At 43.2% G+C, this 144179-nt stretch overlaps 1 protein-coding gene across 8 annotated transcripts; it reads right to left on the bottom strand.

The window, feature by feature from the left end:
* Nucleotides 1-24309: 24309 nt before the first annotated feature.
* Nucleotides 24310-140184, bottom strand: AP3B2 (adaptor related protein complex 3 subunit beta 2). Of its 8 annotated transcripts, none has more exons than XM_068275631.1 (28): nt 139965-140184; nt 107409-107484; nt 107254-107328; nt 102317-102412; nt 97714-97874; nt 96070-96136; nt 94621-94803; nt 94340-94519; nt 93296-93393; nt 88898-88952; nt 87640-87711; nt 83042-83104; nt 82128-82260; nt 79353-79462; nt 66472-66648; nt 61441-61627; nt 58500-58618; nt 58118-58177; nt 55249-55360; nt 54637-54796; nt 51217-51406; nt 42913-42985; nt 41283-41389; nt 38127-38358; nt 35436-35520; nt 35213-35310; nt 32914-33052; nt 24310-24726 (listed from the first exon to the last, which is right to left on the bottom strand). In XM_068275631.1, the coding sequence occupies exons 1-28, from the start codon at nt 140069-140071 to the stop codon at nt 24576-24578; spliced, it is 3366 nt and encodes a 1121-aa protein (XP_068131732.1). In that variant the 5' UTR covers nt 140072-140184; the 3' UTR covers nt 24310-24575. The 8 variants fall into 8 exon arrangements, with proteins under 8 accessions (XP_068131732.1, XP_068131735.1, XP_068131729.1 ...); XM_068275634.1 differs by lacking the exon at nt 139965-140184 and adding an exon at nt 129990-130118; XM_068275628.1 differs by lacking the exon at nt 139965-140184 and adding an exon at nt 123239-123465.
* Between the last annotated feature and the right edge of the window lie 3995 nt (nt 140185-144179).

Here is a 144179-nt window from a genome sequence, read left to right as displayed (position 1 = left end):
ACAGCTGTCAGGTGGGGGGAGCACTTCCCATTGGGGGCCTCCTATGGCTTTTTCCATCTGTGCCAATAAAGGCTTTTTATGGCAAAGTGGTACCAGTGCCCGCACTGTTATTTCTCTAATGCAAATCCGAAGTACTTCCAAAGGCTGACCGAGTACTGCCGAAGAGGTATTCCACCTAGCAGGTAAAATAACTGAAATGGGGAATGGGCCTGGAAAAATGGGACAGACCGAGGACTGGGAAAGCGCTATGATATTCAGAGCTTGCCCTCTACATAAGGATGTATCTAACCTGAAGTGAGGGAAATCACTTCAGGTTCACTTTAATATGGGCTGCAGATGCAAATGTGCCTACCAACAACAGAGGCTGGTGGACTGGTACACTGTATTAGTGAATGGCAGCCATGATCTGGATGGTGGATGTCCACTTATTGTTCCTGCTATGAAAATATTGTGTGCAATTTAACGGGACTCCGAGCACCTCTCATGGGCATGACTTTAAGCCAGACGACTTCAACAAAGATGTGCGATGACCCCTCTGGAGGAGCATCTTGCAATGGCCATACATGTCACTTCCTCTTCCTGCTTCATTCAGTGATGCACTTCTCCAACAGAGAAGACAGGGGTGACCCGGAAGTTACAACATAGCCAAGATGGCAGCCGCGATTTTTAAATTGAAATCAAACGAAAACGATTTGGTGTAAAACTGCGATTCAGGCTTAAAATGAAAGAGGAGAGCACAAGTATGCATCTTTAAGTACTTTGCAGTACTGGTAGGAGTCTTAAAGGCATACCCATGAGAGGTGCTCGGAGTCTCTTTAAAATGGGCAAATTAACTTACCTGGTGCTCCTTCCAGCCCTCCATCAAGTGGCGACTTTGGCCAAAGTTGTGGGCCAGAGCGCATTTGGCGTCCCCTCCGCACACCTGTCATGTTCAGGCGCACGACGCCGTAACCTTTCTGTGCATGCGCAGTTCTTAAAAGGGTGAACTTCACGTGCGCAGAAAGCTTACGTCGTCAGGTGCACGAACGAGACGAGTGAGCGGAGGGGCCGTTAATGCGCACTGGCCCACAACTTTGGCCAAGTAGCAGCTGAACGGAGCTGCTGGAGGCAGAACGGAGGGAGCCAGGAGGACGCCGAGGGACTTCATTAGCTACGAGGCCCAAGGCAAGTTCATCTGTCCATTTTAATGTCTTCTCAGGGTCCCTTTAATGTGCAAAGAGTGGGCTGCGTTATGCCCGTTGTATTGCGTGCATATGGAACACACATAGTGGGAACTTAGCCTTAGGGTAGGTTCACATAGGGTGTTGCGTTCACTGTAAAAATAGGATCGCAATGAATAGTGAACGTCATAACGTGTTAGGCATATGATGTATGCAGTGAAGCATACAGTCAATGTATGCTTCACTGCAACTATATATAAGTATGGTTCACTGCAACTATAAATGTGCATGTTGTCTGATACTCCACATCATACTGCATGTCATGCAATGAGATTCCACTGCACCGCTAACTAGCTGATGTGAATGTACCATTAAAATATAATTTGTAGGTTTAGTCCACACTCTTCCATAAAGCAAATAATTTCCTTATTGAAGCCAATTCAAATCACAGACAAAACCATCGCATTTCAGATCGAGAACTCCTTAATCATGGCCATGTTTTATAATTTTTAGAGAGAAAAAACATTTTGTAAATTGACTGTGACAAACTCATGAGTCCCTAAAACTAAATGAATTAACCCTTGGGGTAAGCTAAATGAATTAACCCTTGGTTCAGGGTAGGTGATGTGGTCAGAGCATTTCCAAAATGGAAGGTCTTATACGGTGTTCCACTTGGTTAGTACTTACCAAAAGTAGTGCAAGGAAGGACAACTGTGAACTGGACAACAGGGTATTAGGCCGCAGGATTAAAGGGTTTCTGTCCTTCTCTCCATTCATCTGCTCTCTACTCAGAAAAGGATACAGACAAATGAGGCCCTAAGCAAGATAGCAGTGTTTGCCCACTGCTAATGATCACTTGGCTTTTTTGGAAAGATTTGGTGGAGGCTAGCATCTGCCAGGCCCCTAGACTCTCTCCAGGCCATAGGCAACTGCTTAGGATTGCCTTCTGGATGGTCCGGCTCTGCCTCTACTGGCAGAGATGATATTTTGCCAGCTGTGTTGGTGCAAACAACAGACAAGTTACCAGATTGATGATAGCTGCTGTAGTAAATGTAACTACAAAAAAACTTTTGTGTGTGTGTCTGTTTTCTTGTGGGTGCAAACTTCTAATTTACTTTTATTGATGTTGGGTCATGTGGAAGTGGCATGGACTATGATATTTTGGAAAACTATGTTGTACAGGTTGGCCTGGCACTAATTCTGCTCGGTACCCCTTTGTCTTTGTTAGTGATGATGCCTTTTTCACTTTTTCATGAGATCATGTTTGCAAAGAAGGTAAAGCCAAGACACGCTATAATACTGTTGAGAACAGAAATGGATTAAGGCAAAGTGGGACTCTAGGCAAATTTGCAGCTTTTGCCCACCACTGATGGTCACCTGGCAATTTTTAGTATGATTTAGTGGAGGCTAGCATCTGCCAGGCCCCTAGACTCTCTCTGGACCCTAGGCAACTGCCTACGTTTGCCTTGTGGATGACCCGGCACTGGTTGAGAATCACTGCTGTAGTTAGGGTAGGCAGTATCAGACCCCTGAAGATTCACTTCATACATATTTACAGCATACGTTTAATTTAATGCATTTACAGTGCAAAATGTGCACAATAACCGTGACGGTGAATCTTATTCTTCATTGGCGGTATGCTTCACTGTGTGCTATGCAATGAGTGGATGATGTGCAGTGCAACTTTTTCATTCCGTTGCGGTCCTGCTTTTACAGGGAACGCAATGCAACACCCACTGTGAAGCTAGCCTTTAGGTTTATATACACACAGGATGTGGTGATTGACTAAAACAAGGTCACTTGAACCAGTCTACATTCAAATAAACAATCTTGTGCAGCAGAGTTAAAAATAAACAGAAACATCTCTGCACATCATGTTGAAAACAAGTGGGAAGGTTCATTTCCTGCACTTCACCTCTCTTCTATAATGAATTCTCTTACATAAGGGATGCCTCAGCACAGCACACTGGAGTGCAATCAGAAGCTCTGTCCTGAGACTTCCCTTCTTTGTGCATAATAGTTTGTATGACACTCCATTCAAGCAATGCTGTAAATATTGCTTCTTTCAGGGATTACCAGAATTCATTGTCTCCCTTGTGACCAAAGGATGGCTGAGGCTTGATAGCATGTAATATGTAAATTTACATCACATATCAGGACCAAAATATTGCAGTGTGTGACCGAATCAGGGACTAACATTTTCATAGCAGTTCACAGGCATTTAAGTCAGGCTTATATAATCTTCTATAATCATAGGTTTTGTGGGGTTCATTCAGTAACATTTGCAAAGGTTGCAGTGCCAAGAAAGTGAATGCCTTCTACTCACGCTTCAATTGATGAATACATTTCTATTTGCAAGATTTTTCTCACTTGTGAGCAGACATAAATACTTGAGATGTACAAATGAAAGAGGAAGTGTATTGAAAATAACAATGAATAAAATTGCTTATTGTTTACAATATTAATTTATAAATGATTTAGTAATTGTTTTCCCATTGTAAAATCTTTCTTCTCCCTGATTTACATTCTGAAATGTATCACTGGTGGTGACATTTTAGTTCTGTCAGGTGATCTGAAGGAATATTTGTTTCTGATAGTTCTATGCAGAAAGGGAGAGATTGCTTGACAGTTGGAAAAAAGCTGTTATTTCCCACAATGCAATGATTTTCACAGACAGAAAACTGTCAGGACCATGGTCATGACATCACACAGTGGGAGGGATTTCACAACAATATCAGCCATACAGACCCCCTGATGATCTATTTGAGAAAAGGTTTAAAAGATTTATCGTTGGAAATTGGGTATCAGCTTCTGATTGGGATGAAGTTCAATCCTCGGATACAGTTCCTCTATGGCTCTAAAGGACAGTTAGTGACACGATTATATACTCTGTACAGCACTGTGGAAGATTTAATTTCTATAACAATACAAAATAATAGTTGCTGAACTACTACAACATCTATCAGCATGTTTGGCACTCAGTAAACCGTCTTCCCTTTTAAATGCAGGAGAAAAGCGTGATATCTATCTATCTTTATATATAATAGACTAAGTGCCTCAACCTTCAAACAAGAAGAAGAAGTACTTTGCATGAGAAAATTTATGCGTGCTCAAACACCAAGTTTAAGGCCTCTTTTCCACGGACTGTTGAGCTGTGTGCTCAGCAAGCAGTTACCAGGCAGCAGTGAGCAGATACCAGGCAGCAACAAGCAGTTACCAGGCAGCAGCAAGCAGTTATCAGTCAGCAGTGAGCAGATACCAGGCAGCAACAAGCAGTTACCAGGCAGCAGCAAGCAGTTACCAGGCAGCAGTGAGCAGATACCAGGCAGCAACAAGCAGTTACCAGGCAGCAGCAAGCAGTTACCAGGCAGCAGTGAGCAGATACCAGGCAGCAACAAGCAGTTACCAGGCAGCAACAAGCAGATACCAGGCAGCAGTGAGCAGATACCAGGCAGCAGTGAGCAGATACCAGGCAGCAACAAGCAGTTACCAGGCAGCAACAAGCAGTTACCAGGCAGCAACAAGCAGATACCAGGCAGCAGTGAGCAGATACCAGGCAGCAGTGAGCAGATACCAGGCAGCAGCGAGCAGTTACCAGGCAGCAGCAAGCAGTTACCAGGCAGCAGCAAGCAGTTACCAGGCAGCAGCAAGCAGTTACCAGGCAGCAGCAAGCAGTTACCAGGCAGCAGCAAGCAGTTACCAGGCAGCAGCGAGCAGTTACCAGGCAGCAGTGAGCAGTTACCAGGCAGCAGTGAGCAGTTGTGAGAGTTTGAGAGCCATTTCACTGCCTATTCACAGTCCATGGAAAAGAGGCCTTACCCTAGCAAGTCTGACATTGCAAATCTGGCCTAATTGGCTATTCATGAGGCAATGCTCATGCAAATGCATGCACAAACCAATACCACAAAGCAGTCACCCTGCTACATGCTACATTAGCACTATCCGGCTTAGTGCACACCAGAGCGGTTCGGCAGCGTTTTGCGATCCACTTGCGGCTGCGGATACGCTTGGGTAATGTATTTCAATGGGCTGGTGCACACCAGAGCGGGAGGCGTTTTGCTGAAACGCATACTCCCGAGGTGAGGCATTTTTTGGATTGCGGAGGCGTTTCTGCCTCCAATGTAAAGTATAGGAAAAACGCAAACCGCTCTGAAAAACGGCAGTTCAGAGCGGTTTTGCAGGCGTTTTTGTTACAGAAGCTGTTCAGTAACAGCTTTACTGTAGCAATATATGACATCTACTACACCAAAAACGCTTTACAAAACCGCAAAATGCTAGGTGAAATGCTACAGAAAAATAAGAAAAAGCGTTTCAAAATCTGCTAGCATTTTGCGGATCTGCTAGCAGTTTTTGGTGTGCTCCTGGCCTCCAGGAGCGCCACGGGGAGGATTCCCAATGCCCCCTTTGTATACAACTGGGGGGACCGCAGGGTCCCAGGCTCTCTCACTGCCTGGAAACCACAGCGGCACCCCGGAGGGGGAGGCTGGGTGGCGTGGACGACCCCCCCAAGTGTGGCCAGCGCCGGGGAGAGCCGTCTGCACCCACCTCCCAATATTAAAAACAGGCACTTACCTTAACGTCCATTGCGTTCTGCTACATGCGCATTAATTTGGGGGCACCACATGAGAAAGGAGACAAGCATGGGTCACCCCGAGCTTTAGAGCTCAGGTCTGGCTCACATACAGCACTCCAGAGGGGGGGGGGGGGGGGGAGGACAGGCGCACTCACTCCAGGGTTCACACCACCGGAGCAAGCCATCCACCACCTGCCTCCAAAGGATACAAACTGCACAAAATGCTTTCCATGAGAAAATTAATGCGCATGTAGCAGAACCCAATGGACGTTAAGGTAAGTGGCTGTTTTTAATATTAGGAGGTGGGTGCGGATGGCTCTCCCCAGCGCTGGCCACGCTTGGGGGGGGGGGGGGGGCGGCTGCGCCACCCAGCCTCCCACTCCGGGGTGCCGCTGTGGTTCCCAGGCAGCGAGAGAGCACTTTGCAGTATTGGTTTTTTGACCCTGCATAGTTTGGCATGCGAAAGCAAATGCATATTTGCATGAGCATTGCCTCATGAATAGCCAATTAGGCCGGATTTGCAAAGCCAGACTTGCTAAGGTTAATCTTGGTGTTTGAGCATGCATACATTTTCTCATGGAAAGCCTACTTCTTCTTGCTTCAAGGTTGAGGCACGTACTCTATTAGATAGATAGATGCGGCGTATGCTACGACGCGGGTTGGCTAGTAAACGTTATTTGTCTTGTCTTGATTAGCAAAAAGAAAGACAAGGGGCTTGTGTCCCCTCCCCCAGTCTTTCCTTCAGCTTTCCTACACTGATTGATTTCTTGCAAGGGAGATTGAAGCCAAATGCTGGAAGACCCCAAGCATTTAGGCCATCTCCCTTGCCCAGGCTGGTAATATGGGGAAGATCTTATGTGCTACCTCACTGCCCACTCACAGAAACCCATTACCCAGTCAATGAATAAAGGGGTCTTCTGCCAGATCCCTTAGCCATTCATCAACTTTAAATAGCAATAAAGGATTAAAAAAAAGAAAAAACATCATCTCACCGACTGATAAAAAAGGTTTATTTGGTCCCATCATCTTAGGTTCTGCTTGAAGCCTGGGATTCTTGAGTCTTAGATCCCCAAGCTCCCACTTCTTTCTTGTGATGTTTTTTTTTTTACTATTGCAGTGTGCTCAGTGTTTGAAGATTTTATTATAAGCAGCAGGTCCTGCAATCCTGCAGATAAATAATGGCAATCCCAGCAGTCACCTATTTACACATTTTCAGGGGTCTCCTCAATAATATAATGTAGACTCAGAATTGACTTTATTTGCCAAGTATGACAATTATCATACCCAGAATTGGCTGTGGTACACATGGCATAGGCAATGTTACATAGACAGACAGTACTTGACAAACGTAAGATGTAGATTGAGATGGGCATAGCAGCATACATTGGGGGTATGGGGGTCATCCACTGAGAGCTCTAGCAACTAGGGTGTGGGGCAGTACTGACCAAAAGTGACTATATGTAAAAAATGGGGAATTATCTCCGTGGTCAGCGCACAACTTGTGCGCTGACACTGCGGAAACCCTCCACAAGAGCTTGGAAAAGGGAACCCAGATTTGGTGCAAATGCACCTGTAGAGAGGAATTCCAACTGGCAGATGGAGCTGTGGAGTGCAGAGGAATAAACCCTCTGCACTGCCACAGATGCTATATAGAAATTGTACGATGTGAAGCAATACAGGGCAAGATAGCCTCTCGAGAGAGAGAGTGAGCACAGAGACAGAATGTATGTATGTCCACCAATCTAGTTGCCACCTGGCGACGGTGCACACACAACAGCGAAGACCCAGTGGGAAAGCAATCGCAAGAGTGGCGATTGCTAATAGAGACACAAGACTGAGTAAAAGACAGATCATGGGAAGAATAAAGACAGAACCAATAACAAACTGTAATCCAACACGAAGGAGCAGACAGGACTAGCTATACGCGGTCACCACACGTTAAGCGCAATAGCGACATAGCGCATGCAATGCACGGTCACCGCACGTTAAGCGCAACAGCGACAAAGCGTACCAACCCTGACTAACAAATGAAACACGAAAAATGAAAACAAACAGAAACCGCGAACGCTTGCTAATCGGTTGCCTCACCCAGACAACAGCAAGCGTTCGTGCTAGACAAGACAGACAGAAGGAGTAACCAGTAGCAATCGCAGCTAAGGTTAAACCCCAAGGTTCAGACAAGAGAGATCCACCGCCTCTAACGCTACGGCGAATGCGATCTAGGAACAGGACAGAACGATTCACTGTCAGCCACCGCTGGCGACAGTACCATCGCACGGACCAGACAAGACAGACAGAAGGAGTAACCAGTAGCAACCGCTGCTCTGGCTTACACTCCAAGACAGAGTACAGAAGGAACGACCGCCTCTACCGCTAGATGCGATCCAAACAGACAGACAGATGGAGCAACCAGTAGCAACCGCTGCTCTGGCTTACACTCCAAGACAGAATACAGAGAGATCCACCGCCTCTAACGCTAGGGCGAATGCGATCCAAACAGACAGAGCGATTCACTGTCAGCTGCCGTTGGAGAAAGTGCAATCGCAACAGATAAGAGAGAACTAGGCAATACAGATAATAAACAACCTGACTGCGCTAGAAGGAATGCTAGTGCACTCCCAAGGATAACTACTCTAAGACAATATTTAGCAAACAATAGCAGAGAGGCTGTAACTCAAGGTAAGGCCAGCAGAACCAAACCTTTATGACCAGCAAGGAATTCTGGGAGGAAATGGTATTTATACTGCAAGCCTTCAAGAGAGGCAGAGCTATCAATAGCCAGATAAGTGAATGCAAATCCTTCACCAGAACAGCAACTCTGAAACTTGCAGAGTGAAGACAGGTCTCCTTTCCAGGGACCTGCAGCATACAGACCTGAAAAATGGTCAAAAAGCTGCCTGCCTGTGCAGACAGCAGAGCAGATCATTACACTATAGTGCAGAGTTCAGAGCACTGGCTAGGAGCTAGTGTGCCGCAGATGGACCTGGTGGGAGGAGTTGGAGTTCACCATTCATGATCATGCAGATATGAGTTGCCGTAACTGATATCGCCAAAAGGATACTTCTATATTTACCACCTCCTCAAGTTCTACTTTAAATGTAGCTTTACAGTATATATCATGTACACCCAGTGGTATATACAGTCAGTAAACGTTTCTGATTCTGTTTCTGTACTATGTAATGCCCTGCACTGACTGGATGGGAATAGTTTATACCATTGGTTGGACTTCTTTGTGCCTTTTGTGCAACACAATCCTTTAGGCGATCTTTTAGATGTAATTCTATGAACAGGAACCCAGACAAGGGATTTGGGTTTTAGTTTTATTTTAACCCTAAAAAAAGATGGAACATAGGATAAGTGCTAGGCAGTATTGCTGCTTTCAGCTAGTGTCCAAATATGTGAAACTCAATTCCAGGGTAGAAAACCACTTTGTCTCAATTTTTCACAAAAGCACTACCTTGACTCCAATTCTCACTTTTGGTCTAACTTTAATTCCTAACTCATCCATAAAAATAACTCTGTGATGTCAGTACAAGATTCCATTATTTACATCTACTGCTAACAGTTGTGTTTGTTTATTTGGCCAATCGCTACTATGTTACACTGAAGTTAGGCACTTGTTGCACCTCCTTCTTCTTGCCTATCGCATAGTACTATAGAATAGATCACAAAGATTACTCTGGGCAAACGAGATGTACAGTGTGTTCATTCTGAGCAAAAAAGTCTCTTTCAATTTTACACCAGCAATGCCCTGACAGCTACGCTTGTCAATAATCACAACATTTTTCCTGACAAATCCCTGATGGTGGCCGTCGCTGAAAATGATTGCTCAATGGCACAAACAAGATCTTGCAACAGTTATATAAGTCAATGAACTGAGCTATCATACAAGCTAGATTGCTGTGTGCGTGGCCACCTTTAAAATTAACCTGAAATGAAAATAAACGTATGAGATAAAGGCCCCTATTCAATTATCTTTTTCTCTTATAATTTCTCTCAGGTGATATTTTCTCACCGTATCAATAAAATGTCTTTGAGCCACCACCAAGCAAGAAAATTAAAAAAATAATAATTTTGACAGTACTTTTTCACATACCTTTTAGTACTTTTTCAATTGCTGAGCGTTGATAAGTTATTTTAAACAGAAGATAAATGATCTCATAGAAGAAAATTTTGAAGAAAAAAGTTAGTTAAATAAGAGCAAATGATTTGTATGTGTAGTGCGAATGATAAATAAAACATTAGTAGAAAAAGAAAAGAGTCTCATATTTTATTTTAAGTTTTATAGCTTTATTTTTATTATTGGATCAGACTGTCACAGTTGGAGGTTAGAGTCCATACTTTGCCTTTTAACCACTTGCCGACCGCGCACTCATACCGCGTGTCAGGAAAGTGGCAGCTGCAGGACCAGCGAGCGGCTGCTTCCTGTCAATTCACGGCGGGGGGCTCCGTGAATAGCCTGTGGGCCACTGATCGCGGCTCGCCGGCTAAATGTAAACACAAGCGGAAATAATCCGCTTTGTTTACATTTTGTACAATGCTGCTAACAGTAGCAGCGTTGTACTGGATCAACGATCCCCGGCCAATCAGCGGCCAGGGATCGCTGTCACATGACAAGCAGGAGCCTGTTAGAGGCTGCACAGGACAGATCCGTTCCTGTGCAGCCTCGGATCGCCGAGGAAGGGAGGGAGGAGAGGGAGAGGGGGAATCCTGCGGTGGAGGGGGCTTTGAGGTGCCCCCCCCCCCGCCAGCCACACGCAGGCAGGAGCGATCAGACCCCCCCAGCACATCATCCCCCTAGTGGGGAAAAAAGGTGGGCGATCTGGTCGCTCTGACTGGTGTTTGATCTGTGCTGGGGGCTGTAGAGCCCACCCAGCACAGATCAGCAAATACAGCGCTGGTCCTTAAGGGGGGGTAAAGGCTGGGTCATCAAGTGGTTAAAGGGACTCTTAACTCATAAAAAAACAAGTTTAACTTACCTGGGGCTTTCGACCAGCCCCCTGCAGCCATCCTGTGCCTGTGCTGTCACTAAGTGTCCCTCCAGTCCCCCGCAGCGACCCTCTTCTGGCCAGCCGACTGGCGAGTCGACAGGCCACTGCGCAGTGGAGATTTTTTCATACTGTGCATGCGCAGAGCGCTCCTGTACATGGCAGAGAGATTAGGAGGCTCGTAGACCAGGGCCGCGCATCCAAGTGACAAAGGGTCGCTTTGTCATGGCGTGGGCACAGGACAGCTGCAGGGGGCTGGTAGAGGCCCCACGTAAGTTAAATTCGTTTTTTTTTTCTACAGTTAGAGAAAGTAATGACCTTTTGAACTTTACTGCAGTAAAACTTATTATTGTCCTTCTCCTTGACAGATAGGCATTTAGCCTCTATTTCCTGAATTCTGCAAGTGTTACAAACTCTATTGAATAAATAACAAAACAGTTTTTTAACTCTTTTTATATTTTGGAAAATAGGAAGGGACTTCAGATAATTCAGTAGGGATAGTACTCTCTGTATGTGTTTATAGGGAACCTTAACTGAGAGGAATATGGATGTTTCCTTTTAAACAATACCAGTTGCTTGGCAGTCCTGCTGATCTCACTGGCTGCAGCAGTGGCAGAATCACAGACCCGAACTAGCATGCAGCTAATCCAGTCTTACTTCAGTCAGAGCACCTGATCTGCATGCTTGTTGAGGGGCTGTGGCTAAAAGTATTAGAGACACAGGATCACAAGATGCAAATGAACTAATAAATCTCATGGGTGGACTAGGCTTCACACAAGTTGTAAAATCAGCTACCCACAGAGGAGGGCATACGCTAGACTTACTGTTCCACCTCGGAATGGACATTAGAAACATAACAGTAACCCCAGTGGTGTGGTCAGACCATCACATAATACAGTTTACTATTGAACATCACCCTATCAAGCAGCTCCCTTAAGAAACAATCAAAACCCGTCCCCTGAGTAAATTAACACCGGAGAGGATAACTGCCAACCTGGATTTTACAAATCTGCTCCACAGTCAAATGGACCCAAACACTCTAGTAACCCAGTACAACACCACGATATATGAAACACTTGACAGTATTGCCCCATGGCGCACCAAATCAGCAACCAAAAAGCAGAAAGCTAATTGGTTTGACAAAACCATCATGGATCTAAAAAAGAAAGGGCGCAGACTAGAAAGACAGTGGCGTAAATCAGGGACTGAGGAGCACAAATCTAGCCTAGTTCAACACCTCAGACAATACCAACAAGCAATAACCAAGAAAAAAATCAGACTTTATCTCGCACAAAATATCTACAGCCAACAACAGAGCTGCTCAACTCTTCCACACAGTGGAATCACTCTGCAATCCTTCCTGCCTAAAAGCCCCAACCACATACTCCAGGGAAAGGTGTGAAGAATTCTCTGCCTTCTTCACAAACAAGGTGTCTACCATCCGTGCCAGCATTACACCAACTACATCAATTGACCACTGGACGTTGCATATGCCTACTACCGTACCACCATGGCAAGTCTTTGACACTCTGAGTGTAGAAGATTTTGGAATTCTCATTCAAAGTCTCCGCCCCACTACCTGCGACCTGGATCCTGGCCCAACTGGATCCTTAATGCAGTGCCCAGAGCTGATCAGGCCAGCACTTCACAAAATCACTCAGTGCTCCTTGCAAAGTGGTCTTTTCCCAGAAGAACTAAAGAAAGCAATCATAAAACCCCTCCTGAAGAAACCATCACTAGATCCTGATTCTGTAACCAACTACAGACCTGTGGCGAACTTACCATTCCTATCAAAAGTTATCGAGAAAGCAGTCGCCAACCAGCTAGAAGCCAGGCTTACAGATAACAACATCTTTGATACTTTTCAGTCAGGATTCAGGAAAAGGCACAGCACTGAAACAGCATTAGTCCGAGTAATGAATGATCTACTTACTGCAAGGGACAAGGGTGATTGCTCAATTCTGATTCTTCTTGACTTGTCAGCAGCATTTGATACTGTGGATCATGAAATTCTTATCCAGCGACTGAAGAATTACTGTGGCCTAAGGGGTACTGTTCTTAGATGGTTTCAGACCTTCCTATCTGGCAGGACACAGCAAGTATGTCTGGGCACACACTACTCTAATCCAGTGCCACTTGCCTATGGAGTTCCACAGGGTTCTGTACTTTCACCATTACTCTTTGCAGCCTACATGCTCCCACTGGGCAAAATAATCCAGAACTATGGCCTAGGATACCATTGTTATGCAGATGACACACAACTGTATCTGTCCTTCAAGCCTGGCACCCAAGACCCATCAGCATCCATAAATGCGTGTCTAGTGGATTTACAAAATTGGATGAACACCAGCTGGCTGAGGCTGAACTCTGACAAAACAGTGGTGTTGGTGGTAGGTGGTCCACACATGATGGATAAAGTTCAAAACGCTCACCACCTCAAACTAGCAATTGGGGGAGATACTGTACAGTATAAAGACTCTGTGCGAAACCTTGGGGTGATCCTGGATGGAAATCTAAAACTCAGACAGCAGGTATCAGCTGTCGTCAAGTCTTCCTTCTTCCATCTAAGAAATATAGCGAAAATCAAACACCTTATCCCAGCTGAAGACCTACCTGCCCTGGTTCACGCATTTGTATCCTCCCGCCTAGACTACTGCAATGCCCTGTTCATCGGATCTACAGATAAGGCTCTGCGCCCCTTACAGCTAGTACAGAATGCTGCAGCCAGACTCCTAGCCAATGCCCCCCACAGCTCACACATCACCCCAGTACTGCAAACTCTTCACTGGTTGCCAGTAAAATGGAGAATCAATTTTAAGATCTGCCTGCTGACATTCAAGGCTCTACACCAGATGGGACCCAAATACATAGCGGATCTATTGGAACTTTATGCCCCTTCACGCACCCTCCGCTCTGCCAACAAGATGAAGCTGGTTATTCCCAGGATACACTTAACATTTGGTGCTCGGGCCTTTTCCTACGCAGCCCCTACTCTATGGAACTCACTTCCACAATCAGTACGAGAGGCTCCTTCTCTGGACAGCTTTAAAAAAAGGCTAAAAACTCACCTCTTTTCCCGAGCCTTTGAGACTGCATAATGCAGGGTCACAGCGCTTTGAGTCCCCAGGGAAAAAAGCGCTATATAAATATTATTGTTATTGTTATTATTGTTATCAGCAGGAGAGTCAGGCAACTGGTAATATTTTAAAAGGAAAAATCGACATCCATCTCAGTTTAGGTTCCCTTTAAGTTTATCGCATCATGTCACATGTCACTTCAGGCACACTTTAAACTAAGCAACATGCCCAATGATCGTTACTCTTTCTTTCTGTCTTCGACCCTTTTGCCCTCATAGGCTCATGCAGCAGCCATACTATGAGTGGCACCTTTGTCTCTGTGCTGGCCAGGTTTTGGGGGCTCAGAATGGTTGGCATGATGTAGTGATGCCGTACTGTGAGTTGCGTCACGCGGCTCACGCCATTTCGTTATGAGGACCGGCCCCAGTGCTGTGGGAAGGGTATTCATGCCCCAGTATGTTTAAAACACAGAGGAAGAGGCTTCAAATGTATGTTGTGATGCTTTGTCTATACATATGGGTATTGCAAAGTTTTCATTATCACCCAGAAGTTATAGTATATTGATAACATTTTGTCAGTGTTGGCGTTGGTCCCTAAATGTTGAGAAAATCAGCTCATTGTATCCTTTATTTCTTTTACAGATAAGGTTCCTGCATTTGAAGGGTAATAGTGCCCGACCAAAAAATCCTTTTCATCCTGTTCCATCTGCGTCAACACCTGTCTTGAAAGGTCTGGAAAGGGGTTAGCAAATGTGGAACCCAACATGCAGATGCCTGAGATGTGCAGGTCGTCATGAATCATTTTCCACACTCTACCATAACTGAGGACAGTTTCATTCATGATCATTTGGATGGTTGTTTATCTGTCTTCCAAGAACACTTCACTTTATTTACTGTGGCCGTATCGTCCATCAATGATGGTCATTCAGGTCTTGCTCGTCTGTGAGGAACGTGACCATTTTGGAAATTCCTTTTCCACCACACACAATAGTGTCAGGAGATGTGCAATTGTTTCCATAAACTGCCATCATTTCATCATGAATCTGCCTGGCATTATTACTCTAAAATGCAGGAACTTTTATCACCCTGGTGCCTCAGCCTTCTTACAGCTCACACTTTAGTTACCTCTGGCACAATCTGTTAGGTCCTGTTCACACTGCACGGGTTGCCGTCCGGATTTCGGCAACGCGTGCAGGAGGCCGACACACACGACATCAGAAAGTGCATAGACTGCACTGTCTGATGTTCACACTGCATGCGTTCCGGACCAGTGCGGTCCGGGAATGCATGCTGCACGCATTTTTTAACAAAACGCGCGGCTGACCCATTCACATCCAGTGAATGGGATCAGCCACGCAACGCATACAAATGCAGATGGCGTGCGTTCGTACGCGTTGCATTCCGAACACACGTCCATCTGTGTTTCATGATGTGAATGTGGCCTAAAAGTAATAAAGGCTACAATGAGCTGGTTTTCTCAACATCATGCACTTATGCACCAAGAATAACAATGAAAAAAAACTCATCAATAAACCGTAATAAACTTTTGAGTAATAATTAAAACTTTATGATACCCCCTCATATATTTCTTAAAATATACTTCTCTTCTTAACAAAATCATCAGATGTGCATATTTCGAATTTTGAGTATTTGTATTTGGATATAGCACCCGTCCTTCCTATAAGCAGAACGTTCTTGTTCAATATCACGTGTGATACCATCAATTATTTATTGTATTCACCTTTAAAGTGAACCCGAGGTGAAAATAAACTGATGAGATAAACAAATATATTTATGCTTCTACTCCTAAAATGATTTTTTTATATATCCCATGGTTTTATTTTTTATTTAAACATTTACAAACTAGATTGAATGTTTTTTTTGTTGACTCTGTTCAGTGCCGGCCTAATAAGTGTTCCAAAGTTAGAAAAAGATCAGTTTAGTTCATGTATTTTATCTCTCTCTCTTGTTCTTTGAAGTTGTATTCTGCCAGGAAAACTTTTATGGCTGTAATTTGCTTATCAGTGATGTGTACTATATTCCCAACAAGGTACCGACAAGACAGAAACTGTCACTCCCATGCCTAGAAATTAACTCTTCCAGGAAGCAAAATAGAACTAGTAAAACAGCTTGGCTATTAATCTGTTCTGTACGGTACATACACATGTTTATCTCATCATGTCACATCGCCTTGGGTACACTTTAAACTAACCTCTTAATTAGCAAACCTATAACCAGTATTTCACTACTTTACCTATGTTGAAGTGGCCCTAGACCTGCTAACCTTACCTGACTCAATAGCTACATACACACTGTCGATTGTTGTTGCAAACATTGTCTTTCATTATTATTTCAGGTGATAACTTAACATTTATTCCTTCCAAAAATGGATAACTTAACATTACTTACAGTAATGATGTTGGGCTCCCTGCCAAGTAGCCTGTTCTGCCGTCTGGAATGGGGAGTATTAACAGGGGTGTGCCACTGTGAACTACAGTTTTGAAGGCAATGTCCATAAATATTTTGGCATCTCCTAAGGGCGGGTACACACTGCGCATTTTTGCTCGCTGTGTTGCTGGACATGAACGTTCTAAACATAGAATTGTATGGGCATGTTCACATCTCTGCATTGTAACAAACCATGTTATCCAAACTCACTTTCTAAAGAGCTTTTCTGGATAATGTAAGAGTACGATAAGAGTGCTTATTGGTCCTTTCTTGTCTCTTACACACTCCTCTGAGTTGATGAGCTTGCTGGGTACTCCGTAGCTCTGGATAACGTGTGTGATAATGTCCACGTTACATAGCAATTATTTATGCTATGAAAAATAACAGGCATGTTATAATATGCAGAGTGTTCAATGCTATGCCGGTGTTGTAGCGCAGGTGTTACGCTATGCGCATAGTGTGAAATTAAAATGAAATCTGAAAAGCAGCAAGGTAGGGGGATGGACAGTTGTAAGTACAATGGTTTGTTGGGCAATAACCTCCCATTGGCTACTGTTATAATACAACACAGAGCGTTCAGAAACAGATATTACCCAACACATTTATGAACAATGTCTAATAATACATAAGGTAGGTTTAAAAGGTGAAACTTTACTTTATCCACTACAACATTGCTAAGCATTGGACTGTTTTCAATTTTTTTCTTCAGAAGATACGAGTTCTACATGTTACGGTACACAAGCTACAGATCTAGTGCTAATTCAAGATTTGATTACGGTACACACTGTTAGATGCACAGAGTTAACAAGGTTGTATATAATGTAACCATAGAACTCCATTATATCACAGGCACAAATCAGTGTGTAGTGGAAAATCATTTCACAGTCCAGATGAGCAGATGCACAATAAAACATAAAGTGCTCTTAATGGGACTTCATCCAGACTGAAGTACTCCTAATGCAGGCAGCAGCATAATCACTGAGCGCCGCCTTGGAAATTTAATGGGCTTCAGAGATGACTTGCAGTATGTTGATAATGTACATTCTAGGTGACCTTACCCATATAATACAGTATATACAGGATGGAATATTTACATATTGTTTTCCTAGTTCTGTATAGTCACCTAGTAGTAGAGCTTGTTCTTTATCTGCGTATGAGCTCCTTGACTGGCTGTTATGTCATTAGCCCGGTGAACAGCCTAGTCCTGCAGCACAGATTTCCAGAGCTACATTCTGCATTCTACTCACAGAGCTCTCTCTGTGGCCCAATCCTTGCTGAAAAGCATGATGATGCTGAATAAGTGGCAGCCATGTCCACTGTCAGGTACACTGAAGTGAGGAAACTCACTTAAGGTTTGATACATACTAATCTGAGAAGAGGGAAGGCTCTCGATACCATAGAACAGGGTGGGCAAACTTCTTGACTTGGGGACCACATGGGGTTCTCAAATTCGACCGAGGGGCTGGACCAGAATAGGATATGGGTGGAGCCAACTGTAATGCAAAGACAGTGAGCCAAGTTTCTCCCAAAACACAGGCAGATAGGCAAAGTGACACTAAAGGTAATAAGACAATGTTCTCCCCACCCACCTTCCAAAGAAAAAGCCCATTCACATAATCAGGCAGTCCCCCCCCCCCCCGCAAAAAAAACCTGAAAGAAACCACACACAAAAGAGAGCAGCGCATTTCCAGGTGTGCCTGAGATATAGACAGCCCCCTGTAGGTTAGGCACCCCCCCCCCCCCCGTATAAGTAGCCAGGTAAGCCCCCTGCATTAGAAAGCCCCGCATTTTGGGTAGCCACATGTACCCCCACATTATGCAGGACCCATTATGGATAGCCATGTGTACCCCCACATCAGGCAGCCCCTCATAGGTAGCCACGTGCGCCCCCGGTATTAGGCATCTCTCTCCCCAGCTATAAGCAGAGCAGTGAGCATTTACTCATCTGCTCGCAGCTTCAGCTGCCTCTCTATCACCACAGTGGCACCATTTGACTTGCTAGCACTTACAGACAGCAAGGCAGCAGGTTATGTGATACCACTGTGACCATGGAGATGGGACGCTGGTCATGCGGCTGCAGGGAGATCAGTGCATTTAAACTCCGCTCGCAACTTGGCATATAGCTGGGGGGGAAGGGGGTTCAGCAAATCCGGCTCAGCATCGGTGGGCTGGATGAATATGCTAAACAAGCCGAGTATGGCCTGTGGGTGTAGTTTGCCCACCCCTGCCATAGAACCTTCCCATTCCTCCATCCAGCCTGTCGTTTCTCTGTTGTCAGCTGGTAAAGCCATTCGACCTGCTGGGTTGACCAACTCTTCAGAATTATTTAGGTTCCTCAGTGATTCGCTACTGCACATCTGTGATTCTGGACTCGTGCACGCACAGCAGCGATGCAACCTCTTTTTCGGAACTACCCAGCGAACAGCTGTACCGAGTCCAATTGACAGCGCTGGAAGGATGGGCCAGATGGAGGAAAGCTGTATTGGATCCAGAGCCTTACCTCTCTTTAGGTAAGTTTTAGACCTGAAGTGACTTATTTACTTCAGGTTTGATTTTAAGCCCAACTCTAACATGCCATCTGATAGCTCAGTAATCAGAGTGACCAAATATTCGTATTCGTGTGTGTGTGTGTGTGTGTATTAAAGGAGTAAATGTAAGGCTTTGTGGGTAGAGATGCTTGGCTTGCGTAATTATGCTGTAGAGACTGCAAGGTTGGCACAGACCCAAAGCAATGAAAGCCTTCACTACAGGATGCAGCTGGCAAAAATTCTCTTGACCAGGTTCCTTAAAAATGATCGATTTGACAATGGCTATCCAAGTAACGTATACAATGATAGAGGCAAGTTCTGCTGCAAAATGCATACACAGGACTAAGAAAACATTTGCCCTTTGCCCTAAAAGGGATCCAAGCAGCTTTTTTTTCTGCAGTTTGTCTTGGTTTTTAATAGTTGTAGAGTCTGCCACCCCCCCTTTTCGTCTGCCCTTATTTATCTAGAAAAAGGTGTGAATGTAATCAGGTATGACTTCTCTAAACTATTTGAAGTATAGTGTCCTATCTTCCCACCCACCCCGCTGGTGAAAGCTTTTGTTTACTCATTGCTATCGCTAATTGCTGCTGTCCTTATCTGGCTGCCCTTTTTGTGGACGGCAGACTGTGGAAGTAGAGCAATAAGAGCCTCTAAGAAACATTTCACTGTAAAAAGAAGAGGTAGAATATATTTTTTTAGTAATGAGGCACATTTTTAGCATGTTAAATGTGCTGTTGAAATGCCCTGGGGGCTAAAATGCTGTTCAGGTTCACTTTAAAGGACCACTGTTGCAAAAATCTTAAAATTTAAAATATATGTAAACTCATATAAATAGGAAGTACGTTTCTTTCAGAGTAAAATGAGCCATAAGTTACTATTCTCCTATGTTGCTGTCACTTACAGTAGGTAGTAGAAAACTGACATTACTGACAGTTTTTGGACTAGTCCATCTCTCCATAGGGGATTCTCGGCATTCTTTATAAAGACACTCCCTGAAAAAGATTTATATAAAGATGCTGGCTGACCCCCTTGCTCACCGTACACTGTTTTGGCAGCTGGACGGACCAACTGCCATTCACTAAGTGCTTTTGAAAATAAAGACAACCCTCTAAACAACGGGAGATCTCTGTTCTGGAGAATGAAAGACACATAATTATATGCGCAATAAACTTTACTGGGAGATTCCACAAAGTTTAATAAATAAAGCTATATTGTTTACAAGGAAAATAGCACAATACATTACTAAGAAAGGCAGTAGGAAGCAACACTAGTCAATATCAGTGAGAACACAATCAATCAAGGGATCAGTTTACTAACATGACCAGAGGTGTCTGAAACCGAGAAACCAAATGACAGAGGCCAAACACTCTCATTTAATGGGAAATTCCACTTTTGTTATGAAATCTCCATAAACATGAATCCTGCACAACATGATATGCAATGCTATTAAAAAAGATCATTCCAATTCAGTCCTCAGCCAGCTAGAGCCACGTTCACATGCTTGATTATGCTTGGCAGAGGTGGCTGTTGGGGCTGTCTTGGCAAAGAATCTAGTATGTCCTGGCTACATCATTTAAAGCAATTGGGAATTGTACAAAAAAATACCTAAGGAGAAGGAAGGCTCTGGGTCCTATAAAGCCTTCCCTCTCCTCTCTAGGTCCCCTCGTTGCGGTGGCAGCTCCTCCCTTTCAATCCCCCACCGTGGGGTACTTCGGAAGTCTTTGAAAGCTAAGTCCTCCGGAAGACAGGTGGCTGCAAACTGCGCACGTGTCTTTGGGAGCACTCAGGCCCCCAAAGACTTCCGAAGCCTCCTTCAGGGCAGAGATAGAGAGAACAGTATTTGACCAAATTGGTCAAATACTGCTCTAGGGGAATGCATACAATTCCACAGCTCAGTACTCAAATCGGCATCTGCAGTAACCCCACAGTGCTCGAAAGCATATTTTCGCAGTGACCATCACCAGAAATAAATCAAGAAAGGTCACTTCTCCATCCAAGAATCACATAAACATTTATAAGAAACTGAATCTACATCACATATACAATGACTTAGGCCTCAATTCACGGAGCTTTATCAAACACTTTATCAAACATTTGATCATTTTCCTCATGGGTAAAATCTGATTTTGAATTCACTAAGGTGTTATAGATTTATCGAATGTTTTGTCGATGAAATGATCAATAAATCTATAACACCTTAGTGAATTCAAAATCAGATTTTACCCATGAGGAAAATGATCAAACGTTTGATAAAGTGTTTGATAAAGCTCTGTGAATTGAGGCCTTACTTCTAGGGTCCTTTTGACAGGGACCCTTAGTAGTTAAAAGCATATAGTGACCTTTCTTGATTTATTTCTGGTGATGGTCACTGTGGAAATATGCTTTTGAGCACTGTGGGGTTACTGCAGATGCCGATTTGAGTACCAAGCGCTGTGGATTTGTATGCATTTTTCTTGGAACCGATTGTGGATGTGGTTTATCCTGAGCAGCTGGTGGAACATACACATGAGATAAAGTTTGGATCAGCGCCTGTATATACTACAAAATACTGCTCTAGGGGAGCCAGCGCTGGAACGAGGTCCAAGAGAGGTACGGGAAGGCTCTAAAGGACCCAGTCTTCCTTTTCCTTAGGTAAGTATCTGGCTTATTTATTTTTATATCGATTCCCATTCACTTTAAAGATGTAACATACCAAATCTTTAAACAACAGCAATGAATGGAGATGCTGTTCCCCGCACTGTCGTCCCTCTTCCTCATAGCCACAGAAAGAGTTGTTTGGCTGTAGCCAAGGGACGCATTTTTGTGCATCCATTTCCCCCAGCAGGATCCAGCTCAAGCATGATGAATAATGCTAGGTACACACTATGAGATTTTCTGGCAGATTTCCTGCCAGATTGATTATTTCCAGCATGTCCGATCTGATTTCTGACTAATTTTCCGTTCACTTTTATGGAAAATCGATCAGAAATCAGATCGGACATGCTGGAAATAATCAATCTGGCAGGAAATCTGCCAGAAAATCTCATCGTGTGTACCTAGCATAACATATAGCAGTGTTCTCCCCAGAATTTTTTTCCAGCCGGGTGGCATGGAATAGTAGCCGGGTGGCATGAAAAAGTAGCCGGGTGGGAAAATGCAGGGCAACTCTGCTTACAGCATAGGAGGAGGTGAGAAGGTGAGCTGATGACAGCCGGGTGGTCACCAAATCTAGCCGGGTGGAGCACCCGGCTAAAAGAGCCTGGGGGGAACACTGATATAGGAACCAATAGAATTTCCAAAACAGTGAAATTTAATTGTCCTCTGTAACCACGACAACAGCACTCTTTGCACTCTAGAGTACTGTTATCATGAGACTGTCCAGAAATTCTCACTGTGCTACAGGAGTAATTAGCTGCATAAAGGAGCAGATGTTACTTATTTTCATCACCTGCACTAATCCATTGACTGTCAGAAAACTTTAACAAACCTGTCTGCCAGTTTCTCTTAGGAGCACTGTGGTATGACTGTGATTTGTAGTCAAATAAAAACAAGCAAGTTAAAATAATGATTGCCATTAACTAGTTAATGCAAAATGGATGTTTTAAAACATCCTGTTTTTGCACTTTTCAGTGTGGGAGGCACGCATGTTTGCTTGAACGTTTGCACATTACGCCGCCAGTGGGCTGGCATGAACTAGTTAATCTTTGCAATTCAAGGAGAAAACTTAAAATACTGAGTTTTCCTCAACAAAAGTGGTATTTCCATTTCACCAGGGAGTGAGTGTAATACCACCGCTCAAATTATTATTATTTTAAATCTATAGTAAATACTAAATTATTGCACTAAAGTCCTGCCGAACAATGACTCATTTTGTACATTAGAAGATACAAACATACATACATTCTGCAGGATTTGTACATAATATCATGGAACATATACCAGCAGTCATTCATCTTACAGAATCATATCTGGGCATGATGATAAATGTAGTAGTAAGATGAATGCAGTAAGGCCAGATTCTACAATCATCTTCCCACCACAAGACAAGGCCACCACTACAGTAACCATAACCTGGTCACTCTAATGAAACACATGATGTTGTGTGGTTTAACCAAAAATATACGTATACTGCCCGCTCTGGATTCAGTGAGCGTTTGGCTGTCTTAAAATGCACCTTCCACAAGGCTAGAATATCAAAACTGAAAAGCAAAATGATCCATAGTTCCAGATGTTTTGGCTACTGAAGTTATTTTGGTGGCTAAGCACCTAATATTAGATCCTAGGTTAAGAGCCTCACCAGGACAATTGGCCTCAATTCACTAAGATCTTGCTGGAGATAATAAGGGAAGAGAAAACTTACCACCACACAAGATAGAGTTATCTTATCTCTTCATTACTTAAGTTACCTCCTCTGTAGTTAAGTTACCTCCTCTGTAGTTAATTTCACATGCAGTTAATAAACAGCCTGTCCTGTGGAGTTATTTTAAGGATTGAAGAGTTAACTTAAAGACAGAAGAGTTAACTTTAGGTTTGCCGGAGGTAAAATGTTTCCTGAATAAGACATGCCTCATCACCATGGTGATAACTCTAGAAACGTTATTAAAGACAGGAGATAAGCTTAGTGAATTGAGGCCAATGTATGCATGGAGCTTATATGATCTCTCTTTGCTTGTGTGGGGTTCCTCCATATGCTCTGCTATCCTTCCATATCCCCAAAACATACTGGTAGGTCAGTTGGCTTCCCTTCAAACTGGTGCTGTTAGATTGTGGTTAGGGACATTAGATTGTGAGCCTCTCTGAGACAGTGATGGGATTTTTTCAATGCACTCTGTAAAGCTGCAGAAACCGTGGCAGTGCTGCTTAAATACATACGATTAACACTGTAAAAATAGGAAAATGTAAACCTTTCATGTAAAAGTTAGCCTTAGCCCTCCCCTTCTATTTCCAATCTTCCCCACAGGTGTTTTAACATTCTGGATGAATCACTTCACTGGTCAACAGGGAAGCTGTGGAGTCACTTCTAGTATTATTATTATTTAGTATTTGTAATGCACCAGCATCTTATGCAGCGCTATACAGAGTCATGTCACTTAGCTGTCCATCAGAGGGGCTCACAATCTAATCCCTACCATAGTCATGTGTTCATCATAGTCACTAGGGCAGTATTTTCACGAGGAAGCCAATTAACTTCTCTGTATGTTTTTGGGATGTAGGAGGATCTCGGAGTGCCTGGAGGAAACCCACACATACATGGGGAGGACACACAAACTCCATGCAGATAATGTGCTGGCTGGAATTTGAACCAGGGACCAGCACTGCAAGGCAAGAGTGCTATCCACCTTGCTGTCCATATCTATGTTTACTTTCAACAGAATTGAGCAGCCTTCTGGAACTACTAAGTGCTTTGACATATGGCAGATGAAGACCTTCTGTTGCATATTATTTCATCACACGTTCATTTTCCATTGTTCAGGATTTGGAAGGGTTTGTTTTAAAGGTTTCTCCTCTGCAATAGTAGTCATGCCTTTGGAAAAAAAATGTGATAATCCAGTCAGTATTATTGATTTTATAACTGCAGGTGCCTGTTATGTTTATAATCATTCACGCTTTTCCCTTGTGTCATGTAGCTGCAAGTTGTTTTGGCATGCTGATGGTTTTTCATCAGTTGTGCTGATGTGCTCTATGGCCTGAGCTGTTCTCTTGACTGCAATTGTGTTAACAGCATTGATAAGACAGGAAGAAGTCACATCCTCAAGTATCTGTTCCTCCATGCACTTGTGTCAAGTCACAAGGTCACTCAGTGTTGCCATGTTTAGGGAAACATCACTGTGTCAACGCCTGGATGATGTCTTTCGCCAACATTGTTGCAATCACCATTTTCTCACTGTTGATGGTCAGCAGTGCAGAAGAACCATCCTTTAGAGTCAGAGTCACGAGGACTAGTGTTCCACTGGTTACCGTCTTTGCTGCAAATCTAAAAGGGAAAACAGTTTGTTGAGTTGGTCAGTGTGAATAGATCACTTATAGCATCTGGCTGAATTTCTGGTATAAGGCAAAATAAATGTAAAGATTATTATTTATGTCACTGGTATTGAGTCAGCTATGTACTTTTATAAATACAGGATTCACACTTGTGTCTGGGAGTTTAATAAGGTGACAGATTAACAAGGCTCTGATTTACTGGAAGTGATCACAGCAAATCCATCAGTAGATCAAAACTGATCACATGCTTCTTCATGATTTCTTATAGACATGATAATACCTATACTGTACAGGACCATGACCCAATGCTGAATGTTTGTTAATTAATACACTGTTATTATTACCAGGTTCACTATTGGAAAGTGCATCATAGGCCAATATGGGAGAGCCTTTTTATGATGCAGTTTCCAGTAAAGATCAAGATCCATTGATACTATCATAGATTATGGATGTTGATTCTTTTCCATTATTTACAGTCCTTGAAGCAGAGTTGAAGCATGTGAAACCGTTAAATATTTTATAAAGACAGCTCTCCGTTTATGTACAGCTGCGTATTGGCTGCTTTGTGCACTTATATTTACAGCTGCTTATTGGCTGCTGACTGCCCTTAACTTATGCATGGCTTCTTATTGGCTGTTTTCTGCATTTAATTTTTGTGCATCTCCCCATTGGCTGCTTCCTGCTATCCATTTATGAGCAGCTGCTTACTGGCTGTTGTATTTGACTGTGTTCTATTTATGTATAGGTGCTTATTTTTTGTGTCTTTCTCTTTCTATTTATATAAACACTGGTGCACATGACAGGTGGGGGGTCCCGAGCACTGCCACTACTTGGGAACCCCAAAACCGCATGCAGCACCATGGGGGAGCGCAGGCAAGCCCTGGAGCTGCCACCACCAGGAACTTACCCCCACTACCCCCTCACTTACCACACACACAGAAATTGCTCACTCCCAAACAGCACTCTACCATTTATATATAGTCTACTTTCAAGAGGGATAGAGATTCCAGGAGCAGCTCACCATCACTTCAAACATACTGTTTAATCCAACATTGTAAAAGAACCAGCAGCAAAACAATCTGTATAAAAAATACTTATCAGGCACAAGAGTTGATAGGTGCAGAGGATGAGTCGACGGCCGTTTCGCCCCCACTTAGGGCTTTCTCGAGGCCGAACAGTTCGATCTCAAGAAAGCCCTAAGTGGGGGTGAAACGGCCGTCGACTCATCCTCTGCACCTCTCTATCAACTCTTGTGCCTGATAAGTATTTTTTATACAGATTGTTTTGCTGCTGGTTCTTTTAAAATGTTGGATTAAACAGTATGTTTGAAGTGATGGTGAGCTGCTCCTGGAATCTCTATCCCTCTTGAAAGTATTGAATCTTCTATGCAATTACCTCTGGATGTTGCACCACCAATATTGTTGTTTATGCAGTGGATTTTTATGTGTGCACTCGCCACCCTCTATCTCTATATAGAAAAGCATTTATATATAGTCTGCTGACTGCAAGTCAGCCAATAAGAAGTGCAAATACATCACACCTAGTCTGCAATACTTAATTAAGCAGAGGCTGAGCAATTCAGCCATATGTTATATGCAACAGCCTATTGACTGTTTTCTGCTCTTTCTTATATGCACATCTGCTAAATAGCTGCTGTAGTTAGAATTCTTACTGCTAATTACATCTAGGATTGATTGAATGCTCATTAATTAGCAGGGAATATCACAAGTTATGAAACAGATTTGAAGCATTTTGTTCAATGTATTTGTTTCATTGCCTCCTTGGTTTATTATTGTCCTAAAATATTGTGTAGCTCAAGCCTTTCTAAAATCTTAGTATCGGTGCTTCTGCCATGAGCTCTGCATTAAGCACTGACTGCTGATATTACAGCTCTATGGATCTCTAGCCTTCCTGCTAATCCCATGACATCAGTGACAATGCCAGTAGAAGTGATACGCCATTACTGAGTAATCCTCTGTGACTCATCATTGTACAGTAAATGCATACATCTTACATAGTATTGCAGCATACCAGACTCTTGATTTCTTATGTCCAAAGAAGTAAACAGAAGAATGTATTAGAATCACTGAATAAGTGGATTTGGTACACATAATATACTCCAAATTAACAATCATTGTTCCCCTAGCATACATCCTGCCTCTCTATGGAGGCCTTAAAGCCTCATACACACGGTACAATTTTCCGTCAGCTCGACCGGTGATCTGATAAAAAACTGCATCATGTGTAGACGTCCAAATTGTTTCCAATTGATTTTGTGTTGATAAGTACCCAATAAGTACAGATCGGTTGATCTGACACAAAATTGTACCGTGTGTACCCAGTTTAAGACTGAAACAGGAGCATAAAGGCAGGCATACACTACTCAATATTTTTAATAGAGTAGACATTAGAGTTGATATAAACATTAAATATAACAGCATCATCGATCAATATTATGATCAAAATAACATTTATTTGCCTGATGGATGCAAATAATTGATACAAATGTATACAGCTTGAAAATAGTCAAATTCATTGCCACAGCAGCTGCATTGTATTGGTCAATTTTCAAGCTGGATAAATTAGCCTAACATTTGCATAAACTCAGAATTATTTGCATCTCACTGACTATACCCAGTACTCAAAGATAACACAGCGCTTCCCTGCAGCACTGCATCTGTGAGTGCTGATGGACCTGGAAGAGGTAGCATTACATCTCCATATCCATGCAGTACACAAGGAGGTGTCCTCTAATATCCAAGTAGGAAGAGAAAGATGAAGGACATTAATGTTCAGAAGTACCTCGGGTCAGGATACCATTATGGTTGTTTTGCTCTCTATGTTTTGTAGTCTGGATCGTAATATTGGTAATTAAGCAACAATTAGCTCTTAATTGAGGATGGCAGTGTAGAAGATGCCATGTGACAAAAAGAAGTATAGCAGTTATTTATGTTTACTAGTACAAATGCAGTAAATACACAAGCGTTTGCAAAGACAGTATAGCTGAACACATAGGCTGCTCCAATTGGCAGGTAAAGACAGGAACAGTCAATAGCAGAAGTTTGAGGTTAAGATGTAAATTATACTAGGTTTTCTGGACTGGTAAGTAAAAAGCTGAAATAACGTTTAATAGATCTTTGGTGCCCACACACGTTTCAATCAAGTTGCTCAATAATTTGATCAATTTAGCATATCTTGATCAGCCCTGATTGGTTATTTTGAGCCTGTTTTATTGAGGTTCTTCAAGTCTGTAGATCAGTGGAGAATGTAAGTAATCCAACAAATAGTTATAAAAACTCTTACTGCAGGTGTGTGAATACAACAGTAATGGCCTGACTATATTTTTACAAAGCTTTCAGCAGTGATCTGTCCTATGACCTGAAATGATCCTGGTAAGATTTCCACATTTATGCCACCTAATAACAGAGAATGTTGGATAATTTTTTTCTCAAACGTTATTAGCCTAGGAAAGCCTTAGTAATAGGTTTTATAGGTTTTTTTCCTTTTGGTGATTCTTGTAAGGGCCAAGAATACCTAGGTGAGAAGTAGGGAGAGACCGGGAGCCCAATGGTGCAGTATTGTTAGGTATAGGGAGGATAAAATCATATAAATATATACTCACAAAGGTGGGTTGCGGTTCCTGCAACCACGGTATAGGCCTGCAGGGAATTAACCGTCCCTGCTCGGTACTCCAGGTCCTGCTGGATACTGGATGGTCGCTCTCTTGTAGTACGATAGACTTTCCAGAAAAACTGCAAAGCTATTACCTCCAAAAGGAGGTCTGACTGGTAATGGGTAGGCTGGAGGCGCCCAATGTATGTTCTATTTTGGTATTTTTAATTGCAGATAAAAAAATTAGAATATATAGACACCAGTTCGACTAGAAAAAAAGTTTTTATACAAAAAGCAATCTGACAACGCGTTTCACGGGTCATGGCCTGCTTCCTCAGGTCAATACAAAATGCCTTGATAGCATAGGGGATAGAGTTTTAAAGGCACCTACACTCTATCTCCTATGCTATCAAGGCATTTTGTATTGACCTGAGGAAGCTGGCCATGATTCGTGAAACGCATTGTCAGATTGCTTTTTCAATAAAAACTTTTTTTCCAGTTGAAACTGGTGTCTAGATCTTCTGGAGAGGTAAGCAATTACCTCTCTTTTTATTATATAATTTTTTATTTGCATTTAAAAATACCAAAATAGAACATACATTGGGCGCCTCTACCCTACCCACTATTAGTAATTCTTATGTTAGATTTTTAGGTTTAATTCAAACGGAAATCATGAGCTAGGTTACAATATTTGTTAGCTGCCAATGGAAAAAAATCACACATTGGCGTGTAGTCCACTGAAAGGAAGTGCAATTGAATGCATGAAAAGAACTGTTGTGATGCAAGATTGATGCATGTGTGGGCAGCATTAGGTTTTAGAATAGGAAGATGAGGTACAGCGGAAGGCAGGGGCAGAGGCACACCATGCAGCCACTACCTTGCAGTAGGAGGTTCTGCCTCTGGGACCTCCATGTCACTGGATCAGAAAAAAGCAAGTTAGCACAAGTGCAGATATATACCTCAAATGCAAGTAAGTCTTTTTCACAATAAATACATCTTTTTTTACTTACCTGGGGCTTCTTCCAGCCCCTAGAAGACCCCTAGAAGACCTTTGGGTCTCTCACCGCAGCTCTGGTCCTCCCCGGTGTCCTGCTGGGCTCCTGTAAGCATCGCTGACCCATCAGCGGGTCAACACTTTTGCGCAAATGTCACGGGGCCTGCACAGTGCGTGTCTGATAGCGTTGTCGCATGTGCCTGCAGGTGCTCACAGAACCAGGCGCAGTTCTCCTGTCCTGGACTTTAATTAGTCATTAAACCTGTTGCAAATACATTTAAAGACACTTCCCATGACAAAACTTCACCAGAAGTTGGCTGCTTCTCCATGTGTTTGTGCCTCTGTGCTCCTCGCCCTGTGCTTCTATTTTGATAACATGGCCATGATCCACTGCTCTGTTCTCAACCTGCTCTTAGTCTTTGTTTTTGCTTACCAGTCTCATTGTATATATTTGTAAATAGTATTCATCCTGTATATAGCAGCGTGTTGGATTGTTTGTTTGCCCGGGTTTTTAAGCTGCTTCACAGGGGTTGTTATTCACTTGTTTATAGTAACACTATAAATAACAAATACCTGCCTAATTTCTATGAAAGTGCTAAAATTCTAATGCATTTTGAGTTAGTCTGTTTTAAACAGAGAAATAATTACGTGTAATAAAAGAAGTGTCTTATGTCACGAGTTGAAGCTGATCTTTTATTGTGTTCTAACATGAAAAACCTTACAATTGAAGGAGGGTGTGTTTCTCATTCTCTAGAAATTCTTCTTTTTTTTTTTTAAAAAAGTGGCACTTTAACTCTTAAATTGCAGTGTAGATGTGAAATGCAGCGTAACAAACAGACTTCTTAGGGTTTACCTAAAGGTATCCAGAGACCTAAAATAATAGTTTAACTATCTGATCAACAAATGCATTTGTTTTTAATGGCTATGACATCAACCTGTGTTTATGCCAAGCCAGATTCACCTATAGCCACAGTAGGCACATACTTAGAGGTAGCTGGTGCTTAAAGAGGGCTAAACATGGTCATACCCTCACCTTTTCCACTACCTATTTCTTGCCTTTAGTTCAGAGGTTTATACAAGGAAGTTCCCTGCACTGTGCATAATTATTAGTTCCTGTGGTCGCACATATAATATGGGCCACTTCTAATGACTGGTATGGTGGCTCTGTTACCTCTTTCTTTAAAGTCCAAATGTTTTTCTGTGTTTAGCAGCATAAATTGGGACATGATCTGGAGTGTGGGATCTGCTGAAGGTAGAGACTAATGCTTGGCACACATGGTATACACTTGGTATACAATTTTCTGACAGATCAAATATTTCTAACAGGTCCGATTGGATTTCTAATCGATTTTCCACAGAAGTGTAAGGAAAATCGAACGGAAATCAGATCGGACCTGTTAAAAATAGTTGATCTGACAGTAAATGGTATTGTGTATACCTAGCATAAGGTGATGGGTCTTCTGTGCCTCTGGGCTCCTGAGGTGTAAATTCAGCCGTGGTTCTTATAAACAGGGCAGAAACCTTTGGGGCTGGAATCATCTTAAAGAACACCAGCAACACTCCACAAAAATCACTGCTTGTTTTTCCTTACATTTTAAAAATTACAAACAAATGCTGCTCATTTTCTTGATCAGGAAATAATCATTTTGTTGAGCATAAGGAGTGTACATGGGTATCTTAAAGTATGCCTGTCATTAAAAAGCTGTTATTTCTTGTCAGATATACAGATATAGGCTTGTGCAGTTTACATCCCAGGACTGCTTTATTCTTGCTCTGCCCCACCTGAATTCCATAATATGTACTCTTAACAAGCTCCTGCAAACTCAGTTTCATAGTAAATATACACTCACCTAATGGATTATTAGGAACACCATACTAATACGGTGTTTGACCCCCTTTCGCCTTCAGAACTGCCTTAACTCTACGTGGCATTGATTCAACAATGTGCTGAAAGCATTCTTTAGAAATGTTGGCCCATATTGATAGGATAGCATCTTGCAGTTTATAGAGATTTGTGGGATGCATTCCAGGGAACGAAGCTCCCGTTCCATCACATTCCAAAGATGCTCTATTGGGTTGAGATCTGGTGACTGTGGGGGCCATTTTAGTACCATGAACTCATTGTCATGTTCAAGAAACCAATTTGAAATGATTAGAGCTTTGTGACATTGTGCATTATCCTGCTGGAAGTAGCCATCAGAGGATGGGTACGTGGTGGTCATGAAGGGATGGACATGGTCAGAAACAATGCTCAGGTACCCTGTGGCATTTAAATGATGCCCAGTGGAACTAAGGGGCCTAAAGTGTGCCAAGAAAACATCCCCCACACCATTACACCACCACCACCCTGCACAGTGGCAACAAGGCATGATGGATCCATGTTCTCATTCTGTTTAAAGAGAACCAGAGGTGTGTTTAAAGAATGTTATCTGCATACAGAGGCTGGATCTGCCTATACAGCCCAGCCTCTGTTGCTATCCCAAACCCCCCTAAGGTCCCCTGCACTCTGCAATCCCTCATAAATCACAGCCGTGCTGTGAGGCTGTGTTTACATCTGTAGTGTCAGTCTCAGCTGCTCCCCCGCCTCCTGCATAGCTATGGGCCCTGCCCCCGTCCCTTCCCTCCAATCAGCAGGGAGGGAAGGGATGCAGGCGGGGACTGGAGTTCTGCAGGAGGCGGGGAGAGCAGCAGACTGACATTATAGAGATAAACACAGCCAGCTCTGACAAGCTGTTTGTCAGCAGCGTGGCTGTGATTTATGAGGGATTGCAGAGTGCAGGGGGACCTTAGGGGGGTTTGGGATAGCAACAGAGGCTGGGCTGTATAGGCAGATCCAGCCTCTGTATGCAGATAATATTCTTCAAACCCACCTCGGGTTCTCTTTAAGCCAAATTCTGACTCTATCGTGACTCATCAGACCAGGCAACATTTTTCCAGTCTGCAACTGTCCGATTTTGGTGAGCTCGTGCAAATTGTAGCATCTTTTTCCTATTTGTAGTGGAGATGAGTGGTACCCGGTGGGGTTTTCTGCTGTTGTAACCCATCAGTCTCAAGGTTGTGCGTGTTGTGGATTCACAAATACTTTGCTGCATACCTCGGTTGTAACACGGGGTTATTTCAGTCAACGTTGCTCTTCTATCAGCTTGAATCAGTTGGCCCATTCTCCTCTGACCTCTAGCATCAACAAGGCATTTTTGCCCATAGGACTGCCGCATACTGGGTGTTTTTCCATTTTCACACCATTCTTTATAAACCCTAGAAATGGTTGTGCGCGAAAATCACAGTAACTGAGCAGATTGTGAAATACTCAGACGAGCCCGTCTGACACCAACAACCATGCCACGCTCAAAATTGCTTAAATCACCTTTCTTTCCCATTCTGACATTCAGCTTGGAGTACAGGAGATTGTCTTAACCAGGACCACACCCCTAAATGCATTGAAGCAACTGCCATGTGATTGGTTGATTAGATAACTGCATTAATGAGAAATTGAACAGGTGTTCCTAATAATCCTTTAGGTAAGTGTATGTCAATATACATGTCATGTTGTCTGCCACAATAGATCCACCTTACCTGTATTCTTTATCAGCACCACAGGGAACTCGATTCATGTTGGCAGCAGAAATGACTCGCTGCACAATGACGTGATCACTCTGATATTTCCCACACACTGTTAGTCGTTCAGTGATCTCATTCATGCCAGTAAGTTTACCTACATTACAAGACAAGAGTGTAAATTATGTGGTATTTTATTCAACTGCAGAATTTTCCATCTCCTCTGCACACAAATATGAGACATTTCATTATCGGACTGCTCCTGTGTAACGACCCTGCCTGGTCTCATGTTTGATTGCCGCCTGGACCAACCTTAATTGTGTACCTGGATCTACTCTTGTCTAGCCCTTTGGATATTGTTTACTTGCTCAACAGAATTGTACTGTGGTTCCCTCTGAGATTTCCTTTTGCGAGCCTTAACTGCCTGACCTCCCCTCTTGCCCATACCTAAGCCTAGTAGGGTTCTGGTGGTACTTCTGCCTTCACCCCTTCAGCCCCTATACCCTGTGTGTAACAGAGTGCTGGGAGGATGCATAAAGTTTCCAGAGGCCAAGCCCCAGCTTGGGACATCTCACATAGGGAGAAGACTGCAGTGGAGATTGTGGCACAGGGACTAAAAAGAAGGCAGGCAATCAGCGTGACCTTACAGCAACATAGTATATGGCACTGATCACTCCTGCCTTCTTCTTATACCAAGTCAAATGATCCTAGACCTCCCCTGGATAACAGCATTATTTTCATATATTCAGCTTCCTGAATTCACTGCTTCTTTACTGGAAAAGATATTAACATTATCATGACACTCTAAAAATGGTCAATTTCGCAGTTGCAACATTTTCAGCTCTTCGTCTAACTAAGAAGTGGAGCAGCTAATGCTAATTACTTCAATGGGAAGGAATCTATAGCAAATATGTTGTGAAAAGTGACATGTTTTGTAGAGTAATTCTAAAATTGGCTCATACTTGCAGGCTTAACTCTAGGTCCATTGTATCATCAGTGGACATATTTTCTGGCAATATGACTCTTTAGCAACAAATTATGTAAATACATGGAACTCCAAAACTTAGCAACAAAGATGGTCCAAAATACTTCTGTGCACAGCAGTCCTATCAAAACCAATGCCCAGCACTGTGGCCTGTCTCTACACAGCATTTAAAAGTTTTAATTTCCTCTGAAAAAAACAGATACAGTGCTGCCCATAGTTATTCATACCCCTGGCAAGTTTTGACTTAAAGAAAACCTGTACTGAGAAAAAGTTCCCCTGGGGGGTACTCACCTCAGTAGGGGAAGCCTATGGACCCTATCGAGGCTTCCCCTGTCCTCCTGTGTCCCACGGCGGTCTTGCTGCAGCCCCCGGAACGCACAGGCGACAAATTTTTGCGCTGTGCAATATTTACCTCTTCTGGCTCCAGCGGGAGCGCTGTTGCGGCTCTTCTGACGGAGATAGGCAGAAATAGCCGATCTCCGTCAGGTCCGCTCTACTGCGCAGGCGCAGAAGACTTGCACCTGCGCATAAGAGCGGCCCAACAGGGATCGGCTATTTTCGCCTATCTCTGTAGGAAGAGCAGATACTGCGCCTGCGCTGGAGCCAAGAGGTAAATATTTGCATCGCCGCCACTCCGGGAGGATTTTCGCTGCCGCCGTGGGACTGAGGAGGACGGGGGAAGCCTCAATAGGATCCGGAGGCTTCCTCCACCCGAGGTGAGTACCCCTTAGGGGAGGTTTTTTCATTACAGATTTTCTTTAAAGTTACTTTTATTCAACCAGCAAGTATTTTTTTGCTAAAATGTAAATCAAAGCTGAGAAATGTTTTTTTCCCCCACAATAATGCCTCTTGTACATAGTCTTATTATCTATGGGAGATACCATTTCATTTCCCGTCAAAAAATTACTTGCTGGTTGAATAAAAGTAACTTTAAGTCAAAATTTGCCAGGGGTATGAATAAGTATGGGCAGCACTGTATGTACAGTATATAGGTACCACCCAGCTGAAATATCTGACCAGCACTTCATACTTTGTCATTTGTCTATTCTTTTGAAGCACCTCATGCTATGGCCTATCCAGTATGACCACTTTGAAATATATGTGGCACCCTTCACCTGTCTTCATAAGTTTTTTAAGGTTTATAACAATCTTTCAATTTTTCAGCAAGCAGAAGCCATAAGATAGCAGTAACACATAATATAAGATGCAACATAAGATGTCTACAGTGTTTGAAAATATTGTTTGATCTTTAAACGTTTAAAGAGATCTGTTTAAATATTCTCTTTCTCTCTGCCACTCTTAATCTTGAATCTCATGCTTGCCGACACTTACCCTGCTCTTTCTTGAACTCATTTTCACTCATGAAAACAGGCTCCATGAGTTCCCCCACAGGGGGCTGGATGGAAACGTAGAACTGGCGGGTGTGGGTGCTGCAAAGGAACACAGTGTGTTATTCATTCGTCCACATCATCATTACAGATGTAAACCCATATTATACTTAAAGTGTTGCAAATTCTGGTGAATTTCAGTTATGTATACTGGTGATTAAACTCACCAGAGCTGGAAATTTGCAGCCTGAGTGGAGTCACAGAAATCAATCCCCATTATAACCGTGGAGCTTTCCCCGGGGGGCAAAGATTCTGTAGGCACAGCGTGCGAGACACAAAGAAAGAAAGAAAACATTAGTCATATACATTTTATGAAGATGGGAAGGTTCATCTGTATGCTCAAATGGCAGAAAATAAACAGTATAAGCTCATCTGAACAGCACCCTTTTTATCATTGTAATATGTACAACTACATAAACAGCTCCAGACAACAAAAAATTCAGTATGTATATATTGGGCTTATGCAAACCTGGACTAAGCTTTCCTTCTGTTGATCTCTTTTCTGCCTTGCTCTAGAATATTTTATCGTTCTGACTCCTGTTGTATAATCTCGGTGTCAAGGGTGCTGCCATCTTACACTTTACAAATTCTCTCTTTGAGATAACTCACTATACAGTAGATGGAAGAGAGCAGTGGGCGGAGCTAATCGCTACCACCAACTGAGCTGACATTGATGAGACAAGAAGTGAGGATATCTCAGGAGTGACACATCACAGGCATACAGTTAAGGTATGTATATAATCCTGTTTTAGACCCTAACATACAAATGTTTTGAGTTGAAAAAAAGGCATTCAGCAACATTTTAAAGTGAAGTTGAAGCAAACGTAAGCAATACAAATGGTACAAATGAGATGTGTGAGTGGCTTTATGCCTGTGTGGACCAGACAGATCACTACTAGGGAGGCCAAAGATGTTAGTGGACCATTAAGGTACACTTATAGATTTGCAACAGATCTATACACTTATAGATTTGCAGCAGATTCAACCATCAGATAGCTTTCTGGCAGATGCCTGTCAAGTCGGATCTGACAGGAATCTATCTGAGGTGTGCCACACACACTAGGAACAAATTTCCAATAGATTTTAGAATTAGATCCAATGCAACCCTATGGCCCATCGATCTGCTGCCAGCAGCAGATCGACCTAGATTTTCTATCCTGTCAGACAGATCAAATCGATCGAAATCGGCAGCAAATCAATTAAATGGGGAATTTGATAGAATCGATTTGATAGATAAATCGATCAATCGATGGCTGAAAGTGTATGGGCCCCTTAATGCACTATTTAGATTACCATCATAAATTCACATGAAAACTAGTTTCAGCTGGTAAAAATGCCTAAAGTCAAAATTGGATACTTACCTCAGTAGTGGGACTGGATAGTCCAGATGCTTCTCGGATTATCCTGCTGCTTATCATTCCAGCATGGGACCCCTCTAAAAATATTCAACAAAAGCTTGTTGAATATCTTTTTCATGGCCGTACATCTGCTTTGTACAAGAACAACCAGACTAAGGATGCAAGAGTGAGGTCTGTGTCTGCCCTGCATAATGATGCTGCTCTTGCACAGCTTCTGTCCTCTATACACAAGCACTTCGTTCATGGACAGGAGCACAGGTAGAAGGAGTCCTGTGTCCTGTGGAGAAATGATGGTCTTGAAGAGTATCTGTGAATTCCTAGAACCATGCAGAAGCTTCCCACTAGTGAGGTAAGTATTCAAATTTTACTCACCTCCAAGCTCCTCCTCCCCCCTCCCCCACCACTGGTTAGAGGAAGTTCCCAAAAGTGAAAAGGTAGTTCCGCAGTGGCTGGATAGCATACTGGGAGCAAGACTCTCTAACACTGCTACTGCCTACTGTGCTCACCTACTGAGCGTGCCCTAGTGGCTGCAGCTCTGGCGCTTTGAGTCCGCCAGAAGAAAAGCGCAATATACATTTTCTGTGTCTTGTCAGATCTTTATTGTCTAATAGGGATGCTTAGCTATACTTTTTTATACTGTATATAGACCTTTATTAAATCTAATTCAATTGTTGTAAAAATGCTACAGGCATTGCTTTTAGGGTTTTAGTAAAAACAAATTGCTCCAGTGTCAAAAGATTGCATAGTCAAAGCACTATTTGAATCGCTGGCAATAAGCAAATCACTGAAAAAACGCTTGCAGTGGGAAACAGCCCTTATTATTCATTGTGAGTTGTTTTATTAAATACAGAGTAGCCAGCAAGCTCATGGTGAACCACAACTCCCAGGAGTGTGTAAGGGGCTAAAAGAGGCCGAAAAGCCCTCTTACTAAGAGGATATGAAAAACAGAAGTTTGCCTTCTTAAAACAGAAGGTATTTACAATTATTCAGGTTGGAGTGAGCTGAGATGTCTCCCACGATGCATCACTGCTAAATATGCAAATCATCATTTTATGTCCCTGAAAGCTAGACACATCTCCAGAACTGCTGGAATGCAATGATGTGTCAGAGCCACCTTAATCCATGCCATGCACTGATGAGGATCAAACAATCCAAAACAGTCTGTATGCATGTTGGATTAGTGTGGCTCTGTCAAATTAACAAGCTGACACGTCATTGCATTCCAGCAGTTCTGGAGGTGTGTCTAGCTTCTAGGGACATCAAAGAGATGATTTGCATATTCAGCAGTGATGCATCTCAGAGCTTACTCCAAACTGAATAATTGTAAATACCTTCTGTTTTAAGAAGGTCAACTTCTGTTTTTTATTAAATACCTAAGCTTGTTGCTAAAAAAATAATAATAATAAAAAGCATATACAAAATGTTTTGAGATCACAGATCTCACCGGCACAGAAAGTATTCCAGATGCAAAGTGAATGTTTTGGTTGAGCCATGATTTACCTAGTTCTTTAAACTCTTTTATCCTCATGCCGGAAAGTAGTTTTGGTTCACTAATACGTATGTTCCGAACTTCATTCTCAGTGTTGTTGGATATTTGGATCTGTACAGACACCATACGAGGGTCTGGCGTAAATGGCTGCCGACTAAACAAATATTCCACAGATAGACCCTCCCCAGTCATGCGGTGCAGCAGCTCGAAGGTCCGCCCAGAGGAGAATATTGGGCTTAAAACCTGTTAGGAAAAATAGATTGACTTAAAGTGAAATTTAAGTTTTGCAACAAATGAGCACTGCATAATGGCATCTCCTCCCAATTTGGATACACCAGTAATTATTGTGATACGAGAAAGCTTCAGGGCCCTTTCCACTGTCGCGGTGTGGCAAATTGCCACACTGCTGCCGCAGCCTAATGGAACCCTATGAAGAAGTTTATACTTCCCTTGTTGCAGTGTGCTGGAAGTGCACTATCTAAGGCTAGCGGCGTCTAACGGCTCCTGCAGCAACCAGCGGTGATCTGCGTCGGCCCAGAAGTCATGTTAGACTATCGCGACGCAGGTTTTTTTAAAAAAGTAGGCGTTGCGGCGCGCTTGCGCAGAAGCATATTTTTACAATAAACTTCCGTGCACTTCCACAATCCCGAAGCAGGAAGTGACAACAAACATCACTTCCTGCTTGAAAGATTGCAAGACAGGGATCACCATGTACTTAATCGATGTTCCCTGAAGGCCTGTTTTTGGCAGTGGGAAAGGCACAATGCAACGCTGACGCCAATATACAAACTGAAACCAGCCCCACAATTGCAGTAGATCAGCAGTATATCTCCTGGGGAATAGGTGTGCAGTCCTGGAACTAATCTGGTACTCTGCAGTGTAAGATTATCTGTAAGAAAATTCACTAGTGTGTGGTGACTGCAATTTTAACCCTCTCCCGACCGACTAATGGCGATCGCTGGTGGGAGAGTGGCACTCACAGGACATCCTAACACCGATTGGTTATCAGGGAAAAAAAAAGAAACAGCAAAGCAATCAGATGCTACCAAAAGAAAGCTCAATTAGTGAGAAGAAAAGGAAGTAAAATAAATTTTTGTGTGCTAAGTTGTATGGCCGTGGAATAAACTGTTAAAGTTGTGAAGTGCTGAATTGTAAAAAAATCGCCTGGTCACTGGGGGTTATAAACACGTGGTCCTTAAAGCACAACTGAGGTGACATGTGACATGATGAGATAGACGTGTATGTACAGTGCCAAGCACACAAATAACTAGGCTGTGTTCCTTTTTTCTTTTTCTGCCTGAAAACGTTAAATATCGGGTATGCAAGTGACAGTTTCTGTCCGGGCCGGACCGGGTCACATTATAGCATAACCCTCTGTGATTAGTAATTACAGCCATAAAACATTTTCCTGTCAGTAAATGGTTTCTGAGAGCAGGAAAGAGATAAAAAGGATCAATAATTCAAAGATTTGAGCTCTGGCATACTTCAATGACGGTGTCATTGAGCAGAGACAATGGAGCAGTAAAAACTTGAAAACTAGATGTAAATATAAAATAAAACAGTGGGATATCTAAAAAAGTCATTTTTAGGAGAAGGATGATAGATACAATTGTTTTTCTCATCAGTTTATTTTTACCTCGGATGTCCTTTAACCTTCCTGGCGGTAACCCTGAACGTAGTTCGGGGTAAGCCGCGCAGGAGGTTTTCTCAGGCCCTGCTGGGCCGATTTGAATAATTTTTTTTTTGCTGAACGCAGCTAGCACTTTGCTAGCTGCGTCAGCACTTCAATCACCGCCGCCCCGCGCTCGATCGCCGCTATCTGCGTCGCAAGACAGCCCCCCCCTAGACCCCTGCGCTGCCTGGCCTATCAGCGCCAGGCAGCGGCAAGGGGTGGATCGGGACTCCCTTAGACGTCACGACGTCCATGACGTCGGTGACGTCATCCCGCCCCGTCGCCATGGCGACGGGGGAAGCCCTTCAGGAAATCCCGTTCTTTGAACGGGATTTCCTGATCGCCTATCGCCAGAGGCGATCGGCGGGGCTGGGGGGATGCCGCTGAGCAGCGGCTATCATGTAGCGAGCCCTCGGCTCGCTACATGATATAAAAAAAAAAAAAAAAAAAAAAACGGCTGCGCTGCCCCCTGGCGGTTTTTAATATACCGCCAGGAGGGTTAAGAGGTTAATTCTAGGGCTTAACCATTGCAGCCGCCCGGACGTGATCCTCACGTCCAGGTGGCTGCCCTGCTGCGGTGCCGCGCTTCGGCGCGCCCCCGTGCCATCCCCAGGTAGCCCTGGGATCAGTGAACGGGAACATGGTTCCCGATCACCGATCCGTGTCCCCAGCAGAAAAACCGAAGCTCTCTTACTAGAGGCTTCAGTCTTTCTGCAAAAAAAAGTTTCCCCGTCCTCCTTGTGCTTCCGGTTAGCGAGAAGCACAAGGAGAAAAAAAAACTCAAAGTAACTCAACTCAAACAGTAAAACTACATATACAAACATTTTACATGCCATTTTACACATATTATAACATTAAAAATTAACTGTTTATTTCTCAACACCAAAAAATTACCCAAATAAAATTTTAAATGAAAAAAAAATTACAATAAAAACAAACAACCCTCCCCCCCACCCTAAATAGTTACCTAAGGGTCTGAACTTTTTTTAATATGCATGTGAAGGGGGTATACTACGAACATTTTTTAAATTATGAGCTTGTAAATAGTGATGGATGCAAAACTGAAAAAATGTACCTTTATTTCCAAATAAAATATTGGCGCCATACATTGTGATAGGGACAAAATTTAAATGGTGTAATAGCCAAGAAAATACATAGGTTTTAATTATGGTAGCATGGATTATTTTAAGGCTATAATGGCCAAAAACTGAGAAATAAATGATTTTTTTCAATTTTTTTCTTAATATTCCTGTTAAAATGCATTTATAAAAAAATAATTCTTAGCAAAATGTACTACCCAAAGAAAGCCTAATTAGTGGCGGAAAAAACAAGATATAGATCAATAAATTGTGATAAGTAGTGATAAAGATATTAGCGAATGAATGGGAGGTGAAAATTGCTCTGATGCATAAGGTGAAGAATCCCTGCGGGCTGAAATGGTTAATGGATGACCTTCAATGCATTAGATGCCTAAGTAGCTCAGGTTTCAACTCACAGCAGGAGCCAAAGAAGTATCTGTTAATGACAATCCCTCTAGGTCTGTCACCAGGCTGGATGATACAATGTTTCCTGAGTTTACCATGGGAACAGACGGTGCAGAGACTGAAAATAGAAAACATACATTTATGCACACATCAGTAATTTCCTGTAACTTGTGACACTCTCACACACATAGTAGTTGATTCACGATTGTTTAATAAAGCTCTGCTAACCTGTGCATAAAATACCAGAGATTACTACTACCCCTTGGATTCCTGATTTTCTTGCTAATGTGAGACTTATCACACATGCTATAACACTGCAATAACACTCAGCACAACCCATTACCCGATGCAGCCTCAAAAGCCTATCAGCTCAGTTACGGCTGGTCAGAAGTCCGCCAAAGTGATGAGTATGCTCAGCACCCCCTTAGCTCTTGTTAGCATCATATATACTACTGTAACCCTCTCCTACTGCTTGCAATAACCAAGGATTTCACGAAGTACCGATTTTTGCATACTTGACATACTTGACATAGCTCCGATAGACCTTTGCAGACGGTTTATCTGATCCTAATAACCAAATGGGACTATATGCGCATAACGGTGGTTCCTTTTAGCAATCTTTGGTACTTCTTATCATACATTTTTTAATTCAATTCTTGATTTTTACCTTTTTCTGGTTGCACAGAAAGGGGACACCAGGTGGCTCAATGTGTATGCATGGTGGTTTGAGTGTGTAAGTGAGCTGGAATTGCACATATGTATGCCCCATATAAGATCCATCTCAAAATCTGTATAATGTCTATTTAAAGGAAACCAGAGACAAGATCAGCTAACAGTTTTATGCATACCTTGAGCTTCCTCCAGCCCCATCTGCTCAGATCGCTCCCACGCTGCCGTCCTCAGTCTTCTCCCTCTTTGGTACCGGTCCTATAACTTCAATTAGTCACGGCCAGTCTGCGCAAGAGAAGTTCGCCCTCTATGTATCTCTCCGCTGGCTGCCGGAAAGATACATAGAGGGCGTATTTCTCTTGCGCAGACTGACAGCAACTGGCCGAAGTTACGGGATCTGATACCGGCAATACAGAAGGCAGAGGACGGCGGCGTGGGAGCGATACATGCGCATGGGGCTGAAGGAAGCCCCAGGTATATATAAAACTTTTAGTTGATCTTGTCTCTGGCACACTTTAAACAATAAAGCATCCTCATAGTCCAGCCTTCAATACAGGCTTGCCCAATCCCCTGCCGCAGTGATCTCTGAGTGCTGGAGCTTTATCTCTCCTTCTTTAAACAATAAAGTAGTTTATATTTGTACTATATACCCAGCACTCCCCATAAGTTTCTTTCTTAGAACAACGGCTGTGTCTCCCTCCCTCCATATGCAGAGTGGTGAGGGTGGAGTTGCAGTGATGGCTGTGTGCTCCCCAAACATGAGTATACATGGTAAATGTTTTGTGACAACTGTAATATTCCCTTAAAATTGGAGAGAGAAAGAGAGAGAGAGAGAGAGAGAGAGAGAGAGAGAGAGAGAGAGAGAGAGAGAGAGAGAATGTGTGGGGTGTAATGGGAAAGCTCATGAACCAAATTTGGAGACAGTGAAGTGTTTATCATAGCAGGTCACTAGCATGTCAGGACTGCACTCACAGTCATCCAGGTCCAATAAAGACATCTCCTTGGACTCCTTTGGCTGTTTTGCTACTGGCTTGGTAGCTGATGACTATGCAAGAAAAGAAAACAATGATCTGACATTAATTTTAAGGTTTTTACTTAATAAATTTACAAAGTGGTGTTCTACATAATTTTAAAATCAAGTATTAGGAAAAATAAGTTTATTTTAAACTTAAAGTCATTGGGAGTAATTATAAAAAAAAAGACAGATACTTACCTAAGGAGACGGAAGGCTCTGGGTCCTTTTGAGCCTTCACTCTCCTCTCCCGGTCCTGTTCCAGCTCTGGCTCCCCCGTAGCAGTATTTGACCAAATACTGCTGTCTTCGCTGCCGAAGGGAAGCTTCAGACGTTTTTGGGAGCCCGAGTGCTCCCAAAGATGGGCTGCTCCACACTGCACACTCGTGCGAGCGCCCTCTTTCGCACACTCAAGTCACGCACAGTATGGAGATGCCTGTCTTCAGGAGGACTTGGCTCCCTAAGTTTCCCGTCGTGGGGGATTCATACAGAGGAGCTGCTGCTGCAACGTGAGGACCTGGGAGAGGAGAGGGAAGGCTCTATAGGACCCAGAGCCTTCTCTCTCCTTAAAGAGGAACTGTTGTGAAAATCTTAAAATGTACAACACATACAAATAAGAAGTACGTTTCCTCCTGAGTAAAATGAGCCATAAATTACTTTTCTCCTATGTTGCTGTCACTTACAGTATTAGAAATCTGACATTACCGACAGATTTTGGGCTAGTACATCTCTCCATAGGGGATTCTTAGCATGGCCTTTATTCTGTATAAAGACACTCTGTGAGAAAACGCGGAAAAGCCGCCGCGTGTGTCAAGAGCAAGGCGGCTGACTCCGGGTCCAGCGCGGCGGATTGCACGCATAGACACGCGTCTGGTAGTATGGTGGAATGCGGAAAGGCCGCCGCATGTCCTGACAGCAAAGCGGCCATTTCCGCGTCCAACGCGGCGGTTTGCATGCAGCGGCATGCGCTTTGTGTGGCTGGGTCTGTTAGTGCACATAGGCAGATGGAGAGCTACGCGCGCGCGGGCCTGAACTCAGGACCTTTATACCAGCAGAGGAAGTGTCAGCTGATCAGGAAAAACAGCTGATTCCTGCAGGACTCATGATTGGCTGAGTGGTTTGGGCGGGGCGGCAGAGTCCAGCTACTATATATTCTGCTGCTTGTCAGTTGCTGGTTGTCTGTCATTGCAAACACTTTGTGAAAGCATTCAGACCATAGTCAGATCCTTACAGTGTGTTTGAACCAAGAGGACTTGGGAATTCACACTGAGCCAGATTACCTTGTACTGTTTATTTGTTAGACCAGTTCCAGGGTGTTGAGATCAAGGCCCTCACACCCCAGACTAGGAATACTGTGTATCTTCTGTGTATTCTCTAGCATAGTTCCAGGGTGTTGAGATCAAGGCCATCACACCCAAGACTCGGGAACTGTATTGTCTTTGTGTTATATTCCAGACTAGTTCCAGGGTGTTGATGATCACGGACCTCACACCCAAGACTAGGGAATTGTATTATCATTTATGTTATGCTCCAGACTAGTTCCAGGGTGTTGTGACTACGGACCTCACACCCAGACTAGGATTGTGCTATGTCTGCCCAGTCCAGGGCAATACCTTTCATATTAGCTGCAGGGCTTCCTGCAACCCAGCCTCGGTCCCTCGCCCAGGGGTCCACAGGCTACAGGAATATCACCCACAGTCAGGGGTGAATTTCTCAGGAGTCTTAGGCCGCCAGCTCCTCTGGTGGTCTCCACTCAGAGTTGTTACTGTTGCACCAAACACTCTCACTATTTCTGGTATCCAGAGGTTAGCAATACATCTGTATTATCGCTGATTCTGCAGATCATCGATAATCAGGCGTATATCTGCATTCTTGGTGGTACTGCAGATCACCAAGAATCACATTCTCTCTGCGTGCTGACACCAATCGTTACAGAATGACAGACCGAACCCAAATGGACGCACTGTATAGCCATGTCGAAGTCCTGACCACCGCGGTAAACCAACTTTCCGCGGCAGTTTTGAACCAACAGACCCAGATATGTCAGATATTTGGGGCTATTCAGGAACTTCAATCAGCTATGAACTCAGTACGATCTCCTCTAGTTACGGACATCCGTATGTCCGTGCCTGAAAAATTTTCTGGTGACAGATCTGACTTTCGGAACTTTAGAAATAGAGTGTTATCATACTTTGAGTTAAGGCCTAACTCGTCTGGAACCGAGGCACAGAGAATTACATTTATTAAGACTCTGTTCTCAGGGGATTCCCAGACCTGGGCATATGGTCTTCCTATTGGGCATCAGGCCTTGACCTCGGTCGATGAATTTTTCAAGGCTATGGCTATGATATACGATGACTCGGACATCGCCTCGACTTCTGAACGGAAGCTCAAGCTTCTACGTCAGGGCAAAGGTCCGGTAGAGAATTATGCTGCAGAGTTCAGGAGGTGGGCAGTCTCGGCTAGATGGGACGCATTCGCTCTCCTGGACAGTTTTTTGGCCGGATTGTCAGATACCATTAATGAGGTAATGATAGGTCATCCTGAGCCCGAATCATCGGATGAGGCAATCTCTTTGGCCATACAGATAGATCGCCGGTTGCGCCACCAGAGACAGGTTCGTGGTAGAGTGGCCAGAAGGTCTATCTTTCACGATTCTTCTCGGTCTCCCTCACCCCCAGGCGAACCTATGCAAATTGGGTACACAAGGTTGAGTCTGGGGGAAAAGAGTCGCAGGAGCCCAAAGAAGAACGTTTTACATGGGTCCACTAGGCCAGACAAATGCTATCGCCTAGGATTAGTCAAAACCATAGGTGAGCAGGGTTCATCCCTGAACGACGGTCGGCTGATCCTTCCTTGTTCGGTTACATGGGAAGGTCGGACCAAGACCGCAGAAGCCATAGTGGACTCGGGTTCGTCAGCGAACCTCATAGATTACGATTTTGCCAAAAGTTTGGGGATACCGTTATCTGCACCCGACCGGCAGATTTCGGTCACTGCAGTGGATGACTCTCCATTGCGCAGTACCCAGTTTCTTTGCCAAACCCCCCTACTGTCATGTTGTTTAGGGGCATTGCATGAAGAGAGTTTACAGTTCCTGGTCCTGCCGATGAAAGGCTCTGCTGTTGTTCTCGGTATGCCCTGGTTACAACTTCACTCTCCACTGATTGACTGGGCTTCAGGACAGCTGCTGAACTGGTCGGCCCATTGTCATTAATACTGTTTGAAGAAGGGTGAGGAGGATAAAACCAGGATACAGGTCGCAGGAAAGGCAGGACAGTGTACAGATATTTCTAATGGTTCCTGTTCCTCACGGTTACCTCTCATGCATAAATCTGATAGCAAAAGCCCCAAAGCAGACGCTTTAGACAGGGGTTTTGGGCCCAAAACCATTCTACCACCGAAAAAACAGGCTGACAAGAAATCATTTCCTGTGTCCCTGCCCGGGTCAGCGCTGCAGGTGGATTCCACTCCCTCCATCCCTGGGTTGATTGATGGCCGGCCTGAGTATGAGATAAAAAGAAAATTCTCTAACTTACATCCTGGAAAGCCAGGAAGGAGATGTCCGGAGTCCACTCCTCAGGGGGGGGGGGGGGGGGGGGGGTACTGTGAGAAAACGCGGAAAAGCCGCCGCGTGTGTCAAGAGCAAAGCGGCTGACTCCGCGTCCAGCGCGGCGGTTTGCACGCATAGACACGCGTCTGGTAGTATGGTGGAATGCGGAAAGGCCGCCGCATGTCCTGACAGCAAAGCGGCTGTTTCCGCGTCCAACGCAGTGGTTTGCATGCAGCGGCGTGCGCTTGGTGTGGCTGGGTCTGTTAGTGCACATAGGCAGATGGAGAGCTACGCGCGCGCGGGCCTGAACTCAGGACCTTTATACCAGCAGGGGAAGTGTCAGCTGATCAGGAAGATCAGCTGATTCCTGCAGGACTCATGATTGGCTGAGTGGCTCGGGCGGGGCGGCAGAGTCCAGCTACTATATATTCTGCTGCTTGTCAGTTGCTGGTTGTCTGTCATTGCAAACACTTTGTGGAAGCATTCAGACCATAGTCAGATCCTTACAGTGTGTTTGAACCAAGAGGACTTGGGAATTCACACTGAGCCAGATTACCTTGTACTGTTTATTTGTTAGACCAGTTCCAGGGTGTTGAGATCAAGGCCCTCACAAACCAGACTAGGAATACTGTGTATCTTCTGTGTACTCTCTAGCATAGTTCCAGGGTGTTGAGATCAAGGCCCTCACACCCAAGACTAGGGAACTGTATTGTCTTTGTGTTATATTCCAGACTAGTTCCAGGGTGTTGATGATCACGGACCTCACACCCAAGACTAGGGAACTGTATTGTCTTTGTGTTATATTCGAGACTAGTTCCAGGGTGTTGACGATCACGGACCTCACATCCAAGACTAGGGAATTGTGTCATCATTTATGTTATGCTCCAGACTAGTTCCAAGGTGTTGTGACTACGGACCTCACACCCAGACTAGGATTGTGCTATTTCTGCCCAGTCCAGGGCAATACCTTTCATATTAGCTGCAGGGCTTCCTGCAACCCAGCCTCGGTCCCTCGCCCAGGGGTCCACAGGCTACAGGAATATCACCCACAGTCAGGGGTGAATTCCTCAGGAGTCTTAGGTTGCCAGCTCCTCTGGTGGTCTCCACTCAGAGTTGTTACTGTTGCACCAAACACTCTCACTATTTCTGGTTTCCAGAGGTTAGCAATACATCTGTATTATCGCTGATTCTGCAGATCATCAATAATCAGGCGTATATCTGCATTCTTGGTGGTACTGCAGATCGCCAAGAATCAGATTCTCTCTGCGTGCTGACACCAATCGTTACACACTCCCTGAAAAAAATGTAAACAAAGATGCTGTCCAGCCTCCCTGCTCACCGTACACTTTTTTGGCAGTTGGACGGAGCAACTGCCATTCACTAATTGCATTTTGAAAATAAAGATATCCCTGTAAATCCCCCATAAGGAGAAGGGCTAGTCCAAAACCTGTCAGTTCTGTCAGATTTCTACTACTTACTGTAAGTGACAGCAACATAGGAGAAAAGTAATTTCTGGCTCATTTTACTCTGGAAGAAAGGTACTTCTTAACTGTATATGTTTACATATATTTTAAATTTTAAGATTTTCGCGAAAGAGGTCCTTTAAGTATGTATTTGGCTTTTTTTTTATATTTTGATTCACAATGACTTTAAATATTCTTTACAAGGAACATCCATGATACTTTGTGGAAAGCAACATGGATTTCTAATAAGAAAACAACCACCGATGCTTGCATGGAGCTGTCCTGTGAATACTGTACTGGAGAAAGTAGTCAATCTGGTTTACTCTGCTTGGAAAAAGGAGAAACACATTGGCCCCTAGTCAATTCTACTTTCCTCCTAAGTTTTCTCCTAGGACATAATTATTCATCTTCCGTTTAAAATACCTTTTCATCACTTTTCAATTGAAAAAGTACCAAGAAGTAGTGAAAAAGTACTTCCACAATTAATACCAGTATTTCCCTGCTTGCTGGTGGTTTTAAAATGGATTTTATTGATAAGATGTGAATATATCACCTAGGAGAAAACTTAGGAGAAAAGGTGAAATGGATAAGGCTCATTTTCTTTTCATGTTAGTTCATATACAGTGGCATTTAACCAATTCACTTTTCCTGGTTTATCTCCCAGGAGATCATTTTTAATGTTTCTAAAAATTACGTTTTCAGCACTTAGCAACTGAAAAAGTACTACAAAGTACGGTAAGTCAAAAAGTAATATCTAGTTTAAGCTAGCCATAGTGATAACATAGACATGCCACTGCTGGTTAGATCTCGAACATGATATTTTGTTAAACCTCTGTCAGGTCCATTGCCATGATTTGAGACTTCTTGAAAGGTTCTGTTTTCATCTTTACAAAAAAAACCCACAAACAACATGGTTTATATATTGATGTGATTCTCTATACACTACTAGGCAATTGTACAATACTAAACTTACAATGATGATGTTGCATTTGATGTACATGAGAATGATTTCATACACCCTTGACTTTTTCATCTTTGAATACTTTTTGCATATGTTTTCTGTATTGTCTATCATTGATGTCAATTCTTATCTCTTTAAATAAAAGAATAAAAAATAAAAAAAAAGTAATATAAATAATTATTTTCAGTATTTTCTTGCATGCTTGTGAGCTTTATAGGTAGTTTATTAGTAAGGTGTGAAAATCTCTTGGAGAAAACTTAGGAGAACATTTGATACGATATGGGCCAGTGTGTGTAACATGATTTCCCTTACTCTTTCCTGTCTATTTTAGAAGAACAGCTGTTACATGGACTATGACAAATCTGCTGGCCTTCATTGGAAGCTAAAAATAATAACCAACATATTTCCTTAAAGGAGACATCTAGCAACTCCTGCTACCCGTAGTACTACTTACCCGGGGCTTCCTCCAGCCTCTGGCAGCCACTATGTCCCTTGTCGCAGCTCCGCTGGCTCCCGTTCCCCGACAATGTGCCTCCAGGTCGTCCTTTACTGCCCCTGCGCGAGCACCGATGTCAATCACCTCCACGCGGTCCGGAACGTACTGCGCAGGCGCAGAACTACTGCTCTTGGAGGTTGTCCTGCGCACCGTCGGGGAATGGGAGCCAGCGGAGCTGCAGCGAGGGACATAGTGGCTGCCAGGGGCTGGAGGAAGGCCCTGGTAAGTAGTACTATGGGTAGCAGGAGTTGCTTGACAACTCCTTTAAATGTAAGGAATCACAGAGTCTCTGGATGACCATAACTACCTATACCAATAATAAAGAATAAGGATATTATATGTGAACTGTTACTACTTAGTGACCCTTATTTACTAAGACGAGGGAGAGTACATCACAATGCCATGCTTTAGTGTCATGACCTAAGCACTAGGCAAGTGGCAGTATACAGCCAATGCATGAACTATTGCATCTCTGGAGCTAAGGCCACCCTGCTGCAATGGCTATGCACAGCTCCATTGAGCTGAATAAGGAAACAGTATACACCCCTCAACTTTTCTTTATACATAGTTGGCCATTGCAGTGGCCGACTCACACATTTATTGAAAGCTAGGCAGTGCAGTGGATGGCTGTCATCTGACAGAAGTGTGCACTTGTATACCCATCAGCACGTGAAAAGTGGGACTTTTCACAGATTTTGTTTAATGTAATAAACGTTAAATACACAAACAACATGCCCCTCCATTAACCTCCTACTGCCCTTGCAAGCTGGAATAATCAACCAACACAGTGCTCTTCCTCTGAGCAATACTACCCCACATGGTACCGAACATTTAGGGCAATCAGTAAATGGGTAGGATAAACAAAGCTTCCCCTTTGCAAATTACTCTTGTATAATGTCAAGTGGCTCACCCCATTTTATGCTCAGGCAAGTGGAGGCATATACCCTCATACATTAGTAGGCTAGGCCCTTGGGGAAGGGGATTATAGTGGAATATGAAAGAACTCTTTAAATATAAGGGGATTTCCAAATGCAAACTCCTACCGTGATAGGTAAAAGGGGTCATTTTTGACACCCCACCTATTTTTAATACTTAAAAAAATCGTACATCCTTGTATTATCTGTATAGGTGTTTGCCGCATGCCATCCATCCCTGTCACAACAATGATTAGGAGCACCATTGGCAGGCACTGGCATCCAGCAGGGGATTCTTAGTGGACCATGGTTTGGACCAATAGGAAATTAGTGGGTAATTTAAAATTAGGCCCCTCAAGAAATTGGTTGTTTGAGTTTGCAGCCAAGCATCCAAGCACTAGTTGAGGATAAAGGGCTCGATTCACCAAGCGGTGCAAAGTGTTAGCACCGTGGTGAAAAGGCCCTTATCACGCCTAAACTCAGTTTAGGCATGATAAGAAGGGCTTCGCGCGAAGTTACCGCGCGTACGCGCGTTTGCGCGTACGCGCGTAAGTGCGCGCGCAGCACCCGACGCTTCGCGCGAAGCTCCCATTAAACCCTATGGGACTTTGCGCGCGCTCTCACGCGCGTACGCGCGAACGCGCGTTCGCGCGGTAACTTCGCGCGAAGAGCAGGAAAAAGCGGTGATAACTCAGTGGTGAAAAGGTCATCACGCCTAAAGTCCTTTAGGCGTGATAACTGAGTTATCACCGCTTGGTGAATCGAGGCCAAAGCCTTTTATTAGCATAGGACAAATGCAATCTACAAAGGAAGTATAGCTTTGTCACTCCCTGTTGCAGACTGTCTCCCAATGTGCCCAGCATACAGTACTACTTACACTCTTCTTTCTCTTCGGTTCAGGTGTGGGCTGTTTCTCCTCCTCTTCATCATCGTCATCCTCCTCCGATGAAGATTCACTCTCAGACTGGCTGCTCTCTGAGCTGCTTCCCTCTGAAGCTGACTTGTGGCTTGTTTTTGCAGTTTTCTTCCCCTTAACTTTCGGTTTGTGTTCCTGATCCGTTTCTTCACTAGGAGGTTTAAGCATGAACAATTCCTTTATCTTCCCATCAGAAAACAGATTTTCATATTATATATTTTGATCTAAATAGATGTCTACCTGTGATGTAAAAAAGGGAGTGAGTATCCTAAAACAAGGTGATGCACTGGTATTTATAAAAACAGCAATAAATAAGGTACTCCCTAAATGAGGGGGGATTCATATGGAAGTGGCAAATCCTCACTGTATTCTTGAACTTTACTGGTTTACTACATGGTGCAGTCCTCCAACCTTTGATGAATCGTAATATGTTACTTGGATAAGTAAACAAATAGCTCAGTTACTTCTTCAGACCATCACACAACATTCCAGCAGTCACAAAAAGGGCATAGCGAATTGCAATAAGAAAGCCACAGTTCAGTTTCCACTGTTAACATGCAGAATATCCGCAGGTTTCATCCATATGTTCCATATTTTCTCAAATGTGATTCAGCACCCCCTACTCTCATTTGTAATTTGATATAATTATAGGTCCTTATTAACTAGAGCTCTGCAGTCTCCTAGTGACAGAGGCAATGGACGTATCAATCTGGACTTTAGGACCACCAAAAAGACTACTCACCTACCGCTAATGATCAATGAAGAGGCTGTGGAGAGAGTTTCCAGCTTCAAATTTTTGGGAGTCACCATCGCAGAGAACCTGTCCTGGGCTGACAATGCTTTAGCTCTAACTGGCAAAGCACAACAGCACAGAAGCTGCTGGTTAATTTCTACAGATGCACTATAGAAAGCGTTCTGACCAATTGCATGACTGCCTGGTACAACAGCTGCACGAAGGCTACTAGAGAAGCCCTGCAGCGAGTTGTTAAAACAGCAGAAGCCATTATTGGCACTGAACTACCATCACTGGAACTTTTGTATAATACTCGCAGCTTGAGAAGGGCCAAAAACATTATCAAGGAAAACACTCACCCTGGAAATGCCCTGTTTGAGCTCCTTCCATCAGGTAAACGTTTTAGATCAATCCGCACACACACACAAACAGACTGAAAAACAGCTTTTTCCCATCCGCCATAAAAGTAATGCCTGCCCCCCTCCCCCCCCCCACACACACACATACACACACTCCATGTACAAACCTGGTTCCTTTTATATATTTTGTAAACAAGGCACCCCACCCAGGTCCCTTTAAAGGTTGCATTTCCTTGCCCCAATTGAGAACATGTTGTGTGCATCATTCTAAATATTCATATAATATGTTATATTCTGTTCTGAGATGAGTGAAGCTCATTTTAATAACTTTTCCTCATTTCCTGTCCCCCGACACTGACTGTTTTTTAAAGCCACATAGCTCCATGTTACGCTTGGTGGTATATTCTCCACAGTCAGCACGACATGCATAACCAGACGTGAAGGAGGTACACACGCTAGCACAAGGAACCAGGATATTCCCAGTTTAGTGGAGGAGAGGACTGACTCCAACAGGAGATGTGGCGCACAGAGCAGGCGTAGATCCGAACAGCCACAAACAATCCTTTCACTATAGTGGCTCAGCGCAAGGTAGCGCTGAGCGCATAAACCAGAACTCAAAAGATCAGGACAGGTAACAGAATGAACGCTTGCTTAACTAGTCACTGCTTAAGTGACAGCAAGCGTCCAAAACAAGACAAACTGGAATGAGGCAGCCAATGCGATTGCAGCAGTGGCGTGCCTCCCAAGTACAGGACAGAATAGTCGGGAAATAGAGTCAAAGAAGGCAGACGTAATACACACAAATATACAATAGGGATGATTTCCTAGCGTATTATGATTACAGCTATCAATAAACTACAAACGACTAACTGACATATGTATATATCGGCGATAAACCGATATATGACATAAGCAAGGAACAATAACTAAGAACTGGAGCAGGACTAGGAAGGATTCGCTACTTCTACGCAGAAGTGAGCGCAATCCACGCAAGGTAACAGGAACAGGCCTGGACTAGCTAAGCACGGGTGATCACGATACGCCCAACCTACCAAAACGTGCTGGAAACTGACTGACTGAACACAGGATATAAACAGTTCGAGTACGTATATATCAGCGATACTGATGTATTAACGTAACACGAATACAAGGAAAATAACAAACAAGCTGGTATGCGTATATATTGGCGATGAACCGATATATGATGCAAGGTAACAATTACTGTTAAAAAGGACAGAACTAGAAGGACTCACTGATCCCTGCGCAGGAATCAGTGCAGTCCACACGGACTAGGAACGGGGGGGGAGGAGAGCGAGACAGAGTAACAGACTGATCTGAAACTATGATAGCCCGAGGAGCCCTGCAGGAAGCAGATCTTTATACTGAGGTCATCCAATGGGAGCAGACATGCAGATTCCCACACAGGTGAATGGTAATTATTCAATCCTGAGCTGGCCAGAACTGCAGAGCCACTGCAGATGGAATCAGCAACTAGTTTGAGTGCAACCCAAACTATGCAAGCAAATGCATGTAATGACATCAAAAACTGCTTGTCTTCAGTAAAACTGCAGCCAGCAGTACATGCTGCAGACGTGATCATAACACTCCATGAGGGTTCCAGGGTAAGAAAATGTGGAAAAGTCAATCTCACTGGGCCATAGACAGCTGTACAATCCCCCAAAAGTATAAACATTTCACAGGAGTTGGGATTTAAAAATGGATATATCCTAAAAATAAAATAGCTGGACAGGCATGCAGGGCTGTGGAGTCGGAGTCGAGGAGTTGGAGCAATTTTGGGCACCTGGGGTCGGAGTTGGAGTCAGAGGTTTCATAAGCTGAGGAGTCGGAAGTCAGGAGTCGGAGTATTTTTGTACCAAATTCACAGCCTTAGTAAGTAGTAGACTAAGGAGTCGGTCTCGAGGAGTCGGAGCCATTTGGGTACCTGAAGTAGGAGTTGGAGTTGGTGGTTTTTACAAACTAAGGAGTCGGAGTTGAAGTCGGATGATTTTTGTACCGACTCCACAGCCCTGCAGGCATGTTCATACTGTCAGAAACTTTAGTAAATTACATGTGAAATAGACAAGCCAGTGCCATGTGCTTAGCAAGTGAATAGAGGAAAAGGAGCTGGTTTCTTACATATTACACAGAGCCCTGCTACAGGGGGAAAGAGAGACAAACTACCTTGCAATGCACACTAAATGCAGAACAGGATAACAAGAGTATGTGGAGCACAACATAGAGCTTCCCAATGTATATTCTATAATGCTGCCATTGCAGCTATTTGTTTACCTTCCTTCACTCTCCACTTCTTTCTTCTTTTCTTTTTTCTCCTCCTCCTTTTCAGACTCCTCTTCCTCCTCCTCACTTTCTTCTTCCTCTTCACTCTCTGACCCAGATCCACTGCCACTGCTGCTCTCACCGCTCTCTGACTCACTCACTGACTCTGGCTCTGCATTACAGAAATAACAGGGAGTGGCTGACAAAATCTGTAAGACAGCTGAACCTACACACACAAATTCAAAAACTCTATTCTTCAGGCCCCTTTCACACTGGTGCACTGCGTTACCCGTTTTTGCTGCAGGGTAACGCTTTTCCAATGTAGGCCTATGGGGCATTGCAAACCTGGAGCGTTGTGATGTGCCGGAAGCCGCAAATTTGACGCAACATGGTCGGTAACAGGTGGTGACCGAAAGTCATGCAAGTCTCTGGTGACGCAGGTTTTTTTTTTTAACGTGGCATTCACATTGTGGCGCGTATTTTTTCAATACACTCCAGTGAAATTCTAATTTTGGCCACGTGAAGCCAGAAGGGAGATTACCATGTATTTTTAGCATTGCGGTGTTTACAGTGTGAAACCGGCCTCAGTGGTAGAACAATCTGTGTTCTTGCCTGCTTTCTTACCACTATCTGCAGACTCGGTTGGCCCTGATTCCCCTTCTGAATCCGAATAGAATGGCTTCTCCTCCCTCTCCTTCCGCTTTTCTCTGCTTGGGCACTTTGTCCACTCAGGCACCTGGCAAGTTCAAGTAACAAAGCAGAAAGAATACATCAAGGCTCCCAAACCAACACCAAGGCTGTGTGAAAGTGTAATTTTACTTTTATAAAAAGACAACTGCACTTTTGTAGAAGACTTTTAAAGGGACTCCGAGCAGTGCAGAAACTATGGAAAGATGCACATCATTTTAAAGCTCTCTTTCTCCTCTTTCCAATGATATATAAATCGCCGCCCTACGCCTTTTAGTTTTCGCTATTTTCGCGATTGAAATTGCCGCAGCCGCGATTTCGATCGCGAAAATAGAGAAAACTAAAAGGCGTAGGGCGAAGATTTAGGTGTCGTCAGAAAGAGGAGAAAGAGAGCTTTAAAATGATATCCATCAAGCCATAGTTATATTGTATTACACAGGGCGACTTTTTGTCAAAGTCAGCAGCTGCATTCAGCAGAATGGAGCTGCTGACACTGGGGAAAGTGTCGGCCTGTGTAATACAATATAACTATGGCTTGATGGATATCATTTTAAAGCTCTCTTTCTCCTCTTTCTGACGACACCTAAATCGTTGCCCTACACCTTTTAGTTTTCTCTATTTTCGCGATCGAAATCGCGGTCGCGGCAATTTCAATCGCGAAAATAGCGAAAACTAAAAGACGTAGGGTGGTGGTTTATATATCATTGGAAAGAGGAGAAAGAGAGCTTTAAAATGATATGCATCTTTCCATAGTTTCTGCACTGCTCGGAGTCCCTTTAATCAATTCTTTGCAAAAAAAAAAAATGTTTACGTGTCCCATGATTGTGTTAGCAGTTGTAGAAGAAAATGTGGTAATCTAAATCCCCCCTCTCCCACAAATATTTAGTTGCTGCTGTTATCTGGTAAAGTTGCTGCTACCTATGTCAAACTAGCAGCAACTTGAAAGTTCAATTTTGACTAGACTACTGCAACTCTCTGCTCTGTGGCCTACATGCCTTCCTTTTGGCCCCACTACAGTCCATCATCAATTCTGCTGCACAACTCATCCACCTCTCCTGCCGCTTCTCCATCCCTATTCCACTCTGTCAGTCCCCTCACTGGCTGCCAGTTACACAAAGGATACAATTCAAAATCCTGACTCTCACCTACAAAACACTTTACAACCTAGCTCCTTCTTAATTAACTACTTGAGGACCGCAGTGTTAAACCTCCCTAAAGACCAGGCCATTTTTCACTAAATTGGCCACTGCAGGTTTAACCACTTGATGACCCAGCCTTTACCCGCTTAAGGACCAGCGCTGTTTTTGCTGATCTGTGCTGGGTGAGCTCTACAGCCCCCAGCACAGATCAAACACCAGGCAGAGCGACCAGATCGCCCCCCTTTTTTCCCCACTAGGGGGATGATGTGCTGGGGGGGTCTGATCGCTCCTGCCTGCGTGTGGCTGGCAGGGGGGGGGAGGGGCACCTCAAAGCCCCCTCCACCGCAGGATTCCCCCTCTCCCTCTCCTCCCTCCCTTCCCCGGAGATCGGAGGCTGCACAGGAACGGATCTGTCCTGTGCAGCCTCTAACAGGCTCCTGCCTGTCATGTGACAGCGATCCCCGGCCGCTGATTGGCCGGGGATAGCTGATCTTGTACAACGCTGCTACTGTTAGCAGCGTTGTACAAATGTAAACAAAGCGGATTATTTCCGCTTGTGTTTACATTTAGCCTGTGAGCCGCGATCGGTGGCCCACAGGCTATTCACGGAGCCCCCTGCCATGAATTGACAGGAAGCAGCCGCGTTTCCTGATTAATTAGCCTGCAGCCGGCGACGCGTCCTGCAGCTTCCACTTTGCCGACGCGCGTTATGAGTGTGCGGTCGGCAAGTGGTTAAGGGCTCGCTGCAGGGCCGCACAACTCAGCACACAAGTGATACCCCCCTACCCTTTTCTCCCCACCAACACAGCTCTCTGTTGATGGCGTCTGATCGATCCCCCAATTGTTTTTTTTTTTTTACAAATATTTGTATTACTTATTTTTTTAAAAAATGTAAGAAGAGTGAAACTGGCCTCAAGTTGCTGCTGGTGTGACATAGTCAGCAGCACCCTCTTTGGATAACATCATAAGCAGCCAAGATCTGTAGGAGATATATTGCACGTGTGACAGTTCGTGTGACATAGCCTTATACTCCACCCTCTATTGTATACTGTATAGCACCGTACCACGTGCTGATAGTTTGTAATTAACGTAAAATAATACAAAAGTGCAGGTATCCTTAGATACAGGATAAAAACTCTTCATACTGAGTTTAGTCTGTGTGAATGTACACTTGTATGAAGGTGTTTGCTGGGGGCAGTGTTAGTGACGGAAGGCAAAGCATTTGGAAAAAGCATTTAGCACCATATATCAGCAAACCAAACCTACAGAAGCTGTTACTGTAAGTTTGAAAGCAATACAAGCATATGAAAGGAAAAAAGTAAACATTTTCATTTTAAACTGAAGGAAATGTACAGGAGTTTATAACTATAGCAGGAGAGGTTACTGGTAGCCAGTGAATAAAGATTTTGGAAGCAATCACTGGAGAAGTTGTACTAAGTGATTCACAGCAAAACCACACCACAAATAGTGTCAGACTAGCTAGCGTGCCTTTAAACTCTGAGTTCACACTGTGTTTCTCACCAGTTTTCAGCACCAATCGCACTTTGGACAGTTTTTCATGTACCTGTGAACTCAGGAAAAAGGGACTAATCCAGCAAGGGGAAACACTGCAAACTGAAAAAAAAGAAAAACACTGGGCAAGCAACCACACAAACACAAGAGGCAACCTTTTTCCATTCCCCCAGGAGACCGATGTGACTGTCTATAGGACCAGTGTCTTCCTCTTCCTGGGTATAAGAGGAGAATGGTGGTTTGTGGCATGCTGCTTTCAACACATAGGATTTACAAATATTTCCACATTCCCTAAACTACAGAGGTGGAACGGCTGGGCGTAAACAGACTACAACCCTGCGTGGTAGTAGGAGCGGGGAAAGTGAAGCAGGTGCTGTAGCCTAAGCTTGGAAAGAGAAGTGCCAAAGTGGTAAGCAGCCTCAGACAAGGAGGGAAGGCGGTCTTGCAGAGCAGGAGGAGTTGAGCTGGGTACAGCGGTGGGTAATCCAATCCCACATCCCTATATACTCATGTTAAATCACGCACAGCTTCCTTCACCTCCACGTTGCGCACAGATGGATCGGGAGCCTCTTCCGGCCAGTCAGGAAGTTCTTGATAGCCAACAGCTTTTGCATTGAGCAGATGAGATAAGGAGCCCAATTGAAAGTGATCCCGATCTGTGTCAGAATAGAGAAGTGAGTTAGTTCTTCCTTAAATACAGCTGAATTATTTATCATGCATGCTAATTAACTCTGTGCTATTAACCTCTCTTGCAGATGCTCTATGCTTAATACCCAAATCTGTTATCAGTTGAGGAGTTTTATGTGGGTGAAAAGAACCAGCCTAGGAACCAGGGTGAGCAGCTTTACTTAAATCCTTGCTCCTGTTCCACCTTACCCCCTAACTGGTTAAAAGGTTTTACATGCATTGGAGATATAATATTCAGTATAAAATGGATCACTTCTCTACTTATATTAATGTCACAGCACATCCTTCTTACACAACACTGCTGCAGTACATATAGGTTATCATGTTAGTGCATACAGGCATACTGCAGGCACCTACTCAGCAATGCCTTATGTGATGCATACTGCTCTCATAGTATAGTTGTGCCAGCAATGCAGCTACTGTACATCCTGCTACTGTACATCCTGCTTGCACTGATACAGTACTTCATCAGTCTGCACATAAAGTCTCACTAAATAGCTGGCAGTGTAAACTGCAGGCAGGAAATGTCTGTAGTCATGGACTGCAGCCATTCTATAAGTCTTGATCCAATCAGGAGAAATGGAGTCAGCACTGCAGCATTCAATGTGTTCTGCAATCTTTTATTCTGCATGAAACGGTGCATCCATAAGAAATAACGAGATGTGACGCAACACAGCGGGGTGAGAGGAAGGTGGGTGCCCGGTGATAGACGGAGCAGACAACAGCTGTTTCGCTCACGGAAGCAAGTCGGCGCATTTGTGAACAAGCATCCTGCGATGCAAAACAGCTGTTAGCTGCTCCGTCTATTACCGGGTCCCCACCTTCCTCTCACCCCGCTGTGTTGTGTCACATCTTGTGATTCTTTATGGATGTACCGTTTCATGTGAAATAAAAGCTTGCAAGATACCTTGAATGCTGCAGTGCCGCCTCAATTACGTCTGATTGTATTATCACTTCTGCATGTGCTTGTGGAGGAGCAGGCAGTTCAGGCACTGATTTGTGCAATGAGAGTGTCCAACCACCCAGTCCTGTGCTGTCCGTTATGGATGCTGTAAGTGTGCCAGCCTTCTCTTCCTTTGTTTCCATTCCATGAGTCTGCATCTAGACAAAACTCTCATGCTGTCCCTTACTGACTAAATATGCCTTACGCTAGGCCTGAACGATAAATCGAATTTAAACTGAAATCGCAATCACAAAAATCAAGATTTCGGAATCAAAGCGCCGTCGCAGTCCAACGCTGTCTGTCCTCTCTCGACGTCTGCCGGCTCTTGTGCATGGCATACTTCCTGGTTCCTGTATGTCACATGACATACAGGAAGTATCCCGTGCATTAGAGCCTGCAGGAGGCAAAGTGGATAGATGGGCATCGCTGGACTCGTGCTGGAAGGTATGTCCAGCACTGCCGCAGCTTGGGGGACAGAGGGTGTACAGAGAGAGACACATAGAGGTGGCACAAATGGAGACCCAGAGGGGGCACAGAGAGAGACCCAGAGTGGGCACAGAGAGACAAAGGTGGCACAAATAGAGATACAAAGGGAGCCAGAGAGAGACCCAGAGGGGGCACAGAGAGACCCAGAGGGGGCACAGAGAGAGAACCAGAGTGGGCACAGAGAGACCCAGAGGGGGCACAAAAAGAGATACAAAGGGAGCCAGAGAGAGACCCAGGGGGGGCACAGAGAGAGACCCAGAGGGGGCACAGAGAGAGACCCAGAGGGGGCACAGAGAGAGACCCAGAGGGGGCACAGAGAGAGACACAAGGGGCACAGAGAGAGACCCAGAGGGGGCACAGAGAGAGACCCAGAGGGGGCACAGAGAGAGACCCAGAGGGGGCACAGAGAGAGACCCAGAGGGGGCACAGAGAGAGACACAAGGGGCACAGAGAGAGACACAAGGGGCACAGAGAGAGACACAAAGGTAGCCAGAGAGAGACCCAGAGAGGGCACAGAGAGAGACCCAGAGGGGGCACAGAGAGAGACCCAGAGGGGGCACAGAGAGAGACCCAGAGGGGGCACAGAGAGAGACCCAGAGGGGGCACAGAGAGAGACCCAGAGGGGGCACAGAGAGAGACACAAGGGGCACAGAGAGAGACACAAAGGTAGCCAGAGAGAGACCCAGAGGGGGCAGAGAGAGAGACCCAGAGGGGGCACAGAGTTACAAAAGGGGCACAAAAAGAGCAAATGAGAGACACAGAGGGGACACAGACAAAGGGGGCACAAAGAGAGACACAAAGGGGATACAGAGAGAGAAAAAAGGGGCAAAAAGAGACACAGAGGGTGCACAAAGAGAGACGGGGGACATAGAGGCAGAGAGAGGGAACAAAACTTGATTCGAAGGAAATCATGAATCGAATTGAAATTGCGATTTCGGACAGAAATCGCTCAATTCAATTTTTTCCAAAATCGTTCAGGCCTACCTTACGCTCTCTGCCCTGGCACATTTATAGGCTGTGCCCTGGGGTCAATGCACCCCCTTCTCCCTCTTGAACAGGCGTTTCTGTAGTCCAACATGCTTGAAAACCAAAAAGGGATGCATGTAGTCATCAATTTACCCTCAGTACTCCAATGTATCTTGAGTATGTATTCTAAATAAAAAATCTACTTTTTTAATCTGTAGGTATTCAATAGAGTTAGTAACGGTACATCATAAATGACCTAAAAAATACAAGTACCACTTTTGTATTCCATTTTTGCATAAGCAGACCTAAAATCAGCTGCAGCACACTACCACATCTGACATGCAGCACACTACATTTCATGGAAATTTCTGTAAAAGCTCTAGACTGGAGAGTTACCTTTGAATGGAGACTCCAGTATAGGTGCAGGTTTCTGTGCCAGGAAGAGTTTCTTAGCCTGCTTACTGAGCGCACCACTTTTTTCTGTCGGGACGATCAGCTGCCGGATGAATCTTGTCCTGTCTCTGATATCATAGTTTTGGTCATATTTGGCAAGGTTCAGAACATACTGTGTGAGGAGCTTTGTCTGGAGATACATAACAAGATATGACATTAACACAAAAATTCAACCTGTACAGATGGTTAAATCATGGAAAAGAAGGAAAACAAACAAAACAAAAAATAATAAATGTGTCAGCTAAATAGGGCTGTTTCTTGAATAAGGTTTACTGGACAGTACACAGAATATCATCATTCCTCAGTATTGGGGGCTTATCCATTGCTCATCACAATAGCTGCATACCACAGCGCTCACCACACTGGCTGCATACTACAGTGCTCATCACACTGGCTGCATACCACAGCGCTCACCACACTGGCTGCATACTACAGTGCTCATCACACTGGCTGCATACTACAATGCTCATCACACTGGCTGCATACCACAGCGCTCACCACACTGGCTGCATACTACAGTATCCATCCCACTGGCTGCACGGACACGCTGAAACCAGCGCAGGAGACTTGGGCGCAGCCGGCGCCACCATAGGCCGTAATAGGAACTACGGCTATAGCAGGCACTGGGAGTAACTTCAGCGCCGTCAGAAGACGGTGCTGAAGTTACTTTTAAACATAATACCGAATTATTTCATTCCCCCACTATCCATGGCGGCCTGGAGGGGGAATAGTATTTAGGGCAGCCTGGAACTTGTGCGGCAGCAGGATCAGCCATATACCGGCTGAATCCTGTGCCCAAGTCTCCTGCGCCGATATCTCTCGTACGCCTGGCTGCATACTATAGTGCTCATCCCACTGGCTGCATACTACAGTGATCATCCCACTGGCTGCATACTACATTATCCATCACACTGGCTACATATTACAGTGTTTATCACACTGGCTGCATACTACAGTGCTCATCACACCAGCTGCATACTACAGTGCTCATCACACCGGCTGCATACTGTACTACAAGGCTCATCCCAATGGCTGCATACTACAGTGCTCATCCCATTGGCTGCATACTACAGTGCTCATCCCACTGGCTGCATACTACAGTGCTCATCCCACTGGCTGCATACTACAGTGATCATCCCACTGGCTGCATACTTCAGTGCTCATCCCACTGGCTGCATACTACAGTATCCATCACACTGGCTACATATTACAGTGTTTATCACACTGGCTGCATACTACAGTGCTCATCCCACCAGCTGCAGTACTACAGTGCTCATCACACCAGCTGCATACTGTACTACAAGGCTCATCCCAATGGCTGCATACTATAGTGCTCATCCCACTGGCTGCATACTACAGTGCTCATCACACCGGCTGCATACTGTACTACAAGGCTCATCCCAATGGCTGCATACTACAGTGCTCATCCCACTGGCTGCATACTACAGTGATCATCCCACTGGCTGCATACTTCAGTGCTCATCCCACTTGGTGTATACTACAGTGCTCATCCCACTGGCTGCATACTACAGTGATCATCCCATGGCTGCATACTTCAGTGCTCATCCCACTGGCTGCATACTACAGTATCCATCACACTGGCTACATATTAGTGTTTATCACACTGGCTGCATACTACAGTGCTCATCCCACTGGCTGCAGTACTACAGTGCTCATCACACCAGCTGCATACTGTACTACAAGGCTCATCCCAATGGCTGCATACTATAGTGCTCATCCCACTGGCTGCATACTACGGTGCTCATCCCACTGTCTGCATACTACAGTATCCATCCCACTGGCTGCATACTACAGTGATCATCCCACTGGCTGCATACTACGGTGCTCATCACACTGGCTGCATTTTACAGTGCTCATCCCACTGGCTGCATACTATAGTGATCATCCCACTGGCTGCATACTACAGTATCTATCACACTGGCTACATATTACAGTGTTTATCACACTGGCTGCATACTACAGTGCTCATCACACCGGCTGCATACTGTACTACAGGGCTCATCCCAATGGCTGCATACTATAGTGCTCATCCCACTCATACTATGGTGCTCATCCCACTGGCTACATAATACAGTGCTCATCCCACTGGCTGCATTCTATAGTGCTCATCAAACTGTCTGCATACTGTACTACAGGGCTCATCTCACTGTTTGCATACTGTACTACAGGGCTCATCCCACTGGCTGCATTCTATAGTGCTCATCCCACTGGCTGCATTCTATAGTGATCATCCCACTGGCTGCATACTTCAGTGCTCATCCCACTGGCTGCATACTACAGTATCCATCACACTGGCTACATATTACAGTGTTTATCACACTGGCTGCATACTACAGTGCTCATCACAGCGGCTGCATACTGTAGTACAGGGCTCATCCCACTGGCTGCATACTACGGTGCTCATCCCACTGGCTGCATACTACAGTGCTCATCCCACTGGCTGCATACTACAGTGCTCATCAAACTGTCTGCATACTGTACTACAGGGCTCATCCCACTGGCTGCATACTACAGGGCTCATCCCACTGGCTGCATACTACAGGGCTCATCCTATTGGCTGCATTCTATTGTGCTCATCCCACTGGCTGCATTCTATAGTGCTCATCACACTGGTAGCATACTACAGTGCTCATCCCACTGGCTACATACTACATATCCCACGTTTACCCTCGTACAGCTGGGCAGAATACCTTGAAAGAAAAAAAATGCAAAAGATAGATACCTCAGTAAAGGAAAACTTCAGGATAGTGTGGAGGCTCTATCCAGAAGAAGCGCTCAGACCCTATGAACACATTCGACAAGAGCTAGTTGAATATGTTTCTGTGGTTACGCTCCTGTCTGTATACTAGCATGGCCACACTGCACAGTTGTAAGGACAGCCCACAGCTGCGCAGTAGCACTAAGGTGCTCATGCATGGCTTTTCCCTCTGTGCACAAAGAGTTCTCTGCTGCTGCACAGGCTGTCACTGCACTTGGTCAGTGCAGCCATGTCTGTACTCGAACAGTGCAGCCACGCCTGTACTCGAACAGGAGAGCGTCCTGTAAAACAGTGGTGGGTTGGAGGAGGATTAGAAAAGTCTCTAGGTCAGGGGTGTCAAACTCAAATACAAAGTGGGCTGTAATTGTACACCTGGACCTAGTCACGGGCCGAAATTGTACATTGGGACCTAGTCTGGCCAACCTCAATGTCTACTGGACACCTTCCTCCCTTATAAAGTTCTCTGGTGTCTAGTGGTACTCCCTCCCCTATACTGTTACCTGGTATCTAGAGACCCCCACCCGCCCTTATACAGTTCCCTAGTGTTTAGTGCTTTCCCCCTACCTCCCTCATATGGCTTTCCTGGTGTTCTAGGGCTTCGCCTCCAATATAGCCTCCCTGGTGGTCTAGAGTGGGCCAAACATAATGCAAAGTGGGTAAACCACTTGAGGGCCAAATTTGGCCCACAGGCTGGAGTATGACATGTATGCTCTAGGTCATCCCAAGGTTTGCGTCTACAGAGGTAAGTATCTAACTGTTACATCCTTTTTCACAGGTTTGCTTGAAAGCATTGCAGCATTATATAAAGAGAACTAGAGATGAAGTAAAGTAAAGCTTTTATACATACATGGGGCTTCCTCCAGCCCCATACGCACGGATCGCTCCCACGCCGCCGTCCTCCGCTGCCTGTATCCGCCGGTACAGGGTCCCGTAGTTTCGGCCAGTCGGCGTCAGGCCACGGCCAACGGTCCGCATCACAGGGGCTCCTTCCATACCCGTACGCGTGCGTCTCCATACTGCGCAGCCGCATGCGTAAGGGTATAGAGGGAGCCCCTGTGCATGCGGACAACTGGCTGCGTCCGCCGGAAGTGACGGGACCCGGTACCGCCGATAGAGGAAGCATAGGATGGCGGCGTGCGAGCGATCCGGGCTTATGGGGCTGGAGGAAGCCCCAGGTATGTATGAAATCTTTTTTTCATTTTCCCTCTCTGGCCGTCTCTGGTTCCCTTTAAATATAATAGCAATAACAATAATTTTGTTAGATTATTAAGAACTAGTCTACCTAAGCCCGTTTAAAAATGGGCTCTAGGTAGTTAAATTCCCGCCGCCACTCAGAGCGCGAGCGCGTGCTCGCCTCGAGCACACGGCCGCCCTGCTCCCTGGCTCGACCTCCCATCCCAACGGCTTTCTGTACTGTACACATGTGTAGTACAAAAAAGCTTCGGACGGACAGACAGGGAAAGATGATGACGCAGGGACATTTAGGTTTTATTGTATAGGATAATAATAATATGGAGCCTTGATGATTATTGATATAGAAGATTATTACAGAGGCGTTTTGTATGGCATGGAATAGAATGTTGATAGATAAAACCAACAGCCCACACACAATATATCATTCTAGCACAATCTTAAGCCTCATACTCACGCCTAAGCTGATGATAGATAGTACAGATGATAGTGTGGTGTGTGTACACCTTAATATGGCCATTTATATGGATACACCATTTTATGTGAATGGTGAAGTTAACAAACAAAACCACCGCTATTGGTCTGACACTAACCCACATTGGATAGATCTCTCCAAGACTGTTGGAACAAAAAATGTATGGTATGGTGTGGTATATGGGGTGTATCCATAGATAAGGTGTATCCATATAAATGGCCCACCCTGTAGTTTGCAGATGCCGATCCCACGTACGCCATGGGATGTTACGCATGCGCTGTTCCATGGACACCTTCGCATAGCAACAGAATGCAATGTCAGCTACCTTGCTGACACGCATCTGTACAGGCCGGCTCAGCGATGTCACCCAAGCAACATCCGTTGTTTGGTGTGTACGCAGCTTTAGATAGTAGGTCTGAGGGGCAGGGGAATCCCTTACGCCAGTGCTGTATTTTTGTGTTTGTATCATGTCTGTATTCTACCTCCCTTACTAGTAGTATACATAAGAGGTTAATAAGTAACAATGCACCTGTTTGGAGTTGGTCAGATAAAGCTTTGCAGCTAAGTTGATGATCTGTAGCTTAACAATATCTTCCTCATTGGTGAAAGTTTTAGCCATCTTCCTCAGAACATCAGGTGCGATTTTAGGGACATGCTCACAATATTCCCCAATCAGCCACACGATGCTAGCCCGGGCCATCGGCACCTACAAACAAACAAAAAATGAGATGTTACTGATGATAATTTGTTTATAATAAACTGTAAAAAGGCATATATTAAAGGGAGGGTTCACAGAGAAAAAAAAATACTAATTTACTTACCTGGAGCTTCCTCCAGCCCGTGGCAGGAAGGACGTGCCCTCGATGCCGCTCCGGAGGCTCCCGGTCTTGTCCGGTGGCTCACCCGACCTGGCCAGGGCAGCTTCAAGGTTGGGCTCTTGTGCGCTCCAACGTGTGTCTCACACGGTCGCGCTGACGTCATCGGACGTCCTCCAGGCTGTACTGCGCAGGTGCAGTAGTTCTGCCCCTGCGCAGTACAGTCCGTAGGACGTCCGATGATGTCAGTGCGACTGCGTGAGACCCACATTGGAGCGCACAAGAGCCCAACCTGGAAGCCGGCCTGGCCAGGTCGGGTGAGCCACCGGAGAAGACCGGGAGCCTCCGGAGCGGCGTCGAGGGCACCTCCTGCCTGCCACGGGCTGGAGGAAGCTCCAGGTAAGTGGATTAATATTTTTTTTTACCATGGATCTTCCCTTTAAACATATTTCACAGGAAATATAGGAAATGTGGTGCAAAAATGACTTTTCTTGCACAGTAATAATGCGACTAATTTTCTGCTAAAGAATATCTGTTGTGAGAAGAACGTGGAAGCTGCCACCTTTACTCCCTGTGAAGAAAATGCCAGTTATTTGGCCACACGCTGGAGTCACGCATCTACAACTACAGATAAGGTTCTGCGCCCCTTACAGCTAGTACAGAATGCTGCAGCCAGACTCCTAGCCAATGCCCCCCGCAGCTCACACATCACCCCAGTACCCTCACTTCTCTTGCCTCCCCCCAAACACACCAGAAAAAAGTAAGTTTGTAAACTGGTAGTCCTTGTACTCTAATGCTTCCCCATGCTGGAAGGCTTCTAACCTCTTCACTATACTATCCAAAAATAAAATAAAGAATTCACGCCAGGTTTCCTTTAGGGCTTGTTCACACGGGTGCTGTTCTGGCATTAAACGATGGCCGTGACGCTCAAGCGCTGTCCATTCAAATGAAGGGACAATCCCGGTACCGTTGTTTATCGTCACTCGCACAAACGCTTTGCTCAATCATGTTGTCTCATTCAGTCCTGGGAGCTTCCATGCCATTTTGCTATAAACAGGACTATGGCCTCAATTCACTAAGCTTTATCAAACACTTTATCAAACATTTGATAATTTACCTCATGGGTAAAATCTAATTTTGAATTCACAAAGGTGTTATAGATTTATTGAACGTTTTATCAATAAAGCATTCGATAAATATATAACACCTTATTGAATTCAAAATTAGATTTTACCCATGAGGTAAATTATCAAACGTTTGATAAAGTGTTTGATAAAGCTTAGTGAATTGAGGCCTATGTGCTGCTATTGAGGAACTGTGAATATATTTACAGCTGCTGCTTAAACTAAGGAAATAAATCCAGACTCACATCATCTAGTTGAATACGGATCGGCCAATCATTGCTGATGAATGTGGAATGCGTGTGTGTGATATCTGTTAGGAGCACTCCTATTAGTGGTCTAGTGCGGGTTTGGGGTTTTTAATTGTTGTGGGGTAATAGGGGGTCATAACCTTTTTTACTTGATATAATAAAGTGAAGTTTATAGTAATTGAGCGGCGGCCCAGAGTATTGTTTTTTGTGCAATTGAAAGGAGTATGGGCCAGCCTTCCCTCCTTATTGGAGGTTTGCTAATTATTAGCCAATGACCTGTGCACTGGTGAACCAGATAGTACAAGCTTCAAGGATTGCCTAAATGCCGTGCTTCTGTGTCCCCCTGGGGACATCAGAACCAACAAATGATGGGAAGCTTAACCAATGGTTTGCCAAATCCTTTTCTGCTAAGCAGCAAAAAAACAATTTCAGCAAGACGTTGGGCTGCTGGTTCAGACACCCCTTTTGGGCATGTCTGGTCCTGCATATCTATAAATTAGATGATCAAATACAATCATATAGGAGCTACATCCCAACAAATATTTCATAACTGTTATAATTTAAGTAGGCCTCAGTTATTTGGACTGAGTTTAGGTAAAAGGCTTGTCCGCAGAGTATACCTTTAAAATAAATAGAGTTTCTTGTGATGTAGGCAGAAGCATCTCAGTGTTTGCTTGAAACAGATGAATAGCAAGCAAATACTGAGAACATGTTCCTGAAGGAAGGCCACAGGCCTACCTTGCCCCAGACAAGTGGACTACGAGAACAATCAACATAGGCCATGTTTACAAAATACCACATTCCTGTATGTAAGCAAAAGGCATCATTAAATATTAATCGAGTAGGTGTGTATTATGACACCACGAGGGGTCGAAGCCAATAGCCGGGTCTGGGGGATGGCTAAGATGAGGTCACATTTAACTCTTTCCTAGTCGGTATTAAAGAGCCGGGTGGGCTAACGGAGCTCACTCTGATTCCTACTTTCCTGCTCTCTATATGCTGACTGGAACACCTAATTATTTTCCTTTCTTTATGTAATCTGATATAATGTATGCTGTACATAGGTAGTCTAGAAGATGTAACGTAGGATAGATATAAGGAGACCTGATTGCCCTCAGAAGGAAGGTAATCACGCCGCTGTAACGCAACATGGAACTTTGCTTGGCCAGGATATGATGAACTGTATCTGTATAGTTGTGTACTTAATAAACTCTATCAAACTTTGAAGAAGCCTGAGAAAGTCTATCTCCTGCTTGCTGTGATGAGTCGTGTTTGCAACTCTTGCTGATGAGTTGCTGGTGCCGGAGCACAAGGTGATTTATAACAGTTTATAACAGTGGTGCCGATAAACCCCTCACTGTCTAGCAAAACAGGCAGACAGGGGCCGAAGTTTCCAAGACATTTCACAGCGAAACAAGCGGAGTAGACGCGGACTGGAAAGCTTATCAAGCTGATAAGTGGTGTGCGTGAGCCAACACACGGGCTGAAATTCGAGGAAATCAGCGGCGAAACTCTTGGACATTAAACTTAAGCTGCAGGTGCACATGCAGTTAAAAGCCGTCTCGCAACTGCCGTGGGGGAGATGCCGATCCACTGAGCCAGTGTGGGGACAGAGAGATTAGGCTCAGAAGTTCCTGGGGGGCCAATCAGTTTCGCGGGAAAGTGGCAAAGGCTGATCGAATTGGCAGGCGTAAGAAGTCCGGGACCACAGGCACATATGGTTTACGTTGTTATATTGCATTATCTTTATTGTATTTGGAGTTGTACAACGGATAGATAATGTATTCAGTGTTAATTGCAGCTTGGAGTCTGTGTACTTCCTCCCCCTCCCGGGAGTGGTGGGAAGGGGGGGGTAAGGTGGGGTACAGCTCCGATGTAAAGCGTACATAGTGCTGTCTTCAGAGTTTATGTGCTTTAATGTTCCTGTGTTGCATGTTATGGCTTACATAGTGGATATTTATATATACGTTTGTCTGTTCACGGGCATGATGCTTTTCGCTGGACAGATGTTAACTGTGTTAGTTGCTGGGTTTTTTTTTCTCTTTTTTTTTGTTTTTCTCTCTCTCACTTCACAGAGTCTGGGAAGGATGCCAGGTGTGAGTGGTGTCCCCCGCAGCAGAGATAAGTCGGCTGGTGGGCAGCGGGGAGTGCAGCAGTCGGAGGGAGATTGGGTAGAGAGAGCGTAGAGAAAAGCGTAGAGAAAACCAAGCTAGTTCCAGTTAGTGCTAATATGTTATTTTTAATGTCTGTATAAGTTTATGTGTTCGTCTCAGAATAAGTTTGTAACTGGGATGGTAACGGTTAAGGGTTTGTGTGAGAAGAGGACACAGCACGCTCTAGTAGTTCTGAGTTATGTCTGAGATAAGTGGACGGCTGTCTTGTGTAGAGAGAGATTTCCACGTCACTGGGTGATACTCAGGTATATAGCATTTAGGATTACAGCTGGGACGGGGTTTTCCTAAGGTTTTTGCAGGCTTCCAAGAGTGTTTGTAGCGGAATGCTGATCTTCTGCAATATGTAATTATGCTATATGTAACTAGGCATAAAATGTTTGTTCTGTTTGATTTTGTTTTTCTCCAAATGTGTATAGGATTAAGAGGTTATTATGGGAGATTGCATAGCAGCCATCTTAGCTGGCAGTCCAGGACTAAAAATGGCGGCATTGGGGAGCAAAGATGGAGATGTCAGTCGGATAAGCGAAAGGTTCCAGATGCCAATCCGAGTTTGGAGAACAGCGAGATTTCTGAGATTGGAAAGAGACTAAAAAACGAGATTCCTGAGATCGGAAAGAGACTAAAAAAACGGACTGCTGAGCAAAGCATAATGCAAATTGCTAATGTTTTTTTTTTCCCAAGGAGGTGCTTTTATAATGAAGAGTACCATGCTGATGGTGATCCTAGGCTGCCATTTCGTCCGAGGAGAACGAAGAGAGGACATTCTCATGTATAATAAGGGGTTAATGAGAACACAAGTGCCAGGTGCAAACAAATTTCATGGCACAATGTGGGTGAAAGGTCTAAAGCGTCAGGTGTGCTGGAAGTTTGAATTGAACGGCAGTGTAAATCTGCTATTGAATGTCACACTCCCAGAATCGATGCACCGATCCAAAGTTTTGTTAAAAGGTACATTGCAGTACAATGGGTACATGCAAAAGGTGGAGTGTGTGATTCGGGGGTACCTTGTCTTGGTTATACAGAGTGAGATGGTTCCAGATTGGAGAGGAACGAGCAGGAGGCGTCAATTCTCCTGCAGGAGAGACGCAGGGGACAACATTACACTCTGGGGTTACCAACAGGGGGTGTCTCTGAAACAACTATACACACGTAAAGGCTGGAAAGCCGAGGGTGTGTGGTTCTCGAAACAAGAAGTAAAAATCGAGATCAAGCCACATTTCCAGGTGACAAAGAGGGTGGGGAGAGCGATCCCGGGGGAGGGAAAGCCAACACAGGGAAACCCATTCTCACTACACGGGTCACAACAGGGGACAATATTACACAGTCCATATGCAGCCACTTATCCTCATGCTAGTTGGGTAAGTGAAGAGGTACTCTTAATTGAAAGATTGCAGAGAGTACAGTCTTCCCGACCTCAGGTACATATTGTGCCTCAGGACATAAGGGGGGAAGAGGTCCAATCAGGGCAGTTGGGGACATATTTTGTCAGGGAGATGCTAAAAGATCCTGTACAACTGAGATTGGACAAGGGGAGTGAAAGGTTGTAATAATGTGCTGCTTAAATCACCCCGATATTAAAATATATACAGCACATCACAATTTCTTAAAAATGACATCATTGCTTCAACTAGTCAGCAGCACATTCCTCCAGACAGTGCTTTACAGATACATTAATAATTAACACTCTAGAAGTTCCAGGCACCTAAATACAAAACCTGTATTTCAATACCCAGTTGGTATATTACCATACAAGCCACTGTGACAGAGATCTGAAGACTCAGACCTATTCATGCATTGTTGTTAAAAAACCTGGTCTATTGAGAAATTAACACATGTAACAAAGTCTACCTCTGCCAGTTGTTTACAGAATAACAAATCCTATTGTCTCTGCTGTCTGTACCATGTCTATGCTATTGTTTCAAATATTTTCTATGTGCACTCCGGTCTAATCTGGTTTTTCCCTAACATCAGGGTGTATATAAGATTGACCTGTAAATAAAGATTTCAGATGCTGTTCCACCAATTTAAGTGTTTGTGGTTCTGTATCTCCCAGCTGGAAGAGAGGGTATTCACTTGGATTGGGGGAGAACTTTAACCTGGGTTGCAGATTATTCTGCTAAGTCATCTTGTAGCTGCCTCCGCTGAAATTGAGCTAACAGTTTGGTGTCGAGAAGTTGGATCCGCCATATACAGTATCGGGTGAGTAATTCTATTTTTTGATTACCACCCTATACTGTCAGAGCGGATTAATAGAACCCGGAGGGAAAGTGCTTCTGTAGCGCCTCTCCCAGGAATCTGATATTCCTAAAGTAAATAGCGGGTCTGATGCCCCAATTACTGTGTGTCTAAGTGAATATTCTCTCTAAACCTTGTATATTGTTGTATAGTCGCTTAAGTGAATTTTAGTTATATAAGATTGCATGTTACTGTATAGATTTGTGTAGATTGTATGTGAGGTTAAGCTGAGATTGAAGGTATAAACTTGTCCACAGAGGATAGTTAAAATTCAAACCATAAATCGGGTGTAGATAAACCTGATTAGAAACTATAGAAGAATCACATAAGCTGGAGACCAGGTTTGCCAGTAAAGTCTAATACTGACGTCACCATCCCTAGATAAACCTTCAAACTCAGCTAATCTCACTCTATTTTTTTTAGCTTAGCATAATGGGAAAGTCTCAAAGGTAAGGGGACTCCCAAGGGTTATTTTTGATTTATGATGTATCATATTCTGTGATGCTGTTTAATGCGGATATATAGATTTGTAAGTTTTAGAAAGAATCATGTTCCACAATTTGCTTTGAATCTTATTTCTGACTAACTCTATTTAGGAGTTTCATTTTTTTTTCTCGGAGACACTCAGCAGTTGCAGGTGTCTCTCTGGACCAGGACATTTTGAATGGGCATTGCGGCCGCAGGATAACTTTTTTTTATCAGTCCCTCCAAAATGTTCTGGCCTGGCTACTAGATGTTTCTGAGCCTTTTCTTCTAATTACTATAAATGTGTTTGTCTATCTCCTCTCACTGTAGTTTCTGTGGAACTGTGATTTAAATTGCTTGTGTATGACTGGTTGCACTTTTTCAGCTAGGTTGTACTTTAAATATGCATCTCTGGACATCTGCTCAGAGTTGTTGCAGGTTTCTACCCCCTCCCTCCATGTATTGGGAGAGACTTGTGTTAATGCTTTTGTTTTTTCTCTTTCCTCTTCCCTGAAAAGACTGGGGGCAATGAGGAGAGTGTCAGGAAACAGAAACAAAAGAAGATCCCAGCTATATGTTGTTTGTCTGTTTGTGTATGTGTCTGTGCACAGAGAGTATCCAAATATTTTTTTTAGAGTTAGGAATAAACCTCTTAATTTAATTGATCGTTTTTTTCTACAGTCAGAAAAGTCAAAAGCTAAATTATTGTTGGAGTCTAAGGTATGCGGACTGTGGTTATGTAAATGTGCATGTGTTGTCTTTCTTTGTCTACTATAGGAGAGGGTTTGTAAATTGTCTTGAGGCAAGGCAGGTGAGATTGAATGTGTAATTGGTTTTCACCTCATATAATGAATGACCCATGCACAAAGTTGCTGGCCATTGTGATGTTTTGAATTTAGTGTTTTGCAAAGGAAACAATTTATTTCGGGTGAACCAGATGTAACATGTCTTAAAATTTGTAATTTAAAGTTGGTTATAAAAAATTAACATACGGAAAGGCATGTTCCATCTGAAGTTCTTTGTTTTTCATGTGGGTTTTTTTTTGTCAGGTATTTTTGCATATACCTGAGAATTCAAAGCACACAACAGTTTTGCTGTCAATGGGTGAATTAGGTTTGTAAATCTTCCAGTAGGAATTAAGTTGCTGTGAATGAAATGTAATCATTTTAACTTGAGCTTGCACTCATGCCGATATGAATGTAATGTAGAGATTGTGTCCAAAATCATCTTGCTCAAATTACTAGAAGTTATGCTCATGCCAGGTTTTCTGTTCATATTGCCAAGAATAATGCAAACAATTGTGTGAATGTTTGGGTACGTGTATAATATTAATGGTGATGAGTCCCTTAAGCAAAGTGACATACTTATATTTTTTCACTTGTAATTGTGTAAAATTCTAACAAATGCTTTTACAGCAATTTCTTTGTTGGTTTCTGGTCTGTCTCTGGTTACAATCTGAGGGGTGTGGGAAACAAACCCTGGTGTTGTGCATTTGGGGAGGGTTTTGAACAGCAGACGTTGGCCCCCTGTACCACCTACTGTGCACAGGGTGAGATGGGGGGCCAACTAAACCTGCAAGTGGCTGAATCACACAGCCTCATAACCCGGCCCACATCAGTGTTCTAACATGCCTGGAGAGGGTGGAGACAAATATGTCATGTAAAATACTTATTGGTTGATTTGATTGTAATTGTCTCCATATGTCTGTTTGTATTGATACTGTGCTGTATAAAGCAAGGTCAGAGAAATGTGTTTAAGTGTCAGAACTCTATAGTACTAGGATTTACAGACAGTATGATGTTAGTAAAAGAAACTTGAATAGAGAGAGTAACCTTTGTCAAAAATATTGTTACATAGCTACGCATGTGGTAAATAGGTTGCACACACCCACTAAGCTGTTTAACTTCTTATTACCATTGAGGACCTCTACATAACTGCTTTGATTGAGACTGAGCTATCAATTACTTGGCTCATGCAGTTTGACAAACCTTGAACTCGTGTCTGATTCATCTTTACTAATTTGCCTGCACAAGTGTTCTTTATTACCTGTTCACTTGGAGACCTGCCTGTGATATCACCTGATTATGGAATACTTTGGAGATCATCTGATATGATTCTCCTGCACTGATGCAGCCCTAGAAGGATGACCCTCTGCTGTAAGGATGAGCCCTTCCTGCACCTGCCCTCCTCCTGTGGTGGTGATGGCTGCTTCAAGCCTTTCTTTTGTGTCATCCTTTGGGAAGAACTCCGCCTCTGCTGTTGCAACTGTGAGGTTTCTCAACTGGGATGAGAAGTTGAGTCTGCCCTTCCCTGCCTTCTACAACCTGGCTGCAATTGCTACATCCTTGTTATAAATCTGTTTCCATTTCTTTTGTGGGTGCCCAATGCCATACAATGAAACTGCTAACAAAAAGGCACTGAGTGTAGCCACGGTGATTACACGGCCAGCTCTCAGCCGCCACTGTCTGTTTGCCCCGAGACAGTGAGAGCTTGGCAGAAAAACATCTGCATTCATCATGAGGGCTTGTGGTGATGAATTCACCGTCCTCCTTCACCCTTCAAATGAACAATATTCTACTCTGCAATAATGAACTGACATTTCCTGGACCCACTCGAGGATCATTTTTTTTTCCAAAATGCATTAAGGAGTTCTAACCTTATGGGTGAGGTGTGGCTTTAGGCAACCTGTTACAGTTTACCACATTCAGTTTTCCATTAAGTTATGCAGGGCTAGATTAGGATGATATACTAGCAAAGCTAACTACTGTTAATTCATCGTGTAGTTGTGTAACCCTTTAAACTGTATATTGTATTTGTGTACCAATGACAACACTAACTCATTGATCTCTAACATACATAGAGCTGTGCATAGTATCTAAGTGATCCCGCCCTTTCCTTTAGAAAAGGTTGGGATCAAAGGTTGGGTTGAAAGGTTGTAATAATGTGCTGCTTAAATCACCCCGATATTAAAATATATACAGCACATCACAATTTCTTAAAAATGACATCATTGCTTCAACTAGTCAGCAGCACATTCCTCCAGACAGTGCTTTACAGATACATTAATAATTAACACTCTAGAAGTTCCAGGCACCTAAATACAAAACCTGTATTTCAATACCCAGTTGGTATATTACCATACAAGCCACTGTGACAGAGATCTGAAGACTCAGACCTATTCATGCATTGTTGTTAAAAAACCTGGTCTATTGAGAAATTAACACATGTAACAAAGTCTACCTCTGCCAGTTGTTTACAGAATAACAAATCCTATTGTCTCTGCTGTCTGTACCATGTCTATGCTATTGTTTCAAATATTTTCTATGTGCACTCCGGTCTAATCTGGTTTTTCCCTAACATCAGGGTGTATATAAGATTGACCTGTAAATAAAGATTTCAGATGCTGTTCCACCAATTTAAGTGTTTGTGGTTCTGTATCTCCCAGCTGGAAGAGAGGGTATTCACTTGGATTGGGGGAGAACTTTAACCTGGGTTGCAGATTATTCTGCTAAGTCATCTTGTAGCTGCCTCCGCTGAAATTGAGCTAACAGGGAGGTATATCAATTTTTCTGGAGAAGGATCTTTTGCATGGAGATGTTTGGGGGAACAAATGGAAAGGGTGCAACACTTCTTTAGGCACCGCCACTTCCTTAGTTCCCGCCTCAACACATGTCTTACACCATGACCTGAGAGGTCAACATTTTTTGGTGCTAGATGGGGAGGTGAAACAAGTAGAGTTGCCCTCATACGGGCAATTCTCACAGAGGTACCTGTGTTTGCCGGGGCAAGTCAAATTTAGTGAAAAAGCCTGCTGGCTCAATAACACAGAATGCGAGGCTACCATTCAAAAGATCCGCCCTGAAGCCAAACCGATAGTTCCGGTGGCTGAAGGAAAGGTTTGTTTTTTTAACATAATGTCTAAGGACACATTCAAAGTACATTTTCATAATTGTTCCGACAAGGTGGATCTTTCAAGGGGAACATATTGTGTGAGCGGAGATCCCATTTGGATCGAGTCATCCAAGTTTGATGATGTTATTCCTCAAATTGTTAAGAGAACTCTAAAGTTCAAAGTTTCACGGGAAGTTCCCATCCTGAAAGATAACACGACATGGGACAAAGGGGAACAGGTTTTGACCCAAGACGACCACACGTTGTTACAACAGTTAAACAAACAAAACACTAAGTTAGAGGTAAGATTTCACCATGATCCAGGTGATCTTAACGAGGTAGAACACAAATATAAGCAGGTGAGTTCCAGTCTGACCTGGTGGAAAAGGTTTCCGGCGATGTTCCAGGGACACTCGGACTGGGCCTCTGCAGTTCAAAATTTCTTCCTACACCCACTGGTCGTTGTGACGGAGATGATGACTCTGGGCATCATTATCCAGGTGAGGTTGGGTGTTAAATTACGTAAAACAAATTAACCTGGACAAGAGATTGGTGCCTCATAAACAATCTCATTAACCAATATTTCCAAATTAAGGGATATACAGGGTTATGGGTATAGGTTTAGTAGTACCGGTGATGGAGCTGATTGTATAAAGGCGCTCTTTTAGAAGGCACCTGGCACTGCTCCGTTGTATAACAAACAAGTTTCACTTTTCTGTGGTCATGCAAGTTTGTGAGTGATACGCAAGTGACTCAAATGCTGAGCATGTGGTATAGAGGGACTTATAAGTAGGGCATCCCCAGAGAGCCTGGTTACAGGAAGACCAAGAGGTCTTGCCCTCTCTCCCAGGGATAACTGCCTAGAGCAGAGAAGTTGTGTGAGCAAGAACATCGAAAAGTGAAACATATAGAAAATAAACCAGGTACTGTTGGGTTCAGAAGCTGGGATCTGCGGATCAAGCCATTTTAGGGGGGATTGTTATAATTTAAGTAGGCCTCAGTTATTTGGACTGAGTTTAGGTAAAAGGCTTGTCTGCAGAGTATACCTTTAAAATAAATAGAGTTTCTTGTGATGTAGGCAGAAGCATCTCAGTGTTTGCTTGAAACAGATGAATAACAAGCAAATACTGAGAACATGTTCCTGAAGGAAGGCCACACACTTGATATAATAAAGTGAAGTTTATAGTAATTGAGCGGCGGCCCAGAGTATTGTTTCTTGTGCAATTGAAAGGAGTATGGGCCAGTCTTCCCTCCTTATTGGAGGTTTACTAATTATTAGCCAATGACCTGTGCACCGGTGAACCAGATAGTACAAGCTTCAAGGATTGCCTAAATGCCGTGCTTCTGTGTCCCCCTGGGGACATCAGAACCAACAAATGATGGGAAGCTTAACCAATGGTTTGCCAAATCCTTTTCTGCTAAGCAGCAAAAAAACAATTTCAGCAAGACGTTGGGCTGCTGGTTCAGACACCTCTTTTGGGCATGTCTGGTCCTGCATATCTATAAATTAGATGATCAAATACAATCATATAGGAGCTACATCCCAACAAATATTTCATAACTGTTATAATTTAAGTAGGCCTCAGTTATTTGGACTGAGTTTAGGTAAAAGGCTTGTCCGCAGAGTATACCTTTAAAATAAATAGAGTTTCTTGTGATGTAGGCAGAAGCATCTCAGTGTTTGCTTGAAACAGATGAATAGCAAGCAAATACTGAGAACATGTTCCTGAAGGAAGGCCACAGGCCTACCTTGCCCCAGACAAGTGGACTACGAGAACAATCAACATAGGCCATGTTTACAAAATACCACATTCCTGTATGTAAGCAAAAGGCATCATTAAATATTAATCGAGTAGGTGTGTATTATGACACCACGAGGGGTCGAAGCCAATAGCCGGGTCTGGGGGATGGCTAAGATGAGGTCACATTTAACTCTTTCCTAGTCGGTATTAAAGAGCCGGGTGGGCTGACGGAGCTCACTCTGATTCCTACTTTCCTGCTCTCTATATGCTGACTGGAACACCTAATTATTTTCCTTTCTTTATGTAATCTGATATAATGTATGCTGTACATAGGTAGTCTAGAAGATGTAACGTAGGATAGATATAAGGAAACCTGATTGCCCTCAGAAGGAAGGAAATCACGCCGCTGTAACACAACATGGAACTTTGCTTGGCCAGGATATGATGAACTGTATCTGTATAGTTGTGTACTTAATAAACTCCATCAAACTTTGAAGAAGCCTGAGAAAGTCTATCTCCTGCTTGCTGTGATGAGTCGTGTTTGCAACTCTTGCTGATGAGTTGCTGGTGCCGGAGAAAAGGTGATTTATAACAGTTTATAACAATAACCAATTAAAGCTGAAACTGACAATAATGGTAGTTCCCTGATTACAGCATACAGGGGTCCGTACATCGGAGTAACTAGTGCACCACATTTTCCTTTGTAGAATGCATACCTGAATATTGTCTGTTAGTTTAGCCATGTGTTTGATAATCTCACTGTGCTGTGCTGGCTGCATTTGTAGCAATTTCTTGATAACCACAACTGATTCTGCTACCACCAGCTCTGCAGACAGAAAAAAATGAAACATTTCCATTGTTAATACAGTTGTATTAATCAAAGGTGCTGAAAAACTTCTTAGCATGTGAATCTAAAAATGAAAGTGCTCTAATAAAATGAGTACAAAACAGCAAAAAAAATGCCAAAATCTCAGGCTTTATTATGACAGGCCTAATTTATTGAATCTGCCCTAATCGAAGATTTACTTGGTAAAACAAGCTGTGCACATCCCTGCTCTGCGGGTTGGTATTGGTCATGATTTGGTTGGTGAAACCAATAAACCTGACTTGTTTAGTAAATTAGCACCAGATGTTTGTATTTCCAGTAACATACATTTATTATCACTATGTTGTTGTAGCTACTTTACAAAATGTGAAACCATGGCCTCGATTCATAAAGCATTCCCGCATTCGGAAATGCTGAAAACGGCACACTTTACCGACCACACAGCAAAATCTGTATTCATAAAGGCTTTTTCCGCATGAAAAGCCGACATTCGCGAGCAGAGTGATAAATCACCGCCTTGCGCGGTGATTATCATAGCAAAAGTAACAAGTAGTCAATTCATAAAGATTAGAGGTAGCGGTATGCGGACGGGTATTACCGCTACCTCTGATGTGGCGAGAAGCGTGCGGAATACATTGCAGTGAATGGGACAGACCTCCCAAGCAGCTGCAGAGAGAACACCGCACGGAGGGATTCCGCCTGCTTCTCCTGTTTCCGCATGCGTAGGACAGCCTAACGTCTGCCTACAGCGGAATATCTCCGCACGCCTGTCACATCTAGCTACATTTTTATGAATTACCACCCTGAAGGCGGAAATACCGAGAGCGGTGTTTCCCCGCTCGACTTTACCTTACCGACAGCACTTTTATGAATCGAGGCCATTCTGTCTACAGTATAGTGTGAATGTATCAACTCAAATAATCGGGGTCCCAACGCAAAGAAATACGTTTTACAAATAACTGTAAACTCACTAATAGTATTACATGGATAGCATAATAGCTTTATTATAAGGCAGTAATTCTCTACACAACGCAGCTCAGCCTGATGTTGTGTCATTTGGGTGCTAAGCTGCTGCATCATTGGTTACAGGATATATCTGCACTCTCCATACTGATAGGCAATTATTGAAGTAAAGTATACAGATAAGCAGTTCCCCCAACACTGGCCTTAGTTGGCAATAGCAACATACAGTAAGTCTATGACAATAGTAAGAATTGGTTAGTGAGCTTATTAGTAAGTGAGCAGTTAGTGGCATGGTTATATACTTTGTAAAGTGCTATGGAAACATGTTAGCACTGCATGAATACACAGTAATAATACTAATAATTAACAGCTTGGAAAGTTCAGGTTTATGGGCTTTGGGGGAAGGGATGCTTAGTGTAGGTTTGTTTATCGGTTGGGCAGAGGTAAGCAGGTACAAAAAAAAAAAAAAAAAAAGAGTGTGAATATGTTTTACAGATTGGGTCTGACTTCACTCTAAAGGTGCCCATTAAGGGTACAATTTTTCCTTCAGATTCAATCTTTTGACACGATTTAAACGACTTAGAATCTGTACTCTAAAATTGTTACAATAAAAAGCAAACCATTCTATTCATTATGTTCTCCTGGGCCCCTCTGTGCTATTTCTGCCACTCCCTGCTGCAATCCTGGCTTGTAATTGCCATTTTTAGGCAGTGTTTACAAACAAAAGACATGGCTTCTAACTAGAGTGTGATAGGCTTGAGAGTAGCTCAGTCTCTGACTCATACAGAGCTTGGAGAGGGTGTGTATAGCTTCTGCCAATGAAAAGCAGTGCAGCACATTCCACACATTCCAGCCTCAGCCGACAGAGCCAACAGAAGAGAGAAGATTAGATCATATAACAAAGATAACACAGCCACTGTGCAACTAGAAAAGGCTGCAGTAACACAGACCACATTAGAACAGGTATAGGAACTTATAGGATAGAAGAAATAAGGCTGAAAATTTTGTTACAGAGTCTCTTTAAACTAATTGGAAGGCAATTATTGATTGTTCCCATTAATGGAAAGATTTAAGAAGGTTTTACATTCCGATTCAACCATAAAATCCAATTTTTGGATTGATACATTTTTATTTTCCAAGAGACTTAAAGTGGACCCAAATTAAAAATACAAGATTTCAGAAATAAAATCTATTTTCTAAATTATAATAATAAATAGCAGCCTTTTTTCAGCTGCATGATGACAAATATAAAATATTTTATATTTATTGGAGGAACCCCTCCCTTCCTTTCAAATTGCCGGGATTTTTTCCGGCAAACTGGTGCAGTAGATGGTGTCCGGCAATGGAGGAATTGCGAATGGCTGCCCCCAGTATAACCCTAGCTTTGAAAAGAGATCGGTTAAAAGCATGCACTGAAATGATCATAGGTTTGAAGGAGTGTTTATTTATCTTTGTATGTGTCAGAGTGGTGCAACTAAATATTTTTAATTAAAAAAATGTTTGGTTTAGGTCCGCTTTAAGAATCGTTTCACACCGATTTGTGCCACACACGGCGCAGTTTTCTATATGATTCGATCTTTTGCAGAAATTGTTATGATCGAATCTGAAGGAAAAATTGAACCATTAATAGGCACCTTATCTACCTCATGAAATGACTTTCCTCAGCTGATCAGTGCATTGTTTGTCCCTTATAATATCTTACCATCCCGGTTGGATAGCAGTTGAACAAGCCCATTGAGGCAGGTGTCTCGGACTTTACCAATGTTAGTAGCACATCGGCCAATAGCCTGTATTGTAGCAGCCACAAAATCTTTGTCCATACTGCGAATGTACGTCTGCAAGAATAAACAGAGGGAGAGACATGTCTGGCCTGCCACGGAATGTTCAATCAACAGAAATGACTGACAATTAGTATTATAAAATTAAAGACATTATAATTTACAGAATTATGTTATTCATGGAATCATGAGTAAGAAGCACTGTATCGATCCAGTCCTGATCCCTGTAGGTGGCAGTAATTTTGCATGTGTGTGCACCTTAAGATGTTTCTGTGACTTTAAATTGTTAGCAGAGAATGAGCTATGCCTACACATACTACCTGTGCCTGGGAAGTCTCCTAATTTTACAGAAATATCTTGTGAGAAAACCAAGCTTATAATTAATTTAGACATATAATTCTCCTGTAGCTGTAACAATTATAATTACATTAAAAGTAAACGTATCATGTCAAGAGAAAACTATTGCTGGCAGCCTTTTTATTATTCTCTTGCCATAAAACTTTCTTAGCCTCTGATCTCGATCAACATGGAGCTAAACCCCTCTGGCATCCTATCACTTGCTTGATTTGCACATTTGTTCTAGCTTAAAGAGCAAATTCAGCTGAAACTACACATTTAATCATTAGCCTTTTACTATAAAATTATAACAACTTGCGGGGTATGTTTCCTCCAACTTCCTCCCAGCACCCCGTGTCTGCATAGCCCCGCCCTCCTGCGGAAAAGTGCCATGGGGCTTTCTCTACTAGAGATGGTCCTTTTCTGCAAGAGGGCGGAGCTACACAGTCACCAAACTGAAAAAAGAAGACAGAAACTGTACAGTCCTTATTTCTATACTTACCTGAAACTCGCGCAGTATGATGGAAATGTTGGTCTCATTTGCTAGGTTCGTCAACACTTCTAGCTGTATAGGAAAATTAAATGCAAATTTAGTTTATGTGCAGTATTGCTTCTGTGTATTTCTTTTTTAAAGAGACACTGAACCGGAAAAAAAATTATGATATTATGATTTGTATGTGTAGTACAGCTAAAAAATAAAACATTAAGATCAGATACATCAGTCTAATTGTTTCCAGTACAGGAAGAGTTAAGAAACTCCAGTTGTTATCTCTATGCAAAAAAGCAATTAAGCTCTGCAACTTTCAAAGTCATGGAGAGGGCTGTTATCTGACTTCTATTATCTCAAGTGTTATTGAACCATTTACTTTTTCTCTGCTAGAGGAGAGGTCATTAGTTCACAGACTGCTCTGAAAGAATCATTTTGAATGCTGAGTGTTGTGTAATCTGGACATATTATAGAATGATGCAATGTTAGAAAAAACACTATATACCTGAAAATAAAAATATGAGAATATTTTCTTTGCTGCTAAACATCTAGTAATTATTCATAGTACACAACCAATTCATTATATCATTTTTTTTTTTTTTGCTTCAGTGTCTCTTTAAATGCAGTACATCTTTTGTATGTTACTTTTGTTAAATTGTTACTTTTTACTGCTGGGTTTTTGTTTGTTACATTTTTATAACATTGTTACAGTTTTGTTTATTTTCCTATGAAAAGTTACTTTTGTATGGAACTTAAAGAAAGCAATTTTTCTTAAAGGGATGGTCCAAGCAAATTAAAAAAAATGAGTTTCACTTACCTGGGGCTTCTACCAGCCCCATGCAGCCATCCTGTGCCCTCGTAGTCACTCACTGCTGCTCCAGTCCCCCGCTGGCAGCAAGCCGACCTCGGAGGTCGGCGGGTCGCATTGCGTACATTTTTACGCATTCCCGCTAGTGCAGGAACATTAACACATACATTTTTACGCGTTACTGGTTCAATGCGTAAATTTTCACGCATTGAACCACTAACACGTAAACATGTATGTGTTATTGTTCCTGCACTAGCGGGAATGCATAAAAATGTACGCAATGCGACCCGCCGACCTCAAGTGGGGAAGGAGCTTAAAGGGAAGGTCCAAGCAAAATAAAAAAATGAGTTTCACTTACCTGGGGCTTCTACCAGCCCCATGCAGCCATCCTGTGCCCTGCACAGGATGGCTGCATGGGGCTGGTAGAAGCCCCAGGTAAGTGAAACTCATTTTTTTATTTTGCTTGGACCTTCCCTTTAAGCTCCTTCCCCACTTGTTGGAAAAATGAAGTGCTGACGCAATTTGGCATTACGATTGTGATTCAATTCATTACAATAAATGGAAATTGCAATACACTTGCATATTTTCGTTTCCAACTATGCGTTATGATTCCGCAGTGAATGCATGGATGGGGACATCAGACAGAGCAGTCTATGCAATTCTAACCTCCCCACGGATCGCGTTGCATTGTGTTGCCACAAAAAAGTGAGTGTGGGGATGTGGCCTTTTGTATATTTGCAGTCGCTGCCTGTATATAGCCCAGCCGATCAGTGAAAGGTTTGATTCATGTGCTAAATTCACCAATAGACTAGATTGCTTTATCGTATCTATTGTAAATCACTTAAAAATGTGCAATATCTGCCAGATAATGAAAACCGCTCGATCGCACAGGACGGTAAATGTCCGCTGAATGTACTAGAATTGAGTGCATTTTGTTATATTTGGATTGATTCCATGCTTCTGAACATGGACCTCATCAGCTTGGTGGAGAGGAGAAGAGGTTAGGCATTATGAGTGACTACCTGTACAGTTTGATTGACAGCACAAATCTATCACATATCGATTCCAGTATATGGAACACTGATCGATCATATCTCCAACGGCAAACTGTTTCCTGATCGGAAAAAAAAAAAAATCCAATCCAAACAGTGATTGGACAGAGTCCATACTATTAATGCAGCAGAAACATCAAGGCACACAATCCAATACAAACAGTCCAATGCAAAGGCAGAATGCACATAAGCACAAGCAATCCAACTTGACCTATCGCCTATCTGATTATAAACAGCGCTTTACACATTAAAACGGTATCACTGTTATTTGTATTTGTCTGTTTTTACCAAAGCTATCCTATTAGTAAACATGAGATTACTTGGCATAATCATCACTTACCGGTACTCAAGTCACATATAGAAGCATAAATAATATACAAACATGGCTGCTCTCAGAATCTCAATGTTCTGAGCCCCATACAATTTTTATTTAATATCCAAATTTAGGCCAACCCATTCATGGTACATGTAAGGGCACTTATACAAAACATTGTAACCAATGTATATACTTTAGTTGCTGTATTGTGTCACAGCTTTCTGTGTAATAAAGCTGGCTTCTCCTCGGTGTTGCTCTCGGCCCTGCCCTCTAGGACTCATACTCTTTCAGTTATAGATCGAACTATGAGAGAATAACTTGTTATCCATGACCATATGCATAGTAGGATTTTCATAGCTTAATAAACTTAAACTTGAGCAACACAAATGAAACAAGTCTTTCATTGTTCCTCCTATTTAGAGCCATATGTTGGGCATGTGATATTGAACCGTAATTCCTAAATAAAAAAAAAATGTGGGTGGACACATACAAGTGCTATTACAGCCTCTAATTCAATTCAATAATTCCTTAATTCTAATTCAATAATAATGAAGGCTTGTAATAATGAAGCTATTCATTAAAGTTCTTCATCTACACAAGCAAAGAGTATTTCTCTTATATAATTATTCTTCTCCAGGAGTTCTAATTTGGTCATTATATGAAGTATACACAATTTAAAGGAACTCTATCAAACCAAGTGCTCTAAAATGACAATGTACAAATAATGTCTAAGTAGCTGTATAAACATTGTCCTACTTTTCATGTTAAATATCAGAGGCAAAAGCTTTGATTCATTGTATGTGGGATTTAGATCTATTGGAACAAATCATTCTCAAAAGGGGTGTCTGCTTTTTTTTTCCATATCAGACTACAGAGTATTTTTCTCGTAAAGCAAAAAAAAAAAAGTATGAAAAGCTGTGGTGTCATAGATAATGACACATTTTTATAACAAGTTACATTTCCTCTGCTCTCTTCAGACACTTCTGTCAGAGACACAGGACATAGTACGCGGGCAGCTGCAGCGGCTGAGATCTTTCTCTCACACACACAGGGTTAACAGATGCACTGTGATGGAATCCCCCCTCCCCTCGTGATTCACTCTGCCATCAGATTAGAGTTGCCATCAGTTAAGAGTGAAAGGAATTTAAGACGGTAAAAAAAAGAGATAAGTAAGTGAAATGTATACATCATTATTTACCAGCACTTCAGGAACTCTCTCAATACCAGGTTAAAAAAACATTTTAATTGATAGTGTTCCAAAAGTCAGCATGATCAGGTGACATAATAGCACATTTGACTGAACGTGGCCACTATGCTTAGTGTATGATATTAATCAGGATCAAAAATGTGTGTTCTCAGTGAAAGATAAAACATCTTCCTAATCATCACTTTCTGTACTTGCTTGTTTGGTATCCCAGCTTTGACATCCAGGAGTTCAGTAAGCTACAGAATTCATTCACACAGGTCCTCATTTACTGAAGACACTGACAGGAAACCCCTAAGATCCTGAGTTGGAATGTTACAAGCCTACCAGCAAACCATGACTGAATTCATTAAGAGCTGTTTGATATGATTTGCCTCCTTCACCTGGGTAATATCATGCAATGGGGAGAGCTGCTTAAAGGTTGTGAATTAGTGGTTGTGTGATGTGCAGCATCCACAGCAAGGTTTGTTTTGTTTTTTTAATAAGTTCAGGACAGCCAGAGCTTACAAGATCGTACAGTGATAAAAAAGAGCATAGAAAAATAACACTAAAGCCAGTTGTGCAGCAATGTATAAGGTAGCAGGCATTTTAAAGGAGTCATCAGTCAGAAAAAACTCCCCCGCTCTACTTACCCAGGGCTTCCTCCAGGCCCTTGCAGCTGACATGTCCCGCATTGATAGCTCCGCTCGCAGCCGCCGGCCCGGGGTCCCCGGCGGTACAGAGGCTGACCTCCTCTAGTGCTCCTGCACGAGCGTCGCTGTCAATCAAGTCCACGTTATCCGCGGTGTACTGTGCAGGCGCAGTAGTTCTGCGCTTGTGCTGTACTCCGCGGACAACGTGGACTAACAGCGTGTGCACAAGCGCGGTAGAGACGACCTGGAGGTCGCCCTCTGCACTGGCGGGCCGACGGCTGATCGCGGAGCTGCGGCGTGGGACATGTCAGCTGCAAGGGCCTGGAGGAAGCCCCAGGAAAGTATGACATGTTATTTTTGATTATTTGCTATTTACATGTTATTTACTGGCTCTAACACTGCACTGAAGCTCTCCCAATTTGTCTTTTGCTAGTAAGCACATTTTAATCTTTGATGTGGCCCATTTGATTCCTGTTCATAAGAGTCTTGGTACTTTGCATTCACAGCCAACTGTCTAGTAGCTGAAACAATTTCATATTTACCGATCACACATATCTATAAAGCACAAGGTATTCTAAATGATAAAGCCTGATGTTTTTACCTTTAGAATTTTAATCTGTGTTGGGTCAGTTGATCTAATGTAGAAACTTTTCAAGTATGGTTCAAACATTCCCTGTGGAACACAACCAGAACCAGAATTAGCACCAAGAAAAGATAAAGGATTAGCACATTTTTAACAATATAGAGCAACAATGTATTATTTATATACAGTGTGGTTTTCAAATAATGAAACATCCAGAAGGGTTAGTGTTAACTACCTAGTACTGCCATGCAAGTCTTACTGCTCCTGTCTACCACTTGGTTATTTGGTTAAGGCCCATACACATGGCGTACAAATCTCTGTAGAGACACGTGTTGCGCGACAGTTTACACGTGTGGACACGGCAAGTGACAAAGACAGTCTGTAGATAAAGCCATGTCTACGCGATTGAACTGGTGAATCGCTCGCGGGTTCTGTCACACGAACCGTTGCAAAGTCTGTCGCTGTCCTCACGTGTGTACGGAAGTCTTGTACAGACGGTAAAGTCGCTACTAACAGACGTGTACGCAGCATCCAGGCAGAGTTGACTTATCAAACAGTTTCCGCCACATCTCCGCCATTTCTGTTGTGAGTACAACTGTTACTAACTCGAACTGTCGCTTCCATAAATCTGCTGATGTCTCTTGTCTGTTTGTCGCTGCCTCACAGCTGCAGACATTTGTACGCCGTGTTTATGAGGCTTTAGGAATGTGGGTGAACGCTCCATTTCTGCTGATCCTAGCTTTCAAAATGTAACACAAGGTGGTGTGTGCATGCTGTGTACATCTACAATGAGAACTTATTCTTATGAATGTAGATTTTTTTTTCAGTAATTCTTACTATGGACTTATAAGAACCAATTGAGGGTTGAAAACTTTTGTCATCTAATACCAGACAATTTCTGATTAATCCTGGTCAGGTTTGTAGGTTCAATTGTGTTAGTTCTCAAGAAGTTGAGAACCTCAGTAAATTGTATTCAATGTACCTTCATTACTTGTATTGCAAAGTTTATTTTACAGAGACTTTGAATAATATACTCTTAATGTAAAATGTTAGGTTGACACCATTTATTGGCTGACTCATCAGGTTGAAAAAGTTTTTTTTCTTCTTTAGGCTTGAACAGGCCTAGAGAAGAAACTTATTTTGAAAGATTGCCTTTTCACTCTTCTGGGTTAACCACTAAACTGTATCAGCCTTACTCCAAAGTGTTTGCTCTAACCAGAACCTTTCACAGTTCAATAATCTAATCTAAAGATGATATTCTGATTTACTTACTTACCCTTCTTTTGATGGACATAGTTGCTACATTCTGCAGTACAACATACTGGACCTCACTAGGGGAAAAAAGGAATAGCGTATATTGCAAGATTACACTGGAAAGGAATGTCCTGAAATGATGTTAAAATGTGGATTAAATTGCTGCAAACATGAAAACTCAATAATGTGACCGTTTTAATAAACTGTAAGGCCCAACTTCAATGCTGTCTTTGCTTGTATCTGATTGGAGGTTTGAAGAGTGAATGCAGAATAGCTTCATGCACTTCTTCTTTGGTGAGTTACAGCATTAATACAGTAAGTAGTTAATGACAACTGGAATTCTTAAAACAATTAAAATAAAAAAGCAACAATGGAGGTTATTACTCATTAAATTTACACAATTGTAATTTGTTCTCCAATATTTGACAACATATACAACGGTAATTAACAACATAACTTGAACAGACTTTCGAACTTGTGCTGGGAACCAGAGAGGTGGCCTGTCTGTCACCTCACACATCTATGATTACCTTTAAGATGAAACATATCAAATCATCTTAAGGTACCCATACACCTCTCGATCTGCCATGAGATCGACCATCAGATGGCTCCCTCTCTGTTCAAATCTGATCATAGAGCGATCTATTGACAGGTCACACACTGCAGACATATTTCCAATGTTTCCAATAGACTTCAGCATGAAATCTATTGGAAATCACCCCCTACTGCCACCATGTGCCACGCCCCCCATGAAATCTGCCCCCCCCCCCCCCGGCCAGTGGTGGGCGTTGCATGCTCACATGTATTACATCTCCTCGCCTCCTCCTGTGTCTGGCATCTTTTTGAATTACACCGCGAGCACCTGTATGAGCTGACAATGCCACATGGAGTGACATCAGTACACGTGGCAGTGTCACATGGTACAGGTGCTCGCAGTGGCTATTCAAAAAGACACCGGACACAGGATGAGGTCATGAGTCACACTGATGAGACAGGTAAGCTTGCAACACTCACCATGGGCCCAGCGGGTTCAAATACACTTGGTGGGGAGACCAGACAGGTGTCCATCAGTTGTCAGGAAAACTAACGCACCCGATAGATCCACTGCGACTGATATTTTCAAGCATGGCCAATCGCTGATGTCCATGGACAATGGAAATTGGTTGTTTGTGTGGCCATGTTGCGGCATCAATATCTGCCAGATTCAATGACTGTGTTCGAATCGGCTGAAAATCAAGTAATGTATGGGCACCCTTAAGACCCTCTATGATAAACCAAGATTAAAGATATACAAGGCCATAAAGATTACTGTTATGTTCAAACAAATCTTTTTTTTTGAGTGTGTGTTTTTATGGTTTAGTTATACGAAAGCTTATTGTGTGGCATGCCACATGGCATGGTTGTAGAAAGATGCATACATCCTTTTGGTTTTAAAGGGAACCTAAAGCGAGTAAAATTATTTAAAATAAAGACATGACATAGCTGCAAATGAATGTTACATACTAACATCACCATCAGTTCCTCTCAGAAGCTCAACATTTTCTTCTTACTGTGATCCCTTCCAGTTTTGACAATATTTTGTCAGAACTGAAATATACCAGTTGCTGTCAATTATTTATCAGCAGCTGTCAGTTATAACTAAATGTGCAAGGTAATATCCATGTTTCCCTATGGCTCAAGTGGATGATACTACAGTTTAACAGTGTGCTGACCAGGAATCTGTTATGGGGTAATGGCCATTTTTAAAATGGAGAATGGAGAATTCCATTGATCACAGTGGACAAATGGGACGCAGGAGAGGAGAAAGAGATTGAGAAGTAGACTACACGGGAAAGTTTGACATGTGTATGGTTATTCTGACTTTTTATTTTCAGTTCAGGTTCTCTATAACCAGGGCTGTATCTGACACTGCATCATGTCTAGAGAATTTGTTGTGAATAAAATGAGATCAGCCTAGAAGTGAATAACGTTCATTCACATATGTAAACTGTTAAGGTGGCCACTAACGATACAATTTGCCAATCGTTTACACACGATTCTTCTTATGAAGGATTGGAAATTATCATTTTGGACCACTAACAGATGAAAATCTCTTAACCAATCTGCTCAGATTAATGAAATCGATCCGATTTTTGATTTGATTTCATCAATCTGATCGTATTGGTAAGGAGATTTTTGTCCATCAGTGGTCCCAAAAGATCAATTCTGATCGTTCACGCAAAGATTGCTTTTGGCAAATTGTATCGTTAGCGACCACCTTAACAACCACTTTTTTCATCACATTTGACTGACGACTGTCATGCTGACGTGACTATGACTCTGCATCATGTTTCCCTTTCCATGTCAGTGAAAGCTGAGCAGCAGCCTGGGTGCCTGTTATCAGAAAACCTTGTCAAGTCATACAGGTGGCATTTCCTTGCCTGCATTCAGACACATACAGTGCACTCCATAAGATATCATAAGATTTTTACTTTGAAAAAAAATGGGAATGCTAAAGACTTGTGACATCTTCTACGTTTATTGTAAGTACTGTATGTGCTCCTTGCTATTTGAAAACCTAAGTCCAGGTAGGAAACATATTTTTATGTATTTCATCAGGTTTCTTATCTGTAACTTATTGCAACTGTGGCAGCCACAGCCACATATCAATACTAATTGATTACTGAACTTGTCACGTGACCATAGTTCTTTTTACAAACATAATCACAGTTTTTGTATTCAAACAGTACCATCTAGGAGGAGGGACTGTAATATGCAAATGGCACAGTTTCTCTTTAGGCTCATATGGGGGGAGGGGTTTGGGGTTAAGCTGTTGCATACTGTCAATCACAGAGCTGGGCTCACAGTGGAGTTGGTGAGCTCTGGTTTATAAGGAACACCTCACTGGTCTCTGGATACTCGGCACCCATCGTGTTTGCAATGTAACAGCAGCAAGACTGAAATCTCTGCAGTAAATTATTGCCGGTGTAAAAAATTCTGAAGGTTTGGACTAGGTAACATTTTAGACATCTTTATGAAACTATTATTTTAACTTTAAATGGCAAAAAAATAAATTGTGTTTGAATGAATACAGAGGCAGAGAATAGAGTTACTTAACCCCTTCAAAGCTATATACACACACAAAGACAGATTGGGCTTGATTCACAAAGCCATGCTAACTGTTAGTACGCTGGTGAAAAGCCCATTAGCACGCCTAAACTCAGTTTAGGCATGATAAAATAAACTTGCGTGCATAAAGTTTTAAGCGCATAAAGTTTTATGTGCGCAACGCCATTATACCCTATGCGACGTTTCACGCGCACCGGACTTTTCCCTCAAAGCGGTGCTAACCTACTTAGTGCAAAGCTTATCACGCCCAAAAGTCTTTAGGCATGCTAACTAGGTTAGCACCACTTTGTGAATCAAGCCCATTGTGTATAAACAACCAATGAACAATAATTCCACAATCTATGTTTCAAGACACCCACACACACACCCACCACACACCACACACACACACACACCACACACACACCACACACACACACCACACACACACACCACACACACACACACACACAAATGAAATTAAAAGACTACAAAGGATATGGTAAGTGATCGGCCACTTAAACGTTGGTGGAAGAAGGCAAGGTGCGGTTGACTTTGCGGACAGAGCATTTAATTATTACTCATAGCTCTGAACAAACTGCTGACTGTTAAGGGAAGTGATCTGTCATGATGGTCATTTGAAATGTGTGAGAATCATTGTAGATCGTTCATCTACACCGTCCTTTGTTCATTTTTTTCTCAAAGATTTTTGATTGATGAGTCGTTCATTGTTAGTTTTGGATGATTTTTACCCTTGTATGTATGATCTACTTACCTCGGGCTTCCTCCAGCCCCTGGCAGTCTAGGCCCTCGCCGCAGCTCTGCTCCCAGCAGGTGGCCCGGAGTTCCCTGCGTTGCAGATGCCGACCAGCATCTTCTCTGCCTGCGCGAGTGCAGGCCCTCATGACCATGCTCGCCTGGAGCAGTCTGCGCAGACGCAGTACTGTGCAGAATGCTTCAGACCACGTGAGCGTGATCATGCACGGTGCGGCTGCAGAAGATGACGACCTGGCGAGGTACAGATAGGCTGCCAGGGGCTGGAGGAAGCCCCAGGTAGGTAGCCCTTGTTTTTTATGCTTGGACCTTCCCTTTAAGACATCCCCATAATATATTAACCAGCTCTCAGGCAGACCCTTGCACTGAGAGCCTGCTAACCTGCATTATGTCACTATTTGCTGCTGCTTTGACAATTGATAGCTTCGATAGCTGCCTGAGACCCAGATCTTTTGCAAAAAGCTAAAACAAATACAAGCACATTTCAGCGCGTTTAAAACAGTTCTACTTAAATCCTGTGTATACAGGACAGGCTTATTATTCAGAGTAGCTGTAGTACCTGTGGCTACGTAGCAATCGAACCAAGGCCTTTGCTATAACTCCAACTTCTGCCTTGGGTGCCAGATGGAAGTACAGCTGAGCCACTGCCATGACTACCTGAAGGAAGATTGAGAAACAACTGTTTCAAAATCAAACTCAAATTTCAATTATTTTACAGCTTTTTGCATTACGTGCTTTTCTATGTTTCTAATAAGAAAACCCAGGAAAATCTAAACTGAAATTTTATTTAAAAAAAAAATAAAATAAACATAATCAAAGGTTAACTGCAATGAAAAGTACATGTCAAAATGATCAGTAAGTAATCCCAAAAATAATGGCTGCTAAAGTAATATAAAAATGTAATGGGTCACGGAAACTTTACTGTGTACACTGTATAGTTATTATTTTGTAAAAGCTATTTAAGAAAACTACATACTAACAGATGTATTGCCACAGAGGGCCACTAGATGGCACTGATTTTTTCACACTATTATAAATGGAATCATTATGATCTTTTAATTCATTCACGGGAACAATTCCCAGCCAGGACATTACATGTGTAAAGTTTGTATGTTCTTCCCATGACTGTGTGTGTTTTTTCAAAGGAAATCCAGTTTCCTCCCACATCCCAAACCCATACTAACAAGATAACTGGCTCCTTCTCCAATACTGTCTTAGTTTATGATAAGAATATTAGATATTTACTATAGTAAGGATTAGATTATGAGCTTCTCCGTGGATGGGACAGTTAGTGACAAGACTATAAACTGTATAAAAACCTTATAACTAGTTCACAGTTCAAAAAATGCAATAATCTGGAAAAATAACCTACAGCTCAATTATGAGTTTTATAACTAAGCCCTTAGAAATAGGGAAAACATGGCAGAAAGCCCAGCCATAATCATGAAAAAAATATCAAATTATAAAAAAAGTTGTTGTGCATTGTATGAAAACTGGAGAAATTGTTACTTATTTTTCATATCTGTCGTGAAAACCACTGTATCATTATTTATGATGTTTTTATCCATGCTATTCTTGTGCAGCTACATGGTAAGCTACTTACTGCAGCATTACGGCTCTGCAGGAGAGGTTTGGTGTTACGGAGAAGGAGGCGGTGGTCCGGGTCCATAACGTATGGTTTACGTTTCACTAGAGCAGACGGCTCTGCTTTCTCCTCTTTTCCTGCATCCTCATCATCTGAGCCATAGAATGCCTTCTCTGGATTTTCTTCAAGAAGAGACTCCTGAAACCAACATAATCAACTGCATTACCCAAACAGAATGGTATGTGGTAGAAAACTAGATGATTCGCAGTATGAAGCATTCTGCAGGGTGAGATACTTACATTGTGGTTAGGATTCAGGAACTGGGTCCTTGCATAGCGTGTCAGCATGTTGATAATCACCACTTGCCCCCACTCCTCCACATCTATCAGTAAATTACACAGCTTACGGTAGTTCTTATGGATTAAATCAATACGTTCCGGACACACTTCTTCAAATGCCATCACTACACTGCCTGCCACCAACTAGGAAAGAAAAAGATGGGATGTTAAGCTGGAGCTCCATCAACAACAGAAAAATCATCTTGAAAGATCGCCATATGAATATGCAGCTGAGGTTGACTGTGCATGTATGCTATGCACATATCTATGGAGAAGGGATGACAAGAACATTCAACTTGTAAGAATGTTACTCCCAAAAGCAAAGTCAGTCCAGTAAGATGGACAAGCTCATACTAAGATAAATGTGTTGTCTATACCTACTAAACAAGACCTAGTGACGGTCATTTAATGTTTGTAGATACTGTAGATGTGCAGTACTCGTTAGACACAACATAAAAAAATACTGAATGCAGATTACAATGAATATTGTTCTAGAAATTAAGAGAGTTTATTGCTATTTAGTTTCAATAATATAGTTTCCCCGATCTGACCAACGGTTGTTAGACGAATGTGTGTAAAAAAAGGTTCTGATGAATATGTCTTATTTCCATTCGGACATACCATGACCAAGGTAAATAAGAACTTTGCCTAGTGATTAGCAGACAGAATGTAGAGCATCATACACACACATGTATGTAGGCTTTAACCATTATTGACTGAACGTAAGAGCAACATTTTAGGAAACCAGCACTGTACAGACATACTGTTCGGCTACAGCTGCGCAGCATGTACTGTTTAGAGGGGAGGAGGGACAATGAAAAAGCAGGGGTGTCCTGTGATGCGGGGACAAAGGAGAATTATGGGCTTGTTCATTGCTCAGTACTTAGCTTAGGTAGCACAGACTGATTGCCTCAGTCGAAGATCGTCTTGCGTGTTTATGACGTTTAAGAAATACGGTAATGATTGTGTCTCACTAGGGAGCCCTAAAATCTTAGGCTACGCTGCCACTAGTGCTGGGCATCCATCTCCATGGCAGACAAGGCACACATGATGATGGAAATCTGCATCCTAAATCCCCCAGCCTTGCTAAAGCGAGGCAATCGGGATTCTGATACGATGTGAGAAAATATGCAGCAGGTTGCATGATTTCCCATCCACATGCAAATCGGAAGCAGACTATTGATTTCAGAATACTAATGCGGAAAAGAAATCACAGCCAATGGGAAGAGCCTTTAGCTGATATTTTCTTTTGATGTCTCAATCAGGTACATTGCTAGCAAAGATCAGGCCACATAGAGGTACTGTTTGAGTTCATTTCTGCTCTGAACTTTCATATATTTCTCCTAATAAACATCAGATAAAGGTAACTGTACAAACAACGTCAAACTTGAAAAAAAATATTAAACTTACTGTAGTTTTGTCTGATAAGAGTTTCTCTATGACTTCAATAAGCTGGTCTTTCTGGTCTGAGTCCAAGCTGTACAGAGAATTCCAGCAAAGAGAAAATTAGTAGGAAACTGCAAGAGGAAAGAGGTGCAAGCGGCAGTGCAGACTGGCAATTCCAAGGCCACTTCTGAATAAATTGCCTATGCTACAATCTAATACATTTTAAATAACTACACTCCCTTACATGTTAACTAGATCTGCCTGTGGTGAATTCGAGTGGCTCCTAAATGTACTAAATGTCATCTTGGGGAATGTTATATATCTACTGGGGCTGATTATAAGGGCATGCCTGGATCACACTGGCCTAACTAAAGTAGAAAAACCACTGAATGCAGCCTGGCGAACCACAATAAACAAATAGCAGTGACACCAGAAGTGACAGCACCGACACCTCTCTTTACAGGTGTCCTATATGAGTGAATAGCACAAATAGCATGAAATTTATTGAAAATCGATCTGATGGCATTTTTTTTTACATCAGATTTCCATTAGGTTCAATGCAAAATGATAAGCAATCTCAACAGATCGACCTAGATTTTCCAGCATGTCAGATCAATTGAAATCGATCAAAATCGACCGCTAATCAGCTCAGTGTATGGGCCCCTATAGAGTTGCATTGGATCTAATGGTCCAATAATGCATTTAGATCGATTTCCAATAGATTTAATTCTGAAATCTGTTGAAAATCTGTTCCTAGTGTGTGGCATACATCAGATAGATTCCTGTCCGATTCCGACTTGACAGGCATCTGACAGAAATCTATCTAGCATGCGTGATCGACTTATGCTACCAATTTCGTCCTGAAATAGGTCACACTGTAGGTTGGGCATGCACTTGGCTGCACCGATTCGATGATTTAACGATTATAATAATCAAATCGGATGGTCGATCGGCTGCCAATTCACCTGATGTATGGCTGGCTACCTTAAAGGATATCAATGATACAATGTTTACTGTACAATCTATGTAGTAGAAGGGGAAAGTGGGTGAATATACACTACTTTGAATGGATAATTTCGGTAATCCCTCATTTCACATAGATTGCAGTCATACAATCAAGACGGTATCACCTTCACATGAAGAAGAGCAGAACAGAAAATACAGAGGTGACTAGCCCACCATGTAAAATTTACATACAGAAGAGGTAGAAGAGTAAATAGAGTAAAGGCTCATACAGAGGTGCAACTATTCCGCCCAGCTATCATCTAACTTGGTCTGTTGGATGATAGTTGGGCATGTGTACGCTGGCAAAAGACAAGACGTCCTACTGATAACAGGGGATGCCCAATCCAACTGGATGATCAACCTGCCCAACTATCATGCAGGTTGGCCACGTAAGTACAAGCAGTTTGAACAACTTGTTGTTTTTTTATTGCGACTTGTTGGTCCGCAAGCAGTATTTATACATTGGAATGAGTTGGTTGTTTAGTTGATCAGTGTGTGTGTACGTACTTGTCGAGTAAACAACAAGTTATGCGGCTGATCATGTTGTGCTGTAAGTTGCACGTGTGTCCTGGATAATAGGAGAGAGTCCCACCAATACTTCTGACATGTGGACATTGCATGCAGAAGGTAATGAAGAATTCAGATCTGACCATGCAGTGCTACCTGTACAGTTTGGGTATGGCATGCGCAGCGGTCTTGCGCACGTAGGGTGACATATCAGAAGCAGCTTCTTTTATTGCAAGCATCATGATGGGCACAATGATTGGCACACGGATACTGGAGAGAACACGCAGAGCACTGGCACGGATCAGCTGATTGGGATCCTGCAACAGACAAAACAGCACATAGTTCAGCATCTTCCTATCCTCAATTACTAACACAAAGACTGAATTAATACTGGTATATGCAACCATTATGCATGTTAATGTAAGTACAAGTGCTTGATTATTACAAACTACAGTAAAACCCCCATTATTTGTCACCAACGGGGATTGGCTGATGTCAGATAAGTGTATATTATGGTTGCTTAAAGTGGGAGTGTCACCATAAAAATAAAATTTCAACAGCAACTGGTCTGAGTGTATTACGTGATAAAGATGCTAATCCTGCATTCAAAACTTTTTCTGCTGTTATGATTTGGAGTTATCACATACTTAAGGAGCACTGGCCCTTTAATAGTCAGTGCCAAACAGTTGCATGCTGGGAGTTCTTTTTATCTAATCTATCATATATTCCTCCTCTTCCCTTTATTTCCCTGCTTAGCTGCTTATCTGAAACAGGATCCCCTGCTCACTTGTGTTTACAAGCAAGGCTGAGGTGACTCAGCAATTGGAGGAGAAAAGAAAAAAACCTAAAGGGCAGAAATGACATAAGGATTTAGCCAAAACTGTGGGCAAAAGACATGGCCCCCACCAGGAACAGAATTCTCTTCATTTACTTTATAACATTCACTGAAATCAAAACATGGACAGTACAATACATGTGTTATGTAAGTAGATCAAGTATTTATCTACTTACAGTATATATGTGGGTTTTTTTTTCCCTGGCATAGTATGGCTAATCCTACTGATTTAAAGGGGAACTGAAGAGAGAGGTATATGGAGGCTGCCATGTTTATTTCCTTTTAAGCAATACCAGTTGCCTGGCAGCCCTGCTGATCCTCTGCCTCTAATACTATTAGCCATAGCCCCTGAACAAGCATGCAGCAGATCAGGTGTTTCAGACTTTAAAGTCAGATCTGACAAGACTAGCTGCATGCTTGTTTCTGGTGTTATTCATATACTACTGCAGAGAAATAGACCAGCAGGGCTGCCAGGAAACTGGTATTGATTAAAAGAAAATAAATATGGCAGCCTCCGTATAACTCTTACTTCAGTTCCCCTTTAAAGCGGAACTGAAGATAATCTAAAAACAGAATTTACACTTACCTGGTGCTTCCACCAGCCCACCGTAGGCTGCGAGGTCCCCCGGCGTCCTTCTGACTCCTTCCCTGGTCCCGGCTGCGGTTATATGACGGCCTGAAGTCGTCAGGTCTGCTTCCCGCTGCGGACGATCGCGGCACTACGCCGGCCAGCTACGTGTCATCAAGCCGGCCGTCGTGAGAGTCCTGCTCACGTGCTGTTCAGTCTCAGAGAACCGCTCATGCGCAGGACTCTCACGCCTGTGGGTTTAAAGGGAAGGTCTGAGGCTTTCTCTAGCTCCTGGCAGTTGTCCTGTGCCTTCGTTGCAGCTCCACTGCCAGCCGATGGCCCGAGGTCACCTCCGGTGTAGATGCTGACCTCGCCAGGTCGGCCTCTACTGCGCTTGTGTTAATGCCTCTGTCAATCACGCTGATGTCGTCTGGAGTATACAGTGCAGGCGCAGAATGATGTCAGCGCAACCGAGAGCGGCTCTTGTGCATGCACAGTAGATGTGCGTCGGCATCTACAACGGAGGGGACCCCTGGGCCAGCGCCTGGCAGAGGAGCTACGGCGAGGGACATATCGGCTGCTAGGGGCTGGAGGAAGCCCCGGGTAAATAGATCGTTTTTTTTGTTTTTAGCAAGCTCGGATCTTCCCTTTAATGAGTGTCTTGTGTTTTGTTTTATGTAAGACAGAAGACAGGTGAGAGCTGCAGGGAGCCAAATTGGTTTTCTACAAGCCACATATTACTTTGACTGGGGCTTGTTCACATTAGGGACGATTTCTGTGTTGGTTTTTTTTTTTAGTGCTGGCGATTTTACAAATCGCCTTAAAAGCGCTATTGCAATGTTGCTCTATGTGAGTGTTCTCACATTAGTGATAAACTTTCTATCCAATCGCAAATGCGGCTCCTGCACCATTTTCTGAGCATTTGCGATTCAATAGAAAAGATAGGAAAATCGCTAAGCACTGGAAAAAGCGCTTTGAGAAGCGATTTTCTGAGCGCTTTTAATGAATAAATACATTGTATGTATTCATTTCCGGGGCAAGGAGTTCACTTCCTGACAGACGTCAGGAGGTGAAAAAAACATTGCTACACAAAAGCGCTTAGAAAAGCTCTTTCTAAGTGCAAATCGCTCTGAAAGCGCTAAGAAAAGCGCTTTCAAAAATAACTTAATAAATTGCTCAGCGCTTGCAATAGCGTTGGCGATTTATAATGAGAACAAGGCCTTATAGTACATACATGGTATTTATTTATAACTGCTGTCATGTAAATTACGTTTTAGTGTGAAATAAAGTGAATAGTTTCAGACTATGGAGGTTTCAGTATCCCTGTAGCTCCAGGTGTTTGAAGAGTCTTGTATACTGAAGTAGCTAAATAATCAACAGGTAAACATGAATGTGTGTATAAGAGTCTGACTGAGCATTCACTTGTGAAGGCTAAAGGGCTGGCAAGCCACTTCTAGCAGTGTGGTGATGTGGTGGAGGCCTCTCTGACTGGAAGAAAATACTGCAGTTTTTACAGTTTTTGTGAAGCACGTACAGATTTTTTTTGTTTTGCAAAAACCTGATGGATAGTCCTTTATTTAACTAGTTTAGGATCACATGTAGTTAAAGTTACGCCACACATGTGGATGCTTAAGCCTGATGCGGCGTACTTCTAACACCGCCCGATCACAGGCATGGGACGAAAAGTACTCAGGAAAAGAAGTGGGTTTTTAGCCTTTTCTTAAAGCTGTCCAGAGATGGGGCCTCTCGCACAGATTGTGGAAGTGAGTTCCATAGAGTAGAAGCTGCATATGTAAAGGCCCGACCACCAAATGTTTTATTGTGGATCCTGTGACTAACCAGATTCATCTTAGTTGCAGAGCGGAGGGTGGGTGGAGGGGTATATAGTTCCAATAGATGTACATGGGTCCAATGTGGTTTAGAGCCCCGATTCTCAGGAGGCAGATATTACCGTATATACTCGGATACTAGTCGACCTCGTGTAAAAGTCGACCACAATATTTGACCCTCTTAAGCTGGAATTTTTTATTTAATCAAGTATAAGTCTACCCAGGAAAGTTAAAGACTGCACTTGGGGACCAGGATGTCACCAAGATGTTTCAGTGTGGTCACTGTGACCCCTCTGTGTGGCCCCTGTGTCTGCCAGGCTGTGTGGCCCCTCTAGCTTTGTGGGCCGTGTCCCCCTGGCTGTGTGGCCCCTCTAGCTATGTGGCCCATTTCCTCCTGGCTGTGTGGCCCCAAGCTATGTGTCCCCTGTTTTACACTGGATTGTAGGAGCTGCAGCAGCCAGCATCTGTCTCTCCTTCTCACAGTGCTACAGCACACAGCTTGCTGAAATGCCCCCCTTCCTCCCTCCCACCACCATGGAAAAGGCCCCCCCTCTCACTCACCCTCTCCCCAGCAGCTTTCCACAAAGCCCCCCTCCCTCCCATCACCACGCAAAGGGTGTCCGCTTCTCCCTCTCTCTCCCCCCTGTGTCTGTCATCTAATGGGCAGCCCCAGTCAGTGGCGTAGCTAAGGAGCTGTGGGCCCCGATGCAAGTTTTACATGGGGCCCCCCAAGCACTCTTTACATGACAATTGATACGGTGCACCAAAACCTGTCAATGGCAACTACAGTGTCAGAGGAGCAAGAAGGGGATAGGGAACAGTGTGTTAATGATTACCACTATTGAAAGTATCTATAGAAGTGATTATTATGAGCACAGGACCAATAGAGAGCTAATACTGTGGTTGAGGGAGGGACCTTTGGGGCCCCTCTGGCCCAAGGGCCCCGATGCGGTCGCTACCTCTGCACCCCCTATTGCTACGCCCCTGGCCCCAGTGCTTAAGCAGAGGCCGTAACTCACTGATTACACAGCGCCGACATCCTCCCTTATCCCTCTGCTCACGCTGGTCTGTTTACAATACCACAGCTACGGCTCCGATGCCATGTGACTTCATGTGTCATGTGACATCGGAGCCGTAGCTGTGGTATTGTAAAACAGACCAGCGTGAGCAGAGGGATAAGGGAGAATGTCGCGCTGTGTAATCAGTGAGTTACGGCTTCGCTGGGGCTGCGCATTAGATGACAGACACAGGGGGGAGAGAGAGGGAGAAGCGGACACCCTTTGCGTGGTGATGGGAGGGAGGGGGGCTTTGTGGAAAGCTTGCTGCATTAGCACAGGGTTAGGGGAGAGAAAGAGGCTCCCCCACAATGTCAGGCTATAAGTTGTGAAATTTAGGACTACTCAAGTATAAGGCGACCCCCCCACTTTTATACTTTGAGTCAGTCCTAAATTTCTTGACTTATGGGCGAGTATATACGGGTAAATAGAACACTTATCTAATTTTGCATTACGTTAGTGACCAACTAACCTTCAAACCTCTCTGGAAAGTAGAGATAGAAAGGAGTGCCAGATCCTGTTGCTCTTCAGCATATCGCACCAAATAGACATAAACCAATTTCTTCACCTGAAAAATACAATACATAACTTATGCAGGTTTTCTAAAACAGCCCTTTGTTAACCTGTAAAACATGCCTTTGTGACAAGCTGCTCTTACATTTACAGTCAGGCCCAGGAATCTGTATACTTTACATTCTGAAAGTGTACCTGTACTCAGGAATATTACTGCAAACCAAAACTATAGCAAAGCACAACCACAAACGTGGTACCACATATACCTCATACTTACACAGCTGCAGCCCTTTCTAGTGTTAAGTGCTTTCTTTTACTTCTTAAGGTGGCCATACACTCGTTAGATTACCAGCAGATAGATCATCAGATAGATTTCTTATCGATCTGATGTGTTTAGGAACATTTTTTACTAGGAATAGATTTCCAATAGATTTCAGTTTGAATTCTATTGAAAATCGATCTAATGGCATTTTTTTTGCCATCAGATTGCCATTAGGGCCAATGCAAAATGATAAGCAATCTCAACAGATCGACCTAGATTTTCCACCCTGCTAGAACGATTGAAATCGATCAAAATCGGCCGCCAATCGATCGATTGGTCAACCGATTTGCAATCAACCAATCGATCGATTTTAATCGATCGGCCAAAAATCGGCTGAGTGTATGGGACCCTTTAGGGTCTCTGTGAAGACAACTGCATTGCCTGACTAACCCTAATCTACCCAGCCAGCGAAGGCCTTGTCACTAGACTCACTAGAATTCCAGTCAACTAAACGGTCCACATTTAGAACGCAAATCACAAAATTACGCAATTTTGCCACGATTTACGTTTGTAATTTTAATTCAGTAGAACGAGAATCACATTGCAATCACCCCAAAGCGCTGTATGCAGCACATTTGCATTTTATGCAAATCGCAAATGCTGAAGTGAGAATGATCCTATAGGGATACATTAGCAACAGCACTTGGTTGATAGCTGGCCATTAGCAAAGTGCTGGAAAGTGCCCGAGTGTGAACCCGCCCTAACAGTGCCACAGTTGTTAGCAACAGAAATGGATAACATTAGTAGTGGTTCCTAAGCAGTTAAAAGTGCCACTGGCTTCAGTCTAATACAGCGGGATTCAAAAGTTCAGGCAACGTTGTTAATCGTAGTGATTTTCCTGCATAAATCATTGGTTGTTACGATAAAAAATGTCAGTTAAATATATGATATAGGAGACACACGCAGTGATATTTGAAAAGTGAAATGAAGTTTATTGGATTCACAGAAAGTGTGCAATACTTGTTTAAAGGGGAACTGAAGTAAGAGGTACACGGAGGCTGCCATATTTATTTCCTTTTAATCAATACCAGTTGCCTGGCAGCCCTGCTGGTCTATTTCTCTGCAGTAGTATCTGAGTAACACCAGAAACAAGCATGCGGCCAATCTTGTCAGATCTGACTTTAAAGTCTGAAACACCTGATCTGCTGCATGCTTGTTCAGGGGCTATGGCTAATAGTATTAGAGGCAGAGGATCAGCAGGGCTGCCAGGCAACTGGTACTGCTTATAAGGAAATAAACATGGCAGCCTCCATATACCTCTCTCTTCAGTTCCCCTTTAAACAAAATTAGGCAGGTGCATACATTTGGGCACCACAAAAAATAAATGAAATCAATATTAAGTAGATCCTCCTTTTGCAGAAATTACAGCCTCTAAACACTTACTGTAGGTTCCAATGAGAGTCTGGATGCTGGTTGAAGGTATTTCGGACCATTCCTCTTTACAAAACATGTCTAGTTAATTCAGGTTTTGCTTCCGAGCATGGACAGCTCTCTTTAACTCACACCACAGATTTTCAATTATATTCAGGTTTGGGGACTGAGATGGCCATTGAGTGGAATCCATGCATCCCTCAACTTTGACAAGATTCTCAGTCCCTGCACTGGCCACACAGTCCCACAGCATGAAGAAACGACCACCATATTTTACTGTACTGCAACAGGTGTTTTTATTGGAATGCTGTGTTCTTTTTCCTCCATGCATAACGCCCCTTGTTATGCCCAAATAACTCAATTCTAGTTTCATCAGTCCACAGCACCTCATTCCAAAATGTCTGACTTGTCCCAATGTGCTTTAGCATACCTCAAGCGGCTCTGTTTGTGCTGTGGGCGGAGAAAAGGCTTCCTCAGCATCACTCTCGCAAACAGCATCTCCTTGTGTAAAGTGCGCAAAATGGTTGAACGTGCACAGTGACTCCATCTGCAGCAAAATTATGTTGTAGGTCTTTGGTGCTGGTCTGTGGGTTGACTCTGACTGTTCTCACCATTCGTCGCTTCTGTTTATCTGAGATTTTCCTTGGTCTGCCACTTTGAGCCTTAACTTGAACTGAGCCTGTGGTCTTCCATTTCCTCAATATGCTCCTAACAGTGAAAACAGACAGCTGAAATCTCTGAGACAGCATTCTGTATCCTTCCCCTAAACCATGATAGTTAACAATCTTTGTCTTCAGGTCATTTGAGAGTTGTTTTTTTCCTATACTGCGCCTGCGCAGTTAGCTCCTGCTGACGCGTGTGGTAGCGAGCACACGCGCGGCCACGGCTGCGCAGCCGCACTTCTATTCATCTAGTTAGACAAATAATTACACCGTTGCTGGCGGTGGGGAACGGTGCATTAGAAGAGGACGGCACGGGACATTCCAGCTGCAAGGGGCCAATAGAAGCCCCAGGTAAGTAGCAGTTTTTGTTTTTTAAAAGGTCAACAGAACCCCTTCAAATACTCTTTATCATAATTGGATTCACCTGTGTATGTAGATCAGGGGTCACTGAGCTTACCAAGCCAATTTGAGTTCCAATAATTAGTTGTAAAGGTTTTGGAATCAATAAAATGACAACAGTGCCCAAATGTATGCACCTACCTAATTTTATTTAAACAATTATTGCACACTTTCTGTAAATCCAATAAACTTCATTTCACTTCTCAAATATCACTGTGTGTCTCTCCTACATGATATATTTAACTGACATTTTTTATCGTAACAACCAACGATTTATACAGGAAAATCATGACGATTAACATGGTTGCCCAAACGTTCGCATCCCACTGTATCTAAATACACTGAAAGAAAACAAGATGGCAGACCTCTATTAGAACCAAAGAGAATCTGCACCTCAGGCCAGTAAGATGAGACAACACTGTGCATTATTAAAACAATACTATTTAGGTATGTAAAACATTGTACTTATAGGATCAAGTGGAAGAAAGTTACATTCTTGTTTGCACTATTCGCCAGGACATTACTAAACTAATGAAACAGGAAAACTACCACAGACTTCCCAGATCCTGCGCCCTCTGTGCTGTGCTGGTGGCCTGATTTCGTGTCAGTCAATACCAATATATACTGTGTTGTGGCAAATGTGGTATGAGAAATGAGTTAGCTGCTGCTGATGGAAGGCTCTGTCACTGCACAGTACATCTGTTTTCCTGACCAGCACATATACCGTAAGTGTGAGAGTGTAGACTGCAGTAACAGAGCAATCACATAGCTCCATGCCAGAAATCATACCTAACTAGGAAAAAAGTGTAAGACACCTTATACTGGACACTGTTACAAGTCTTTATTCCAAATATGTGAAATGTTTTCTAACTGGATATATTATATTTATATGACTTTCATACATATGTTTAGGCTAGCTTCTGTAAGCTAAAATGGTTGAATATGTTTATTGATTTATTGTGGTACCAGCACCCAGGTCTTTTCTGAGGCAGGTATTTAAGCACTGTGCACATTCTACAGTGGTATCCGTATTGAATGTTACAGATTGTCCAGCAAGCTCATGGTGAACTAAAACTCATATGAGTGAGTAAGTTGCTGAAAGAAAAAAAAACAAAAACTCCTTACTAAAATGCTATGCAAAACATAAGTTTGCTTTCTTAAAACAGGTTGGAGTGAGCTCTGAGGTGTCCCACAGTGCATAACTGCTGAATAATATGATGCACTGTGGGACACCTCAGAGCTTTCTCCAACCTGAATAATCAAAAATACCTTCTGTTTTAAGAAGGCAAACTTCTGTATTGAATGTTGAGATTGACAGGCTGAGGTTCTAAGCAGAGGCAGCCAGGAAGACAGAAACAGAATAGGTTGTACCCAAATTATATTTAAAAATTAAAAAACATTTAATGCTCTGCTCTCCAAGCTTTAAAGGCACTCCAGGCTCATTTCACACATATATTTTGGCACACCAATTGACCAATTAAGCAGTTAATGGCTGCGAACAGGGCTGCCTTATGTGCATTTTGAAATTAACTGTTGCATTAACCAGCATGTCCTATTTGGAGGTGAGCCTAAATTTACTTTCCTTTTAAATGCTTTTTTTTAGTGATTTTATATATATTGAGCGCTTCCTACCCTGTGTCTAACTATAGTTACTGCTGTTGGGTGGGTTTTTTTTTATGTTTATAGCCTTTTTAGGTATAATTTTTCTGGAGTGCAACCATATTGATAGAACGTGGAAAGTCAGAGTGGGGACTGTACTTCTCCACATGCGCAAATGGTGATTGCTCAGCTAAGCAACCCGAGTTTGTAAGTACAGATACTACATCATTTTTCTTTCACCCATCTTTGAACACATAATACTACATTACTCAGTTCCTGGTGTCCCTGTGCATTTTTTAGGAACCTTTGAGATACATTGATCTCCTATATCTCTTAAGTGAGCCAGGAAGACATGTTGCCAGGTGTCAACTATCCAGCTGGGAAGCAGGTATGACTGTCAGTAAATGTTGTGGGATATATTACTTGGTTCCTCACTGCTGCTGGCAGGTATGAAGCATGCATGCTTGCCATATAATGTATCACTTTGTGGTATGGATGTGTCACTCACGTCCATGTGGACCACCAATCCTCATTTTAACTCACCTCTATATTCTTACAGGCCACATTCTTCACAACGGCAGGGAATAAATCAGATGTGTTCTTTCCTCTTGCTATCATCTAAGAGAGAAATTGAGATATATCCCTTTGTCAGAATCAGTACATTATGGATGTCATGATACAAGTGAAGAGTCACTCACGGCAACAATCCTTTTCATGGCCTCCAGCTTCAGAGAGTCCTTGTTACTGTCCAACATCTCCTTTAAGTCATCGTGTCTGCAAAACGAGATGAATATTTGTATCAAATGATAACTTTGCTGTGACATAATATCTACAGTAGCAAGAAAAAGTATGTGAAACCTTTGGAATTATATGTGTTATTATATGTCATAAAATGTAATCTGATCTTCATCTAAGTCACAACAACAGTCTGTTTAAACTAATACCACACAAATAATTAAATGTTTCCACGTTTTTATTGAACACACCACCACATAAACATTCACAGTGCAGGTGGGAAAAGTATGTGAACCCCTAGACGAATTACATCTCCAGGAGCTAATTAGAGTGAGGTGTCAGCCAGCTGGAGTCCAATCAATGAGATGAGATTTGAGGTGTTGGTTACAGCTTCCCTGCCCTATACAAAAACACACCAGTTTTGGGTTTGCTTTTCCTAAAAAGTATTGCCTGATGTGAATGGTGCCTCGCATGAAAGAGCTCTCAGAAGACCTACCATTAAGAATTGTTGACATCCATAAAGCTGTAAAGGGTTATACAAGTATCTCCAAAAGCCTTGCAGTTCATCAGTCCGTGTTAAAACAAATTGTCTATAATGGAGAAAGTTTAGCACTGCTGCTACTCTCCCTAGGAGTGGCCATCCTGTAAAGATGACTGCAAGAGCAGAAATCCATATATATCCAAAGGGTTCACATACTTTTTCATATATATATATATATATATATATATATATATATATATATATATATATATATATATATATATATATATATATATATATATATATATATATATATATATATATTAGTACAGTAAACTTAATGCCATCTGTCCACCCGCTGAAGGTCAGCATAAGGTAGGTGTTGCACCAGGACAACAACCCAGAGTAAAGAAGTAAATCAACAACAGAATGGCTTAAACAGAAGAAAATATACCTTCTGGAGTGGGCCAGTCAAGAGTCCTGACCTTAACCCGATTGAGATGCTGACACATGATCTCAAGAAAGTGATTTACACCAGACATCCCAAAAATATTGCTGAACTGAAACAGTTCTGTAAAGAGGAATGGTCAAGAATTACTCCTGACTATTGTGCACGTCTGAACTGCAACTACAGGAAACGTTTGGTTGAAGTTATTGCTGCCAAAGGAGGTTCAACCAGTTAATAAATCCAAGGGTTCAAATACTTTTTCCACCGGCACTGTGAATGTTATATATATATATTAGTACAGAGAATTGCAGAACACAAGCTCAGATTTATTGAGCAAATAATAATGCCTTGGGCATTGATAAAGGCTGTGGTCAGCCGAAACGTTTGCTGTGTACTACTGCTATAAGCTTTATTATTTGCTCAATAAATCTGAGCTTGTGTGCTGCAATTCTCTGGACTTTTGTTATACTGGGCACCCCCAATTGCATGCACACCACCTGGTGAGTGTAATACTGCCTGTGGAGCTGCTGCCCTCCCTTGGACTGCATACACATATATACAGGATCTTCTAAAAAAAATCAGCATATTATGATAAAGTTCATTATTTTCGGTAATGTACTGATAAACATTAGACTTTCATATATTTTAGATTCAAATACACACAACGGAAGTAGTTCAAGCCTTTTATTGTTTTAATATTGATGATTTTGGCATACAGCTCATGAAAACCCAAATTTCCTATCTCAAAAAATTAGCATATTTCATCCGACCAATAAAAGAAAAGTGTATTTAAAACAAAAAAAAGTCAACCTTCAAATAATTATGTTCAGTTATGCACTCAATACTTGGTTGGGAATCCTTTTGCAGAAATGACTGCTTCAATGTGGCTTGGCATGAAGGCAATCAGCCTGTGGCACTGCTCAGGTGTTATGGAGGCCCAGGATGCTTCGATAGTGGCCTTAAGCTCATCCAGAGTGTTGGGTCTTGCGTCTCTGAACTTTCTCTTCACAATATCCCACAGATTCTCTATGGGGTTCAGGTCAGGAGAGTTGGCAGGCCAATTGAGCACAGTAATACCATGGTCAGTAAACCATTTACCAGTGGTTTGGGCACTGTGAGCAGGTGCCAGGTCATGCTGAAAAATGAAATCTTCATCTCCATAAAGCTTTTCAACAGATGGAAGCATGAACCCACTTTTGAACCAGAAACAGTGGCATAAGCACCTGACCTGGGCTACAGAGAAGCAGCACTGGACTGTTGCTCAGTAGTCCAAAGTACTTTTTTCGGATGAAAGCAACTTTTACATGTCATTCGGAAATCAAGGTGCCGGAGTCTGGAGGAAGACTGGGGAGAGGGAAATGCCAAAATGCCTGAAGTCCAGTGTCAAGTACCCACAGTCAGTGATGGTCTGGGGTGCCATGTCAGCTGCTGGTGTTGGTCCACTGTGTTTTATCAAGGGCAGGGTCAATGCAGCTAGCTATCAGGAGATTTTGGAGCACTTTATGCTTCCATCTGCTGAAAAGCTTTATGGAGATGAAGATTTCATTTTTCAGCACGACCTGGCACCTGCTCAGTGCCAAAACCACTGGTAAATGGTTTACTGACCCATGGTATTACTGTGCTCAATTGGCCTGCCAACTCTCCTGACCTGAACCCCACAGAGAATCTTTGGGATATTGTGAAGAGAAAGTTGAGAGACGCAAGACCCAACACTCTGGATGAGCTTAAGGCCGCTATCGAAGCATCCTGGGCCTCGATAACACCTGAGCAGTGCCACAGACTGATTGCCTCCATGCCATGCCGCATTGAAGCAGTAATTTCTGCAAAAAGTTTCCCGACCAAGTATTGAGTGCATAACTGAACATAATTATTTGAAGGTTGACTTTTGTTTTGTTTCAAAAACACTTTTCTTTTATTGGTCGGATGAAATATACTAATGTTTTGAGATAGGAATTTTGGGTTTTCATGAGCTGTATGCCAAAATCATCAATATTAAAACAATAAAAGGCTTGAACTACTTCAGTTGTGTGTATTTGAATCTAAAATATATGGAAGTCTAATGTTTATCAGTACATTACAGAAAATAATGAACTTTATCATAATATGCAAATTTTTTTAGAAGATCCTGTATATATATATATATATATATATATATATATATATATATATATATATATTTACATTTTCCCTGACAAAAACGTCAAAATATAAAATATATCAGTGCAAAAATGAGTGTACATCACGCATTAGTGCAGTAGTCTCACTGGCTTGCTTCACCATTACTGATGGTCAGGATACAGTTAGTGAACTAGGCACTGCGGGCTACATACAATGCAATGCATGCCATGTGGTTGTTTTAGTTTATGCACATTTGCCAGTTTCTGATCATTCGCTCCTTTATAGCAGAATGGTTAATCACCTTTCCGGTTACATTCTGATAGCTACGGTAATTTCAGTGACTGTGTGTTTCAGTAACCTTCCAACACTGATGTCATTGTTAATGTACCATTTCTTGACAAATTAAATACAGCAAACTATTGTAGACTTGTTTGTTTTCTCTGGGAACCCAGGCTTACTGCTGGCGCATGTTAAAGCGAACCTAATCTAAGCACTGATCTCGCTTACACAATAATTAACATTACATTTTAATATGAAAGCGTTTTGCGTTTTTCCTATACCTCCCATTACAGCGAAAACGCCCTAAAATGGCTCAAGCACCGCTTTTGAAAACTGACAGCGCACTGAACGCTCTTGTCTGAACTACACCATAACACAACATGGTGTAAGCACTTTCTGAGCGTTTTCGGAAAAACGTCAGCGCTTAGATTTTCCAAAAAAACACTGTGGTGCGTTATGAAGCTTTGCCAACGCACTCCTTACTGGTCAGGTACTGGCTCCAGCCAGGATGTGAATCCTGGGCTATATTCTGTACACAAAATAAGCACAGTGACCTTTCAATATACAGTATGGAGAAATTTGTATTTGATACTAATCACTCTGGACCAGAAAGTATTAATTGTCTTTATCCTTTTGTTAGCACACAATTTGACACTTCTGTAAAATATTTATCAGTGTTCTCTGGTTGCACAAGGATAAAAGGGGATGCAAGGCTGCAGATGGTTTCCGCAGCAACCATGGGTCTAGTTTTCCCACTCAGTGACACTAAGCTCACATTCTTACCACCCTATTTACTCCTCTAGTTAGCAATGCAGACTACCTCTCTTTGGTGCAAACGGTTTTTGTCATGGGCTGCACATAATTTGTACAAGGTTCAAAATAAATGGTTATGCAAACCACAAATATAATGATATTGATGTTTCCTTACTTTTTTTTGTAGCATTGCTCCACAACCTCAAGAATAAGATAAAAAAAAGAAAGATTACTGTGGAAAAAACACATTCCAAAAACTTGCAAAGCTTTTTCACAGTAATCTTTTATCTTATTCATGAGGTTGTGGAGCAGTGCTACAAAAACATGAGCTGGTAACTAGAGCTAGGGGAGACCTCAGCTCCTGTTGTTGGGGGTTGGAGCTGGTGTAACTCGAGGGAGAATCTCTAAACAATGTTATTACTATTTTCTTCAGAGCTGAACATATTCATCACCTTGGAAAGCTCCCTGCACCAGTTGGGCTGAGGGCGTACCTGAACATGTCATAGTCAATGTATTCCATTAAGTTTTGAGATAAAAAAGATAAACCATATATAAATTAACCTGTATAAGTATTTATAGTTAATAAAAGCATCAAAGAATGTTTGATAAATACTTATGCCCAATTATAATGTACTCCTAAGCAATATGTATGTGTCAAGGGGTAAGTGAGAGAATGTTACTCATAACAGGGGATACTTAGCCAACACAGTCCCTAATAAAGGGGTGCAGGCTGTAATAATGTTGAGAAACACTGGTCAACTGCACCTGCTAGCAAATAAGCTAAGGCTCACATCAGTATAATGAATCATGCCTAAAGAGGAACTGTAGTGAAAATAACATAATGAATAAATTGCTTATTTTTTACAAAATTCACTTATAAATTATTTTAGTCAGTTCGCCTAGTTGGAAAAAACAGTTATTTCCCACAATGCAATAAGGTCCACAGACAGCAAACTGCCGTCAGGACCATGGCAATGACATCACACTGTGGGAGGGGTTCCACCACAATATCAGCCCACCATATAAGCCGCACAGACCCCCCCCCCCCAATGATCTACTGAGAAAAGGTACAGATTTCTCATGGGAAAGGGGGTATCAGCTACCAGAGGCGTGCATTGGGTTGAAGTGCTGTTGATGTCGGTCCAAAAATCCACCGACTCCGACTCCTCAGTTTAGGATTCCACCGACTCCGACTCCTCGACTCCGACTCCTCTAATTTACATATTACAATTTTGTTGATTAAAAGTATGTAAGTGAAAAGGATATGTAGACTACTATATTTATTCCCTTTAGACTAAAACTAGTCCTTGGTAAGAGTACTTGTAAATGGTACAAACCGGAACAAAGAACATCTATCAGGCCCTAGGCAATGTAAGTGTGGGTACATGCAGGGGCGTAACTAGAAATCACTGGGCCCCCCTGCGAATATTTGGATGGGCCCCCCCCCGCCCCATAGGTGCCAAATAATCGTAATGGGGCAGCGTTTCACTGTAAATTAATTGTAAAGTGGGCAGCATTTTACCAGACAATCGTAATGTGGGCCAGAAAATCGTAATGTGGGCAGAGTTCACCAGAAAATCGTAATGTGGGCCTTTAGAAAATCATAATGTGGGCAGAGTTCACCAGAAAATCGTAATGTGGGCACCAGTCACCAGAAAATTGTAACGTGGACAGCATTCACCAGACAATCGTAATGTGGGCAGCGTTCACCAGAAAATCATAATGTGGGCAGAGTTCACCAGAAAATCATAATGTGGGCAGAGTTCACCAGAAAATCGTAATGTGGGCACCAGTCACCAGAAAATCGTAACGTGAGCAGCAGTCACCAGAAAATTGTAACGTGGACAGCATTCACCAGACAATTGTAATGTGGGCAGCGTTCACCAGAATATCGTAATGTGGGACAGAAAATCGTAATGTGGGCAGAGTTCACCAGAAAATCGCAATGTGGGCAGCAGTCACCAGAAAATCGCCATGTGGGCAGCAGTCACCAGAAAATCGCCATGTGGGCAGCAGTCACCAGAAAATCGCAATGTGGGCATCAGTCACCAGAAAATCCTAATGTGGGCAGCAGTCACCAGAATATCGTAATGTGGGCAGCAGTCACCAGAAAATCCTAATGTGGGCAGCAGTCACCAGAATATCATAATGTGGGCAGCACACACCAGAAAATCCTAATGTGGGCAGCAGTCACCAGAAAATCCTTATGTGGGCAGCAGTCACCAGAAAATCGCAATGTGGGCAGCAGTCACCAGAAAATCGCAATGTGGGCAACAGTCACCAGAAAATCGCAATGTGGGCAGCAGTCACCAGAAAATCCTAATGTGGGCAGCATACACCAGAAAATTGTAATGTGGGCAGCAGACACCTGAAAATCGTAATGTGGGCAGCAGGCACCTGAAAATCGTAATGTGGGCAGCAGACACCTGAAAATCGTAATGTGGGCAGCAGACACCTGAAAATCGTAATGTGGGCAGCAGGCACCTGAAAATCGTAATGTGGGCAGCAGGCACCTGAAAATCGTAATGTGGGCAGCAGACACCTGAAAATCGCAATGTGGGCAGCAGACACCTGAAAATCGTAATGTGGGCAGCAGACACCTGAAAATCGTAATGTGGGCAGCAGACACCTGAAAATCGTAATGTGGGCAGCAGACACCAGAAAATCGCAATGTGGGCAGCAGACACCAGAAAATCGCAATGTGGGCAGCAGACACCTGAAAATCGCAATGTAGGCAGCTGTCACCAGAAAATCCTAATGTGGGCAGCAGACACCAGAAAATCATAAAGTGGGCAGCAGACACCTGAAAATCGTAATGTGGGCAGCAGACACCAGAAAATCGTAATGTGGGCAGCAGACACCAGAAAATCGTAATATGGGCAGCAGACACCTGAAAATCGTAATGTGGGCAGCAGACACCTGAAAATCATAATGTGGGCAGCAGTGACCAGAAAATCGTAATGTGGGCAGCAGACGCCTGAAAATCATAATGTGGGCAGCAGACACCTGAAAATCACAATGTGGGTAGCAGTGACCAGAAAATCGTAATGTGGGCAGCAGACACCTGAAAATCACAATGTGGGTAGCAGTGACCTGAAAATCGTAATGTGGGCAGCAGACACCTGAAAATCCCCCTGCAGTGACGTCAGCGGCGGCGGGATACATACCTTCTTCCTTGCTTTCCATCGCCGCCTTCTCGCTCTAGCGGCTGACGTCACTTCCGCTTCCGGAAGTGACGTCAGCCGCTAGAGCGAGAAGGCGGCGATGGAACGCAAGGAAGAAGGTATGTATCCCGGCGCCGCTGCTGCCCGCTGCCCACACACATTCACTAGCTGGAGGGGGGCGCAGAGGGGAGAGCCCCGAGGTGAGGGAGAGGGGGGAACTTCCCCTCTCCCCGCCGACTGTGGGCAAGGCTTTCCCCTCATGCTGCCACCCCTCCAGCCCCCAAAAAACGGCCCCGAGCGGGCCCCAGGGGGGGGGCGGGCCCCCCCGCGGGCGCAGGCGCTGCAGGGCCTATTGCTACGCCCCTGGGTACATGTAAGAGTGATGTGCAGGTACTCTGCAGGGGAATGAGGAGATTGTAAACAGACAACACCTCTGTGTTCAATGTGCACAGCATTCTCAGTGGATTCCCTGCAGCTCTGTGGGGAGAGCATATGTAGAGTATAGTGCTACTGTGTAATAAAGTAAACCTGAGACAGATGAAATTAAAGTTTTATACATACCTGGGGCTTCCTCCAGCCCCCTTCAGGCTAATCAGTCCCATGCTGTCGTCCTCCGCCACCTGGATCTTCTGCTATGAGTCCAGGTACTTGAGCCAGTCTGGTGTAGTGCGCATGCACACACTCCGCCGCCAGGAGCATACTACACCTGTGCAGCACTATTGCGCAGGTGCAGAATGTTCCTGGCTGTGGGAGCGGCATGCGGCCGGACAGCGCTGACTGGCTGAATTACCAGGACTCATAGCAGAAGATCCAGGTGGTGGAGGACAGCGAGGGACTGATTAGCCTGAAGGGGGCTGGAGGAAGCCCCAGATATGTATAAAACTTTACTTTTCATCCGTCTCAGTTACCCTTTAATTTGTAGTCACCAAACCAAATTTTAACAACATATCAAATTATTTGATTTCATCAGCAAAGGGAGTGCGTACATTTGCATAAATCAGCATCAATGCAGAATTATTTCCATCTCGTTGACCATCTCTATTAGTGACACGGCTACACATCAGGCTTTATTCTTACAGCATAGATGTTATTTAGTATATATAAGAGATTCCTGTGTACACATCATATATACAGTCACAATCAGATATGTATATCTGACCTTAAAAATACAGGGACTGCTTTATTGAAGCAGCACAAGTAACTAATTTTGATTGGTTTATTTCATTTTTGTGGACTAAGCACAGCTATTACTGTATATATACTGTATATATACATTATTTTTAATGACTATTATCTGAGAAATAGAACATTTTATCATATTTTCTATTTTAATTACAGTTACAAATTCATTAGGAGTCGGAGTCGGTGCATTTTTCCCCGACTCCGACTCCAGGCACCCAAAATTGCCCGACTCCACGACTCCGACTCCCCGACTCCGACTCCACAGCCCTGCCTGCGGGTTACCTGAAATGCGGGTTGGGTTCGGGTACCCATTCTAATTCTAAACAAAGAGTGGGAAGGAGAAGGGAGGTTTTATTCCAAGACCATTCTTATTATTTCCCAGAATGAAATGCATGTTTATAGAGCAAAAGTTTATGAAGAAATATGATAAAATGGTGTGTTTGATAAAAATCCTTGTGAAGTGATGCAATGCATGGGACCATAGATGGGAACTCCATAGTTTAATTTCAGGCACATATAATGAATTGAATTCACACAGTTCAGTTGTATTGGATAAAAAAACAACTAAATTCATGAAAAACAAAGACTTTCTAAATCAGCATTTTACCAACTGATCATTGATTGGGTAAGGGGATGGCAGGCCTGTGGAGTTGAAGTCGGAGTCGAGGAGTCAGGGCAATTTTGGGCACCCGGAGTCGGAGTCGTGGTTTCGTAAACTGAGGAGTCGGATCGGGAGTTGGATGATTTTTGTACAAAATCCACAGCCCTGTTAAGTATTAGACTAAGGAGTCGGAGTCGAGGAGTCGGAGCCATTTTGGGTACCCGGAGTCGGAGTTGGAGTCGGATGGGGGAGCTGTAGATGGAGTGGTGCGCAACTGATGACTGTACAGTATAGCTTTATATTTAATTGCACAGTACAAAGCTAGCAGCATCAGAGCTGTAAACAATATTAGATCAGATTTCTTCTGGAATCTAATATTAAATGGTGCAAGGTAGTAAGCAGGTAAACAATTGATAAATATACAGTAGGTGGACAGATGATATTGATCATTTACCTGATCTCATTGTGCATGGCTACTTTAAGCCAGTAAGTAAAAGGACCGTGTGACAAATCTGATCTCTCCACCAGTTAAACTAGAAGTCAGTGGAAAGCGTTGACACTGCATTGTGAAATGTCTCACCAAAGCTTGAAGTGATTTTCCAGATATTTCACACTCAAGCTGCACTCCCTCCTTTTTAGTTTACAACACACCAGAAAGCACTGCACTGAGATACTTGTGCCAAATCAGCTAGCAAGTCAAAGGTCCACATGTTGTCACATTCTGATTTCACTCTTTATACTGAGCATCATTTATTCCCTGCTTAATCAACAGATTCATTACAGGAATCTGCAGTACACGCTTAATGCCTGGTACACCATGCAATTCCCCGTTAGATTAGTTACTAAGCTCGAATCGTTAATTTCTGACAGGTCCAATCTGATTTTCAATCATTTTTCTGATAGATTTTGTATACTGATCGGAAAATCAATCAGAAAAACGATTGGAAAGCAGATTGGACCTTTTGGAAATTATTCATTCGACCATCAATCTGATGTGAAATTGCATCGTGTGTACCAGGCATAATGAACATATAGAGCTACATGCAATACTTGCCCTTGTAATATACTCAGCTAGACAATAATGAAGCTAAGGCTCAACACACACTATACAATCTTGGTTGTTCAATCTTACCACTTTCATGTAGTATAAGAGCTTATCCAATCAATAATTCAAGGTATTTTCAATCTGTTGGCCCTTATACTACATAGATTTGGTAAATCTGTACAACCAAGAATGTATGGTGTGTGTTGAGCTTTAAAGAGAAACCATGACCAAGAATTGAACTTTATCCCAATCAGTAGCTGATACCCCCTTTTACATGAGAGATCTTTTCCTTTTCACAAACGGATCATCAGGGGGTTCTGTATGGCTGATATTGTGGTGAAACCCCTCCCACAGGAAACTGTGAGGACCAGTGTCCTGGCAATTTCCTGTCTGTGAACCTCATTGCATTGTGGGAAATAGCTGTTTACAGCTGTTTCCAACTGCCAAACAAGCAAGCAGCAGCTACATCACCTGCCAGCAGGAAAAATGTCACCATATGATAAATGTTAGAATGTAAATCAGGGATTTAAAAGATTTTACAATGGGCAAACACTGACTAAATCATTTATACATACGGTAATTATTGTAAAAAGTAAGCACTTTTTTTTATTACCCTATTTTCACTGGAGTTCCTCTTTAAAGAGTAACTTTCGGGCATAAAATCAAAAATCAATTCTTTATTTTTATCTGGTAAACAAGTAATAAGGATGCTAATCAGGCAATCCAAAAGTTAAAATCACTATTACTTTTCTTGTTGATAAATTATCATTCCCCAGTTTACATAACTCTTATTTGGTACACATAAAATTTGGTACACAAAAGAGAAGGTGCAGGGCATGCTGGGTTGTCTTTTTTTGCTCCTCTACTTCCCCTCAGACTTAACTAATGCAGCCTGATTGGCTGAAGCCTCTTTCCCTCCTGTTTTCCCCTCCCACACCCCTGTTCCTTTCTGATTGACCAAAATTTCTTAGGCTGAAACAATGTACTTTCTATAGTGAAGGGCGGACAAATCAGGCAGAGGAGACTAAGGGCAGATATTACATCACGACTGCCTTCAAAATAGCCACAGTAAATATGGAAACTTTTCCTTTAGAAAATTCACAGAAATCATAATCATGGACAGTGCAATACATATGTTATGTAAGTAGAGCAAGTATTTATCTACTTATATATTTGTTTTTTTCCTGAGATAGTATGGCTGACAGCTACTCTTTAAGTCTGAGGGGAAAGTAGAGAAGCAAAAAAGGACAACCCAGCATGCCCTGCAACTTCCTTTTTGTGTACCAAATTTTGTGTGTACCAAATAATAGTCAGGTAAAGTGGGGAACGATTATTTATCAACAAAAGTAAAAGTGATTTTAACTTTTGGATTGCCTGGTTAGCATCCGTATTACTCGTTTACACGATAAAAATAAAGACTTGATTTTTTATTTTATGTCTGACAGGTACATTATAAAGGGAACCAGAGACAAGGGGAACCTTAAAAATGGAAAAAGATTGTATACATACCTGGGGCTTCCTCCAGCACCATAAGCCTGGATCGCTCCCACGCTGCCTTTCTCCGCTGCCTGTATCCGCCGGTACCGGGTCCCGACCTCGGCCGGATGCGGACATTTTTTCGCATCCACAGGGACTCCCTCCGGCTCTTTATGCATGCCCCTGGCGCAGAACGAGGGGAGCGCACTGCGCTTGCGTTGACTGGCCCTGACTGGCCGAAATGACGGGACGCGGTACCGTTGGATAGTGGCAGCAGAGAAAGGCTGCGTGGGAGCGATCCAGGCTTATGGGGCTGGAGGAAGCCCCAGGTATGTATAAATCTATTTATTCTTCATCTCTGGTTCTCTTTAAAGCCTCCACACTATACATGTGCATAGGGTTTGTGGCACTGATGGGAGGCCTGCATTCAGGGACTATTTGCACTAAGTGTGAAATCGCAACGCGATTATTCTCATCGAAACTCAAACCAATGCATGACAATGGAGTCATTTCCACTGAATGCTTTTTTTTTTTTTTCAAATGCGGTGCGATGCAGAAAAAATATGGACTGCATGCTTTAGATTTCTGCACCACACATACGTTTCCCATGTAGTGATTGTTAGACACAAATGATAATTTGTATTAAAATTCTCATCCAGTGACAACTTGCATACAGAAAAATGTATGCAACATGTAATATCCTAGTGGAAATAGACCCTTATGGGAAGGCAGCACAGAACAGAGCTATGAAGGACCATAATTACATTAGACTTCAGTCACCTGAAAGAATAATTTGTGATTGTTTCAGGTGACATCCTGTGTGTACAGGCATCCCCTATCTTCTGCACCCATTGCATCTCAGCATCTCAGGAGAGCAACTATCTGCCAGGGTGTATTTTTTACCTGGCTACTTTGTTCTTTCCCACAGCAGGCCTCTTACTCTCCTTCCCTACCTCCCCTTCCTTCCTAAAAAAAAGTACATGTAACTTAATTGCACCACAATATGTCAAGGGCTGCTGGGCCAACTGTTGCCTCCCAAAATCCATGGCCATGTCATATTGCAAAGTTGAATAGCTGTAAAAGGCTTTTAAAAGAATGAAAGTAAGAGCAGCAGACTTTCATAACTGTTTCACATACTGCATGACCAATCTGTAACCAAATGGAGAATACAGATCAGTGCCCTACAAAGAACATAACTGAAATCCAACCTAGATTGGAAGAATAAGAGTAAAGCTGTGTACATAAGCTAGACTGAACTCAGTCCAGGCAGCCATTAGGGGCCGTCTTGTCCAAGGATCTAGAGTGTGTACAGTTGCCCCAAACAGCGAGAAATGAGCTCACGTTTCCCCCATTTAGCCCACCTGCCAAAAACAGCTCCATCATGCGATGTGCTGTTGTCCCTCCTCCCCTCTCCAGAGCAACAATACACATTGCTGGGAAACAGCTGCGCAATGTGTCTGTATAATGCTAATGCCAGAAACGACCCCCAGAGGGATCAGGTACCGATCCCTGGGGCAACAGGGATTGAATGAATGTACGCCGGCCTAGCACAGTAGATGAAAATGTACCAAGGGCTTGCTCACTTAAGCAGATAAGGAAGCTATACGACTGTCGGACAAATAATACTGTACTGTAAAGACAGCACTGTGTGAGCTGATCGTCTGACATCTAACAAAACACCAGAAAATGGTGCAACATGTAATCTGCTCATCCTCCCTGATCTGTTGAAAGCCAGTGTGAATGCACAGATATTTTGTGTGATCACTCAGATCATCGTTGCACAATAACAACTACAAAAGTACAAGTGCGAGCTGCACTTAAGAAGCCATTAGGCACAACATACATGTCGACAGTTGAAAGATGTTTCATCTTGAGTGGCATAGTTGGATTTTCAGCTACTGTGTACAGCCAGCTTATGTCCTCGGTACTGGTCTTCTTACTGCTCGCTAAGCATAGACAACTGTATTTGTTCTCTCTGTCTGACAGCCATGGAAGAATATGTCTGTCACCAGTTGTATTTGTTTTCCAGCTCACAACCCTTCCATTGCTGTGTCCTGGTCTCTCCTACACGTAATGTATGCAATCTGCGCCACCAGTCAGACCACTCTACACCTCATAGGCTCTCTCAAGGAGTTTCCAGTTCTGCTGCTTACCAAGACAAAAGGACAGTTGAAATGGAAGTATTTGCATGATTAAAGCAAATTAGGAAAACCCGCAAATCAGAAGCGAAGAGAAATATATTGATGGAAGGGAAAATGGAATAACCAACATGTTTACCAGCAAATACACCATTTTGTTTCCTAAGTTTAATTAATTAGGAAGGGAAGAAAGTGCAGTGGTTTATGGTGATTGGTGGTTGTTTGCATGTTCTTTTGCTCATAGAAATGAGATGACAGAGATTAGATCAGAAAATATGTTCTTTTACTGCTCAGAGATATGAGATGACAGAGACTAGATCAGAAAGCAATCTCATGTCCATGGATGCAGCACCTCACTACAGCTGTCCACAGGTGAGCAAATGGAGTAGTCTGGGAAACCTATACTGACTGCATCAGTTCCTGCTGGAAATAAGCAGGGCTGCTGGAATCTCTTTACCATTCCATCAAGATGGAGAACACTCAGTCAAACCAAGTTTATGAAAGGCTCAATACACAGTTACCAGACAATACTGGAATTACCATATATATTCAACAGCACTCTAATTATCATGGGCAGTCTTAGGGCTCCATCACAAGAGCAGCTAGGCCCTCATTTTCAGGGCTGTGGAATCAGAGTTGTTCATGAATCCACCAACTCCTGGAGTCGGAGTTGGTGGTTTCATAAACAAAGGAGTAACAGTCGAATTATTTTTGTACTACCAGGAGTACCAGGGTACCAGGAGTCAGACTCGGTGGTTTCATAAACAGAGGAGTCGGAGTCAGATGATTTTAGTACCAACTCCACAGCCCTGCTTATTTTACCAATGGTAAAGGATGTAATCAACCAGCCAGCGAGTATCAAATCATCATATACTGCTTACCACTACCTGACACATTCTACTCCATAATCACAAACAAAAAAAAATAAGTTCTCCTACGTTACATTTCAATAAATGTCTTTTAAGCTACCAGCAAGCAAAAAAATAATTTTGACAGTACTTTTTCCCCTTCACCTGAACAGTTATTTTAAACAGAAGATAAAAAGTGATCTCCCAGGGGAAAATGCAACAGAAAAAGTAAATTACATATGGGCCACGATCTTTAAAGAATCTGAAAAAACAGGTTTATCTTACTACCATTCTATTAAAGAGTATAAGCAACTGCAAAATAGCACTTTCCCCAACATCTTGGACGTCGGTCTGTTGCTCTAGACCAGAAGCCTCCAGCTTTTGTCTGTATATAAACAGCAGCAAGTTACATATAAGAACTTGACTTTGTCAATAAACATTAAATAACATTAATGATGGAAATCCTATGAGGCTGTGCCTATGAGAGGTGTATAGCACAGCAGGTGTTCAGATTCTCAGGTACTAAGCAACTGCTACAGTGACCAGAATCATATAGGGAGGTAAACGCTACACTTTACTCACAAGCTGCTGGCTAAAGACCAATTCACCATCTAGCTAGGCCTCGCAATTACCTGAGGAATGCCTAACATGCAACATGACTGACTTTTACAGATAATCACTAAATAGCTACATTTTCTGACTTGCTGCAATTTTGAAATGTGTATGCATCTTTAAAATGGACCAAATGAATTAATTTGTTGCCGATTTGGATTATGACAACTGCAAACTGCTTATCAATGCAAAAAAATAAATTATATTGCAAGTTGGAAAACATAGCACCTCATTCATCATCGCTACTGGCTGTTTGACACGAATGTATTAAAATATCCCATTCCAGGCTCCTTTCACACTGAATTCATTGCAATAGATAATATCGCACCGCACCGCATTACCATGATATTTTTATGCTGCGTTCAAATTTGGTGCTGTATGGCGGTTCCCATCGGGGTAACACGCAGCCTGCTGGGCATTTACCAGGCACTGCTGCATACTTTCATCGTACCTCATGCTTCACTGTATGTTCGCATGTCTAACATGCGGCCTTGACTTTTCAGCACTGTTGTGATGGTATTCACAACACACTATGTGCAAAGCGTGGAAGGACCCTTAGGGATGCTATTTAACCCTATTATTAATTACAGGTTAGTTGTGTTGTCCCAGATATCCTACATACACCAAGGTAGTGCAGGGTCTCCATACCGCACAGGCTGACCAGAGGTGATGCTGGATCCACTATTCTCCCCGCTGGGGTTACTGTCCTGGGATTTCAGAAGTCGGAGCTCATCAGACTGCAGCGCATTGTAGAACGTTTGGACACCCGCATCTGGGGTCAAAACGGGGCTCTTTGCCTCCTCCGCTCTGTGATTTTTTACCATATTCACAGCTGTCATGGGTAGCTGCAGCAGTTTCTGCACAGGCTTCATGGCTGCAACAGTGTAGACAGGGGCACAAGCCTCAGACACAGATCCTCAGTGTGCTCTGATCCAGGATGAAATGTCCCAATATGATGTCCCTGGGAAGCTGGATCTGTACAGAAATATGCAGCAGATGGCAGCCTCGGGGCTGAGGGGTGATTGCAGAGGTCCAGCAGAGTCCCAGGAATGATGTCAGTGTGATCAGTCACTGGTGAACCACGCTCGTCCACATTACGTCCTGGGATGAATTCTCATGCACAGCAGCAGAGACTCCCAGGACTTGTGCCTTTCAGGTCCAAATGCTTTAATAATAATAGTCCAAGAAAGCAATGGTAAAGTAAACAAACGTAATACGCTTCTTATTCCAGACGTTCCACTGGAGCCAGATACTTCTTCACAGCCATGCTAATGGGTTAACTATGGGAAAGTAATGCTGTGCACTGTACGCACCTTTATAGCAACAGTCAGATTACAAAGCTCCCCCTTCCTTTTTCTTACCTTCCTGCCCTCTGATTACAAGTACAGCTATCTGTCACAGAGTACATTCACTCCATCATCACCGCTTCACTTTCCTCCATCCCATTGCTCCCTCCTGAAGCCTAGCACTCCCCCCTTCCTCTCACAGTTCAGTCAGCAGCCTATTACTGTCCCTCAGAGAAGCTGTCCTGCTGCTCAGCCATTGTATAGTAAAAGGCACATTCCCTTCTTTCCTTTCCTTGAAGCAGCTGGTCCTGTTTCAGATAGTTTGTGAGCCACGTTTGCAGGTCATTCTCCTCCTCCTCCTCCTTCAGTTTCCCCACTCCTCCCACACACACATACACACATCTCTACAGGCTCAGCATATCTCTCTGAACATGACTCAGCCTAGACTTGATGATGTGCAACACACACTACTGAACACCGCCTCTCTGACTCCAACATACTCTGCTTCTCCTCCCCAGTCTAGCCTGTTTCATTCATTTTTTTTTCTTCCCCTATCCACCAAATTACATAGCAATCCCTGAAGCTTGGCGAAGGGAATGAGTAAAGCTGGACATACCTGTTCCATTCACCCCAAAAAATAAAATTGTGGGGTCAGTGTTAATATAATTTAGCTTTATGTAATTTAGATTTTTTATTGCAGCTGTATTCATGTAAAATGTCGGATCTATGAACGATTGTTCACCAAAACATGATTAATGAGGAATGATCATTTGAATGGCTACTGCTGGCTACATCACACACCTAACTGACTGACATAATGACTGACTATAACATTGATCATGATGTAATCAAACATTAGATCTGAAAAAAAACATCACATAATGTATTCCTAGCTTAACTGTCGGTGGCCACACACCACACAATTTTTAAATATCTTTCCAATTCAAGAATTGCAATCAAATTTTCTGAGTGCAACCTTTTAAAAATCTGACCAATCTACCACACACCTATTTTACATTTTTCCCAAATTATGATAAAAATGATTGGATATATATATAGTCAATCTACCACACACCATTCAATTTTCATAAAAATTGATCAGAAAAATCTAGCAATCAATCCCGATAGACTTTTATCAAATAAAAACAGGAAATCCAATTGGATGTCTTGCTCGAATAAAACGTTTTTTTTTTCAGGAAATCCGGTCATTTTTATTGAATTGCCGTAAAATGGGATCATTTTATTGTATTGTGTGTGGCCACCTTAAGCCGGTGTACAAAACCGTTTCCACGTTTATAAATGTGGCGTAATAAAAGCGAAGATCACACCCTGAAATCGGCCTCAGTGTGTCTCATAGTACTAATAGAGGCTTGTTTTTACCTGGTTGTGGATCTATTAGATGAAAAAAAGACACTTACGGATGCCATATGTCCATAGAGCCCCATCTTGTGGACAACTTGTGATATTGCATAAAGCTAAAGAAATAATTCTCCATACATATTTCCAAATTGCCTATTTCTCATAGTTTGTACAGAACACATTTAGGGCTGGAACCCACTAGAGTGATTTTGTGAGCGTTTAGGGAGCAATTCAATGGATGGGCCAAATTCTACTGGAGTGACTGCGATTACCAAAATCGCAGACGCAGGACATGCAGCATTCTTGAGCGATAGAGATTAGCGTTAGTGTTTCTGCAATGTTAAGTATATAAACGCTGGCATAATCGCTTGTCAAAACCTACACAGAGCAATTTTGCTAACGTTTTTATATTACTGCACACTGTAACAAAATTAAAATTAATTGAAAGGACTAATCAAAATTAAAAATGCTAATCGCTACACAACCGCTGGCAAATTGATTACACCTTTTAAAATTGCTACTGAAAACGCTCATGAAATTGCTTACAAACCGCTCATACAAAAGGCTAGCAATTGCGATTAGCGATAGCGTTTTGTAGTGGGTTCCAGGCCTTAATCACCCACGGAAGGATCTGGTCCATTTAGAGCTGATCCACAACAGACATCCATTTAACTGATCTGATCATAGGGTTGTCAGACATCAAAACATTTAAAAAGGTCCATTCAAACCGATTGCAATTGTCTGTTTAGTCAAAGAAAAGTCATGCTTGCAAAATAGTGAAAATCTATCTTCACTGGATTTTAAACAGATTGTTGCATTCTTAGAACAGAAGGTATTTTCAATTATTCAGGTTGGAGTGAGCATATGAGGTGGCCCACAATTCATCACTGCTGAATATGCAGATCATCCCCTTGTTGTCCCTGAAAGCTAAACACACCTCCAGAACCACTGGAATGCAATCATGTGTCACTTTCTTAATTGTATATAGCCATACTAATCCAGCATGCATACAAAATGTTTTGGACTGGTTGATCCCCATCAGTGCATACAATGGATTAATATGGCTCTATGGGGTGGGAATGAAAACACCCAGAGGTACAGATTGCCCAGCAAGCTCACGGTGAACCAGAACTCTAAAGATTGTGTAAAGGGGCCCATACACCTAACGATTTTCCCGCCGATATACAACCATTTCGATCACAGTGATCGAAACGGCTGTGAAATCGCCGCGGACACCGCTGACAGAACGATGGATTTCCGACCGAAATCCATCGTTCCCGTCGACTCCCGTCGATCCATCCGTGCGGAAGATTTTTTCCGAGCGCCGGCGGGTCGGGAGTGCGTCGATAGCGGCGTTCGAATGCCCGACGACCGACGCAATACAGCGGGTATACATTACCTGCTCTGCCGGCGCGAGTCCCGCTGCTCCGTCTCCGCGCTGGTCTGGTCTTCGGCATGCCCTCTACTGTTTAAACTTCCTGCCGGGCAGGAAGGAGTGAAGCATTCCGGAGACCAGACCAGACCAGCGTGGAGACGGAGCAGCGGTGTCCAGGGGACTCGCGCCGGCGGAGCAGGTAATGTATGCGGGGCGGGGGGCGGCAGCAGCAGCACCACCACCACAGATTGTGATCGGTTTCAGGCTGAAATCGATTCACAATCTGTTTGCAGTAAAGGCAGCCATACGATCCCTCTCTGATCAGATTCGATCAGAGAGGGATCTATCTGTTGGTCGAATCTGATGGCAAATCGACCAGTGTATGGCCACCTTAAGGGGCTAAATAGGACTAATAAGTCCTCTTACTAAAAATACCATGTAAAACTAAATTTAACCTTCTTAAAACAGAAGGTATTTGAGATTACTCAGGTTGGAATGAGACAATGTATCACTGCTGAATATGAAAATTATCCATTTGTTGTCCCTGAAAGCTAAACACACCTCCAGAACTGCTGGAATGCAATGATGTGTCAGCCTGTTCATTATACAGAGCTACAATAATCCAACATGCATACAGACTGTTTCAGACTGGCTGGTCCTCATCTCAGTCTGTCAGAGGCGTAGCTATGGGTGGGCAAGGAGAAACGTATGTCCCCAGGCACAGCACTGTGTGCATGAGAGGTGGCTTGCTGGCTGCCTGAAGTGCCCCTGCTTCTCTCCCTGCCTCTGCAAAAGCGTTAATAGAAGTAGAAAAAGTAGGACACATCTGGCTATTGGGGGGGGGGGGGGAGCATATTTGGCTATTTAAAAGAGGGCGCATCTGGCTATCTGATCGGGGGAAGAGGGCACATTTGGCTATCTATTGGCGGGAAGAGGGCACATCTGGCTATCTAACTAGAATTTGTACATTTGACTCCACCCGGGATCACAAACACAATCTGATGTGTGGCCATGCCCATATTGCCTAGGAGGGGGAGGCGCAAAAACTGTCTTTGTCCCCGGGCCCTGAAAACCTTAGCCACGCCTCTGCAGTCTGTATGCACGATGGATTAGTTTGGCTCTGTACAATTAATCAAGCTGACACATCATTGCATTCCAGGGGTTCTGGAGGTGTGTTTAGCTTTCAGGGTTTGCATATTCAGCAGTGATGCATTGTGGGACACCTCATATGCTCACTCCAACCTGAATAATCGCAAATAACTTCTGTTTTAAGAAAACAAAATTCTGTTCTACATAGCGTTTTTAGTAAGAGGGCAAGTAGACAGAATTTAACTGAATATAACTTAATGAATAAAACTGTTTATTTTTTACAATTACTTTCAAAATGATTTAGTCAATGTTTACTCATTGTAAAATCTTTCTTTACCCTGATCAGTCTTATGCTGGGTACACACGATGAGATTTCCCGTTCGATTTGCGGATCGATTCGATTAAATCAAACATGTTCGATTGGATTTCGATAGTTTTTTTCATGATAGGTATGCAAAATCGACGGAAAAAACGATCGAAATCCAATCGAACATGTTTGATTTAATCGAATCGATCCTCAAATCGAACGGGAAATCTCATCGTGTGTACCCAGCATTAGATTTATGACAGGTGGCAAAATCAGCTGCAGGTGCATCACTGCAGAATGTTTGTTTGTTGTGTGTTCCAAAGTGAGCAGAAACAACACCCTATGGGAGCCCCTTATGCGCCAAGTCTGGAAAATGTATACATGGCAGAGTCTGAGGCCAAATTTATGTTGGAGAGCGATAGTTTTTAAAAATATTCTGCAGGTATATTGATGACCTGTTTTTTTGCTGGACAGGGCCCATGCAGCTTTTGCTTGATTTTTTTAATGGCCTCAATGTCTGCCATGATACTTTAAAATTCACTCTGGAGTATGATGCAACTAAATTGCATTTCCTTGATATAGATATTGAAATCAGGGGAGGTGTCTTTGAAACGTATTTGTTCCGTAAGGAAACAGAATGGAATAATGCATTACTGGCAAGCACTTGCCATCCTCCATCTCTGCTCAGAGGACTTCCAAAAAGTCAGCTCATCAGAGCCCGTAGAGTTACATCCAGTGATGAGAAATATGTGTCACAATCTAGGAAAATAGTGGTGGATTATGTAAAAAGGGGCTACCAACAGGAGGAAGTGGAAAGAATAGCGGCAGAGGTAGCTAGGATGGAGAGAAAGGAGTTGAGAAAGAAAAAAGAGAGAAAAAAGGATTATCAGGAGGGGGTGCAGTTTGTACTTAGGTAAGATAATCATGCGGCAGACATCAGAAGATGTCTGCTTGGGGCCTGGTCAGTGGTGGAAACTGATGCACTGCTGTCGAAAGTATTTCGCTCTCCCCCTAAAATGGTGTTTAGGAAAGGGAAAAGTGTCAGGGATCAGTTAGTGAGGGCTGACCTAAAGGAGTCGAGGAATGTAAATGCCACGTTCATCCCCCGCCGCAGGGGCACTTTTCCATGTATGAATTGTCAAAATTGTTCCTCGATTATTCGTGGGGCCTATGTCACACATACGACTAAAGGGACAAGGATTAACATTAAGGGCAATTTTTCTTGTACTACGACAAATGTCGTTTATTTGATGAAGTGTCCCTGCGGCATGAGGTATGTGGGGCAGACCACTAGAGATGCAAGGAGGAGAATAAATGAGCATAGGAGCTCATAATTATAAAAAGGAGGATAATGAAAAATCCAAGGATAAATTTGAATCTCCCGTTGGTTGCCACTTTTATGAGTGTGGACATGCAGTGGGGGACTTGAGGTGGTGTGAACTGGAAAAGGTGTTCTCGCAGGAGGGTGTGGATCCCCAAATCTCCCTGCTCCGCAGAGAAAGTAGATGGATTAATGACCTCGGTACCCTTGCGCCAAATGGCATGAATGAGGCATATAATCTAAAATGTTTCCTGTGATGATAATATAATGTGGCTTGTCTCTTTAAGTTATGTGCCCGCCCTTGCATGGGTGTGTTTTAATTGTCTATATATGTGATTGTTGCACGAGTATCCTATAAGCACTTGAAAAAGAGCATCAGGTCGAAACATTGTGCTCTTGCACTGTGGTATTTGTTAAATAAAATTGGCCAATTAGTCTGAAAATCCAGGTCGAGACCCAGTCTTTCTCTATTTTGGACTGCCGTTGCACCCTTGGTGGATACGGGTGTGGACTGGTTGACTCCCTGGTGCTGTGTTAAAGGGGCACTACAACGAAAAACTGTAAAATTAAAAATATGTGCAAACATATACAAATAAGAAGTACATTTTTTCCAGAGTAAAATGAGCCAGAAATTACTTTTGTCCGATAATGCTGTCACTTACAGTAGGCAGTAGAAATCTGACAGAAGTGACAGGTTTTGGACTAGTCCATCTCTTCATAGGGGATTCTCAGCAAGGCTTTTATTCTTTATAAAGCTATTCCCGAAAAAGGATTTATGCTGGCCAGCTTCCCTGCTCCCTATACAGTTTTTTGGCAGTTGGACAGAGCAACTGCCATTCACTAAGTGCTTTTGAAAATAAATATATCCCTGAGAATCCCCTATAAAGAGATGGACTAGTCTAAAACCTGTCGCTTCTGTCAGATTTCTACTTTTCTACTTTTGAAAAATTCAAAGAAAAAATGGCTTTTAAACTTGTATAAGCATGTACGGAGGGCAGATGTGGCACAAAGGGGGACACTGGAGGCACAGGGGGGCACAGAAGAGGTACAGGGGCAAGAGATGGCACAGTGTTCCGACTTAAGAACAGATTCAGGTTAAGAACAAACCTACAGTCCCTATCTCGTTCGTTAACTGGGGACTACCTGTATCAGCAGCTGTCAGTTACAACTGAATGTGCAAGGTAATGTCCATGTTTCTGTAACGATTGTGGAACTTTCCCCGTGATCAGCGCACAACGCGTGCGCTGACACGGCGGAAATCCTCCACAAGCGTATAATTTGCAGGAACCCAGCAAAAGGTGCTACGCACCCGTAGAGGGAAAATTCCTGTCGGCAGATGGCGCTGGGGAGTGCAGAGGAACCAATCCTCTGTACCTCCACAAATGCCAGACAGGAATTGTACAAAACGCAGAACGCAATCGCAAGAGAGGCGATTGCGAATGAGAATGAGCAAAGGGACAGGTTGTATGTGTGTGTGCCAATCCAGTCGCCACCCCGCAACCGCACACACACAACAGCAGATATGAAATAGGAACGCGATCGCCAGAGGTGCGATCGCCAGACAAGACACAAGGCAGATCAGAACAGAATACGAGGTTAGCAAAGGCACAGCAAATAATACAATGAGGAGATACGGAAAATAACAAATGCTAGCTAACCGCGAACACCGCACTCATTCGCAACAGTGCACGCGGTTATGCGCGGTCTCCACGTGATAAGCACAATAGAGACAAGCACGCCTAACTAACCATTAACAGACAAACATGAAACAGAGGACGCGAGCGCTTGCTTAACGGTTACCTCACCGAGCCTCCAGCAAGCGTAGCAGACAGACACACGAAAACAGGGACAAGCGAGAGATAGGATCCACAGCACTAGCGAAAAGTGGCTAGCGCGATCCAAGTACAGAGTAGCAGAACAGAAGGATCCCCAGTGCCAGCGAAAAGTGGCCAGCGCGATCCCAGAAGACAGAACAGAAGGATCCCCAGCGCTAGCGAAAAGTAGCTAGCGCGATCCCAGGAGACAGAACAGAAGGATCCCCAGCGCTAGCAAAAAGTAGCTAGTGCGATCCCAGGAGACAGAACAGAAGAGATAGCTGGTAGCAACCGCTGCACCAGCTATACTCCAAGAACAGAGATCAGAACCATTTCCTGTCAACCACCATAGGGACAGGACAATGGCAAACAGGCAAGACAAGACAGAACAGGCAATACAGATAATACAATCCTAACAGCACTAGGGAAATCTGCCTAGCGCAGATTTAGGAATTACTCTAAGCTGATGTTCAAACAGAGAGCAAGGCTGACACCCCACCAGGAGTGTTACATAGGACGAAATCCTTATGAACAGCCAAGCATTGTGGGAAAGACATAGTACTTATAGTACACGCCTCCAATGAATGTGGCCAGGCAATTTGCATGACAACATATGCAAATTCCTCTGCAAGCACAAGCTGCAAAACTGACAGAAGCTCTTCTTTCCAGAGTCCTGCAGCATGCAAACCTACACAATGGTCAAAAGGCTGGCTGCCTGCACAGGCAGCTGAGCAAATCATCACAGTTTCCCTATGGCTCAAGTGGGTGAAATTACAGTTTAACAGTTTGTTGACCAGGAAGCTGTTAGGGGGCAATGGGCAATTTTAAAATGGAGGACAGAGAAATCCATTGATCACAATGGACAAATGGGGTGCAGGAGAGGAGAAAAAGATTGAGTAGTAGACTACACAGGAGGTAAGTATGACCTGTGTATGGTTATTCTGACTTTTAATTTTCAGTTCAGGTTCTCTTTAAAGATGAACTCCAGTGAAAATAATGTAATAAAAAAGTGCTTCATTTTTACAATAATTATGTATAAATGATTTAGTCAGTGTTTGACCATTGTAAAATCTTTTAAATCCCTGATTTACATTCTGACATTTATTACATGGTGACATTTTTACTGTTGGCAGGTGATGCAGCTGCTCCATGCTTTTTTTTGGCAGTTGGAAACAGCTGTAAACAGCTATTTCCCACAATGCAACAGGGTTCTAGGAATGATCGGAACCAGCAAATTCCGTTCCGCCGGAAATAACGGATTTCGTCAGTGTTAAATTCCGTCGCTATGAAAATTCCGCCAGATTTGTACGAAATTCCGAGGAATTCCGGATTCCGTCGGAAAAATTGAAAAAAATCGCTAAAGTAACCTTGTTTATCCTATATGGTAGCCCATAGTCCCTATTAACTGTTCACTTACTCCTTTTTTTCCTCTCCTCCTCCTCCTCTCCTTCCTCTCCTCCCTCCTCAGAATCTCATCTTCCAGGTAATTGTAGTATTTCAAAAGCCAGCTTACATACCATGGCTGGGAATTGAACCCAGGCTGGGCTGGGAATTGAACCCAGGTCTCAGTGTGTGGTAGGTAACTGACTTAACCACTATACCACCAACAACACTACATGCTGAAGCCAGCCTAGCATGTACCATTATGATCAATCCAAGAGAAAAAGTAGCATGCTTAAGGATTTGTAAGAGAGAGAGAGAGAGAGAGAGAGAGAGAGAGAGAGAAAGAGAGAGAGAGAGGCAACGGCTCAGCAGAAGTCTTTTTGATGGTCATCCAGTACAGACATCACCAGTGGGAGGAAGTCTTCAGGCTTTCGGGGATGTCTGGATGGAGTGCATCAAAAATCACTGGGTAATTCAAACAGAGTGGTACAGGGTCATTGATGGAAATTTACAAAATTGTCTCCCAATAGTTTCATACTAACAAACATACCAAGGGCTCAGGACATGATGTTCTAATGAAGTATGTACAGGATTAATATTGAAGCATCCTGTGGTTGAAGTTCCCTACCGAGAGATAGGTCTTGGGGTATACTGCCCTCTCTTCTTCGTCAATAAAAAGACGGGTGATCTAAGACCAGTAATGGATCTGAGGAAGCCCAATTCCTTCATCAAATTGGAACATTTCAAGATGGAAAAACTACAAACAATAGTGAATGTTGTAATGGGGGAGATTGGACACTCTCCATAGATCTGGAAGATGCATATCAGACTTTCAGAAATATCTTAGATTTCCATAGGAGATATACACCTTCAGTTCAGTTGTCTTTTGGAATGTGTACAGCTGTGTACAGAAAATGTCAATTCCATTTGGAATGTGTACAGCTCCAAGAACCTTTTCAAAGATTCTCCTAGCTCTAGTGGAAACCCTAAGATTTAGGGGACTCAGACTCTACCACTACTTGGACGATTTACTTCTACTGGATCAAGACAGACAGTTCATTCTGCTACACAAACAATTGCTTTTGTCGGAACTTCAAAGATTCGGTTGGAAAAATCAATTTTGCCAAAAGTCAGTTGGAACCGACCAGAGACGTTATATTTCTAGGGGCACGTCTCCAAACCCAGCTCAATACAGTCTACCAGAGGAAAAGCAGACAAAGATACGTCTAATGATGCAGAACATGATTTGTTCCTCGACTGTAACAGTGAGACAATTCAGTCTACTGGGTACCATGACATCCACTATCCCAATGGTGAGATGGGCACAATGGTATGCCAGTCTGTGGCAGACTGGATTCTTATCCAGATGGATCAACAAATATTAATAACTCTGATCATGAGGTGGAGGTCTTTTCCAGTGGACAAGTAGAGAATTTTACAACACCCTTATCCATTCAACCGTCATCAAGGATCATAATTACCACAGATGCCAGCCAGAGAGGTTGGGGAGCTTTTCTACAAACACAAACTATTCAGGGTCGATGGAGATCACCTCAGACACCAGTCAACATTTTGGAAACAAGAGAAGCCTTTCTTGCACTTACCAAGTTCAAGGGTCACCTACAGGGGAAAGATGCGACACTTCGAATGGACAATCGTACAGCAGGAGCATATGTCAAGAAGCAGGGAGGTACCAGGTCAAAGACATTGTTACTGGAAGTGGCACCGATTTTCCAACTAGCAGAGAAACACTTACGGCTACTTATATTCCGGGTCAGGAGAATACAGCAGCAGATTTTCCAAGCAGAACAAGGATAGACACAACGAGTGGTCCTTGAACATGTAAGTGCTCCAGAGTATTTGCAAACCTCGTGCAACAACAAGTGCAACATCTTCATTTCCAGGCGACAGTCACCAGCAGCAATAGCGACGGATGAGCTAGTAACGACTTGGAACTTCAACATGGCTTGGAGAAAGGGGGCCAGGTCTAAATTCCACACTGGGGCCAAGAGGTCTGTAGCCATGAAGAGACAAAAACTGATGTTTCTGACAAGCTCCTGTCCTGTCTGCGCTCCAAACAGCTTGCACGCGTCCTATTGGACGCATTGCAAGCCTTACTACGCGCACTTCCTCCTTTAGGCTTGAAGGAGGTAGTGCGCATAGTGAGGCTTGCAATGCGTCCAAGCTGTTTGGAGCACAGGCAGGACGGCAGAATTATGGGTAAATAACCCCTTATCATCCAGCCGCACAGCTGCGGCACGTAAAGAAAACCTGAACTGAAAATTAAAAGTCAAAATAAACACACACAAGTCATACTTACCTCCCATGTAGTCTACTCCTCAATCTCTTTTTCCTTTCCTGCGTCCTGTTTGTCCACTGTGATCAATGGAATTCTCCATCCTCCATTTTGAAAATGCCCATTACACCATAACAGCTTTCTGGTCAGCACACAGCTAAACTGTAACATCACCCACTTGAGCCAAAGGGAAACATGGACACATCAGTTCTCCTCTCAGCTGTAACTGACAGCAACTGATATATAACTGACAGCAACTGATATATTTCAGTTCTGACAAAATGTTGTCAGAACTGGAAGGGATCATTGTCAGAAGAAAACGGAAAGCTTCTGAGAGGAACTAATGGCAAGGTAACTATGTATTGTTCATTTGAAATTACCTCATGTGTTTATTTTAAATAATTTTACTCAGTACAGGTTCTCTTTAAGGCTTATTTTAATTACGAATTTAAGTCCTTACGGACTCGTGATTACTCATGAGCCCATCCCTGCTGATAAGAAATTCCAACTATAAAACACTTTCCTAGCAGAAAATGGCTTCTGAGAGCAGGAAAGAGATAAAAAGGGTCAATAGTTCATAGATTTTAGCTCTGGCATACTTCAATGAATATGTCATTGAGAAAAAACAATAAAATAGTTCAAACTTAAAAAGTAGATTTAAACATAAAATAAAACCGTGGAATGTCTTAAAAAGTCCTCTTTAGGAGATGGAAGATAGATACAATCATTTATTTCGTTAGTTTATTTTCGCCTCGGGTGTCCTTTAACCTCCCTAGCGTTCTGGACGAGCTGAGCTGGTGGATCGGGAGTCCCTGTGACGACGTTGATGACGTCACTCCGTTCGTTGCCATGGCGACGGGGGAAGCCCTAAAGGAAATCCCGATCAGGACGGGATTTCCTTATGGGCGTGATCGCCGGCGGCGATCGGAAGGGTGGGAGGGAAAGGCCAGCAAGGGGAGAATCATGTAGCTAGCGTCCGCTAGCTACATGATATGAAAAAAAAATTGGACGAAAAAAATAGGTGTAGGTAAGTTGAAAAAATTCCATATAGAATTCAAAAGCCAGCCTGCCTGATCCCGGAGCCTGCAGGTAATTTTTAGGGGCCAGCTCGACATCACTTGAGAAAAACTCAAGTGTAAAGACACTTAAGGTGCGTACACACATGCGACTATAGTCGTTTGTAACGATCGTTCCCCGATCTTTACCAACGACGATCGTTACAAAAAACGAACCAACGACTATTAAGGCAAACGACGAACGAGGCAAATCGCTACAAAACAAAGTTCTGTCTTGGCGGATTTTTACCACCGACGATCGTTAGCAAAAGTGGTACATCGTTGGAAACGATCGTTCGTACCAGGCTGGACATGCGTACTTCACTTTTTCTCCAAGGAACTTTACAATTTTATGCGCAGGCGCATTAAGTGCTTTTACGTGGTGTAACGTTCGTTCTAACAATGTGATCGTTACACACTTTATAGAACTAACTTTGCTTCGGTCGTTCTTTCGTCAATTAAAAGTTCGTTCGTCGTCCTCAACGAACGATCGTTGTCGCATGTGTGTACGTAGCATTAGGCTTTGTTCACATTATAGGCGTTTTTGTAAAATTTTAAGCGCGGGCGATTTTCAAGATCGCCCTAAAAGTGCTTGTGCAATGATTCTCTATGAGAGAGTTCATATCTGAACGGTTCGTTTGCGATCCACTTAGAAAAGAGGTGCTTGGGCCATTTTTGAGGCGATTTGCCTCAATGGAAGGTATAGGAAAAATGCTCACAAAATCGCTTTGGAAAATGATTGCGTGAGCTTTATAAAAAAAATAAATACATTGTATTTATTTTTTCCAGATTTTTTTCCGGATCAAAAGACGGAAGCGCTCTGCAAAAGCGCTTACAAAAACACCCATGAAAACGAGCGAACATGCAGAAAATTGCCGGAAAACGCTTTAGTAAAACGCGGACGGACACGCGAGCCTAACGCAAAAGGGCCCTTTTCCACTAGCAATTGCTAGCGCTTGTGCTGAACGCTAGCGATTGCGATTCAGCAAGTTGCAATTTTGCTATGCAATGCACTGCATTACAAAATCGTGGTAAAAATCGCTCTAGCGATTTAAAATCACAAAATCACAAATCGCTAGCAAATCCCGTCAGAGCGATTTTTACTGTGATTTTGCTAGCGATTTGCGATTTTGTGGTTTTAAATAGCTAGGGTTTGCTAGATAACATAGGAATCTCGGTAGGTAATTTCCACTACTGCAATTCGATTTTTACTGAAGCGCAATCGTGCCTCGGAGCAATTTTTACTGCGATTTTGCTATGCAGGGCATTGCATAGCAAAACCACAATCGCCGAAAACAAATTAGCAACTTGCTGAATCGCAATCGCTAGCGTTTAGCACAAGCGTTAGTGATTGCAAGTGGAAAAGGGCCCATTCAGACTAGAAGCGCTTTTTTGAGCGTTTTGCGATTGATTAGCATTTTTTTTTAAATCGCTCCCATTCACTTTCATTAAAATCGCAGTAAAAAATTGCGTACAAATCAACACAATTTGGCGATCGCGTATGTGAAAATCGCAGTGATTTTTACAGCGATTTTAATCTATTTTGGTTCCTGGACGTAGAAACTACGTCCAGGAACCATGCGCGCTACCACGCGCTCCCGTGGCCGATCGCGCGCGTGCACGCGTGCTCCCGGCCCACGGTTCGTTACCCAGGCAATCAGTGAATCGGGCTATGGTGCCCGATCACTGATTCCTCTCCCCCGCTGAAAAAGCGACAGCTTCTCTCGGAAGCTTCGCCTTTTCTGGCTGTTACCTCCCCCATGCGTCGCTCTAAGCGTGTGTTACGTTTAGAGTGACGTCATGTAAACAAACTCATGGCCGCCATCTTGTGGCCAAAAAGTAATACTACAACCAAAAGTAAAAGAAATTTTAAATCAACACACATTTACATTTTAAACCTATTGTTTACATCCCACCCTCCCAAAACTACCCAAATAAAATGTTTAATATAAAAAAAAAAAAAAATTACAATAAAAAAAAAACATGTAAATATTTACCTAAGGGTCTAAACTTTTTAAATATCAATGTAAAGATGATATATTTCTATATTTTTTTTATTTTAAACTTGTAAATAGTGGTAGATGCAAAACGGAAAAAATGCACCTTTATTTCCGAATAAAATATTGTCACCATACATTGTGATAGGGACATAATTTTAACGGTGTAATAACCGGGACATATGGGCAAATACAATACGTGACTTTTAATTATGGAGGCATGTATTATTTTAAAACTATAATGGCTGAAAACTGAGAAATAATGATTTTTTTACGTTTTTTTCTTATTCTTCATGTTAAAATGCATTTACAGTAAAGTGGCTCTTAGCAAAATGTACCAGCCAAAGAAAGCCTAATTGGTGGCGGAAAAAACAAGATATAGATCAGTTCATTGTGATAAGTAGTGATAAAGTTATAGGCTAATGAATGGGAGGTGAACATTTCTCAAGTGAAAACGACGGAACGCGAATGGGTTAATGAAAGTGAATGGGAGCGATTTTAAAAACCACTAATCAATCGCAAAACACTCAGAAAAGGGCTGCTAGTGTGAATGGGCCCTGAACAACTGTGTTCCAATTGCAAAGCCCTTTCTGCTCTGGGGAGGGGGAGGGCGAGTGCAGAATGGGTGGGAGTTGCCAAATAATAGCACACATTGGTGTTGGTTGCTTAGTGATCACGCAAAGTGGATCACTAAAATGTGCAACATCTGTACTGACTCTAGATTCTCAGTCAAGTTGATCATGAACAACCACTGGGTAATGAACATCTGGGATTTATACAGACCTAATGTCTAGCTTAAACAATTTAAAAAAAAAAAAAAAAACTAAAAAAATAAACACATCTAAGTAAAAGGCCAATTTCCTGGTTGTTTATTTATTACATTTTTTTGTAAAGTACAGTCCATCTATATCCTGGGTCAGTGAATCTACTGCATGTGCACAGTGCAGTGCCTACAGGGTAGTTTCTAGACTAAACTGCACACAGAGCGAGGGTGTAAAAATTGCCTCCCTCCCCCCCGGGGGGCCAGGTATAAGTCCACCCCAGTATAGGTAGCCGGGCATAGTTGCCCTTAATAATGGTTAGCTAGGTAGGTGCCTCCAGTATAGGATAGTCCTTATAGTTGTCACCAGTATAGGTTAGAGAGGTAGGTGCCCCAGTATAGGTTAGATAGGTAGGTGCCCCAGTATAGGTTAGATAGGTAGGTGCCCCGAATATAGGTTAGATCGGTAGGTGCCCCCAGTATAGGTTAGATAGGTAGTAGGTGCCCTGAGTATAGGTTAGATAGGTACAGCGGCAGGGGGAGGACACATAGCGCAGTTACTACTTACCTTCTGCGATCCCTGCATGCAGCCTCCATCTCCTTCCTGTCCCGGTGTCCATCGCATTGGTAACAGCGCCCCCTGTGATTACATGCAGTCACGTCATCACAAGGGGCGCTGCTACCAACATGACGGATGCCTGGATAGGAAGGAGATGGAGGCTGCGTGCGTGTTGGGATCGTGGTGAGTTTAAACTGCGCTATGCTCATTCCCAACGTCGCTCCGCTCAGCGCCCCCGGCGATTGCACTATCTACCTGGGGGTAGAAATGGGCCTGAGTGCCCATATTGTATTTGCAACTGTGTGAGGCCAGAAAATACACCATATTGGCACATGATAAGAACAATATTAAAATGTTCTAAAAATACATTATCTATCTTCATCATCACTTGACCAGAGTTATCAATGGCTCAGAGACACAACCGCCACCTTTCTGCCATGATTGGACAGACACAGAGCAATCCCAGCCCCCTCCTTTGGCCCTGCTGAGAGATAAAACCATCCCACTTCTTGCAGAAGCATCATTAGCCCAGCACAAACCTCCATTGTACAAGCAGAGGTGGCAACTTTTTTTTTCTAGCCACTATTGTGTATGAAAAATCTGAGCCGCACTCACACTCCCCATCACCACTGGTGAATGACTGTTTGACCTGCCGTCACTGCTGATAAATATTCTCATCCCCAGCACACTGTAAGGATGTTACCGGTCTGGCAGCCACCTCCTGCCAAGCAAGGCAGGCACATCAGTGTACAGCACACTGTATGACTGCTTACCTCTTGTAGTCGCTGCTGAAGATGCCCCCGCTGGCCGGGTCCTGGCCATATTCCGGCTCCCCCAGGCTTCCCCCCTTCTCCTCGCTGTACCCCGGGCTGGCAGACATGGCTCAGCACTGTGTGTGCGGACAGCGCCTGCAAGTATACAGCCCCTGGTGACGTCAGGGGGGAGGTGATTCTGCTCAAATCTTCTCCCCCTCCGCTTAACTCCTCAGCTGCCGCTTGCCACCAGATTTATCAGCAGCAGGAGTTCACGCTGTGTGCATGATGTGACAACCTGTGATAGGAAAGGACGAGGCTGCTATTGTCATTACCCTTATTCCTCACTTGCCCAGTTGTTTCTGTGTTTCTGCCACAGAGAGGTTTATTATGTTTCCCAATAATTAAATAGCAGCATTTCTGATTATTTTCAGTGTTCTATTAAAAAGTGGCAAACAGGTAAAATTATTGCCAGTTTTATGTTGGATTACCATTTTTTCAGTGAACATCCCTACTGTCATTTGTTAATGCCACTTTAATATAAAATGGCTGAATTTCTGAAGCAGTAATCAGGTTGACTAGGTATCACATTATTGATCATTAAATAGCATACTTCACTGTCAAACAGCATGTTCACCTCTTTGCTGTAACTCACCACTTTAAAAGTAGCCACACACCAATTTTTTATATTTCTTTTCAGTCTGAGAATTTCATGTTCAAACCAATGTACAGGTATCACACATGTGTTACATTTTTACCCCCCCCCCCCACAAAAAAAGATTGAAAACTGACAATCTATCCTACACCCACCACTCCCGATTGCGTTATATAGAAAAAAATGGCAAATTCGATTAGATTTCTTGCTCGAAAAGAATAAAAATCTTTTTGTTTTTTTTCTGTACAACTGATCGTTTTTACCTAATTGGTGTAAAATTTAATCTTTTTATTGTATGTGTGGCCACGTAAGAAGTAGGTAAGTGGGCTGTGCGCTGCTGCATTATCTGATAAAAAGTATGTTTTGCGGCTGGTGATCCAAGTGACTGGAGCTACAAACTGCGTTTATGTTGGGTACACACGATTCAATTACCTATCGATTGACGACGGGTAATCTTATGGGAAGTTGTATTACGTGTACACGTCCAAACTGCTCCTGATAACAAGATTGATTTTCCCATGATAACTTTGAAAAACGTATCATGTTATTGAATAGGAGCAGATCACTTGCCGCGCTCTACTTCCTGCTAAACAGGAAGTAGAGTGTGTAAAAGCGGCTAGGCAGAGGAGGAGATCAGCAGGAGGTGATCGGCAATTGGAATGCAGGGAGGTGAGTTACTCAATAGGAGGTTTCCCTGTGCTAATGCTAGCCACATACTATGAGATTTTCTAGCACATTAACTGTCAGATCGATTATTTCCAACATGTCTGATATGATTTCCGATCAATTTCCGATTGTGTTCCGACAGAAGTGAGTGGAAAACAGTCAGAAATCGATCGGAAAATGATCAGAAATTAGATCGAACATGTTGGAAATAATCGATCTGACAGTAAATCTGCAAAAAAATCTTATAGTGTGTACTTAGCATTACTCTGCAGCAGAGGGGGGAGCATGAAGGGCGGCCCGGGGAGAGGTAGGGAGGGAAAGGTCAGGCCACCCTCCCCACACCCACGGCTCCCCCTCCATCACGACGCCCCCCCTCTCAGCGCTCAGGGCGCCCTAGAAACGGGGCTACCTCTTTGAGTTGGCTCTACATAAAGATGGCCTAGGCTATAAGAAGATTGCCAACACCCTAAAAAACCGAGCTGCAGCACAGTGGCCAAGACCATACAGTGGTTTAATAGGAGGTTCAACTCAGAGCAGGCTTCACAATGGTCATGTAAGGTCCACTGGCCGCTCATCATAGCACGCAATGGCCATGTAAGGTCCACTGGCCGCTCATAGCTGAGGTGCAAGCCTCTGGGTCTCAGCCTGTCTCTGACGTCACTGGAGCGCATGGCGCTCAGCTCCCATTGGATAAGCGGCAGACGCGCTCTCAGTACGCGCTCCGCCGCTGTAAACAATAACCACGTGTGCGCATAGTGTGTCAGCAACTCTGCTGACACGCTCTCTGTGGATTGGTTGCTTTGGATTCCTTTAGTTTCTGATTGATTACTGCTAGTATAAATATATGGTGAGCACCCTCTGTCATCGCCTGTGATAGCCTATGCTGGGCTTGTTGCTGAGATTGTGCTCACACAAAATGCTTGTCTTGCTGAGGACTTGTGCCTGTCTCTAGACTAAGCTTCTTCTAGAATGGATTACCTGTTACTGACCCGGTTTGAACCTGACCACGCTTCTGTTTTGGATACCCTGTTACCGACCCGGCTTGTTGAAAGGATTGGCATGAACGCTGCCTGCACTGACCCTGGCCTGATTGACCTTGCATCTGTCTAGTGATTATACTTCAGCCATTCCCTGCCACCTTGTCTTCGTCTGGGTTGCCTCAGCCTATAGGCCTCAGGTGACTATTCAGTATACTGTGTTTCATTGCCTTGCTGTATTTGGTGACTGCTGTCTGCCAGGTTGTATGCTACATCTGCCTGCAGGGTGTTGTAGTTTATATTAGGCAGGAGCTTTCACAGGTGTTAGGGCTGGGTTATATGTCAGTCATATGGGCATAAGTTTGACTCACAGCAGGTGACCATGGAAGCCTGACAGGCCAACTAAAGAACTTGAGTGCATATGCTCAGTGTCATATCCAGAAGTTGTCTTTTGCAAATAGACATAGGAGTGCTGACAGCATTGCTGCAGTGGTTGAAGAAGTGGGGGGAAGGGGGTGAACCTGTCAGTGCTCAGGCCATACACCGCACACTATACAGCAGAATGTCGTATAGTAAATTCTAATATAGTAAACCTCTAGATATAGTAAACTCAGCAAAAGTGTTTGTATAAATATACAATGTATGACCAATTATGATCCAGTAAACTTCTGATATAGTAGACTACTTTTCCTGGTCGCTTGGAGTTTACTATAAGGGGATTCTACTGTATCAAATTGGTCTGTATGGCCCAGAGGGAAGCCTCTCCTAAAGATGATGCACAAGAAAACCAAATAACAGTTTGCTGAAGGCAAGCAGACTAAGGACATAGATTACTGCAACCATGTCCTGTGGTCTGAAGAAACCAAGATAAAGTTATTTTCAGGCCCGTTTCTATGGGCAGGCAAGACGGGGCATTGTCGAGGGCAAAGCTGCATGGGGTAGTGCAGAGGCGGACGCATGCAGATACGTTGCCGGGATGCACATGCCGTATGTACCTACTTACTGGTCTGGGGTGCTGTTGCTATGAGATGGAACACACAACGATAAGGGTCGGCACCACTCAGAAGTAATTATAGCTCTTTATTCAAAGTGCATAAACGGTAGCAGGACAGACCGCTGTTTCGGGACAATGCCCTTCATCAACTGCATCAGCCATAAAATCAGTGACACCAACACACCCTTAAATATCCCAGGGGCGGACCTGATAGGAGACTTACACATAATATGTACATTTTGTACAAAAACACCAACATAAGCAAAATGTAGGCTCAAACTCACCACGTGTAGTCAAACCGTTTCACACGGAAGACGCCATACATCCAACGTCCCGGCACGCCCATCAGGCATGTCACATGTCATAGCGCCCAATCACAAGCGATCGGCGCACACTGCGTGTACAGATGAAAGTGTATTATGGGCACAACCAATCATCTGCTTGTAGGGCGGAGACCCGGCGCCTACGCCAAAGGTAAACATAAACGCCCATCCATGACGTCGCCGCCTTCAAGTGTTGAGCCGCTGGACCAATCACAAGTCACGCCGGCCGCCGCGACGTTCTCCAATAGTCAAAGCGCGACACGCATGTGCAGAAAAAGTTTATGCAAATGCGTGTCACCGTGTGAAACGCAACGTCGCTCCTCCACACGTAAATGCGGAAAAAACATACGCACATACGTATCACCGTGTGGAGCGCAACGTCGCTCCTCAGAAAAACAAGGAGCAAGGCCGTGGTGAGAAAATTAAAGACTAAAAACGTAAAAAAATTAACAAAAAAATGGCTAAGAATGAAGTCTCCCTCAGATCAGCCCCCAGAGTACATTAAAAGCATACAATATTAAAGAGACATTATATCTGCAATATACAGAAATTTAATTATTATGATGAAATGAGCATACTCCAAACATCTAAGGCCACATGAGACTAAATGCAAAAAGTGAG

This window comes from Hyperolius riggenbachi, chromosome 3 (assembly GCF_040937935.1).
Source record: "Hyperolius riggenbachi isolate aHypRig1 chromosome 3, aHypRig1.pri, whole genome shotgun sequence".
NCBI lineage: Eukaryota > Metazoa > Chordata > Amphibia > Anura > Hyperoliidae > Hyperolius > Hyperolius riggenbachi.
Note: the sequence above shows the minus strand (reverse complement) of the source record. Positions and strands in the feature narration are given on the sequence as shown.

Excerpts from the sequence above, each read along its gene's own strand:
- AP3B2 (XM_068275628.1), bottom strand. The coding sequence starts at position 123,462 with ATGAAGCCTGTGCAGAAACTGCTGCAGCTACCCATGACAGCTGTGAAT. Across the intron at positions 41,390-42,912 it reads TTTATTGGACCTGGATGACT|TCTCTGCACCGTCTGTTCCC; the intron begins GTGAGTGCAGTC and ends TTCTATTTTCAG. Across the intron at positions 33,053-35,212 it reads TGAGTTCAAGAAAGAGCAGG|GTAAACTTACTGGCATGAAT; the intron begins GTAAGTGTCGGC and ends CTTGTAATGTAG.